Source organism: Furipterus horrens, unplaced genomic scaffold (assembly GCF_987537825.1).
Source record: "Furipterus horrens unplaced genomic scaffold, mFurHor1.1.pri manual_scaffold_4, whole genome shotgun sequence".
NCBI classification, from domain to species: Eukaryota; Metazoa; Chordata; class Mammalia; order Chiroptera; family Furipteridae; genus Furipterus; species Furipterus horrens.
Window position 1 is genome coordinate 55,654,505 of NW_028327174.1, and position 119,264 is coordinate 55,773,768.

The 119,264-nt window shown below is 46.1% G+C and overlaps 8 protein-coding genes and 1 long non-coding RNA gene across 27 annotated transcripts; 4 read left to right on the top strand and 5 right to left on the bottom strand.

Annotated features, from left to right (window-relative positions):
• Positions 1–7,937: 7,937 nt before the first annotated feature.
• RNF41 (ring finger protein 41) lies at positions 7,938–26,492 on the bottom strand. Of its 5 annotated transcripts, none has more exons than XM_090273385.1 (8): positions 26,328–26,492; positions 23,665–23,847; positions 16,519–16,680; positions 14,711–14,823; positions 10,887–11,158; positions 9,664–9,799; positions 9,149–9,252; positions 7,938–8,306 (listed from the first exon to the last, which is right to left on the bottom strand). In XM_090273385.1, the coding sequence occupies exons 4-8, from the start codon at positions 14,798–14,800 to the stop codon at positions 7,955–7,957; spliced, it is 954 nt and encodes a 317-aa protein (XP_090129511.1). In that variant the 5' UTR covers positions 14,801–14,823; positions 16,519–16,680; positions 23,665–23,847; positions 26,328–26,492; the 3' UTR covers positions 7,938–7,954. The 5 variants fall into 5 exon arrangements, with proteins under 5 accessions (XP_090129511.1, XP_090129510.1, XP_090129509.1 ...); XM_090273384.1 differs by lacking the exon at positions 16,519–16,680 and adding an exon at positions 24,954–25,001; XM_090273383.1 differs by lacking the exon at positions 16,519–16,680 and adding an exon at positions 24,954–25,004.
• Positions 26,493–28,131: 1,639 nt separating this feature from the next.
• Positions 28,132–32,691, top strand: NABP2 (nucleic acid binding protein 2). Of its 2 annotated transcripts, none has more exons than XM_090275611.1 (7): positions 28,132–28,239; positions 28,621–28,722; positions 29,162–29,300; positions 29,409–29,480; positions 29,659–29,740; positions 29,830–29,893; positions 32,192–32,691. In XM_090275611.1, the coding sequence occupies exons 2-7, from the start codon at positions 28,644–28,646 to the stop codon at positions 32,389–32,391; spliced, it is 636 nt and encodes a 211-aa protein (XP_090131737.1). In that variant the 5' UTR covers positions 28,132–28,239; positions 28,621–28,643; the 3' UTR covers positions 32,392–32,691. The 2 variants fall into 2 exon arrangements, with proteins under 2 accessions (XP_090131737.1, XP_090131736.1); XM_090275610.1 differs by lacking the exon at positions 28,132–28,239 and adding an exon at positions 28,246–28,544.
• A 224-nt stretch (positions 32,692–32,915) lies between these two features.
• Positions 32,916–38,409, top strand: SLC39A5 (solute carrier family 39 member 5). Of its 3 annotated transcripts, XM_090273389.1 has the most exons (12): positions 32,917–32,990; positions 33,602–33,719; positions 34,061–34,411; positions 34,918–35,101; positions 35,852–36,014; positions 36,181–36,350; positions 36,564–36,704; positions 37,029–37,125; positions 37,207–37,377; positions 37,521–37,601; positions 37,711–37,901; positions 38,150–38,409. In XM_090273389.1, the coding sequence occupies exons 3-12, from the start codon at positions 34,128–34,130 to the stop codon at positions 38,291–38,293; spliced, it is 1,626 nt and encodes a 541-aa protein (XP_090129515.1). In that variant the 5' UTR covers positions 32,917–32,990; positions 33,602–33,719; positions 34,061–34,127; the 3' UTR covers positions 38,294–38,409. The 3 variants fall into 3 exon arrangements, with proteins under 3 accessions (XP_090129516.1, XP_090129517.1, XP_090129515.1); XM_090273390.1 differs by lacking the exon at positions 33,602–33,719 and having other exon boundaries at positions 32,916–32,990; XM_090273391.1 differs by lacking the exon at positions 37,711–37,901 and having other exon boundaries at positions 32,916–32,990; positions 38,150–38,240.
• ANKRD52 (ankyrin repeat domain 52) lies at positions 38,370–55,333 on the bottom strand. Of its 2 annotated transcripts, none has more exons than XM_090273388.1 (28): positions 55,226–55,333; positions 54,825–54,908; positions 54,295–54,373; positions 54,025–54,095; positions 52,779–52,979; positions 51,995–52,082; positions 51,751–51,863; positions 51,231–51,443; positions 50,866–50,944; positions 50,416–50,530; positions 50,154–50,236; positions 49,932–50,049; positions 49,661–49,729; positions 49,340–49,480; positions 49,181–49,261; positions 47,888–47,999; positions 47,622–47,693; positions 47,165–47,366; positions 46,856–46,943; positions 46,657–46,774; positions 46,011–46,230; positions 45,742–45,829; positions 45,553–45,636; positions 45,293–45,438; positions 44,987–45,069; positions 44,685–44,767; positions 44,412–44,503; positions 38,370–43,982 (listed from the first exon to the last, which is right to left on the bottom strand). In XM_090273388.1, exons 1-28 carry the CDS (start codon positions 55,250–55,252, stop codon positions 43,732–43,734), a joined length of 3,201 nt encoding a protein of 1,066 aa, XP_090129514.1. In that variant the 5' UTR covers positions 55,253–55,333; the 3' UTR covers positions 38,370–43,731. The 2 variants fall into 2 exon arrangements, with proteins under 2 accessions (XP_090129514.1, XP_090129513.1); XM_090273387.1 differs by having other exon boundaries at positions 51,721–51,863.
• A 4,629-nt stretch (positions 55,334–59,962) lies between these two features.
• On the top strand, positions 59,963–63,816 carry COQ10A (coenzyme Q10A). Of its 2 annotated transcripts, none has more exons than XM_090273394.1 (5): positions 59,963–60,313; positions 60,849–60,995; positions 61,771–61,963; positions 62,201–62,302; positions 62,606–63,816. In XM_090273394.1, exons 1-5 carry the CDS (start codon positions 60,180–60,182, stop codon positions 62,771–62,773), a joined length of 744 nt encoding a protein of 247 aa, XP_090129520.1. In that variant the 5' UTR covers positions 59,963–60,179; the 3' UTR covers positions 62,774–63,816. The 2 variants fall into 2 exon arrangements, with proteins under 2 accessions (XP_090129520.1, XP_090129521.1); XM_090273395.1 differs by lacking the exon at positions 59,963–60,313 and adding an exon at positions 60,465–60,502.
• Positions 63,817–64,533: 717 nt separating this feature from the next.
• On the bottom strand, positions 64,534–90,882 carry CS (citrate synthase). Its single transcript, XM_090273392.1, has 11 exons — positions 90,664–90,882; positions 77,967–78,017; positions 75,601–75,708; positions 74,797–74,862; positions 74,323–74,454; positions 73,891–74,079; positions 67,759–67,958; positions 67,030–67,159; positions 66,809–66,910; positions 66,394–66,603; positions 64,534–66,081 (listed from the first exon to the last, which is right to left on the bottom strand). Exons 1-11 carry the CDS (start codon positions 90,703–90,705, stop codon positions 65,911–65,913), a joined length of 1,401 nt encoding a protein of 466 aa, XP_090129518.1. The 5' UTR covers positions 90,706–90,882; the 3' UTR covers positions 64,534–65,910.
• A 4,960-nt stretch (positions 90,883–95,842) lies between these two features.
• CNPY2 (canopy FGF signaling regulator 2) lies at positions 95,843–99,794 on the bottom strand. Of its 2 annotated transcripts, XM_090273406.1 has the most exons (6): positions 99,308–99,794; positions 99,036–99,151; positions 97,969–98,172; positions 97,710–97,806; positions 97,267–97,358; positions 95,843–96,803 (listed from the first exon to the last, which is right to left on the bottom strand). In XM_090273406.1, exons 1-5 carry the CDS (start codon positions 99,477–99,479, stop codon positions 97,315–97,317), a joined length of 633 nt encoding a protein of 210 aa, XP_090129532.1. In that variant the 5' UTR covers positions 99,480–99,794; the 3' UTR covers positions 95,843–96,803; positions 97,267–97,314. The 2 variants fall into 2 exon arrangements, with proteins under 2 accessions (XP_090129532.1, XP_090129531.1); XM_090273405.1 differs by lacking the exon at positions 95,843–96,803 and having other exon boundaries at positions 97,207–97,358; positions 99,308–99,793.
• A 357-nt stretch (positions 99,795–100,151) lies between these two features.
• LOC150011963 (uncharacterized) lies at positions 100,152–113,798 on the top strand. Its single transcript, XR_016510484.1, has 3 exons — positions 100,152–100,296; positions 102,080–102,126; positions 113,618–113,798. It is a non-coding gene; the product is annotated as an uncharacterized LOC150011963 (long non-coding RNA).
• On the bottom strand, positions 100,838–116,078 carry PAN2 (poly(A) specific ribonuclease subunit PAN2). 9 transcript variants are annotated; one of them, XM_090273404.1, is made up of 26 exons: positions 115,926–116,078; positions 114,908–115,295; positions 111,570–111,739; positions 111,338–111,458; positions 111,091–111,168; positions 110,441–110,708; positions 109,680–110,022; positions 109,396–109,492; positions 107,528–107,647; positions 107,218–107,337; positions 106,810–106,938; positions 106,482–106,681; positions 106,237–106,370; positions 105,990–106,096; positions 105,677–105,775; positions 105,462–105,535; positions 105,208–105,355; positions 104,768–104,911; positions 104,573–104,632; positions 104,255–104,345; positions 103,129–103,286; positions 102,889–103,032; positions 102,579–102,758; positions 102,358–102,451; positions 101,884–102,081; positions 100,838–101,533 (listed from the first exon to the last, which is right to left on the bottom strand). In XM_090273404.1, exons 2-26 carry the CDS (start codon positions 115,187–115,189, stop codon positions 101,499–101,501), a joined length of 3,594 nt encoding a protein of 1,197 aa, XP_090129530.1. In that variant the 5' UTR covers positions 115,190–115,295; positions 115,926–116,078; the 3' UTR covers positions 100,838–101,498. The 9 variants fall into 9 exon arrangements, with proteins under 9 accessions (XP_090129530.1, XP_090129528.1, XP_090129526.1 ...); XM_090273402.1 differs by having other exon boundaries at positions 104,759–104,911; XM_090273400.1 differs by having other exon boundaries at positions 106,225–106,370.
• Positions 116,079–119,264: the final 3,186 nt, after the last annotated feature.

Here is a 119,264-nt window from a genome sequence, read left to right on the forward strand (position 1 = left end):
CAATCCACCGAGCAAGCTAGCCAAGAGCTAAAGAGAGAATCTTAAAAGCAGCAAGAGAAAAGAAGACAATTGCCTACAAAGAGATGCCTATAAGACTATCAGCTGATTTCTCAAAAGAAACTGTAGGCAAGAAGATTCAGAGTGATAAAAAACAAGGACCCACAACCAAGATTACTCTACCCAGCAAAGCTATCATTTAGAATGGAAGGGCAGATAAAGTGCTTCCCAGACAAGGTAAAGGCAAAGGAGTTCATCATCACCAACCATTATTACATGAAATGTTAAAGGGACTTAGTTAAGAAAAACAAGATCAAAACTATGAACATTATAAAGGCAACAAATTCACAACTTATCAAAAACTGAATCTAAAAGATAAAAATAAAAAACTAAGCAAACAACCAGAACAGGAACAGAATCATAGGACAGAGATCATCTGGAGGATTACCAGCTGGGAGGGGGAAGGTGGTGAATGGGGGAAAAGGTGCAGGGATTAAGAAGCATAATTGTAGGTACAAAATAGACAAGGGGATGTTAAAAATAGTATAGGAAATGCAGAAGCCAAAGAACTTATATGCATGACCCATGGACATAAACTAAGGGGAGGGCATTGCTGGAGGGAAGGGGGTGTACTGGGCAAAGGGGCGCAAAGGGGGAAAATTGGGACAACTGTGATAATATAAGCAATGAAATAAACTTTAAAAAAGTAAAAAAACAAAATTGCTGATGTAGAACACTGTTTCATCAACAAATAAACTAAGGCTTTACTTTCTGAACTATTTAAAAAAATATTTTACTTATTTTTAGAGATAGGGAAGGAGGGAGAAAGGGAGAGAAACATTGATGTGTGAGAGAAACATCTATGGGTTGCCTCTCACACCCCCAACCCAGGACCTGGCCCACAACCCAGGCATGTGTCCTGACTAGGAATTGAACTGGCGACATTTTGGTTTGCAGAGTGGCGCTCGATCCACTGAGCCACATCAGCCAGGGCACAATTATATATATTTAAATAAAACTTAACTGCAAAAAGAAAAAGAACATTTGTTTTCTCGTTCTTATGGAATTCTACCAAAGCTTCCTCTGGCACCGTTTCAGGCATGGCCTGTCAGCTAAACCATGGTCCTTTTTCTCTAGTTGTCTATGTCTGTCTACGTGGCTGACCTAATGTTACCTTAAACACAAAGCTTTTCTTCCTTTCCAAGAAACACCTTCTCAACTTTTTCCATTTATGTTGACACTAGTCTCCATTCCATCTAGTTCCCAACCTTAAGAATTACGACATTTTTTCCTTTGTGCCCATCAATCATTGCTCCCTCCGTGCTTGTTACAATGGTCTTCTAGGTGCCCCAGCTTCACCACACTTAAGTCTCTAAACACTGCTTTCATCATATTACTCCCTTATTCCAGGAACGTTTTTTTTAAAAAAAGATTTTATTTATAGAGAGGGGAAAGAAACATCAATGTCTGGTTGTCTCATGGGCCCCCAACTGGGGACCTGGCTCACAACCCAGGCATGTGCCCTGACTGGAAATCAAACCAGCAGCCCTTTGGTTCACAGGCTGGTGCTGAATCCATTGAGCCACACCAGCCAGGGCTATCCAGGAACTTTTAACACCTATCTAATCAAATACGTGCTCCTATTATCAATAAGACCCTGCTTAAACCACCCATTTTTAAAATTCTTTATTATTCCCAGTAAGATACCCCCAATCTAATCAGGCTGGGTGTTTCCAAGTGACGGCCTAATTCTTTCTCCCATGAAGCTCTTGTCTCTTCACTTTATAACCAGTGACTAGCTAATGCAATCCTATACTGATCTTTTCAGCTCCAAATTCTTAGATCTTAATCAAAGTTGTTTTTATGTGACTAGAAAGCTAATGTGTGGGAATCTAACATACAGTAACTTAATATTACACCCTTCCAAGTTGTTGACTTCTTCCAAATGTTAGGAGGCTTGGATCTCTGCAGTTTATCCAGTAAAACACATCATTAGAGGTCTTGATCTGAAATAATCTCAACTTACACTTGTTTGAGGAATACTATCGTTGTACAAGACATTCCTGGAACTCCTTCATAGCTAGTTTATGAGCCACATTTAAGTGATTCATTACTTCAAAATTAATTTTTTTAAAAGCTGATGCATTACCCAACTTTATCATTTATCTGTTTTACAGATTTTATGTTAGATTACTTCTGGAATTTCCTGAAGGTCCCATTCTTAGCGTTCTTGTTCTAATTTTGTATTAATTCCTAGAATTTCTTCATCACTTCTGGGCAGATAACTTCCAAATCTGCAACTTTAACCCTAACATCTTGCTCTTAAGCTCCAGACCCACATTTTCATTTAATGGCTAAACATCTCTATATGGAAGCACTTCCAGCCCAATGTTCCCCGAATGAGCTTATTACTTCACCTCTGAAACCTACTCATCCTCTCCTTCCTATTCAGGTTAATGACAGACACTCTTCTCATTTATACAGACTAGAATAGAAACTTGTCTTTTTCTGACTCATCTTTGGTTAAGTGCCCCTTGTTAAGTGTAGTCCTTAGGAACACAGACTCTGGAATGACTTCTCTGGGTTCAAATCCCAGTTCTAATTGCTGCGTGAATTTTGTCCTTTGTCTCAGTTTCCCCACATAGAAAACGGAGATAATAGAGCCCTTTTATAAAGCTGGGCTGACTAGATGTTTCATACTTAGAATAGTGTCTGACTCACAGTAATTGCGTGATCTGTTACCCCCTTTCCTCATGGCCTATCCTTTCAAACTCAGCTCCAGTGATTCCTCTGAGAAACCTTCCCTCTTGCATCCACCAGGTAGGTAGCTGACCCCTTTCCTCTTCTTGTGCATTGTACTTAGTCCTTATCTATTAGCAATACATTACCCTGTATTCCCCATTACTTGTTCAAGTGCATCTACTAAGCTGAAAATTCCTTTAAAGACTTGGTTCTCAATTATTTGTGTATCTCAAATGCCTGGCACCACATCTGGCACATGACAGGTATGCTATAAATGTTGGCTGAATGACTCTATAGTCAGTTACTAAGCCCTGTCCGTTGTTTTCCCTGGATGATGTCACCTGTCCTTTCCTGTTCTGTTCAAGGTCTAATCCTCTTTTGCATGAATTATGGCAAACCTGTCTTACCACTGCCACTAAAATCATGAGTTGGAAGTCAATTCTCTTCTCAAAAACTTACCTGTAAAATTAAAGTCCAAATTCCCTGCCATGTATTCAAGGCCTTCTAAGCATTGGCCCCAAATTATTTCTAGCCTTATCTCCATAATTTCCTTCCAAAAATTCTGTGCTCCAGATTACACTAGTCTTTTCTTTCCTCAACATAGCCTTCATCTCCACTTGTTTTTATTCATACTGATTCCAGCCTAACAGTGGTTGGACACTGGTAGACCCTAAAGTTTTGTGGGGTTTTTTTGTTTTTTTTGGCCCACAAGCAGTTTTTTTAAAAAAAGCTGACCCAACATTTAAAAGTTGTGAGATTTAGCCCTGACTGGTGTGGCTCAGTGGGTTGGACATCCTCCTGCAAGCCAGAAGGTCACTGGTTCAATTCCCAGTCAGGGCACATGTCTGAGTTGCAGGCCAGATCTCTGGCTAGGGTCCTGTGAGAGGCAGCTGATCCATGTCTCACACATCAACGTTTCTCTTCCTCTTTCTCCCTCCCCTCCTTGTTCTCTAAAAATAAATAAAATCTTTAAAAAAAGATAAGTTGTGAGATTTAGCATAAAATTAGGATGTCCAAAGGTTCTTGAAAAATAAGATTTGGCAATATTGGGCCCTGGGCCCTGTGTACAGTGGCAACCAACCAGAGCTACACTGCCAGCTGCCTTTCTCTCAAGGCACATATTTGTCACCTAGTCAACTTTAAAAATATCTCTGTATAACCCTGGCTGGGTAGCTTAGTTGGTTAGTGTTGTCCCGATACACCAAGGTTGTGGGTTCGATCTCCAGTCAGGGCACATAAGAAACAACCAATGAATACATAAATTGGTGGAATAACAAATCCATGCTTCTCTCTCTGTCCTTTCCTCTCTCAATAAAATAAAATGCCGATTGTTTAAAAAAGAAATTCCACTACAAGTGCACAATGAAAAGATCAGGCTAGTGGTAGGACAACTGGGCCTATCTCCTGATGTTATACAACATAAAGAACATCTCTCCTGCAATGTCTTCTGTCCCCAGAACTGTTTAACTTGAATCTCTCAGACTCCAGATCTAATTCTGTTTAGCAAAAATAGGAGCTAGAGGAAAAAGTTAAAAGGGCACTGTAAAAACAGTCAAATCCAAAAGACCACTCCCCAGGGCAACTGGCCCAATCTCTTCCATAAATTAGTGTTACCAAAAAAATGTTCCAGGAATCCAGATTAAGAGAGTCAAGACATAGAACATGGTGTAATGCAGTTCCTGGATTAGATCCCAGGCTAGACAAACATTAGCTCTAGAAGGTCTTTTCTTGGGACAATTGGGGAAATGTAAATATAGGTTTGTATTAGATTAAAGTTATATTATTAATTTTAAGCACTTGTTACTTTGGCAGTGTGTAAAATATTCTGATTTTTCAAATATATATATTGAAGTAAAAAAGTTAAAACAACTCTCTCTACACTTCTCCACCCATACTCCTGACCTTAAAAGTTTAGAATGGGTTGGCAAACTTTTTGTAAAGGACCAAAAACAAATATTTGAGGTTTTGTGGGCTATAGTTCTGTACAACTACTCAGCTTTGCTGTTGTGATTTCAAAGCGGCCACAGACAACATGTAAACAGGCACAGCTGTGTTCCAATCCTTTTTTTTTTTAACAAAAGCAGACAGCAGGATGCAAGCTGTAGTTTGCCAAACTCTGATCTAGAACCAATGCCACTTCTCCTGAAACTCTTTCCTGGTACCCATCGCAATCAGTGGCTTTATCTTCCCTCTGCTCATGTATTGCTTGTAAATCCACTTGTGACATTTATTATGTCTTAGTATGTACTCATCTCCATTAGGGAATAAGTCTTTAAAGGTAGATGCCATTTTGCTACATGAATTCTCCCACCCCCACCCTAGTGAGCACCTTGCAGAATAGTCTGACTATTGTTTCCAAAAACCAAATCTACCCTCAGAGAAACATTTGGTACCATTCATGACATTGACATTCAAAAGAATAAGCAGCAGGTTCTGAAATTAGTAATTTTGAAGGAAATTCAGAAAAAATTAAAAAGCACTACTGGTACCCCTAGAGTACATATATTGCCTCTTATGCTCTATATTATGATGTATTCACCATTATTTATCATCAGATTTTGTGTGTATGAAAGTGTAGTAGAGACTCAGTTGGCTCAAGAATGCCCATATGCCTCCCCCTTAATACCCCTAGAGTGTCTAGAGAACTATTAGATTTACATTAGGTACGTAATAAATGCTCAACAAATTTAAAATGTAATACCTGGGGAAAAGAATACTTTTCCTCATGACAGGGAGAAGGTGGCAGCAAATGCCTACAAAAGGCTTTATCAAGGTTTGACAATCACAGCAGATAGTCAAGTCATTCAGGTTCCCTTCCTCACATTTGCTCTCGGTTAGGAGGCATTGGGGGACAGAGGCTTCCTTGCCTATGATAGAATCCCAGATTCCAAAACAAAGATGGAAAAAGGGAGAAAAGTGCCATGCGCATCTTTTCTGGGAAGTGTCCCCAAACCCCAGGAGCACAAGCTGTGGAATTTGGGGCAGAGGCAGACCCTGGGAAAAACAAAAATCTGATCACTGGAGTGTTGGCTGCTACAGAACAGGAGACAGGAAGGATGATGCAGGAGGGCACACAGGGCAAAGAAGATGTGAAATGCCCACTAATTCCAAACAGATATCCTAAAACAGGTTAGTTCTAAGACAAAGCTGGGTTACAAAGTAAGGAAGAAGGAAGGGGAGTTAAGGTGAGAAAAAGGCCAAAACAGAGGAGAAAACTTCACAAGGGGAGTGATATTGAATTAAGAATTTAGAGTTGAGGGAAAGGTTTATTATTAGTGCAGTCAACGTCATGGAACAGCACATGTAACACAATCAGCAACCTTCAGAGACACTAGTGCAAAGGGTGGGGAAGCTGGAACTGAGCTTCCTGGCTCTATCTGAGGATGATGACAGGAGGGTATGGACCTTGGTAAGGCAGGCAGGGGCACGTGGAGTGTAAGAAATGTAGTAACCAAATTAAGTATAGCAGCGTTTTCAAATTCCTGAGCACAATGAAACATTGACTGAAACATATGACTGTTCCCCACTCCCTTCCAGCTGTGTCCCTCCACGCCAATCCTAGTGGAGCCATGACCCAACTACCCAGACCTACAGCAAGTTGGCCTGGACTAAAACTCCAAAAAGAGAAGAAGCTATTAGTTGGCCATCTCTCTTCAACCCCACTCCCACCTGCATATTAAAATAATTGCACCCACTTATTCCTCCCCTTCTCTTACTCTGCCAGTTACCCCAGAGGTCACAGAGTGCACCAGGGAGCCTGAAATGGAGCTGCAGTCCGTAAGGAGCATGGGTGAAACAGCGTACTGCCTGTATCCAGAGACAAAGACCTAATTTTTATTTGACCTTGCCTGGTGAAGCTTAGAACCCAGCTATGTATCTCCAAGGAAGTGGGGGAAGGGAGTTTCTTTGAAACGAGTACTCTAAATCCAGAGTTTTACGATAAGACCCTGGAAGGGCCAGGAGCAAAGTTCTCCAAAAGGCTCAGGCATCAATGCTGGAATAGAGGAAGCTCCTCATCTCAGATGGAGTTATGGAGGGCTGGGGCAGACCTATGTTCAGCCAAGGGACTCCCTTGGCCCTTTCTATATTAAAGCCAAAGGTTGTGCTGAAAAGGAAAAATATAAAACACATCCCACCCCTGTCCCACCCTATCCAGAATCCCCACCACAGGAACAGCAAAAGAAAAGCTTTAAGTTTTTTTTTTTTCCTTTCTTTAAAAAAAAAAAGTAAATAAATTAAATTGCCAACAATGTGGCTGGGCTGGAAAAGTGGGGTAGCCATAACCAGGCCATTCTTAAAAAAAAAACAAAAAACAAAAAGGGGGGGAGGGGCGGGGGGGGAGTGAAATATAAACAAACAACAATTGCCAAAGGGAATCATCAGCATAACTGGTTACAATCACAGGGCTGGAGAGGAGGCTACGGAACTATTACCGCCTGTGCCAGAGGAGGGAGTTGCCTACCTGATTTCAGCAAAGCCAGAGTGCTGCTGCTTGCTCAGCATACTCACCCCAATAGACTAACCCCCTACCACCATTCCTGTCATTCCCTAATCAAGAGAAAGTATAGGAAAGAGCTCATCTGGACACTTTCGGCGTCCCAGTTTGCACACATGCAGACCCAGTGGTGGCCCGCACCTTTAAGGTGGGCTGAACAAGGTATTGCTTGGCACAGAGGTCCAGTCTTCCCCTAAGGGCCATCAATAATGGCTAGTTACTGGCTTATTATTTCTAGGGTTTTGGTTCCACCCTTACCATTTCTTCAGGATGCCTGCTCCTCAGAGCTGCCCTGTAAGTGTTTAGAGTCAACAGGTCTGCCTGCTCCGATCCCCTGGTTTTGAAGGAGGGGAATGATTTAAGATTTCTCATTTCTCACTCTACCCTGATCCTCTGGACAAAATGAGTATCTTTGTGCTTTCTGAAAATATCTGGAACCAGGGACCCTAGGCAGAAAAACAGATAGAGATGGGGACTCTCCTAACCAAACTGAAAATTTACAGACATCTTAGGGGAAGAAATTAGGCAAAAGAAGGGAATCTGAGTTTCCCACCTGAAAGGCTGAGCAAAGTGTTCCAGGGCCCTTCAGTGCCAGAAGAGCAGGGAGATGTGTGGCTCAAGTATAAGCCACAGTATTAAGGACAGTGGGGAGGACTCAGGGCTCAGCTACTGGAGTGATGAGATTTTGATTTCCATCTCTTCCTGGCAGCCCACTGAGATCTATATCTCTTCCACGCCATGCGCAAATATCATGACAAGCCCTGGCTCCTGCACCATGTCATCACCCATATGCTGGTTCTCGCAGGCCATCACAACAACAGCCTGCTTGCCAGGGATGCGCTTGGCCACATAGTTCTCATAGTATCGCCGATTCATCTGTCTTGTCTCTAGTGTGGCCAGACCTTGGGGCCAGCTTCGCTCATGGGCATTTTCTATCAGCTCGTTGACAATAGAGGCAGGACAGCCGCTCTCCACTAGGGAGCGCTTTATCACAGCCTGGAGTACAGCATCTGGGGTGGAGATCATCCCTCCCCAGCGGGTCACTCTTGCTGGCTGCAGGGAGTTCACCCACCTGTGTGGAGGGAGAAGGAGATGGTCACCTCAGCTCACCTTCTTTCTCTGCATTGCTTCTTTTCCTAATAGGAATGACCGCGCACTCTACACTGAGCTTAACCCGATTCTCCCTCCCTTCTTTCCTTCCTTCCATCCATCCATCTAGCCATCCATCCATCATTGGTTTAGAAACTACTAATCTTTCCCTAGGCAGTCCCATCTGAGTCACCACATGTTACTTACCCAATTAAACTCCAAGAGTGTAGGGTCCCTGCTATTTTTCTTAAAAACCCCAACAGCACACACAGTGCCTGGGAAGTACTAAGTGCTCAGTGCATGTTTACTGAAGGAAGCGATTACTCCTCCGTACTGGGTCCCACAGCACTATTTGCACTGTATGTACTGATTCACCCTAAACACTTCGGTCCGTGAGATGTATAGGGCTCCAGAACTGAAAGGGGTCTTAGACTTTGCTTGTTTACTTCATCACAGTTTTAAATCCCTTTTTCTGGGTTTATATTCTTTCCTTCTCTGGATTGTAAGCTACCTAAAGACAGAAAATATCTTCTATTGCTTTCTGACCCCCCTAGCACTCCAAAGCCTCCAATACAGAGCTTTGTATATGTGGCTACTCACCTAATTCTGGAAAATACTGCATTCCTGGGTAAGCTTTCTTTCCACCCACCCCCTAAAATAAGGTTATCCTCTTCTTTTCTGCTCTTGTCCTTCATCCCAACATATAAAAAGTGGTGGCCCCAGCCCAGCCCTCCTATTACCCGCCTTCTGCCACTCCCTGCTCCTCCTCCTTTCAGGGCTCAGTGCCAGGATGTGGAATAACTCCACGTCCTGAGTGAAACTTACTCTAGGATCTCATTGTATTCAATAGTCTCCTCCAAATTCTGAAGGTTGGGGTTGACACTGCGGATTGCACGCATGTATGCCTTCAACAGCTGGATGTCTCGCTTCTGTTAGAGGGAAGAGAACCAGGGATGATGGTTCAGGCAGAGAGCAGATGAGAGACAAAAGTTTATCCAAGAATGAGGGCAACTGAGAAATCGGAGGAACCACCAGACTGTAAACTTCAGGAAGACAGGGATATGATTGTTTCATTCACAGCTGTATCCCCAGTGCTTAGCAAAGCATCTTCGTAGAGAAGGCATTTGACAAACGGTAGGTGAATGGCTGACATTGAGGGGATGAAGGGAAGGGAGAAGAGCTACAATCTGATTCCTTACTGAGCCGCAGGCACAGTATCTACTCGGCCAGGTGCACAAGCACAGGCACAGATCTGCAGCCCACACAGTGCATACCACCCACAAGCATGTGGTTATTTGCATATTATGGACATGTTTTTCCCCGTGTTCTTTGGGCCCTACCTGCTCCGCCAGCTGGTGTTTGTGTTCAGCTGAGGTCTTCTCCAGCTCTGCGATGCGTGTCTGCTGCTGCTGTACCACTGAGCGCAGGTGCTTAATACAGTTGTGGTTTGGCAGCTCATCTTTGGGCATCTCCAGGCTGCCGCCCAGAGTGAAAAAAGGGAACAGAAGCATTCAGTGGGACATGTGGGCAAAGGCTGAAACTTGCTGCAAGGGCTTTCTCCTACCCCAGATCTCTAACACTCAGTTACTTCTTTTTAACCCTCTGAGTGCCATGTGTAATTCGAAATTTGGATCAACATGAGACAAAGTTATTTCAATAAATAACCTGAGGTACAAAACATAAAATATGAATTATTTCATTGTTATTTACATTTATAGCCATCGAAAAGAGTCACTAAGAGTGACGCTGGCACTTTTGGGAAAATTTGTCCACGCTGCTCAGTGATGTTAGCACTCAAAGAGTTAAATATTTTATTTATTTATTTTTGAGAAAGGGGAAGAGAGGGAGAAAGAGAGGGAAAGAAACATCCATTGGTTGCTTCTCACACATCCCCAACTGGGGATCTGGCCTGCAATCAAGGCACATGCCCTGACCAGGAAATGAACCGGTAACCTTTTGGTTTGCGGGCGATGCTCAACCCACTAAACTAAACTAGTCAGGGCTAACATCCATTCATTTCTAACTTCAGTCTTCTCTCTTGTTTCTTCTCTTTACACTCTCCTCTCCAGGTCCCCCTTTACCCCTTTGCTATCTGCTTTTTCTGGGCTTCTTTCCCTCTCTAAGGGCATGTTTTAGCTACCACATGGCTCTCCTTTCCTCCCACAGATTCTGTCTGTGCATTCACTCTTGAGAAGACCTATATTCATAGCCCTAACAGCATTTAATCAAATATTTCACACCCCAAAGAAAGGGAAAAAAAGGGAGAAGGCTGGAAATTAGAGCAATCTGACAAAAATAAAGTAATACTGGAGTTAAAGGGAAGAATAAAGTAAATCAAGTCTAGTGCTATCATACAGATTGTTGAATTTCTGTCTCCCTTATATTAAAGTAAGAACAAAAAGATCATAGTTGAAAGTGAGATCTTCGGGCAGGATGCCAGGGAGGCCAAGGACACTCCTCATCTACATGCACCTCAACCAGTGAGCAGGGGGTCCAGGGAGAGGTATAAATGGGAAAGCTCTTATCCATGTGTCCATGTGGGGCAGAAGGGAAGGAATCTTACCCACAGCCCTGTTCACAGGTCACAGGCCGTTTTGGGTTGTGCTCACAGTCGCTGAGGTGAGACATTAGGTTGTCAAGCCGGACAACAGCACTGCAGCCAAATACAGCGTTGTCGCAGGCAATCTGCAGCTTTGACAACATGTTCCGCATGATCCGAGGTACTGGACGTAGGTGGGCGACCGTCACTACGCTACGATCCACCGGACACGTCTGCTGCTGAGAGAACCACTGGGTGATACAGGCATTGCAGAAAGCATGCTCACAATGAGGTGCCTAGAGGGAGAGCGGAGCAAAAGGGCACAACAGAATTAGCAAGAGCTAAGAGCCTGTATGTAACTCGAAAAGCCAATCAAGCCTTTGAGCAGCCTCCAGGACCAGAGGTCCCTGGTGTCACAGCAAAGGATAGCTGCACTATGGGCAAGCGAAGTATAACAAGGGACAGGCTTCAGAGAGGTTTCCTGTGTTCAAGGTTCCAACTGGATTGTGACATAAGACAAACAAGTAACAATAAGTTATGTAACAAGATATAAATAATATTCCAGGACAATAGGAGAGTGACATAAGGCACTCAATTATTAATTACCAACTGGATTGCACACACAATAATTACTAAAGAAATTCAGAGGAGGGTGAGAACTTTCTAAGCTAGGTCAATCAGGGCAGAGGACAGAATTCAATACAGGTCTTGAAGTATAAGGGGTGGGTGAAGGAGCTGGAGGGTGGCAGAGAATTACTGGTAAAAGTTCAATGTAAGAAAGCAACAGAACAAAAGCCCAAAACTCCTGGGGGGAGGTTGAATTGTTTCTGTGTGGGCCCACCCTCTAAAACAGGGCTGCTTTTTTACAGAATCATATTCTTTTCAGTTTCATAAAAATCATATTTCAGCCTACTTCCTTGATAACTCAGGTAACCTCTAAAGTTAATTCCTCAAAGTGAGTGGATTCTCTGGCCTCTGTGGAGACATTATCTGGCCTCTGCCATGGGACAAACATAGTAAGCATTTAGTAGGTGTTGATGAATGAATGAATGAATGAATGAAGTGCCTACTAGGTCCCAAATACTTCGCTAGGGACTGACAGTAAGAGAAAGACAGTTTCTGCCTTCAAGGTACCCACAGACACCAAAGACTGAAACACAGAAGGCTTTGTAAGGAAAGAAGTCATTGTCGTTATCACTAATCCAACTGTTAAGATTTTTATTTTTCACTTGAAGACATTTGATTCTTTCCAAAATCTTAAAAACCCTGCCTCTAAAAAAGTTTTAAATTTGTCTCCTTTTCCCCCATCTCTACAGCCATTAACCCAGTTTAAGTGATCATTTCTCATCCATATTACTAAATATGTTTTCTAAATGGTCTCCCTACTTCTACCTTGCCCCTTTATATTCCATTCTACATTCAACAGCCAGAGTGAGCATTTAAAAATACATACTAGATCATTATCACTCCTCTGCTTAAGCTTTACAATGGCTTCCCATTGTACTTAAAATAAATCCAAACACCTACTTAGGACCTATAACATTCTGCCTCATCTGACCCTCATGCCACATTCCCAGCACTGTGTTCAGGCAATTTTGGCTTTCTTTCTGTTCCTTGTCCGCACCCAGCTCATTCTTGTCGCAGGACCTTTGCTTTTCCTGCTCCTCTTTGCCCAAAATGTTCTTCCTCTACATCTTAGCATGAATAGTCCCTTATTCAGACCTCAGCTCAACTGTCACCTTTTTTGTGACCATCTTAACTAGACCTACAGAAATATGTAATATACTATCCTTTCATGAGGAAAAGGTGTGTGTGTAGGGGGGAATATATGTATATATATTCGTACTTGCTTGTATCTGCCCATACATTCTAGAAGGTTACCAAATAAACTAACAGATATCGATGAATGGATTAGGTGGACTGGGTCAAGGATGCAAGAGTTCTCACTGTATACCTTTTTATACTATTTTGATTTCTGAACCACATGAGTTTATTACCTATTCAAAAAATAAATAAATATGATGTAAGGAAATCAGCATCCCTAGCAGGGGCCTTCTATTCTTGGAAATATGGCTGGTAACCTGGCAACATGAGGTCTGCCTGGCCTGGTCCTCAGACGGTAAACCCTGAATGTTGAGGGGGTGGTTTCTGATAAGAAAGTCACCAACTGCCACGGACCTCTCCACATGTGCCTCTCCTCAAATGACAGTGTCAGAAAACAGACAAGGCCCTGCCAGGGTGGGGAGGGAAGTGGCAACACCAGGATAGCCTGCTCCACACCTAACCATCTGCTTCTAATAGCAATAGGCTGCAAAGGCCTAGAAGACAGGGGAGAGATCCAGGGCTACTTGCCATTGGAATACAGGCTGATTTTCATTCAGCTCAGACATCTGTGCTCCTTTGGGTTGTTGAAAACTGGACAGTAAGAATAAACTCAAAGTATAAAGGAGAGCTGGGATATAGTAGTTGTGTAAGCAGTGAGTGAGTAGGGTAAGGGCCATGAGACTTCACTGACTAGTGTCCTGGTTTGGAAAATGGGATTACCTCTAGCTAGCCAGGAGTGGCAGAGGATGAATTGGTTATCTACAGAGTTCAGGCAATAAGGACCATGCAGTTTGATGTCTCAGGAAAATAACTTAAGAATTCATCTTGGGGGTGAAAGGAACAAAGAAGCTGGTAACTCTCAAACCAGTAGGAAATAATTAACAGCTAAGACCAATTCTGTAATTGAATCATGAATCAGGGGGTTAGTCTCTGAGTCAATAGTAAAACAAAGGGAGCTACAGACAGACCTAGTACCTATTACCCCATGCCTATTACCTATTACCCCACACCTATTATCTGATACCCCTAGACAATTGCACTGGATTGTAACTATGGAGTATTCAATTAATGAAAAAATGGGGAGGGACTACTTTGCATTAGGGATAAAACCAGTTGGCTCTTGCTGCTTTGACGCACATGCCCCTGACCGGCTGTGCACCCAACTCTGCAGACTCATGAATAAACACCTCATTTTACTGCTGAAGTCCTGTGTTCCAGTGTTTTACTGTGAGCGTTTCTCACAGGGGGAGGGCAGTATAAGGGGACTAAATGGTAATGGAAAAAATATATAATAAAGAGTAAATTAAAAAAAAAAAAAGAATTCATCTCATTCATTATACTTGCCTGTTAATCATGAGCTTCTCCTCACACTTGCCCCAGGAAGATACAACTGACTCTGGTCTGGCAAGGCTGGTAGAGAAATGATCTATTGAAGGTGGCAGCTTTCATATCAAGTGCAGAGTACATGGCTGCCTCAAAAATTGGTTTTTCCAATAAATTCCAAGAAGAAAATAGGTCAGTACATACAGTTCCCCACTTCCTATTTGTTAGGCAGTAGGCAGGGCGTGCAGGGAGATTGGCTGATTACCCAAAACACATCATCAAAATGCAGAGAACTTATCAGGAGAGTCCAGAAGTTCAATCATGGGTAAGAAGACAGAACCTAGTCAGAGCCCCTGCAGAGGAAAGGAAGTCCTCAAGCTACTGTCAAAAGACAAAAACAAACAGCTGACCATTTTATAGCAGAAAAATCTCAGTGACCTCAGAAGAAAATCTGAAGCACTGGACTTCTGTGGCATCCACCTCTAGACAGACTCTGGAAAGACCTGTTCCTCTTGTAGTTGCCCCTGCTCCCCTGCTCCTCTGCCCCAAACCTCCGTTCTGTGTGTGTGTGAAGGGAGTAAGGGGGGCAATGGGGAGTCAGAACACAATGACTTCCCCATCGGTCCCATTACCTATGAATACTTTGTACTAGCTCCACTGCTACCTGTTGCCCCACTAAACCTGCCATCAGACCGACTCACCTGGACTGGCTCCTCCAAGACTCCACTGCAAATAGGACAGATAAGATCTTCATCAACATCCCCCTGGAAGCGGGTTACATCATACCCCATGTCTCATCACTGAAACCCAGGGCCTGGAAGGAACCACAGAGGAAAAAGAAGTCAGTTCAGAAGAAGCCTACAAACATGTGCCAACTTGAACTCATTGCTAAGACTCATTATTATTGAGAGCCTACTATGTGCCAGTCATTTTGGGTGACCCAAGAAACTTAATTCTAATGGGAAAAGACATTACATAGCATACATTTAAAATATGAAGTGATAAATGCTTTGATAGAGTTAAGTATAGGGCATTATGAGGGCAAGAGATGTAGATACCTAACCCAGGCTGAAAGGAGAGGGTGAATTGGGAAGTTTCCAACAGGACAAGTAAGAGTTAGCTAGATGATCGGGATGTGGGCAGGACAGGCATTAGGGCTTTAGGCACAAAAAATAGCACATTCAAAGAAAGGCCCAGAAGTAAGAGGGCATATGATGGATTCAGGGAACACTAAGCAGTTCAGAAAAAGGCTGACCTGAAGGGTGCAAGAGAAGTGCTGTCCAGACACAAGGCTGGAGACAAGCCCTTACAGAGTTTGGACTTCATCTTGAAGGCTATGGGAAGCCACTGAAATACTTAAAAAGGAATGACTGGATACAATTTTTCGTTTAGAATCACTCTGTCAACACAGGTGAAACTGGAGACAGGAAGATCATCTAGGCAGGAGAGAGATGTTGAGACTCTGACTTGGGTGGTGGAAATGGGGATAAAGAAGGACAGAGGTTCAGGAGAGCAAGGACTCAAAGCAGTGCAGCTGCCATGCCTCTTCTTTGGGTTCCTAAGGGTCAAACCCAAAGAAGAGGTCACTGAATAGTGACTCAATCTCCTGTGTCGACAGCCATCTGGTGGGCTAATTGGATGAAAGATGAGCACTTGCTGTAATAGCAGTCGATCCCCAGACCAGCCATCACCTGTGATGTCCTGGAAAAAATAAGCTGAGCTGATCAGTTTTCTCAGGAATTTATAACCAAACTGTCCAATTGTAAATAGTAGGGGAGGGATGAATTCAAAGAGGCCTTGACAGGTCAAGTGCAAGCTAAACTACAGCACTGAATTGAGTCAAAACTGATTGGGTTCTCCCCAGTTCTACTGTTCATTAGCTGTGTGACCTTGGGTAGAGCATGTAAACTTCCAAAGCCTAAGTCTTTTTTTTTTATAAATAGAGAAAATGGATATAAGTAGTAATAGAAGTGACTCTCACTAATGCATATAAAACATTTAGCAAAGTGCCTGCTGGTACAAAGTAGGCACTCAGTACATGATCATAGCCATTTATTTATGTATACATCTAATTTCTACTACTTGATTAAAAGTTCCTTAAGAGCAGAAACTCATATTCTGTATTCAATATAACACCAAGCACAGTTTCTTACAAATAAATAAAATGTATGAAATATTTGGATGTTACCTTGCCCTGGCTGGTGTGGCTCAATGCATTGAGCACTGGCCTGCAAACCAAAAGGTTGCCGGTTCAATTCCCAGTCAGGCACATGCCTGCATTATGGGCTAGGTCCCTGGTTGGGGGGTGTATGAGAGGCAACCGATCAATGTTTCTCACATTGGTGTTTCTCTCCCTCTTTCTCCTTCCCTTCCCCGGTCTCTAAAAAAATAAAATAAAATCTTTATATGTTACCTTTAACTGGGAGCTTCTAGCAACCAGGATAGAGTGGACATCTACTATTTTACTAACCTAACACCTTATTTTCCAGTTTTCCTTCAGGAATCATACCTTGGTTCCTAGTGGACATGTGACCCAACCCAGGACAGTGAGTTGGGGTACCTGGGACCTCTACTGGAGTTCACAAAGGAAGCTTTCCCCTGGGATTGTATAGCTGGTAGAAAGCACATATCAAAGTGGTTGGTAACCATCTCTGCCATTAATGAGGACAGCCTGTTCATAGAATGAAGCAAATAATGAAGAAAGTTAGAGCTGAGAGATCAAATTCAGATGAGATTCTCTAAGGTCCTAGATTCAACCATGTGTAAAGCTACAATCAGCTTTTCAACATCAGTTACATGAATAAATAAATTCTCTATTATGTTTAGCCCTGCTGGTGTGACTCAGTGGATTGAGCGCCAGCCTGCAAACCAAAGGGTCACCGGTTTGATTCCTAGTCAGGGCACATGCCTGGGATGTGGGTCTGGTCCCCAGTTGGGGGTGCGCGAGAGGCAACCACACATTGATGTTTCTTTCCCTATCTTTCTCTCTCCCTTCCCCTCTCTCTAAAAATAAATAAATAAAATCTTTAAAAAAAAAAATCTCTATTATGTTTAGGTTGGTTTGAGCTGGGTTTTTATCTTTCAACTGATTAAAATCCTAATTAATACACAAGCTTATGAATACAAGAAATCACAAGGCTACCTCTGGAATCACTTATCTTCCTTTATTTATCTTACATAGGAACAATGACACCCCGTGACATTGCTACAACTACACTGGCCTCCATGGTCACCATCTCTCTATACTATACTTGTTCCTCCATCTCTAGGGCCTTAAAGTTCAGGGCCTCGGGCTTACTAACATTCCCTCTGCAACTGTCACTGTCAACCACCTTGGCCTGGCTATTGGAAGTGGAAGCCAGGCTGCAGTGGTTCCAAGTAAACAAAAGGTGAGACAGAGAGGGGCACTGAAGGTAACTCATCAAAACCTTGATTTCAAAGGAAGAGAAAGAGAACTAGCTAGAGGAAGACAGGAGTTGAGGAAGTGGGTTATGTTGGGGCTGTTTTTCTTTATGATAAGAAGGGCATGAGCATGTTTATGTACTGAGAGAAAAGCCAGTGAAAAGGGAAAGATGAAGACAAGAGAATCTGATCACTGAGGCAGAGGTAGTAGGTAGGGAGGTGATCTGGAATTATGTTAAATAGGAAGGGGGATACCTTTAAAGCAGGAAGGAAGGAAGAATGGTACAAAAAGAGGCCCATATAGGTTTTTAAAAATCATACCAGGAAACTTTTAAAAATCAGATAATCATTTATTCATTTAAATCAATAATAAAGGTATAGTTAAATGATTATGGTAATATGAGTCCATTTGATGGAATAATATATTTATTTTAAATAATGTTTCTGGGGAATATGAAATAACATGGTATAATAAATAGGTGAAAAAACTAGGACACAAAATTGAGTACAGATCTGTTTAAAAACATATATTTAAAAATAATCCATATATAAAAAGAGACAAGAAAGATGCCCTGACCAGGTAGCTCAGTTGGTTAGAGTGTCATCCCGATATGCCAAGGTCGTGGGTTGGATCCCAGGTCAGGGCACATACAAGAATCAACCAGCCCTGGCTGGTGTGGCTCAGTGGACTGAGTGCCAGCCTGAGAACCAAAAGGTTGCTGGTTGGATTCTCAGTCAGGGCACATGCCTGGGCTGCAGGCCGGGTCGCCAGTTGGGGGCGTGTGAGAGGCAACTAATAGATGTATCTCTCACACATTGATGTTTCTCTTCCTCTCTTCTTCCCTCCCTTCTCCTCTCTAAAATAAATAAAATCTTTAAAAAAAAAAATCAACCAATGAATGTATACGTGAGTGGAACAACAAATCAATGTTTTTTTCTGTCTCTCAAAAATCGATAAATTTTTAAAAAGAAAAAAGACCAGAAGGAAATATCAAAATGTTAACAGTGATTTATTTGGGTATAGGACTGAAGATAATGTTTTCCTTCTATTTTTAATTACCAAATATTTTAATGAGTATACATTTTTAAAAAATCAGAATTCAACTTTAGTCTTCCACAAATACAGAAAAAAAATTTTTTCTTAAATTTAGAAATTACTTGAGAATAAAAAATAATACATAATGTTTTTTACTTTTGAAGTACAGGAATAAAAGATGGCAGAATTTGATCATACCCAGTTTTCCCATTGACCTGTTTAAGACAGTCTTATTTCTGCCTTTAGAGTTAGAATGGGCCATAAGAGACCATCCAGTTTAACATCCCAAGGTTGGAATCCTCTAGATAGTACCCAACAGTCAGTCACACAGTTCTTAAACACTCCTGGGAAAGGTCAAGATAGGGTGTAGGAAGAGCACAGATGAGAAGTATCTAGCCCAGACTCACTTCTCTCATAGCATTCTAGAATGCCTATGTCACTCTAAAATAAGGTACCCAGAGTTCCACATGTGGACTGACCACATGGACAGGCCGGGACTATCACCTCCTTTCCTCTCTACTTCAATTAATGTAACCTAAGACTGGTTAGTGCTGTTCTAGATGACAACTACTGCCATTCTCGTAGGCCAGACATAGGGCTGGGAACAAGGGTAAGGGGCAAAAGAAAAAGTCAAGAAGAGGGGCTACCTGAGATGGCTCTACATGAAAGCAAATATATCTCCAAATATTTATAATTAATCTGTTGATGAATTATACAGGGGTATAAAACCAATATATCAGGTAGTTTATATAATCATTGTTTATTAATAGCAAAAAAAAAAAAACAACCCACTGATATCCAGTAGAATTCCTTATATCCATCTATAAAATGAGAGACCATATAACATTAATATGACTTAGCTATATTTGTTTCTTATTAAGAATGTATTTAGCCCTGGGTGGTGTGGCTCAGCCTGTGAACTGAAAGGTCACTGGTTTGATTCTCAGGGCACATGCCTGGGCTGGGGACGTGCGAGAGGCAACCAACTGATGTATCTCTCACACATTGCTGTTTCTCTCCCTCCTTCTCCCTCCCTTCCCCTCTCTCTAAAAGTAAATAAATAAAATCTAAATAAATAAAACAATTCAAATATATTTATTATTTATATAATAAACATTTTTGCATGTTATACATGCTACAGTGTCATTTTTTTAAAAAGTATGTTTATATTTATGTGTGAAAACATTTATATTGGATAGCATCTATAAGGAAATACATTAGAGAAGCTGTCTCTAAATGTAGACTTTTAATATTTTGAATTCCATTCGGTTTTTCTTTATTGGTTTTCCCTTTTTCTACAATGATCATGTTTTACTTATACAATTAAATAATAATGAAGTCAACATTTATTGAGCATTATTATATGCTAGGCACTATTCTAAGCATTTCTTAAATATTAACTCATTGAATTCTTACAACTCTATGAATTACTCTACGAGGTAGGGACTGTCATTATCCATATTTTACAGATGAGTAACAGATGCACAAAAGCTAAAAAACTTGCCCAAAAGCACACAGCTAGCAAGTGGTTCAGTTATATTCAAACCCAGGCAAACTTGACTCCGGAGTCCAAGCTTTTACCCACTGTGATAATCTGCCTCTCAAACTGGAAAATGCAAGTTGCAAAAACAGTATGTATAGTATGGTCTCATTTTTATAAAAACAATTAAAAATAAAAAATAATATATGTAGTGTGCCCATTTTTAAAATTTATATGCTGAGATTATACTTTTAATCTATATTATATATTTCTGCAAAGTTTAATTTTTTTTAAGAAATCAGTTATCCCTTGAGCGTCGGCCTGTGAGCCAAGTGTCGCTGGTTCGATTCCCAGTCAGGGCACATGACTAGGTTGCACACCAGGTCCCCAGTTGGGGGCACGTGAGAGGCAACCACACAGTGATGTTTCTCTCCCTCTCTTTCTTCTTTCCCCTCTCTCTAAAAATAAATAAATAAACAAACAAACAAATAATTAATTTTTTTTTTTTAAAAGGAGAGAAAATCAGTTAACCTTAGAGCAAGGTGCAAAATTAAAGCAACATTATCATTTTTATCTTTGTTGTTATGTAGAAAACTGGCCTAGAGTTTGTATTGTGCTTCACTGAACTGTTCATTTTAAATCAATGCTAACAATATTGTCTTAAAGAGGAATATAAATTCTGAAAACATTTTTTTTATTTAAAAAGAAAAAAGATTTTATTTACTTATTTTTAGAGAGGGACAGGGAGGGAGACAGAGGGAGAGAAACATTGATCAGTTGCCTTTCATGGGCCCGAGATCAGGGACTTGGCCTGGGAATTGAACCGCTGAGCCACACCCATTGGGGCTGAATACTTATCTTAATGGGGCCTTGGGAGATCCCACATCCTCAAAAGAAACAGCAGAGAACTTGCCTCAGTTGTTGCACAGGTGGCCAGAGGATGTGAGAAGCCACAAGTCAGGGTTAGGAGCTGCAAGGTTCTCACTGTAAAGCACTGTTCTTCCTAAATCAAATACACTCCCCTCTCCACCCCTACCCCCAACCTTAATCTGCTAAGAGTCTCCTGATTTATCTACCCTCCTATAAATGCATTCTTCCAGTGGTGCAGCCTCAATAATTAAGGGGAAATTTAGATTTCCAATATCATTAGGGCATTCCCTATTTGTCATCTATGGGAAAGAAATGTTGACATGGATCTATACCACCTGGGAAGCCAGCTCCTTGCCCTGCCTTGCCCTGCCGCTAGGCAGATAGGCCAACAGATAGCCTAGGTTCCTTTACTATTCCTTCTAGTCTCTAGGACTCAACACTGCTGTAGGGCTGTCCAGAGGCAGGTTATCTTTCCACAGAGATCTCAAGAGTCACAGCCAATGACCAGAGCCAGGGGAAGCAGTTTCCTGGATAGTCTCCTTGAGTTGTGCAATTGGAAAAGGTTTCAAATTGGGGAACCAGTAGTGCTGAGGTGTCCCCTCAGGTTTATAGAAGTTCTGCCAGCCTCCCTGATTTGAATATCTTGAACCCAAACTGAAAACTGCATTCGCCACCTGTTATTCTGCAGGCCAGAACCAAACCAGGTTAACTGTGTTACTTTCCTTCCTCACTGTTACATTGGGGTTTCTCTCTATTCCTGGTCAGCATTATAATAAACTTACCGCTGCAGTTGTTTTCTCTGACTACCCCTCAAGAGAGCTAGGAATTCAAAACAGTTTGTTCGTAAAGGAATTCAAACACTTAACCTCCCTAATTTAGGGTTTCTTCAACCCACGTACAGGTGTGCAAATCATGCACACTCACACACACATCCACACCCTCACTCAAGAGAAACACTGGATAAGAATCATTAGTATTTTAGGGTAACCAGGCATGTTGTCACTGATTCTTGGCAAAAACATAAGGGTAAAAGTCAGGTATTTGTGTCCCTTCTGCTAATTCTCCTCTCTGCCTTGAATACAACAGATGTGCAGAGGGCAGAGGAGCCTCCAGCCCCAATTACTACAAATCACCAAACGCACAAGCAAAAGGCCCCTTAAGGAAAGAGGTAACTCCTAGGAACTTCAACCTAGTGAAGAAATTAGTTGGTGAAGGGTCTCACAGGCATACCCAAAACACTGCATCATTATTTTCCTGTCTCACAATGAAGGAATATGTCTGGAAAAAAAAGAAAACTGAGTCAAGAATCCAGAAACCTGAGCCCTAGTTCTAGCTCTATAACTGACCAAATATGTGGCCTTGGGCAAGTTACTTAACCTCTCTGGGCTTTAGTTTCCTTACTCTATAAGCATCCTGGACCTGGCCTGCGTGGCTTATTTGGTTGGGAATCATACCACAAGGCAAATGGTGGCCGGTTTGATTCCTGGTCAGGGCACATGCCTGGGTTGCGGGTTTGGTCCCCAGTTGGAGCATGTATGAGAAGCCACTGATTGATGTTTCTCTCCCTTTCTTTCTCCCTACCTTCCTCTCTCCAAATAAGTTAATTAAATCTTTAAAAAATATTTTTTTCTTAAAGAAACTAAGCATCCTGGGTTACATAACGTTTTTTGTTTTTTTTTTTAATTTTTGTAAGTTTATTTGAGCCAAATTGACAATATATGCCAAGGAGCAAGATCTCGAATATTCCCATGACTATGTAAGTTCTAAGGTGCTCTACAAGTCCCATGATTCTAAGATTCAGCATTTAAAACAAAAATAGGTCAGTTAGGTGTCCTGGCTTTACCACTAACTGACTTTGCTCTCCTTGGGCAATTCTCTTGACTTTTTAAGTGAAAGGAAAGAGTCTCTTTTATTTAAGCAGTAGAATCTTTAGAATGAAGTCACACCTCCTCTTAGAGAACTGAGTTCTTTGGAACTCATTTTCCTCACTTGTGAAATGAGAGGCTACATTACCTCTAAGTTTCTGCTTAATTCCAAAATGCTGTGATCCATACTGGATTTACTGCTGAGGATTTTAAAATTAGGCTTTAGTCCACTTTAATGGATTCACTTTACAAAGAATCCACAGGGTATACAATTCTTCAAGAATTCATCTAATACCTAAATGAGGCCTACCGGGCCTCAAACGCCAGCCAGGACCTCTCACTTGGTTACCAGCACCAAGTAGTATTTGTGTGATTACACCAAATCTCATCTCCATCCTATATACACAGCTCCCATGACAGGAGAGCCAAGTCAACCCAATCCTTGTCCTCAAACTAAAGTGTAGACTTGAGCCCAATGAGTGAGTTTACAGCATAAACACATAAAGACATAAAATTTACTAAGCAATTTATCAACAGGTAAAAATTAATTCCTTCCTTCCAGCCCTCTCTCTCTCTCTCTCTCTCCCTCTCTCTCTCACGCACACCAGTGCCTTTCCCCACCCCCTTCTCAGGCCCTGCTCTCTTGGGGAACACACCATGCCTTTCCCCTCTCTTCTTCCCAGGTGCATCACCCTTGCCTTCCTCTCTAAGCTCCAAGGGCCCTTCCTCTACCTCTGTAACTTGTTTCCTGAGTCCATGCAGCCCAGTTGGCTCACTTCTCTCTACTTCTGTGTGTGACTTTCTAAATAAACTTTCTTCTTTGCTTTGGAAAAAGAACATTAAGACATAAATATGCAAAGAAGAAACTTATGTGGGCAAATCATGAAAAGGTTTATGCAGAAAGGAGTTTTAAGAAGCAGGTTTTCAAGAGCAGAAGCAAGCCAAAATGGCAGAGATAAGGACTGAAGCCTGGAATGGGATTCTTGAATCAAGGCTCTTTACCTTCCAAGTGTTGGGGGGCAGGTTCCCTGTTCACAAGGCTCCAACCCCCTGCTGCCTCCACTCAGTGCCACTCAGACGACGCTCCCAGTAACCCATCTTGTTGGCTATTCTCCAACTGAGTCTTCCTTCCCAGTGATAAGCTCTATCACCAAGGGGATGGATGTGATGTCACAATCAGGAGCACTGTATTAATAGGAACAGGAAGAAAAAGGTAAGTCAGGGAGGACTACTCCTACTTGGCAGTAAGATTGGACAGACTTAGATCTGGCAGTTGGGTGGGAAGGATGAGACAACTCCATTATGGTTTCTCTGCTAGGTATACAGGACTCCCCTCTACGGAGTGAAATCATTAGCTAAGGAATCACATGCATGGTCCAGGAGATTCAAACATACCTGAGCCAGGGAGAGAAATGGATGAGAAGAACGGCAGGAAAGGGGAGAAGTCTGTAGTAGACAAAGGTTCTTTTATTTGTGCAAGTAACTACCAGTATGTCAAAGGTTCTAAGTTTGTGGCTATACAATGCCTAGATCCATGGTACCTTACATGCACAGTATGATGCTTTCATATTTCTGAAGTGCTTTCATGTAAATTATTTCATGTAAAAAGAATTCTGGTCCTATCCTCTAATTGGAAAATACTATTTCATAAGGAGAAGATACTCAAGAATGTTGGTACAGGTGTAATTCAACTTCCCAAGTGAGAACATATTCCTGAGGGAATCAGGCTTTAAAAAAAAAAAAAGGAAGAAAAAGAAGAGCAGTAAAATGGGAAATTATTCTGGGGGGGGGGGGGCAACTGAGAAGATTAGAGGTAGCAGTATGATTAGACTGACCAGACAATCATTACTAAAAGGATAAAAGGATGGAACCAAGCAGAGGGAGAAAAGGTTTTGAATGAACAGTGCTAAGAGATCTACTCAACACTATGCAGAAAAGCAACCATCCAAACTCCTTTCCTCACCATTACATGTCTATCAACAGATTAAGGGCTGTGTTAAGAAGGAATAGGATGATGATTTTAATACATAAAACAGGGACCATTTCATCTTCTGAGTCTAGTACACTTACCTATTACTTTACTATGTTCATCAACCACAACACCTTCAGCGTGCTATTTTAAACTAATCAGAGATAAAGGTGCAACGCCAGACCACACTTTCTCTTCTCTGTGGTTGGGGGATGGGGGTAAGTTGATATGTTTCTCCCCATCCATAATACAAAGGAAGGTATAATGCTTCTTCCTTTTAGACAACACAGTATTTCCCAACACCCTGGCATATGCCCCGTACCTCAAGAAATGCTTCCAGGAACCAGTGCCGTTGGCTCTGCTCAGTCCTCTTCTAGTGACAAGTTCCAGACTTAGAAAGCAAATAGTTGCCCATGCTGGGAAAACTAATCCTACTTCAATGCTCCCTTGGCAATAATAAAACAGGATTTTCAACTGAGAGGAGGACCAGGAGGAGTTAGGAGATTTGGCTTCTGGCCCCAGCTTTGCCAATTGTATGACTTTTAGCAAGCCACGTACCCCTGTCAAGTAGGGAAAATGATTACCTGCCTTCTACCTTACATGTTATCCTGAAAAAATCAAACGCCGCAATAAATGTGAAAGCATATTGTATACTGCTATTCTCAGGTATGGTATTTGTAGTAACAGAATGCAAAATAAATTTAGAGTACTTAGAACCAGTGAGGAAATGCTTGAAAGAAGCTTGTTTCTTCTTTTCAATTACTGGGAACCAGGCCCGGCCACAGTCAGCTGGGCACACAGGGTATTTACATTATTGCATCACTCAGATTCCCGAGCACTAGTCTACTCCATTCCTATTTGGGGGAAAACTATCAGCCAGCAACACTATCAGCTTCTTGCCCTATTGTCAGATTCTAAAACCACCTGCATAGTAAGGGATTAGACTATCATTATGACAGCCCAGTCCCCCTGAACAGTCTCAACAGCCACATTTGCTATTAGGTGGAATGAAGTCAGTTTCTGAATGGGGACGATGCCTGTCATCCCTTAGGCAAAACACCCCTGACCCCTCTTAGCTTTCTGCTCCTTTTTTAGCCCCCTCCTCCCCACTCCTCGATTTCCCGTGTCCTACACTGGAGAAGGCTTTCCGGTGTGTGAAGCCTGAGAAGAGGGCTTGGCCGCAAACCCAGGGCAGGGATGTAAGGAATGCGAGATTCCTTCATGGAAGGGTAGGAGGGGGAGAAGGGGGAAGGAATGGAGGAGGAAGACAAGGCTGCCAAAGACAAGGCACGGGAGAGGAGCCAAGCTATGGCGCTTGGAGGGCGGGGGTTCAGGTTCCGCCGCCCCTGCCCAGGCTAGCCCCCAGAATGCTCTCGTCTCCTCCCAGCCCGTCAATCATTGCCCATTTAAACACCACGTTGATCCCCGAGGTCCCCTCCTCCCTGCCCTCCAGCCCGCGCAGGCCCCCCTCCCGCACTTCTTAAGGCTTCACTGGACCTCTCCAACAATCCACCCTCCTGCACCCCATTATCACCTCCCGACTCCTCCTATTGCTGCTCCCTTCCTCCATTTTTCACCTTTACTCCCATCTCCTGCCCTCCAATATCTCGAACCCCGGCTCCAATACCTGGGACCTCGCCCCCTCCCTTCCCACACCCTCTTTTAGGTGTAAAGCTCGCGCAGGCGCAGTACGCACCGCCGGGGAAGCAGCCTGGACTTTCCGTACCCCAGCCCGGCTGTAGCTGAGGCCGCAGCGGCCACGGGACAGCCCCGGTGCCGTGTCCCAGCCTTTCCTAGGAGGGGACTGGGAAAGGAAGGAGAGGGAGGAAGGTTCCAACCACTCGCTGCTGCTGAGACAGCCTTTTGTCCCGCCCACCGCTGCTACGCAACCCGACGGAAGCTCGTCACCAAATCCCGCCTCTTTGTTTTAACTCAGACCTAGACTAAAAGCTACGAGCGGCCAACGAAGGAGGAAAGCTAGACAGGCCTCCACTGTAGACCGGAAGTCTTTATGGTCCCAACAAGGACTATATAGCCATTCGGGAGGGAGAACCCTGTGTACTTCCCAATGGGAACGTCAGGGGCTGATTCAGAGGCTGACTTTCCTGCAGGGTGAGACTTCGCTTTGGAGGGTCGCACGTATCCCGTGTCCTAAGGCTGATGCGGCGTGGTGCGAGATCGTCTCGAGTTGGCTGTCCTGCAGTGTGATCTGCTACCTGCCAGGCCCCTTGGTTTCCAGAGCCGTGATCAGCGTCCCACAGCCTTACGACCCTATGACTCATAGTCATGGGAGTGGATACTGTGTCAACAAGGCGACCAACGAGTGGGGATTGGAGGAGTATCTGACCGAAAAGCTTTGATCTAGGGTGTCCAATAGGTTGCCCATCTCTCTACTAGCCGTACTCCTGCCATATATATGTCAGTTCTCTGAACACTCGAATTCCCAGAAACACCTAAGGGGAGAGAAGGGAGATTAAATGTCCCTCTTTCTGGGTTTGATTTCCTTAGAATACAACACCGTGGTTGGGGGTGGGCGGGAGAGAATCTGAGCTCTGAGGAAAGTCAAGGTGGAGCCTAAAGCGCTCTAGAAGAAGGTGAGGGATTAATTAATTAAGCTGCGAAGGCATCACAATTACATTACCTCTTAGGTTGATTTGGTATTAAGTAGTGTTTGTTATGGATATTTGATAAGCAAATGGTAATGCACATATATGTGCATTTGTTTATACGTATTTGGTTTATTATACACAACATTACTGAGCTACCTACATTCTGTTGACTAACAAGTCCCAGAGGTAACTAAAGGTTTGGGCCTCTTTTCAGTTACCTGAGGTTTGGGGGCTGAGATCAGTGAGATAACAGCATTGGGAACAAGTGCCTTTCCAATTGTGAGAGGGACCAATGCAAATGTTGCTCTGTACCCGAGATCCCGTTTCTCCCAAGGGGCTGAGTCTGTCTATTGTCTGTGGTGTGAATGCCACTTTTCCCAGAGATCCTGGCCAAGCTAGATAGTGCATTGATGATGAAGGACCCCAAATAAAGAATAAAGATGAGGGTTAAAGCAGTGGAAGAAGAGGAAGCTGCTTGCTGTATGCTAGGCACTGCTTTTTATAATTTCCGTTTGCTTGTCTGCAAAATAGAATTACATATTTAAGGACTGTCGGGAAAAGAAGTGAAGCGCGAAGTCAGGTTTCAAATTTGTCGGTCGGATTCCAAAACCCTTGGTCCTTTTTCCACTGAGTCACGTCTAGGAGAGAAACAAAATCTTAGATCCTAAGTGCGTTCTCCCAGTCAAGTAAAGGAAAAATTGGAACCCGACGCGCCCCCTGGTGGTCCATTTTTCTCATTGCGAAGCCTATCAGCTCCCATGCTTCCTTAATACCTGGAATACGCCCCCTTCGCGGCGCGTGAATGTCGGGTCCCAATTGGCTGGGCAAGGGCCAGTGGCGGGGCGCGCCAAAGCGGTGCTGATTGGTTGGAGGAGCCTGGGGAAACTTCCGGGAATACTCGCATTCCCAGGTTCCATTCAGTTGCATCCGGAGGCCGCAGGGCATAGAGCTCCCCCTGCGGGTGGTTCAGCAGCATATACCGTACTGCCATCTGCGTGGGTGGGTTGTGGGCTGTGGATGGGGGAGGGGATGGACCGAGTCCCGGCTTGTCCGTATGAGTGTTCGGGAAGATTTAGAGACTAAGATTCTATTCCCTGGCTCTGCACCGGGTTCACTACCCACCGCTCCGTTGGCTCCCCCACCTCGGGGCTTGAGACTGAAAGAGCATCGCGGGAAGGGGTATTCCAGCCCCGAAGCAGCCTATCCAAATTCTGATCTTGAAGTTGGAGGCCCCCGGGGAAGTTCGTTTCTAACCTTTCAGAAGAGTTAGAGGGTTTGAGGCTGCCTGACCCCAGCCGAGTGTGGTAGGTAGACCTTGGGAAGTGGAGCATGGGGGCGAAGGCTGCAAGCGTTGAGCCTTCATCCCTTTCCTCCTTCTAGTGGGGTGCTGAGGCTCAGGCAGCATGACGACGGAGACGTTCGTGAAGGATATCAAGCCCGGGCTCAAGAATCTGAACCTCATCTTCATTGTGCTGGAGACAGGTGGTTATGCTGGGGCATGGGCCCTCTGCGGGGGTGGGGAGGGGTGGGGGGTAGGGGCGGGTCTCAGGGTAGGCGGCAGAAGGGGAAGAACGTTACCTCCGTTCTGAACTTGTTCCCTGGGTGGCTGGACGCACCCAAGACATGGCTCATGCCTAGTTGCTCTCCTATACCCCAACCCAGAGAGTTGCAGTGAAATCTAGGGTAGATGGAACTCTTGCCAGATCGAAGCCTCCAGTGCCACGCAGGCCTTTTCCCATTCAGCGCCCCCTTTCCATGGTGGGGCCACACCACTCCCCACCTCTACCCCAGCCTGCCCCAGAGATTTGGCTTTGTCTTGTTTGTACAACTTTTCCCTCACCTCATCAATATATCTAAATCTCACCCTTCTGACCATCCCCTCTCTACCCCTGCACCCCTGCCATTTATCTGTTCCCTGCAGGCCGAGTGACCAAGACAAAGGACGGTCACGAGGTTCGGACCTGCAAAGTGGCAGACAAAACGGGCAGCATCAATATCTCCGTCTGGGACGATGTTGGCAACCTGATCCAACCTGGGGACATTATCCGGCTTACCAAAGGGTAAGCTAGCTGGTGATTTTTGGCTATCCAAGGGCAAGTAACAAAGGGGTTAACGGTCCCTGTAACTCTTCTGAGTACTCTGAATCCTGCTTTTTATGCCCCCCACAGGTATGCTTCAGTGTTCAAAGGTTGTCTGACTCTGTACACTGGTCGTGGGGGTGATCTTCAGAAGATTGGAGAGTAAGTGCTGTCTTGGGGATTGGGATGTAGAAGCAACAGGCCAAGAGGGTAAGTTCAAGGTTTGCAAGAAGGCAGCATAAGGGTGCGCAGTCCATATCCTGTACCTGGACCTTTCTGAGGCCTCCAGCAGTGGTCCAGAGGATGGGTCTGAGGCTTTGGCCACTTTCTCTCTTTGCAGATTCTGTATGGTTTATTCTGAGGTTCCTAATTTCAGTGAGCCAAACCCAGAGTACAGTGCCCAGCAGGCACCCAACAAGACGGTGAGTCCCATGGCCATGACCTGAGGGAGGGCATGTCAGGCCAAGAAGCATGGTAGGAAGCAAGGTCTGAGTGTAATTTGTGCCATCAGGTGCAGAACGACAGCAGCTCTACAGCTCCCCCGCCTACCACCGTACCCCCTGCTGCTTCTGCAGGTAAACCTATTTCCTTCCATCCACTGGACCGCCTAGCTCCCATACTCTCCTGAGCCTTGGAGAGATGCACTGCGCTCATCCATTTTCCAAATCACTCTTCTCTCAGTATATCCCCTTCCACCCAATTCTTCTCCCAGTTCTCTTGCAAGATTTGGGAATCTGTTTCAGCCACTGATAGAGCTCTGGCACCCTTCTGCCACTACCACTCGAAGGCAAAAATGAGAACAGTTTGTCCACAAAAATTGTACTCCTTCATTCTAGCTTGTTTCTCTCTGCTTCTCTGGCAGAACATTACCCTTTTCTCTTGAACATTTAGATTCATTACCCGGTTCTGTGTACGCCGTCACTTACATGACTCAATGTAGCGCCCACGCTGCACAACTTTCAAGCACTAAATAGTTTTCACTAAATAGTTCCCTTTTGGAATCACCATTCTTCTTGAAACTAAAGGCCCTGCTTCTAGGCCTTGGGATTACGACTCTTCCATCTCATGCACTTCAAGCCCCTGCTTTCTGTTCTCTTAGGAATTGGGGCCTCGCTGCAAATCATCAGCTTTTAATTAAAACCACTCACCAACACCACCCCCTTCGTCTGGTGGTGACTTCTCCTCAGGAATCTGGTTTTTACTGCTCTTTTCTCCTTCTGGGTCATCTCTCAGCTGACCCTACTACTCCCTGAGTGTTTGGCTCTCTCTTGCCTCGGACTCATGCATTAGGTTTCTCCCTGTGACACTAGGCTTCAGGCTGTCTCTACCCTTCCTCAGTTTGTGTCTGCATCCCCAGTTACCATGGTTTTCAGAATTGTTTGTGTCAGAACCACCAGAGGTCATGTGTTTGGGTTTTTTTTTGAAACACCATGAAATAGCATTTAATCCCACCACAAAAATGAGCATCCATTATCTATGTGTACAATTGAAAATACGACTGTTGCATATTTTTAGGTCTCCATAAAAATATTTTAATTAAGGTACATTTTAACCTATTTGCCCTGATATTCATTTGCCAGATGTTTATTGACTTTGTCTTCTGCCAATAGATACAAAGGGCTTAACAAAAAAACATGTCTGGCATTAACATTGACTTTCTATACACTCTCCAAACTTTTTCTGTGAATTGAGGAAAGGGTATTATTCTTCAGATCTGGCTGCAGATATCTTTCTGGTGGAGCAGGGTTCAATAGGAACATGGTCTGAGAAGCACTAGCCTATGACTTCTTTGCCATGGTGCCCTATGTATGGGAGAGGCAGGCCTCTGCCTTCATTTAACAAACTTTTATAGATGAGGAATACCAAGGAATAAAACACAGCAGCTGCCTTTAGGAGCTTGTAGTCTGTGAAGGAGATAGTCACACAGACAATGAATACACTGTGAGTGCAATGATAAATGATAATGATATGCACAGTTATGGGAGCACCAGGAAGTCATCTCACACATCTGGCTCCAGGCACACATTTAAAATATACTCACAAATGTTACTTATTGATACTGGGGTAGGGGTGGGATGAGAGTATATGTAGGATTTTTTTTTTTTTTTTTTTAATAAGAGAAAGTTTATTTAGAAAGTACAAAGGTAGTAAAAGAGAGCCCTAGCCCTGGCTGGTGTGGCTCAGTGGATTGATTGCTGGCCTGCAAACCAAAGGGTCGCCAGTTTGATTCCCAGTCAGGACACATGCCTGGGTTGGGTTGCGGGCCAGGTCCCCAGTTGGGGCTGCATGAGAGGCAACCACACACTTCCCTTCCCTCTCTCTAAAAATAAATAAATAAAAGTTTTTAAAAAAGTGAGCCCTAGAAGAAATAGACTAAGGAAACAAGTTACAGAAGCAAAAGAAGGGCCTTGGAGCTTAGGAAAGTATCCCGGAAAAGAAGGTTCAAGCAGGTGTGCTCAGGGGAGAGAGAGAGCAAGAAAGCATGCACTTTTTAAAAAGATCTTTCTTCTATTATAACACAAAAACTTCAGGCACTTCCCATGTTTCTCAAGTTTTACAGTCCCTTTTGGTAGAGGGGAGTTTTGTCAGAGGTCCTTGAGCCTAGAACTAAATAGCTAATTCTAGGTCTGAGTCCCAGTGATACAGAGATCAATAAAAGAAAGTATAGTAATAGAGCTTACAAAATGACTGAGTCTTTCCTGGGGCTCCATTCATATTACCCACATTCTTTGCATTTGGTCCAGTTGGCATTAATGAGCAGTTGTGCTTGATTGAAGACTGAGCTACTCTCTGGGGTATGGGAGGAGGCCCTGGACCCCTCTCCTACCTTAGTTCTCTAATTCTCGTGTCTCTTCTCCTTTTCCCACAACTAGCCTCTGAAAGCCAGAATGGGAATGGACTGACTTCCTCACCAGGTCCTGGTGGTGGCCCGCACCCCCCTCACACTCCTTCCCACCCCCCCAGCACCCGAATTACCCGAAGCCAGCCCAACCACACACCGGCTGGCCCTCCTGGTCCCTCCAACAACCCCGTCAGCAACGGCAAAGAAACCCGGAGGAGCAGCAAGAGATAGCAAGACATTCTTCCTCCCTTCCCACCGCTGACCATAATCCGAGAGTCTGCTGGAGAGCACAGCCTTCTACTGGGCTGCTGGCTTGGGTGGGAAGGGGTAGGTAGCAGTATTTTTGCCACTAAACTTCACTGAAGGGGTGGTGAGAAGGGGCCTTATCCACTAAGCCCATACTCACCCTCTTGTCCAGCTGAAGCTGCCTGTGCCCTGGGATTGGGGGTCCTCTGCCTGCCTTTCTTCCTCTTTAGAAATGACAGTTATGGTCTATTTTTTCTTTGTGTGTGACGTGGAAGTCTGATTGTATCTCTTCTTATCAATAAACGTTACCACTCAGTACTGGACTCCTTTGCTTCTTGTGGGAAAATGAAGAAGTTAGCAGCTGGGTGTTTGGAAAAGTAGGGTGTCCCTAGGAGGTGGAGAGGAGATAGGTTACCTGTAGGACGCCTAGGCAAAGCAGGCCTGCCCCTTTAAGGTAGTGTCCCTCCCCTGCCCCCTCCCTGCAGGTGACCCTTGCCCGCCTGCCTGTCTACCCCCCTCACAGCTGGAACCAAGAAGGCTGTGTCCCCCATCCTCTGGGTGTCCTGTCTCCTGCTGTCTGTCAGGTAATACCAACCTCGACCCCCTGGATTAGCTGCCCCATTCAGACTGTGCTCCCCTGATCTCAAGCAAGGTTGGACATCAGAGGAGAGCCCAGATACTTCTTCCCTCTTCCTTCCCCTTTCTTTGTCATTGATTCCCAGAGCTCGGGCTCTTACTCTCTGGGGTGAGGAGTTGCTAAAAACAATTTGTTTTCCATGCATGTGGGGTTGCCACTTACCTGCCCCTTCACCTTCCTCAGCAGCTTAGGAACATCTGGGTCCTACTCTCTCAGGGAATGTGGGGATGGAGGTGGGAATGAATGAAGCCCAGAGCCAGATGTAAGGTGGGTAGGGGGAGAGTATATGCAGGGAAAGGCTAAAATAGTACCAACTGAGTTAGGGGGTGGATTATTTAGAAGAAAAGACCATGCCCAGATTCCCCTCAGCCATGTGGCTTTTCCAGGGACCGAGGATGGCCCCTCCCTACTAGGGGCCCCACAGAGACTGACCTTTGACCCCCACCCAAGAGGCCAGTGAACCATTAACTTCTCTTCCATGTGAGCCTTCCCACACTTGTCCCACCCCTGACCCCGCCCAAGGCAGGTGGGCTAAAAGGGGGGGCTTGTCCATGCCAGCCTTTCATCTGACGTGGCCTCCATTCCACCTGGGAGCCTGGAGGCTGAGGACAGCTGGCTTCCCTCCCTGGCTCCGGAACCTCTTAGTGTCTGCAGCAAGGCATGACAAGCACCTAAGGTGATGGGGCTCTTATATTACTAGTGGGGGTGAGGTTCTGGGGATTGAGAGGGGATAGAGAGGTGGGGCAAGGTGGAGGGTTGGGGTCTAGGGGACGGGAAATAGACTGTCAGCTCTGGATCAGGTAAGGGGAGCATTCTGAATCAAGGAAGGTGTTCTAGGAACTGGCAAATGAGAGGTGAGGCTGATCCAGGAGGATGTAATGGGGAGGGAGGGAGGAGGTTAGAGTGGGAGCTGCTGCTGGATTTAATGTGGGTGGCCATACGAGGAGTGAGGGATCTCCTCAGGCCTGAGCTGAACAGCAGAGCAGGAGCACTGACACTTCCTCCTCGTTCTTCCAGGGCAGTCCTCAGGATGTTCCAGGGGGAATAGAAGCTAGAACCAAAGCCTCTGACCAGTCCCCCAATAATGGGGCTCCCGATGAGTCATCTGCTGGCTGCCATATGTGTGTGTGTGGCCTTGGGCTGGGGAGGGGGTTCAGACCCCGACCTGGGCCCTGCTGAGCTGGAGCAGAACCATTACCTGGCCCAGCTGTTTGGCCTGTACGGGGAGAATGGCACACTGTCCGCAGGGGGCCTCGCGAGGCTTCTCCAGAGTCTTGGGCTAGGCCGAGTTCAGGGGCTGCGCCTGGGACACCATGAGCCTCCAGCTGGTCGGGCTGCACCCCCAGCTGGAGACAATTCCACACGCAGGTACTAACCTATTCCCCCACTCCAAAATCCCACATTCCAGCTCCTTTCAGTGCGTAGATCAGTCTCCCGTTGTCTAAATATTCTGGCTCCTAAAATCAGATTCCTGCGATTACCAATTTTTCAAAACCTGACTCCTCTTAGCCCCATCAAGGCCCCTTTTGCCTCTATTGCCTTCTAATTCTCTCCTCTTCCAAACCCCTGCGCCCTTCACTTCCTTGCTTTTAATCCAAATGCACAATGTCTCCAGGCTGACTTCGCTCCAAATTTGTAGCATTTCTGGCTGTCCCTGAACTCCTCTTTCTTATCCCTTCCATGTCCCCCATTCTTATCGTAACTGACAACTCTCAGCTCCTCCCAGGACTGACATTCCATTGGTTTCTGGGTCCCAGAAACTCCGGCCAGTGGCTGTTCTTCCCTCTTCCCCTAAGCTCCCTGGCAGCCTCTCAAGGGGGATTTTTCAGAGAACGTGAGCAAGTCTGACTTTCTATCCCATCCATCCATTCCAGGCCACAGGACCCCGAATTGAATGTGGATGTCTGGGCAGAGCTGCCTCTGGGTCCCTCGGGGTGGGGCGACCTCGAAAAGCCAAAGGCCTCGCCACCACCTCATGGGCCAGCCCCCTCGGGCCTGGACTTCTTTCACAGGCTTCTGCTGCTGGACCATTCGCTGGCTGACCATCTGAATGAGGATGTGAGTCTGATGCTCTCTGGAGAGGGGAAAGGAGCCATGGGATTTAGATGGCATGAAATGTTTAGTTAGTACTTTAATAGTTACTTTTCCAAAAAACTAGATGTGGTGTTAGGGTATGTTATTCCAATACGAAATCTGTTCCCTCTGGGCTCAGCAGAGAAGCCACACTCAGAAATCCAGGAACCAGCTTAGGTGTCACACACCTGATAAAGCAGAGAAACCAGAGGAGCAGCCCCGGGTAGGCTGTGGGGCTGGTTATCTGGAGAGGAGCCCTGCATGGAACGAACAGCTGTCTTCACCCAGAAAGACAGTGAACTTGTTCCAGGTACACCAGAGGGCAGTCAAAGCAAACCCCGAAGCATGGCTGGTGAGAGTGAGTGGCCCATGACAGGAAGTAGTCAAGCCAAGGCTGTTGAAAGGAAGTTTGATGGCATTTCAGGTTCTTTTCCCTTTGAAGGATCTGGACTGGAGAGTTGTAGTTGCCCAACCGAAGCCATGACCAAATCAATGAAATCATCAGGTGCTTGAGAGCTAGGGAGATGGTGGCAGTGCTCACGAGCACCCGATCTGCACTGACCGAATATTTGTATTGGATTGAATATTCACTGATAACTAACACGTGCTGTTTACACATACCTGTGCCCAATCCCTGATGCGCAGGGGGCCCTGGGAGAGACCCAGTAGTCCACACGCTACAAGGGCAGGTCTGCATCACAGTTCCATGTGTGACTCCCAACTCAACTCCTGCAGTGTCTGAATGGCTCCCAGCTGCTGGTCAACTTTGGCCTGAGCCCCGCTGCTCCTCTCACCCCTCGTCAGTTTGCTCTGCTGTGCCCAGCCCTGCTTTATCAGATCGACAGCCGTGTCTGCACCCAAGCCCCAGTTCCGACCCCACCAGGGGATCTACTCTCTGGTCAGTGGGTGAGAGTGGGTGGTAGGACACCCTGAATCCTGGTAGGGAGTGGGCTCCAAGGCAAAGAAGAGGCTTCACTGGGGTCCTACCTCCTCTTGCAGTGTATCTTTGCCTTTGAGCCCCTTCCTCCAACCCTGGCCTAACTTCAGCCCCTGGTTCTCCCCAGCCCTGGTTCACAGTGTCCTGGCAGTCCTGCTGCTCAGCCTCCCTGCTCCCCTCTCTCTGCTGTTGCTGCGGCTCCTTGGATCTCATCTATTGCGGCCCCTGCTGGGCTTTCTGGGAGCCATGGCTGTGGGCACCCTTTGTGGGGATGCACTGCTACACCTGCTGCCACATGTACGTAGAGCCCCTTCCCTGTTCCCCTACCACCCTTGGCAGAGAGCTCCCCCATATCCAAGATGCTCCGTCATAGAATGTCCCCTCCCTCTGTCAGCCCGCAGCTGCCTTCTAGTAGAATATATGAGTGAAGGCTTGCCACTTCCCACCCAGGAGGGGGATGTTGCCGGGTGCAGGGGTTTCTGGGGTCTGTCCTGACCTCCTCTCTGTCAGGCACAAGGAGGGCACCATGCCGGACCTAGCGGGCGACCAGAGGAAGACCTGGGTCCAGGGCTGTCAGTGCTTGGCGGTCTCTTCCTGCTCTTCTTGCTGGAGAACGTGCTAGGGATTTTGCGGCACCGAGGGCTAAGGCCAGTGAGTGACACCCTTTCTCTCTTCTTCTGCTGAGACCAGAGTCCTACCCGAGAATTGGCCACATGAACCAGGAGGTGAGGGGCCGAGTGTGCTCCTGGCTCTGCCATTTGCCTGACCTCGGGCCCTGACTACTAACAGGGAATGGGTAGGGCTCCCTCAGCATAGACTGTTCTAGGCAACAACAGGGAGGTGCCAACCTGGGAACAGAGTAGAGGCCACAAAACATCTCCAAGTGCCAGGAACAGAACCAGGTGTTCATTTTCCCAGCCCCTCGCTAAGGTCTCTCCTTAGCCCCTGGCGTTGCTGCCTCCTCCACCATTTTAGAGATGCTGCAGGTGGAAAAGAAAGGATCTCAGAACACCAAATCTGGACCCAGAGGACAGCAGCGGGATGGCACTTCAGCCCCTACAAGCAGCTCCAGGTGACTAGAGGAGAAAATGAAGAGCAGGCTCCCATTCTTACTTTGCAGCCACCAACACTGTCCTTGTGTTTCTTCCTGCAGAGCCAGGGGCTCTGGGCTGCAGGGAACAGGACAGCTGGCCCCCACCAGCCCCAGCCCCTCCTGGGCATCAAGGCCACAGTCATGGGCACCAGGGTGGCAGTGACACCAGCATAACATGGATGGTCCTCCTGGGAGATGGTCTGCACAACCTCACTGATGGGCTGGCCATAGGTGTGAAGGGAGGGGGCGGAAGGAGGCAGGTCAGAGGCTCCTAGTTATTGGCTGGGCTAGGAGAGGGCTATGAGGGAATCTAGGCCCCTCCCCCAGGGGGGGCTTCCTTCTAGACTGCCCACCTCCAATTCTGCCAACCCCAGGCGCTGCCTTCTCTGACGGCTTCTCTAGCGGCCTCAGCACCACCCTGGCGGTGTTCTGCCACGAGCTGCCCCACGAACTGGGTAGGAAGGGCAGGAGCGGGGTTGGGGTGGAACTTGGAGGCTGGCGGGTGACATTGATGAGGGGCAGCCCTGGTGTACTCCCTCCTACACCGGCCTTTCTTCCCAACAGGTGACTTTGCAATGCTGCTCCGCGCAGGGCTGCCCTTCCGGCGGTTGCTGCTGCTGAGCCTGGTGTCTGGAGCCCTGGGACTGGGGGGTGCAGCCCTGGGGGTGGGGCTCAGTTTGGGCCCTGTCCCCCTCACTCCCTGGGTGTTTGGGGTCACTGCTGGGGTCTTCCTCTACGTGGCCCTCGTGGACATGGTGAGGTGTGGGGCAGTGCAGAGACACTGAGGGAAGCGGGGAGGGGGAAGGGGAGGAGAGGGAAGTTTCAGCCCCTCCTCCACCATAGGCCACCTGTGAGGTGCTGGACCCAGGCCTGCAGTCTGAGAAACGAGGGCCTGCAAGAGTTGGGGCAGGGACTGCTGATACTTCCTGACACCTTCCTCTCCTGTTTTGTGTTTCAGTGACAGAGATAAGGGCAGGATTCTGATGTTCTTCTTTTCTTTCAGCTACCAGCCCTGCTGCGGCCCCCTGAGCCCCTCCCTACACTCGAGGTGCTTCTGCAGGGCCTGGGACTGCTGCTGGGGGGCAGCCTCATGCTCACCATAGCCCTGCTGGAGGAGCAGCTACAGCCCCTGGTCTCTGATGGCTGATGGGGGCAGGGGAAAGGCGTCCAGCTTGTTCTTCCTTCCCCCCAACCACAGGAATGGAGGCGGGACACAGGGCCAGTAGGAGCAATAGGATTTTAATAAACAGAACCCATCCCAAAGCCATGACTACGACAGTTGTACTTGCACCAAAACAGCATAGAAAACCAGGATGTGGTGGGTTGGGGGCTCAAAGCAGATCAGGAGAGGACATGAGTGGCGGCATGGAGGGTACAGGGTGCATCAGTCTGCAGGGAGAGCATTGTGCTTTAGCCCAGGAAGGGAGGGGAGGGATGGGGCAATGCACTGAGGTCCCCACTTTTTCCTGCTGACCTCAGCACCCTGGGGATACAGGCATCTGGGCAGACCTGCCCTTTATTGCTGACCGCCAGCATTAAACACCTTCGACCCCAACACTAGCACCACAGGTGGATCCAGGGCAGGGAGAAGGGCAGAAAGGGGGAAATTGCTTAGAGAAAGATTCAACTAGAATCCAGTGAATTGTGCTCAGTTCTCTTTACTTCCTACAACCGAGTACATGGGTCACAGGGTGGGGGGGGTGCGACAGGACATGGAACATGCCCCTCGGTGCCCCCAGCACACCCCTGCACACAGGATGGTGGTGTCTGCAGCATCACAGGTCATGCAGGGCACGGGGAAGGGGAGGATCACACACACGTAAGACGCCCACAGCGGGTACCAGACAGAGAACACCCCTGAATATACATAGCTGTACACAGGGAACCCCCAGGTCCCCAACCCAACCCTCTCCCCTGTCTTGCCATCCCCCAGGCAGGAGGAACTGTATTGCTTTGAGAGAGCCACCCTGGGGGCCACTCTGCCAGGCACCCTCCCCTCCCCTCCCCCCAAACCCCATTTTGGCACATCTGCAAGACACACAGCAGCAAGAGTCGGCACCCTCCCTCCCAGGCTTCTGTAGCTTGGAGCTGAGGAAGGGGATAGGAGATTTCATTCTCCATCTTTCTCCTAGCCCTTCCCAAACCCCCACCAAGCCTACTCCAGCCGGAACCCACCCCAACCCCTAAACACACACATACAAAGCTGAGCTATCCAGGAATACAGGGAACAAGGAGATTGTCCGGGACGGGAGCAGAGGCAGTGGAGAGAAAGGACTGGAAGCAGAGACCCCACCCTGGTGTGGGGGTAAGACTGGCACAACAGCTACTTTAGTGCAATTGGAGAGGGTGCCCACAGCGAGGGATGGAGATGCGAGTGGAAGGCTCTCCCCAAATTCCTGGGGACAAAGCCAGGCTCCCCAGGGAAGGGGCCTAGCAGGAGTGAGCATGGGCCAAGGGCGGATCCTCTCGTCACCTGCCGCCCTCTGCCCTCCTGGGTGCAGTGACAGTATCCCCCTCACACTCAAGTGGGCAACAGCAGCCTCGGAGTCAGTACCTTCAAGTAGTTCATAGAGCAGACCCTCCCCACCCCAGCTTCCTCCCATCTCTGGGATTTGGTCGCTTTTCTAGGGGTTGGGTCGGGAGGAGGGAGTCCTCAAGTCAGACCCTTCCTTCTCTACCTCCCTCTTCCCAGACCACTGGGCTTGGTCCTCAAAGATTCCTTACCTCCGCCCTTGCCCAACGTGGGCCAAGGCTGCGGAGGACTGGAGCCACCACGATCGGGGGGAAGGGGCTGCTTTGCTCCTTCTCCCTCCTTCTTACAAGGTAGGGTTCAAACTAGGCAGGAGGGGGCCCCACACTGGTGTGCACCAGGAGGAGGGTTTCTGGGCTAGGGTCTGTAAGGCTATTTTCCTTTGCGGTGGGAAGGGGAGGCAGGGGGTGAACACTGGGTGTGGGGAGAGGGTGAGGAATGGCGGAGAGGGAAGGAGGAAGGGGCCTCCCTGCTGGAGCACAGTCGCTGGAGTCATTCAGATGAAGAAACACACATGTGCACAAGATCCAGAGTGTGCCGCTCCCAGCCCCTCCAGCCTGGGCCCACCCCACCTCTCAGGGCCCCTTCCGAGACCCCAGAGAAGGTTTTGGGGGCACAACTGTAGAACTGTTCACTCTGGCCCCACAACCCCCATGCCCCCAGCCTCTTCTCCCCTTCTAGGTCCAGGGAGGAAGAAGGCGCTCAGGTGGGCAGACAGCGGCGGAAACAGTATTGAGTTTTCCTTTGGTTACATATTGAAGGCAAAGGTGAGCTGGACTTACAGTCAAAACGGACAGGGATGAGGAAGGAGGAGGGGCCATGGCTGGGGCTGGAGAGGGAGGTGCGCCCTCCTCAGCCCCTCCACCCAGAGGAACACGTGTCTAAGTGGGGCGGCAGTCCCTCAGTCTCATCTCTCCCACCCCCAACAGCACCAAACAAAAGGAGAAGCCCCTCCCCCAGGGGCCGCTCCCCACCCCAACCTGGGCTGTACATTCAGTGGTTTTCAGCAGTCCTATGGCTCAGGGGGCCAGGGGGTGGGGGAGGTGGCCCGTCGGTCTCAGCTGGACAGTGGCAGTGACCTGGGTCTGTCGGTCCATCCTGGGACCCATAGTTTGTGCCATTTGTTTTTCTGAAGGATAGTACACAACCCTACCAAAGCCACCACCCAATCAGAAACATACCCCCCCAAAATCAGAAACTAAAAACTGGCTCTTTCCATCTCGCCCTCTGATTCACACGTCTGTGTCTGTTTCCCTGTCTCCCATGTAGCCCTCGCTCTGTCTCCTTTGCTGGGACCTGGGGCTGCTCCCAGGGTCCTCACTTAAAACAGGCCTTTTCTCAAAAGTGCTTATTACTTGAAGCAAGTGCTTTAGAGCTGCGGTGAGGAGAGGGGGAGGGGAAGAGGGCGGGTGAAGGGGAGGAGAGGTTTCCTCCCCACCCTACCCCTGAAGATTGGGGGGCATTCTGCCTGTTTTACTTCTCCACACCCGTTTAAGTCAAAGAGGTTTAAAGAAAATATCAACATTAAAATAAATATGCAGTGGCCATGAGAATGGTCAAAATGCTTCAAAAAACACTAGGGGCTGGAGAATCTGGGTGGGGTGTGGGGTTTCCTTTGGCATAAGGAAAGGAGACTGCCAGTCCGCTAGGCCTCCTCACAGCCACGCGAGGAGGGACAGAGGCCGCCCCGCCACATGCCCAGCACTGCTGACGGTGTGCTGAGGGGGCAGCAGGGAGCGGCCAGACAGCCACCAGAAATCTCATCTAGCAAAACGACGGGGCCCCTGACAAAATACTCCGGTTCTTCCTGTCACCACCGAACGCTGATAAAGGAGAACACGACTGATACCCCGAGTCTTTGCTGCAGGACCCAGCTCCCTTCTCTTCTGCCCCTACCCCCACCAAATTCCCAGCACCAAAATGAGAGGGAGGGGGTGGAATGGGAAAATTTCAGGGGAGAGAATTAAAGTTAGGGGGCAAGCACTGCAGAACCAGCAGGGTGGGGGTGGGGGCGGGGGCTGCAGCCCTTAAGAGAGGTCATGTTGATTGTCGTATAGGGGAGGACAGGGAAGTGGGCAAGAGGGGCATCACAAGGCCCTTTGGCTTTGAAAACAAAAATAAAAACTAAAAGCTGCACAATCCTTCTCACCAATAATGGTCATTTGGAAGCTTTGAAATGGTTTAGGAACTGAGGCATGGGGGAAGTAAGACACGAGGGTGCGGACAAGAAGGGACCGCAACAAAAAGGATGAGGACTTGGACAAACACCCCAGGCATCAGGGAAGCAGCATGAGGTATGGTTGGGGTATCAGTCAGGGAGGGAGGGGCCCTGGGATGCCCCCTCTCCCCTCAGCCCACCCTTGGCAAGGGCGGCAAGACTTGCAAGGGCCACAGCTGAAAATCGGGTAAGACTGTGAATAAAGCAAGCATGCGAGGGGGCAGGAGAATGAGGGATCCCCGGGAGGGGGAGACCCTCTACTGTGTAAACGAAGCCCATCCAGTTCTCAGGGGACAATACTGATGGCAGCCACACTGGGCAAGGATGCACTGTGAGGGCGGAGGGGGCAGGGCCTCTATTCAAGTTCTGTGTCTTGGCCCCTGGCTGAGGTATTGAGTGTGAGGAAGGGAACACTGGGCTGTGGGAATGGGTCCAACTGTCCAGGAGGCTTAGCTAGGAGATGGATGGACAGGGCTTTTGAAGGGACCAGGGCCAAATTCAATGCTACATTTAGAGAAAAATACTGCCCCCTTCTCACTCCGGCCCAGTGTGGCTTATGGGGTGCAACTCTGAGGAATCTTCTCAGTGCGGCCCCAGCTCAGACCCCTCTCTCCCTGATGCTGGAGGCAAGGACCTAGTCTCAGTATCTGCTGGTTGCTCCTTAGATCAGAGCGTCAACCTCACACCAGAAGGGAAGCCTGGGTCTCGAGTAGCCACGGTCCCTAGTCTGCCCTGCCCCTCCCACCATCTTTGGCTTCAGATCAGGAGTGACTGGCGGCAGTGGGTACTCTTGGATGTAACAGAAGGTGGTAGCAGACAGGGAGCAAAGGAACTATAGGGTCAGGGGGCACAGGAGAAAGAACACAGTCCCTCCTTCCACACATGCAAACACATGCCTGAAACACATAGGACAAACCAGGGCTGTGGTTTTGAAATGGGCAGGAAATTAATTTGTTTCTTCCCCTAAAGGATAAAATACTTACTTAAAAATTCATGACAAGCCTCAAAGTTATGGGAGAGGAGAGCCAGGGAGGGAATGGCCAGAGGCTCTGCCCTCCCAGAAGTTAAAAGAAAGAAGCAAGGTTAAAGTGCGTGGTTAGGGGGCCAAGCCAGCAGAGAAAGGGAAGCAGGGAGGGGTAGGCTGTGGGGACAGAACCAGCCCTTGATTTGCATATGAGGAGCCAGGGGAGAGCGCAGGATTGGGGCCCAGGTACAGTAGTTGCTGCTTCAAGTGTTTTGCATTCGAACTTTAGGGGTGATGGGGTATAGAAGTGGGGGAAAATCTCCAGGCCCCAGTGCTAAATACCCTCCCCACTCGTCCACTAGCTGCCCCTGAAGGGGGAGGGGACGCCCCCAGAGTGCTCACACAGTACCAGAAATTAAGGCTTCTCACTGCTGCGGGGATGGAGGAGCCGGCCGAGCAGGGAGGCAGTGATGGGTATGGAAGAAGAGAAGATCTGCCTGGCAGTAGGGCAGGGGGCAGGGGGACAAGAGGAGAATCAGAGGAAAGAGCTGGGAAAGCTGGCAGCACAATGGGGGAAACTGAGAGATGGGGTAAAAGAGGGGGGGAGCCAGGCATTTAGCAATCATTTTGGGACACTTGGCAGAAGGGGCTGCCCTGGGGGTACCAAGGGCCTGGGTGCTCCCTGTCAGCCCCAGACCACTGCCAGGCCAGGGTGGTGCGGCAGAGGGGTGTGCAGCTGCTCCCCAGTGCTCCCCCCTCCGCTCCCAGACCCAGTCGTGTTCTCCTTTAAAGTGCCCTAAATGTATAGACTTTTTCTAAATAAATAGAGTAAGGTATCAAGCCACCGGCAGGGAGAGGGACACTGGAGGGGAGCTACTCAGAGTAGCAGCCATCTAACCCAATGGCGCCGTGCCGCTCCTGGCTGTAGGGGCAGGAGGCCCCGTGGGGCAGGGCCCCGCAGCCACCCACCGTCTTGGCTGCTGCAATGCCGCAGTTCTTGAGCAGGCTGAAGCTGAAAGGACTGACTGCGTCCTTGGGTGGGAAAGGCTTCATGGTGGAAAGGATCAAGGCCAGGCAGTCTGCCACATCCTTGTTGGGGGCACAGGCCAGTGCTGGGGTGTGACCTGCAGGCAAGGGTGAGAACTGAGGCACAGGGCCCTGTGTCCCTGGGTACCCACTCAGCCTGCCCCAGGCCCTGAGCTCCCTTATCTGAGGAGGGAGCCAAGGCAGGCAAGCACCCGGTATGAGCAGAAGTCAAGGGCCTCGAGGGCCCAAGGTGGCTGACAGGCAGACTGCGGAATTGTGGAGCTAATGGTGGAGCGTGGGGGAAAGGGTGCTGAGGGGTGGTGGGGGCTCTTGCTGAGGAACCTACTGGCTCCACCTAGTTTCAGCAGACTTCCCTCAGAGACTCTAGTGCACTGGTGTTGGGTCCCTGCTCTGAAGAGTTTCCTTGGGAAGAATATCCAGTTCATAGCAAGTTTAAGAAGTCACCTCCTGAAGAATGTCCCTGACCCCAAACCCGGGAGAGGTGGAGGGCTCCAGATCCCACCCACCTTCTTCATCCACAGCCAGCACAGTGGCCCCCCGGCTGAGCAGGGCCTGTACCACAGAAGCCAGGCCGTTCCGGGCAGCAATGTGGAGGGGCCTTGGAAGAAAGGGAAAGGAGGAGCACGAAGTCAGTGGGGTACAAGCTGTCCCCTCACCTCCAGCTAGAGTAGCAGGGCACTGAGCAAACACTGAGCTCCAGAGAGCCCCTGGCAGGCAGATGGCTCTTTCTTCACCCACCTGCCTCCCCCAGCCAGGAGCCCCCTTCCCTGGGCACTCACATCTGCAGCGCACTGTTGGTAGCATTGATAAGGCCAAGGTCTTGGGTTTCTGCCAGGATCAAGAGGGCACATTTCTCATGGCCCTGAGGGAGGGGAACAGAGAGTAGAGACTTGTAAAGTAGAAGGAGACAGGCCACAGAGGAGTCAGGGAGGGTAGCAGTGGGGCAAAGAGCTACACCACCATCAGACAGCCCAGCCATCCTGCCTTCCACTCCAGTCCTCTACCCCATCCGCCAGCCCAGCCCACCTCTTCAAGCCCTGGCCCCCTCGGACTCACCACCACTGCTCCAGGCAGTACGTACCTTGCTACAAGCCAAGTGGAGGGCAGTGTTCTTGTTCTCGTCCAGCACAGTAAGGTCTGCCTTACCTCGATACAGCAGAAATTCTACAAGAGAAGGGACAGAGAGGGAATGATGCCTTCCACCCAGAGCAGCAGCTATCCTGGCTCTCCACCCTCTGCTCTGATCTGCATACACTTTGTATTCCATCTGCTGAGGATGAAATGCCCAAAGACATGCCTCCTGCTTCCTGCACCCCACAGGCAGGGCTGACCCATCTTACAAAATCCCAAGGGGAGCTCCTCCCTTCCACACATGGCCCCTACACACCCACAGCAGCGGTCTGCCCGTGCTCAGCCGCCGTCATGAGCGCAGTGCGGCCAGTGTGGTCAGTGGCGTTCACCTCGGCCTGATGCTGCAGCAGCATCCGGAGCCCAGAGACATTGTCCGCGAAGGCAGCGGCGTGAAGAGGGGTCCTGCGGAGTGGGGGTCAGGCATAGTGAGAGGGGGAAGGCTCTTCCCCCTGAGCAGGAAGAGGTGGCCGGAGAGGCAGGTCAGGCTCCTCCCCACACCTTCCGCTGCACACTCACCGTCCTTTGGCGTCTCGGCTGTTCACAATCTTGGCACCCAGAGCTCCCAGCAGCATCTCTGTGGTGCTGTCCTGGTTATTAATTCTAGGGGAAGAGGAAGGCTTGGTAGGAGGGGCGAAGGGAGTGGACTCCTGTCCTAAGCCCAGGTCACAGCCCTTCAGAAGGGCTGAGGCACAGGAAGGGACTTACACTGCACAGTGCAAAGGAGTGAAGGGGTTTCCTTCCAGGTATGAAAATGGGCTGTGTTCAAGTAACAACTCCAGACAATCTTCATGTCCTGGGTATGAGGAAGAGTGGTAAGGGACAGAAACGACTACGAGGTTCCCTCCACCTGTCCTGTCCCACCTCCTGACATTCCATGCTACTTCCAGAACCAGATCAACCCAGGTCCCTCCCCCAACCCTCTTGTCCTCGGTCTCTGCACATATTCCTGTGATGCAAAGACCCCAGACCCATACCAGTGTAGGAGGCCCAGTGCATGGGCGAGTATCCGCTATAGTCCACCCCGGCGTCCAAGGGGTCTGTGGAAAGGGCGGCCTGCAGTAGGGTCCGCAGGACTGCAGTGTGGCCACATGCCGAGGCCAGGTGAATGGGTGTGCGGCCCTTGATGTCTCGGCACAGCACAAATGCATCGTGGTCCAGCAGGGCAGCCAGGCAGTCCTCACAGCCAGTCACTGCCTGTGGGTGACATGGGGGTGGCGAGTAAGGGTGAGAAGCCACTCCCTTTCGAACAACCAATCACTGGGGCTGGTCCAGGAGTAAGAACCACATCTGGAACTCTGATCCTGAGGGATGAGGAGGCAGCTTTAGGACAAGTGATGGTGGAGACGGATGGGGTAATGGCATCACTATCCAATGGGACAGGTATCCTGGGGCAGAGTCTGGGTGGTGAGCAGGTGGTTGTATGTGATTATAAAGCAAGGTAATCGGGAAGGTCAGCTGTAGATGTCAAGCACTCGTCTTGGAGCAGACATAGTGAAGCCCAATAAGAAGACCCTAGGCACACAATCCTGGCCCACCTCTTAGACAAGCTGATGTTTTACTGCTGGCGAGCCCGCATGTCCAGGCACATCTATCAACAACCCCACCCAGGAGCTCACTCACCCCACGGTGGAGGGCAGTGCGGCCCCGGAGGTCAGCAGCATCAGCTGTGGATCCTTTTTCTAGCAGCAGATGTACACAGTCCACGTGGCCATTCATTATGGCCAGCATCAGTGGGGTTCTACAGAGGGGGCGGGAGAAAGGGTGAGGGCCTGGCAGAGAAGGGGAAACCTGCTGGCCCACGCCGCTAGCCCACACTCACTGTCCGTAGGCATCCATGACATCTGTGATGTCGGCTCGTTCCCCACTGTCAATCAGCAAGTGCAGGGAATCAGTGTGGCCAGAGGCAGCTAGGAGGAAAGGGGACCTGTGTCAGGGCATGGTCAAGGAGGAGGAGGCCAGGTCAAGGCCAAAGGGGCAGGGCGATAGGAAGCTATGCATCACTACATGAAATTTCCATCCTCCTCACCCCGCTCCACTCCAAACCCCAATCCCACTCAGAAGGGATGGGAAACCAGTCTCTAAGGCCTGGTGTGGCAACAATAGGGAGAAACCCAAAGGGTATACGAACCAGCAGCGTGCAGGGGCGTCCACTTGCGTTTGCGCTCCTTGATGAGGGCAGAAGCGCCGTGGGCTGTAAGCACCTCCACACACTCAGTAGAGCCTCGCTCAGTGGCCAGGAAGAGCGCGGTCCGGCCCTTGTGGTCCCTTACATCCAGATTCACCAGCGTTTCAGCCAGTGTCTTCAGGGCTTCACAGTGACCGTTGTAGGCCTGGAGGGGTGCAGGCGACCAATGGATACAGCTCAGGACACTGCCTCATTCTTGGGGCCCGAGGGGAGACTAAGCAGCAGTCTTCCCCATAAGCTCCTCAGGCCCCTCTGGCTCTTAGCCTGCACTATGCCCATCCCCTCTCCAGACCACTGCCTGCTTGTCACATCCCCACAGGAAGGCAGAAGTAAGGACAGATGCACCTATGTGTGGGTCAGGTAAGGACAAAGATGGCAAGAAGAAAAGTCTGGAACTCACAGCTAAGTGCAAAGGGCTGACTGGAATGGTGCTCTCCACATCCTCCAGGCAGTTAAAGGACATTTCTAAGAGCTGCAACAGACAGGACAGCAGGTGCTAAGGTTCTGGAAATCCCAACATATTAGCCCTGTCCCCCACCCACAGTAATCCTGAGCCCTTGGGTCTAGAGACCACATAGGATTCAGTCATGCCTTGGTTTCGGAATCCACAAACACAAAGTTGCTCTGCCCCTGCCTTCCTTAACCAGGGCCAGAGGCCATACGCACCAGTTCGAGGTTCTGTCTGTTGCCATAGGCGGCAGCATAGTGCACAGCTGTGTAGCCCTGCCTGTCCCGCAGAGAGGGGTCTGCACCGTTATCCAGTAAGAACTCCAGACAGCTGGGGGCAAGGGGTAGACTGTGAGGTGGGGACAGGCCCGGTCCAGGAGGGCACAATTCTGGGAGAGGGAGAGAGGGGCAAGGGACCCCCTCCGGGCCTAGCTGACCAACACCCAAGTAGGCTAAGTCCTGCCCATCCGACCCCAGCTCCAGGTCTGCCCTGAACCCCTCTGGCTTCGACGCCCTCCTTTGCCCTTTGAACGCTCTCCTAGAGAACCTAAAGCACAAGTATCAGTTATCAACGTTCTGCTGACCCACACTCTCCCCTCACCTCCAGGTGACTCCCTACCTTGAATGCCTTCTCCTCCCAGCAAAGTCTACTCATTTCAAACTTGGTCCCAGCATCCTCTGCTCTGTGAGGCCTTCCCTGACTTTCCCAGTTAAGGGCCTCCTCCTCTGTACTCCCTTGGCACCCTTCTCATTGCTTAGTGGTAGTTGTACTAGTAGTGATAATACAATACTTAGCACTTACGATATGTCAAGCACTGTTCTACGTGCTTCCTGTGCATTAAATAGTTTAATCCTCACAATGATCCTATGAGGTAGATACTAGCCTTATCCTTACTATGGTTGAGGAAATTGAGGCACAGAGAGGTTAAGTTACTTGCCAAAGATCACAAAGCTGAGCCTCTTGGATTGTAAGTATCCATTTAAAAAAATAAATAAACCTTTTCATTTTGGAGCAGTCTTAGATTTACAGAAAAACTGTGAAGAGAGTACAGAGTTCCCACGTACTCCACACCCAGCTTCCCATTATTAACATCTCACATTAGGATATGTAAGTGTCCTTTCATTTCTCTTTCCCAACAGATTATTAGCTTTAAGAAAGCAGAAATTTGGGCTAACTTATCCTTTATCCTCAGTACGTAGTACAGTACTTGGTAGCTAATAAGTAATTATTCAATTAATGCTTGTGGAAAAAACAAATGATTTTGTGTGCTTGGTTTTCCTGATCCTCTCAGGAAGACCATCTGTTCCTTGAGGGGAGGAACTATGCTTCACATTTTTGTCTTCACGACCATGCTCAGTCCAGGACTAAACTCTGAGTGCTGCAAACGCACCGCTGGCTGACGACAGCACAGCAGCAGGAGTGTGGTGGCGGGACGCGCAGCACGTGGGAGAAGAAGACCAGAGTTGGCGCTGCTGGGAAAGCACAGCCCAGCAGTCTTCTCAGCTACTCACAAGAAGGCCTCCTTCCTGCGGGACTCCTTCAGCGGCTCGTCCTCTTCAGCATCGTGGCTAGAAGATGAGTGCGGTTCTGCTCTGTGGGAGGGAGTGAAGACGTCACAGGGACGTTCAGGGAGGTGAGTGGGGTTGCGAGGGCCACAGTGGGAGTCTTACCTCCTGTAGGTGTCAGAGGCAGCAGCATAGTGGAGTGGGGAGCAGCCTTTACAGTCGGCCTCATTGACACCTGCCCCAGCAGTCACCAGTGTGACAGCACACTGGTAGCTGCCGTTAGCGGCTGCATAGTGCAGTGGAGTCCTGGGGAGAAGTGAGGAGGGGAGGGGGAAGAATTAGAGACAGAGTGAAATGCACCCAGATGTGCAGCCAAAGCTGCTTTGTAATATTCTCCTCACTTGGTCTCCAGCTCCCCACCCCTTGCTCCATCACTTGTCTCTCTAATCATACAATCCCCATGTACAGCCATGCATGTTAACACACCTTCCAAATTTGTCTCTTCTCCTCAAGTCGGCTCCACTGCTCAACAGCAAATTAAGACATTCAACATTCCTACAAGGCAGAAGGACAGGGGTTGAGGAGTGAAAACCTCAAGGAGAAGTCACAGGCGCAGGGAGGGGCTAAGGAAGGATGGAACAGCCCTTTCTGCTGTGACTGCCCTCACTGTAAGGAGGGAGAGATCTGGGCAGGAAAGGGGGGACCGACCCTTGCCCAGCTCTCTTCTCAAGGCCTAGAGAGAGGAAAAAGAACTCACCCTCCAGAAGCAGCAGCATGAAGACAGGTGCGGCCAAGGTTGTCCGGCGTATTGATGTCAAACCCAGCTGAGAGCACGTGCTCATTGCTGAGTGAAGACACAATGCTGTACAGCTGACCTGCAGGGCCAGAACAGCCAGATCCCATCTGAGGGCACTGAGCAGAGAGGACAGGCCTCTGCTTCACTACACACCTGCCCAACCCCCAGCCGGTCAGCACATACCTGAGGAAAGAAGCTTGCGACAACAGTCAGAGAATCCGAAAAGGACAGCTAAGTGCAGGGGGAACATGTCGTGGATGCCGCGCCTGGGGAGAAGCTGGGACTCAGTCCTTGGGTCAAGGAGGGACCCCTTTTCTGTGACCCACACCAGCCTAGGAGATTGTGAGCTTCCCCTTGGCAAGCTTCTCTGTGCCCCCATGTTTGATGTGAGCCGTCTGTACAGATCTGAGGCAGCCGAGCAGTGGGGCCAGAAGCCCTGACTCACCGGGCGGTATCCGCGCCATTGGTCATGAGGGTGCTGATGAGCAGCTCGTGTCCATAGCGAGCGGCCACGTGCAGTGGCGTGTTCCCAAATTTGTCAGCACAATCTATCTCACTGCCTGAGAGGGGGAAACACACACATAAACTTGGGCAGAACTTAGGCTTTGGCCCATTTACACTAACTAGTTAGCTGCCACTTGAGTGCTTAGTATGTGCCAGGTGCCAGGCTAAGCATTCTCCATGTTATCTCGTTTGTAAGCTGAAAGGGAAGGGGGAAGGGGAGGGGGAGGAGGAGGTAAAGCAGGGCCATGTCCACTGGTGCCTAGCTCAGAGCTCCGGTGCCCATCCTAACTGGAAAACAGGCTGGGAGGTAGAATAAGGAAGAAACGGGTTTCTAGAAATTAGTTCTCTGGGGGAGAAGGAGAAGGGAACACAAAGTCTCCTGAATCCATACCATTCTGGATGAGGATCTGGGAGCGGGTGAAACGGCCGTGGATGGCAGCCATGTGCAGAGGACTTTTCCCTTCTTTGCTCTGTGGAAACATGGCGGGGGAGGGGGATTGTGTGTGTGTTTGTGTGTTTGTTTTTTCAGTGCAAAGCACAGAGAATGCCTTTTCCCCCTTCCAAAGGATGAATCTCAGGACGGTGTAGTCATACGGACATCTTCTCAGCCCACACGCTCCCAGGTCCCTGGCAAGGTCTGATCAACCCAGGAAGCAAGTGGACATTCCTCAGAGTCACCCAGAGGGAATATATGGTCAGGACTCCCCAGAGCCAGGCTTCTCTCCCCACTGGTTTCAGCCTCAGCCCTTCAGGTACCTGGTAGTTGACATCAGCCCCATTATTGACCAGCAGCTCCAAGCAGAGAGCGCCATTGGTGGAGACTGCAGCCACATGTAGTGGCGTGAAGCCCTTGTCATTTGGCTGGTTGACATTGGCTCCTGCATTCACCAGTTCAATAGCCACAGCATCCTGGCCCAGGTAGCAGGCGATGTGCAAAGCTGTGTTTCCAAAAGCGTTGGGCTCATCGATCTGGTTTTCCAGGGATGCAGGTAAGGAAGGTATCAGTTTAAGCAAAATAGAAGCTGACATAGACAGCTTAGAGAATCACAGAAGTCCAATGACTGCCTCAGCCCCCTCAGGTTCTTGACCCAAAAGCCTGAGGACACTATTATTTAAGGTAAGCATTATTCAGAGCCTCTTACTACATCCTCCATGCCTCCCAAAACCACACCTTTGTATCTCTGTAACAGACTCTAACCTCCAACTCCCTGCCTTAGTCCCCAGCCCCGACGCTCAGCACCCTGACCTCAGCCCCCATCCGGAGCAGGTACTTCACCACTTCAATCTGGCCACTGGCAGCAGCTGTATGGAGCAGCCCGTAGCCCTTGCGGTCCTTGCAGCCAAGATCTGCTCCCCGCGCCACCAGCAGTTTCAGGACCTCCAAATGCCCTGGGGAGAGAGAAGGTGCTCTCATCAAGGAGGGCGTGTGGAGCACCTCTTTTTGAAGGCTGCAACCCCTACTCCCTGCCCTAGGAATCTTAAATGTCAAATTCCTGCTCTTCCCGTGAATCCTTTCTCACCTAGAAAAGCTGCCCAGTGCAGAGGCTGCCGCTCCTTTTTGTCACAGACATTCAGGCTGGCTCCCTTATTGAGGAGCAGGTTCACCGTCTGTATAAGGATATGAAACACCTGTTCAATGCCAGGTTAATGCCCTCAATCTACCTAAAAGCAGAGGCCTCAGCTCTTCAAAAAGGCTGTGGCAGCCTGTCTTTGTCCTTGAGCAGAGTAATGTGGAGAACTAGAGGAAACAGAGGAAGAAGGAACTACCAAGGAGATCCCACACAGTTTGAGGGAGTCTGTTAAGGTGACCTGGTGTTTGTTTTCAATTACAGTTTACCCCCAATATTATTTTGAATTAGTATCAGGTGTGCAGTATAGTGGTTAGACAACCATGCTTTACAAAGTGATCCCCCCAATATTTCCAGTACCCACATGGCACCACACATAGTTATTACAGTATTACTGATTATATTCCCTGTGCTGTACTTTACATCTCCATGATCCTGTGGTTCTTAAACTCTTTTGAAAAGTCTTTGAAAATGTGTTGAAAAACAAGGACTGTCGCTTCAGAAAAAGGCATATATACGAACATTTTCCATGTAACCCCAGAGAGTTTATTACTCTCTTGAAGTCCAAGTCAAGAATTTCAACCTAATATGACCATTCATTCAGTACTTGAACTCAACTGCTCATATAAACATCAGGGCTTCTTCTCCCCAGGCCTGGTGGCCCAGACACCAGGGAAGATGAGTAGGAAGGAAAGGGAAAGAACTAGGCTAGGCGTAGATTGGAAGTGGTCCTCACCTCTAGATGCCCACTGTGCACTGCATGGTGCAGGGCACTGCGCCCACTCCTGTCAGCCACATTGAGGCTGCTCAACAGGGGTGCCAGAGCCTCAGCACACTTGGTGGCCCGGTTGGCCGCAGCCACATGCAATGGTGTCTGCCACAGCTTGTCCCGGGCATTCACATCTGCTGAATGTGCCAGCAGCAGCCCCAGCACCTTCTGCTCAGGGGCAAGGGATAAGAGAGATGACAGAGGGGGAGAAGGAGGTAAAACAATAGGAAATGGAGCAAAAAAGAGGTCATCATGGCACATGTGGCCCCATATTCTCTCTCCCCCTACTCCCCAGCAGAGTCTCTTCTCATTTGGCCAGCCTGTCTAGCCCCTCAAAACCTACTTCCATCTTCTGGATCTTCTTAGAGCTTAAAATCTTCCCTACCTTGCTGAGGAAAATGTGGATCCCTTCCTCTTCCTCAAGCCATCACTGTCACTCTCTAACCCAGATCCTGAAAATCTTCACCTACACATACAGCCACTACCAAGCAAATCCACTCATGTAGAGGATCCCAATCCCCCACTACTCCTAGGGAAGAGAAATGCTCCTGTGACATTAACGCCCAAATACCTTCCTTTAGCCCTTCCACAGGCACCAAAATCATATTCATTACCTAGGTAAGCAAATATATACTGGTTCCTCTCCAAAACCCAGGGTAAAATGGTCCTCCTAATCACCACCCACCCCATTCCCACTGGCCTCAGTCCCATCCCTTCTCCACTGGCTAGAGCCAGGGGTGTGACTGCCGAAACAAGAGAGAGGTCTCCTTTTCACACTCTTCAGGGCTGATGGACCCAACTGGTGAGGCATGTTTGACTCCTGTGCTGTCAGCTTTCATAATGCTTGAGGGGCCAGGATGCAACACATCACTACCCCTGTCCCTTCATCAGAAGAAAAAATTCTCAGGGCTCAGAGGGGGATCACACTCCAAGATAACCCCCCAGGGAGGGATGAGTCACACAGGCCTGGCAGCAGGGCCCCCTGCAGTCTGCCAGCCCAGAGTTAAGCTCTCCCTTTACGTCACATCAGCTGGTAACACTCAGCCCCCCCTTACCAGCCAGTTCTAGGGGTTGGCGGGGGCAAGGGCTGGTAGTCTTCCTACCCTGGGGTAGATCAGCTTGTAGAGAAGAGGATCGAGGCTGTCCAACCCTTAACCTCCACCTTTAACCAACTAATCCTTCGGAAAGGCAAAAGAAGGTGGAAGGTCTGTACCTCATTTCGGGAGGCAGCAGCACGATGAAGAGGGGTCAGCCACAGTGTGTCCTTAGCGTTGACATTAGCACCTGTGGGGATATAATTTTCTCTTTGGAGCGGAGGTGGAGAAGAGGTAGGAAAGGAAGCCAGTCATCAGGCCAGGGAATCTGGATGGAACTGCAGCCTGGCGTGGACCAACCACCAGAGAACAATCCTTGGATATCAAAAAAGAGGCTCCTCCCCTCACGTCCCTCCCTAGTGCCACACCTTCCAGTTTCCCACTTTCACCTGACATCAGTAGCAACTGGAGGATAGGGACATCGCCTACGTAGGCAGCAGCATGCAGTGGGGTTCGCCTCTCTTGGTCCTGGGAAGGCAGAAAGAGCGGCTGCGGGGATGAACTATGCAGGTCCCCAGCCCAAGTCTCACAGCCCAGGCCTTTCCCCACAACCTGTTCCCAAAGGTTCTGCAGACTCCTAAATCCTGATCCTGGGTCAAAGCAAGCACCTAGGTGGGGTGGAGTAGGGGTCAGGGCCCAGGGGCCCAGGAAGCGGCTTCCTTCTTCCAAGGGGGAGGGGGCGCTGCAGACACTGACGCTTCCGAAGAGGACGCGGTTGCAGGGCGTACTCAGCCGCTGGTCTGTGCGCCCAGCCTGACCTCTCTCCATCCCAGAGGTAGAGCAGGCGCCCACCCAGCGGTGGAAAGAGCGGCGCCTTCATCCGAACCGACGAGACACAGAGCTGCCCCACTAGTGGGAAGGCGTCCAGAACACCAGGGCCCAGATTACCGGCTCGCCATCCTTCCTGATCTCAACTCACCAGCACATTGATGTTCTCCTTCTGCGAGAGGAGGGAACGCACTTCCTCCACATCTCGGCTAAAGATGGCCTGGACCAGGGGCGGCTGCAGGGAGAACCGGCCTTCAGGGAGCGGGCCGGAGCGGAACCGGGGAGGGGGGGTGGGGGTACTCCAGGTTTTGGGGGGGCGTCGCCGAAGGGGCTCCACTCTGGGGTCCTGGCTGCAGGGCACTCTCGCGGCGTCTCCGCCGGTCGCCAGACCCCCAAGGACACCGGCTCGGTTGAGGGGAGCGCGGCGTGGGGCGGGGTGGGAGCCGCGGGAGCTCCGGGCTCGGGCCCTGCCTAGGCCGCACATCCCCGGGCTCGCGTGGCGGCGGCGCCGGGCCCTGGAGGGAGGAAGCGGGAAAAGGCAGAAGGGCTGACCTGGTCCGTGATGCTGAGGATCCCCATGGCCCGGCCCGGGCTCCGTCCGCATCGAGCTCCCGGCGGCGGCGGCGGCGGGTCCACCGGGGACACGGGGCGGCCCAGGCGGCGGCTGCGGCGGCAGCTGCGGGGAGAGCGCGGCCCCGCCTACCGGGGGGCGGGCGAGCGGGAGTCCGTAGCGCTCCCTGGCGGCCGTCTTGGGCCCCGCCGCAGGACGCTTGCCGTGCTGCCTGGGGCCGCGGCGCCCTCCGCCCCCCTCTGCGGTAGCCCCAGCCTCGCGCGTAGGTTCCCCGCTCCCTGCTCCAGTCTGGCGGCCCCAGGGTGCCTCCACAAGGCTCCAGCGGCTACTCGGACCTTGGCCCTGCGGTGCCTACCAACCTGAGGACCCAGCCCAACAAGCCTCAGTGCCTTCTCGGGAGCTAACTCCTCCTGTCAGCGGTCACACAACCCCAAGCCCCCAAAGACTTGGGGAAGCAGGGGCGTGGAGATCTGGGGTTTGTATGTGGCAATAACTTCAGAGGAAGCGTAGGCCTATAATTCCACTAGCAGTGACATGAGTTGGGTGGAAAGGAAATAGCAAAAGCGCTCAAATTTCAGAGAGAAATCCCAAGGACGCTCCTGCTGCAGAAAATCCCCACAAAGAGTCTAGGACACCTGGCAGCTGAAGGCCTCCAAGGCCAACAGAAGGGGCACTTTCGACTCCCTAATTACTACATTGACAGGTTTAGGTAGTAGGGTGGCGGCTGCACTTTAAAAGGCTCAACGGCTTCTACTCAGAAAAGGGTGAGGGTGCTTCCTCTCCTCCATTGGAGAGGCCACAGAGCAGCCAATCAGGTAAGATCTGGATGCAGGACAGTCCAGCCCAAAAAGGGAAAAAGAAGGAAGAAAAGTGGATATTGAAAAACTGTAACCTGGCTGGTGTGGTTCAGTGGATCGAGTGCTGGCCTGCGAACTCAAAGGTCGCTGGTTTGATTCCCAGTTAGGGCACACGCCTGGGTTGTGGGCCAGGTCCCCGGTTGGGGGCGTGTGAGAGGCAACCAACCAACCAAGCAGTTGATGTATCTCTGGCATCTGGACGTTTCTTTTCCTTTCTTTCTCCCTCCCTTCCCATCTCTCTAAAAATAAATAAAATCTTTAAAAAAGAAAAATTGGTACAATTTATAAAAGGTGACTCAGAGTCCTGTTCAGAGCTCAGCAACTCAGTGTATTCTGAGAAGGGAATGCATTTAGGAAGAAGGGTAAGCAGTTGACCCTTGCCAAGGCATAGATATAGACGTCCTTCCTTGCTCTCCAACAATTTATGCCACCTCACTGATTCCTGATGTAAAAACACACAGGACACTGGTACCAGTGTTTTTTCCTGGAGAGAGATACTTTTAATTATTTTTAAAGTTTTTACCATATAGAAAATGAAATTTATAATATTATGTAAAACTTACCTCTTCCATGAAGTCTTCCCTGGTTAACGGGTTCCTTCCCTTCTGTTAGGTCTCCTTAGCCTTCACACTTATTTACCCTGTAGCAGTCACATTTATTTTTTTAAATTTTTTATATTTATTGGAAATGGTGGGGAAGAGAGAGATTGGTTTCTTGTTTCACTTATTCGTGCGTTCATTGGTTCTTTTAAAATATATATATTATTTCTTTATTTTTAGAGAGAGGGGAAAGGAGGGAGAATGAGAGGGAGAGAAACATCAATGTTGTGGTTGCCTCTCATGCGCCCCCAACTGGGGACCTGGCCCACAACCCAGGCATGTGCCCTAACTGGGAATCAAACTGGTGACCCTTTGGTTTGCAGGCCAGCACTCAATCCACTGAGCAACACAAGCCAGGGTAATTGGTTGATTCTTGCATGGGCCTGACCAAGGATCAAACCCACACACGATGATGATGATGATGATGATGATGATGATGAAGATGAGACTGAAAAAGCAGAAACTGAAGGCAGCTGGAGAGGAGATGGATATGGGTGTTGGGACATGCTGACTTGGCTATTGGGTACGATGGACCTTCCAGGAAGGGCTAAGCTAGGATATGGCCCAGAGGATGAGGAGGAGGGGATTATGTGGTGTCTATTGCCTGAAATAGCTCTTGGTAACCTGAGGAATTGGGAGTCAGGAGTTAAGCTAAAGTCAGGTGCCTGGTTCTGGCTGGGGAGTGGAGGTGAACAAGGGAGGTTTCCAGCCAGTTTCTTTGGGCAGCCGAAAGGAGGAGGAAGAGCTAGAAGGGTTGTTTTTAACATTATTCAGAGCACAGAAAGAGGATTTCCCAGTAGGAAAAAAAAAGGGATATGACATAGGTGACACAGATACTTCCAGGGCTCAGGGAGATATATAGGGTTGGGGAGGAGGCTGGAGGTGGTGGTAAAGCTGTCTTATGTGTACAGTCCTACTGAATTCAACTACTAAATTCATATTTGGCTATATTCAGGCAGATGCCTGCCTGTCTTTAAGACTCAGTTTTCAGTCTTCTAACAAGTGTTGATTGAAAACTCACCATTGAATACAACACTATTCTAACTGGTTTGGAGATAGAAACTTAGAAATAATGGTATCTATTTTTTGTGGAGCTTATAACTTAGTAGAAGAGCATACATATACACATGGAACAACTAGCAAATATAGGATATATGCTACTTTACATGATATTCATGTTGAGGAATGGGTTCAGTCAAAAGGGGCTTCCAGGAGATGTATTTTGAGTCAGGATTTTAAGTTATCAATACAGAATGATGGGGAAATGGCAGGAAATTGGTTATTTAAAGTACAGGGAATGAACTAGGAAAAGTTTAAAAGGCAGTAATTAGCTAACATAATTAGTAGGGTACAAGAAGTAAATTGGCTTGGCAAGCCTATTGTACCTTGGGAATTCTGCAGCAGTTAACTCCGTTAAGGCAAAATGTTAATGAGGTCACAGTTCAGTCATGTATCCCAGTTAATTTCTGCCTTTTATTTGGACAGATCCTTCCTCCTCACTCCAAGCAGCTGCTTCACATGTGTGAGCCCTTAGAAGGAGTGGAACTAGACAAGAGAGTGGGGTTGGAAAGAGTAAATCTGTCTCTCGAGGTCACATGCCCATTGAGAGTGGCTCGAGGTTATCATCTTTGAACTGGAAGGAGATACTGTATCCTGACGGTTGAGGTGGGGATGCTGAGGGAAAAAGAAGACATGTTAGCAAAGAAAAAGAAATGAGATCATTCCCCAACTTGGGACATTATATATAAATATAAAATAAGGATTAAAATACCTTCCTTACAAAATGTTAACGGTAAACCGGGGTTCAAGGGAGGACTCCTGCTCCTTGAAATCCAGATTAAATGGGCTCAGATTTTAAGTCAGTCCATACCCAGTGGATAGCCCAAAATAAATGCCAATCTCAAGGAGTGAGGGGAGTGGGAGGATTTATGTCTGTTTTCAGGCCCCTGTTTCTGGGCAGGATGTCTCTCTTCCACACCAATTAGACCCAAAGAGGAACATAATCTTTAATTATTTTATCCCGTCCACCCCACCCACATAACTCTACTCAAATCTGTTCTGAATGTAGAGAGCTTGTCTAAAGATTTAGAAAAAAAGTAGAGGAGGGGCTTGCAATGTAGTAGTATAAACATCATTAATTGTAACAGCCAGCGTCACCATTCTTTTTATTTCCTTTCTTTTTTTATTGTATTTTTTCCATTATCATTTATCTCCCTTATACCGACCCCCACAATCACCACACTGTTGTTCATGATCATCAGTTCTTCACTTTTTTTGCTTGATCCCTCCACCTCCTAATCCTCCACAACACCATCATTCTTAAAATGTCCTTCCTCTACTCCATGGTGGGAAAATTTCAATGGCCCTGGCATCCACTTAGATCCAGTCTCTCATTGCTCATTACTCTCTCCTTTTTTTCTTCTTTTGTTCTATCCACTTTTATCAAGAGCATTTTTTTCCTCCTTGTATCATGATGGAAAACAGTATAGTGACATTTCATTGCCTGGGTTCCTCCTGCCCTTGAGGTCTCACCCTTCATTAAGTGCATATTTTTTCCAGACAAAGATGGTTTTCTCCCCTAGAAGTAAGTCTGGTTTTTCCTACCTTGACTCCTTTAAAAATTTTATTTATTTATTTATTTATTTACTTTCAGAGAGAGGGAAAGAGAGGGAGAAAGAGAGGAAGAGAAACGTCAATGTGTGAGAGATACATGGATCGGTTGCCTCTCCAACGCCCCCAACTGGGGAGCTGGCCCGCAACCCAGACATGCGTCCTGACTGGGAATCCAGCGGGTGACCTTTCCGTTCGCAGGCCAGAGCTCAATCCATGGAGCCACACCAGCCAGGAGGGTATCGACTTCTTTGTATAAATATTAAAGAAGAAAACTATGTAAACTCTTTGCCCAGAGCTTGGAACGTTCATTTCCTTTCTCAAAGATGTAAAGCACAGTATTAAGCACTTTGGGAGCTACAAAAATTAATAGAATTCATAGAACTATAAACAAGGCAGAATATGATAAAGGCTCAAAGAGATCAACAAATGTCTGCTGTTGACAAGCCTTTGCGCTCATGTATCAGGTTCATGACCCAGACTAGCCAAGTACAGTGGTTTGCCTGGCGACTTTGCACTACCGGACCATTTCTGCAACTTCTCAAACACACACTCCAGTGCCCTTTTCTCACCAGAGGTGTTAAACTACATCTCCCGACAGGCCGCGTTGTCCCCTTGCTTCCTCCCTCTCCCAGTCCCGAGCCATGGCAACCGCGTGACGTGAGGGTACTGGGAGCTGCAGGAGCAGCGGTAGCTGCTCAGTTCAAGCTCATCCAGCCGCCCGGGAGGGAGCAAAGCCAGAGGAGCCGCTGCCCCACGCCACCCCTGCGCTCCCTGAATCTACCCTGCGGCCGCTTCCTGCGGCTCTTCCTCAGGAGTGAGGAGGGCGCAGCCGGTGCCAGAGCCGAGGGCTAGGGAGGGTGGCGCGCATGGCCTCCGCGAGCGCGCGGCGCCTCCCGGTCGGGACGCGCGCGGCGGCCCAGCGCTGCTGCGGCCTCCCGCTCCGCCCGGGCGCGCGCCCGGCCCCGCCCCCGGGCCCTCCGCGACCGCGGCGACCAATGAGGTGAGAGGGAGGTGCGGGAGGCTACACCCAAGGAAAGTGGGGTCGGTTCAGGACCCCGCAGTTCTGCGGTGAGGGATTGCAACCCAGGGATGCCAGCGCGGCGGGGGTGGCAGCGGTTGTTCCCTGGGGTCCGGTGTACAGCTTTTGGGGAACCCCTTTGCAAGCTATGCGCGAAGGGAAGCTCCCGGGGTGGGTGTCAACCAGTCCTTGCCTCTCGCGGAAGCCCTGACCACAACGGGCTTGGCGAAATCCCGGGACCTAGGATGCTGCCTAGCTTTCAGCAGTAGCATAGCCCATAGTCAAAGGCAATTGGCAGTTCGCACGCATTCCGCTTTCTTCCGTCTCCTCCCGTGGCACTGTCCTCGGCCGCCCTCGACCTTTCGCACTCGTGACTGCCTGGCGGCTTGCAGCAGGTGCTGGGGGAGAAGCTTGTCTGGACGACCTTCCTCTGGGATGCGTCTCTCTCCCCCTTCACCTAGGAATGGCTGAACACAAAAGTAACATGACGTTGTCTCTCCTTTCCTTTCGGGCTTAGATTTATGATTTCCGGCAGCCTCCTCTTGCCCCGGGCTGCCCAAGCCTTGGCGGCTGAGGCTGGCTTTCCTCCCCACCGTTCCTTCATGGGCTTTGCTGCCCCCTTCACCAACAAGAGAAAGGCTTACTCCGAGCGTAGGATCATGGGGTGAGCATCCTCCCCTGTCCAGCATCCCTCCACATTTCTTTCCCCTCCAAACAAATAACCATGTCCAAGTTAGAATGTAAGGGTTAGCGATAGGGGGGAAGATTCATCCCTGATCATCTCTCCCGGCTATATTACTCTTTATCCTCCCCTGCCCGCCTTCCAACCTTAATTTCCTTTCTTCTTGGTTGCCCTGCATGTGCATTAAGCGAAACGTGCCTAGAGTTGGGCAGTGTCATAAGACAACAGGGTATTATTTCTCTGCCTACCTGGCTTAATGTATTCTGTGCACAATATAAAGTAGCTATCACTTATTGCACACTTGCTACAGCTAGCGATTTGGTTGCTTAAGTGTTTTACAAAGATTTTATATGATCCTCTCAACAAACCTACGAATCAGGTACTGTTATTACCTCTGATTTGCAGGTGAGAAAATGGAGGCACAGGTAATGGTATCCAAGGCTATAATTGTAAGAAAGTTGTAAAATGGGGATCTGAGTCCTTGTATGATCGACAACCTCTGTCCTCCCTAGATGACCTCTCTTAAGATCAAAATAGATACTAAATATAAAGACATTCTGTACACTTAAAACATAAGGTAACATTAACATCATGAAAATTTGTAATTTGCTTTTGGTAAGTTATTCGTTCAGGCTTTGTTATCTCTACTTCCTGAAGGTGCACGGTTAGTGAGCAGAGGTGCTAAGGGGAGTGCACCCAGGGCAAGGAGGAGCCTGAACCAGCTGGCAGTTCCTTGGCCTCTGATTCCTTCCCCTAGGTACTCAATGCAGGAGATGTTCGAGGTGGTATCCAATGTCCAGGAGTACTGCGAGTTTGTGCCCTGGTGTAAGAAGTCTTTGGTGGTATCCAGCCGCAAAGGTCACCTGAAGGCCCAGTTGGAGGTTGGCTTTCCACCTGTGGTGGAACGTTACACCTCTGCTGTTTCCACGGTCAAACCTCACATGGTCAAGGTGAGGCTTGTCTGGGACAGATTGATCAGGAAGTTGTTCTGTATTTTCTAGCATTTTTACATTTAAGGGCTATTTTGGCCTTCTTGTAATGATTTTATCTCCACGTGTCAAATACTCCCCTAATAAAATATTAGAAGGAAAATGACTTTCAGTTCCTTCTTATAGCTTCCTATACCTATTTTAGGTTTTATTCCATTGTATGATATGATGTTTAATTACCTGACTGCCCTATTTTAGGCTGTTTGCACTGATGGCAAGCTCTTCAATCACTTAGAGACCATATGGCGATTCAGCCCTGGTATTCCTGCCTACCCCCGAACTTGCACTGTGGATTTTTCGGTGAGTCAGGAGCCCATATGACATAGGGCTACAACTGGGTGTGCAGGCAGAGCTGAGGTACTGTGACAAATTAATTCTTTATGTATGGCTGGTACTTAGCACTTCCCAAGTCAATGATGCTTTCCACAGATCTGACCTTTTATCAGACTTGAACACTGTGCTCAGTCCTAAGTTAGGGTTTTTGAGGGGCTCTAAGGAACCAGAGGGGGAGGGAAAGAAAAGGCACTGAATAGTATCCTTGCATTTGGCCAGGGACTATCCAATATGGTTTTGAGTTTCTGACTGTCTCTTACCCATTTCCAGATTTCCTTTGAATTTCGTTCTCTGCTGCACTCCCAGCTGGCCACCATCTTTTTTGATGAGGTTGTCAAACAGAATGTCGCTGCCTTTGAGCGCCGGGCAGCCACCAAGTTTGGGCCAGAAACAGCCATCCCCCGTGAACTTATGTTCCATGAGGTGCACCAGACTTAAGGCAAAAGATCGCCCCTTAGCTTCTACTCTCCTCCCCGACTCCACCCAGTTTTCATTTGGCTCCTGCTCCAATGTGAGAGAAGAATTCGTGTTCATAATACTGTTTTCCCTATCAATTCTCCAGAAATTGGGTTCTAAGCTGGATGGAAATGCCAGGGGGATGGGGAGAAGGCAGGGGGATATGGAAGGGACGCATGCTTAGGAAATGGTCAGGCTCATCTTGGGAACCTTGTATGCCTGATGCCTACTGCCTTCTCACAGTGAGTTATAACTAGGACTGTGTGATTATCTCTGAGCCCTGTCAAGGTACTTTAGTGTCCAACCAGGGAAAATAGCAACTTTTCTTTTTTCTTTAAAAAAACACACACACACCCCCTTTATTTATTGACTTTAAAGAGAGAAAGGAAGGGAGAGAGAGGGAGAAACATCAATTTGTTGTTCCACTAGTTATGCATTCATTGGTTAATTCTTGTATGTGCCCTCACCAGGGACTGAATCTGAAACTTTGGTGTATGGGGGACGATGGTGCTCTAACCAAATGAGCTACCTGGCCATGGTCTTTCCTCTTTTTTAAATTAAAAATTTTTTTATTGATTTTAGAGCAAGGAAAGGAGACATTGTTGTTCTACCCATTTACACATTCATTGGTTGACTCTTGCACATGTCCTGACCAGGGATCAAACCTGCAACCTTTCGCATATCAGGATGGCTTAACCAACTGAACCACCAGTCCAGGGCACGACTTTACTAAAGGATTGAATAAATAGAGCCTCTTCCTCTGACAGAGAGGAACTGTAAGGTCACTTACTTTTGCTTGCCTGATACGCCTCAGTAGATGCCAGAGACCTGGCCACAGCTTGAAACATGACCTCACTTTAAGAATATTTCCATGCTAGTGGAAAGCCTGGGGCTTTCTTATCATCAGTGCCATTGGGCGAGGAGAAAAAAAACAACACGGAACAGAGTTGTACTCTTGGGTACAACTTCTTCCACTTGGCCTGAGTTTTTATAACATTTCAATAAATTAACCGTGACAGTGTGAATTTGGCTTTTTTATATTGTTTCTTGGGAGGATAATATAGATATTACAGAGTAGAATAAAGTCATGGGGAGTGAAGGTGCAAGAAAGCCTCTTGAACATAGTGTCCCTGCTAACTATAGTAGTACATTCTACAAGCCAGGACCTAGTACCCACTCCCTTGCCTATTAATAGACTTTTTCAGAAGGTCAGTTGCAGCAGGAGCCTCAAGACAGAAAAATCTAGTCTCAGATTATTAACTGATGCCCTCAGGACCACCTCTTATTTTATGGGCCTTCTTAAGGGAGGCTGCAAAGAAGAACAGGCATTCCATGAAGTACCAGAGCACCCTGGTGGTTCACGTCCTGAGCCAGCCATCCCGACCCTCTTTGCCCTTGGTATAGTTTGCTCCTTTCACCCACCAGGCTGGACCAGTTTCCCTGGATTAGTCACATCAGCAGCTGTGAGGTCTCATCTATAGTCCTTCAGTGTTCTACCTTGTAACAAAATTAGGAAGGATGGGAGCTAAAGGTCAAGGACTTCTAACTTTGAGGAAAGGCAGAAGTCTCTTCTGGAAATCTCACTTGGAGCCTGTTCTCAGATTAGGGTAAAGAAATGCTAAACCTACCTGAAAATAAAGGGATACACATAACTTATAACCCACTTTAGTCCAGAATCTTGCCAGCCAGATTTCTTACCTCATCATACATTCTTCCAGGTCTTATTTAATAGCAGGCTCAAGCATTGTTAATAAAAACATTTATTTTGCATTTTATACAGAACAACCTGAAGTCTGCATCATGACTTAACAAGTTACCCAAGGGTTTATAGACAGTGTGTCCATCCTCAACAGCGTGGTTCTGGGGATTAGGGATCCACACAAACACAGGCAGGAGTTGTGAGGGAGAAAGGGGCACAGCAGGAGTGTATGTCAATCCTTTCTTAAAGAAAAGGCAGTAGAACATTCTGAGTCACTGAAAACCTGTGCAGATGTGGTTTCTAAAACAAACACTATACTGTGAGCTCTTAGAGATGGGGCAGGCAGCATAAGGACTTCGATAAATAAAGGGATATTTTCTTGTGGCAAGGGATGAGGAAGGAGGCTAACTATTTTTAATGCCCTCAGCCCTACTACTTCATATTCAAAGGTGACCATGTCCAAACTTAAATAATTTCCCTGCACAAAAAAGGTGCTAGTACCCCTGGGACCAGACCATGAAGATACCATGCTGGTCATTACCAAATCCCTATTCTATGGCCCACAGCATACTAAAATAAAGGGAAAACAAGGTCAGGGTAATAGATAAAACTTAGTTCATGTTAAGCACTGATAAAGCCAAATGACTTGGAAAGACCATATATCACACAGTGGTTTATACAACCTGCTGAAAGAGGTCTGTCTCTAGTAGGGGCCAGGAGGGGAAGGTCCAGAGCATCCTCAGCTTGAGGCTCAGCACGTATAGAAAACCTCAAAGGAGATATTAAAGTAGCGGGGGATAGAACACTCCCAGATCTTAATTTTTATAGGATAATTAAAAAAAGAGAAATAAAAATCAAACAGTGGGTGCCAGTAACAACAAATGCCACGGCCTTTATAGTCACCTGGTAACATTAAAAAAATGCCTAAAGCATATCCAGCTAACCAATAGGTCTTGCTAGGAATTGCCTGTGCACATGGGAGACGGCAGCGGGGCTTGGTATAGCTGACAATCCAACATGATTCCTATGGGAACAAACGGGGCAGAGTCCTGGTTTGCTGGCCTATTGAGGCCTGGGAAATATAGAACCAAAAGCTCCGAAGTGATTGCAGATCCTCTGCAATCAGCTTTGACCCAGGGAAAGAGGAGCCAGATCTAACCCACACCACATGCATTAGTCCTGGTCATCCTACACTTGATGGGCAACTCATACCAGGCAGGGGAAAGAGGCTGGGATTAGGGGAAAAGGGGTCACTTTTGATCTTTTAAAGTCTTAATTTATATTTTAACCTCAAACTTACTATCAGTGCCTCAGATACAATTTAATCTTAAGTCTTTAAATGCCCCCTGAAACAAAAAGTATAATTTTTCTGGAGCTCCCTCACTTCTTCTGGTCGTTAGTTTCCCCCTAGTCTCCGGTTTTACCCTGACACAGAGTCCACGAACTTCATCAGACCATCCGTGCTCATAGACTTAGGCCTCTCTAGAGGGAAGCCTAGGGCTCGGCTCCAGATGAGCTGTGCCAGTACTCCCAATGCTCGTGACACCCCAAACAGGACTGTGTAGTAATTCATCTCCGTCATGCCATAATACTGTAATGTAAAGGAGAAAAGTGTTTTGTTAAAGGTCCAGAGGTAGTGGCATATATAAATCAAGCGTTATAGAAACCTTAACCCAATCATTCTTAAATAGAAATGACACTGGGAAAAGTATAACAATTGGGATTCTAAAGAGAGCACCCCTTTCCTCCTGCCCACAGCCCCCCAACCATAGGCAACTTTCTCAGAAAGGTAAGGAAAGGGGTGTACAAGTCCCTGCTCTGACTAGGGAGTTGATTTTGGGCATGGCAGAGAACAGCAGTGTTTTGTACAAACTAAAGGGAAAGCAGGGAAGGGAGGACTCACCTGGAGCAGCACCCCACTATGAGCATCTACATTGGGCCACGGATTCTTGGCCTTTCCTTGCTCTAAGAGTACATTGGGCACGATTTTGTACAGCTGAGCGACCAGCTTAAACATGGGGTCATGAGGCAGGTGTTTCAGAGCAAACTCCCGCTGACATGTGTATCGTGGATCAGTCTTCCTTAGTACTGCATGACCATAGCCTGGGACAACCTGTAAGAGTGAGGGGAAAAAAGTCAACAGTATTCTCAGGTAGAAATTCTTATCTTTTCTAAATTCTTCAGGGTAGACAAATGGGGGGCGGGGGGAGTTCCTTCTCTAATTTTGGGACCTCTTCTCATTCTTTTCTCCTTAATTCTTCCAAATTGCAGAACTTGGGTCTTGGCTTCTGTCTTAGTTGCTAAGCATCTCTGCTTACCCGTCCTGAGTTGAGTGTGTTCCATATGTAGTCTCGTAACTTCTCATCTGACACATCTTTGCCAACTTCCTTCTGTAACTGTGTCAGCCAAACAAGCACTTCCTATGGGTAAGATTTGGGAATAAAAGTGTCAATACATATACCAAGGAGAACACCAAGATCAGAAAAAAAGCATGGGAGTTAAGAAAAACATGGAGCAGGGAAAGAAAAAGAAGTCTTACCTGATTTGCCAGTCCATGTAGGGGCCCTGCCAGCCCGTTCATGGCTGCTGCAAAGGACAGGTAGGGGTCTGAAAGGGCACTGCCCACCAGGTGGCTAGTGTGGGCACTTACATTGCCACCTTCGTGGTCACTGTTAGAAAACAAGAAAGGAGAATCAAGGCCAAGAGTTAAAGGAGACCGGGGTGGTAAGGAGTGGAGGTGAAAAAGGGTATATAGGGTAGATAAATGGTAATGGAAAAAATACAATAAGAGGAGGGAAAAAAAGGCAGATTATGGAAATGCAGATTGTGTTGTTCTCTTATTTGTCACATACTAGCCTAGTTATGGGCTCACACCAGCCGATAGCCAGTCAGTTATTCATAAGCTCTTGTAAGAGATGTCCCAATCCATTACCAGCCTTTGTTCATTAATCCACAGAGCTGGAGAGGTTACTGGTTGATGATGCCTGTGTGCCAAGCTCCAGCTTTAATAAGCAATGACCAGAAGAGGGAGCTGCTGGAAAGCTAAAGGAAAATCTAATGTGAGCAGCTAAAAGCACTATCTTGTTCCTGGTGTACTTATTTCCCTATACTTCTTGACCTTCTTTACTAGGTCCCTTTCTTGCCTTGTATCACCCCGTATGCCATTTTCCATCACCTTGCCACCTACCACCTGTTCCCAGAAGATGAGACTGTTAACCTTTCTTAAAATTTCCCACCAATCAGGCTATGGTTGCTGGATCTAGCTCACCTGTGGATGGTGAGGTACAAGCGCATAAGCTCAGTAAACTGAGCATCCGTATAGCCTAACATGTTGGTGAAATTGTGGGACCAGTCCAGCTTAGAGTCAATGGCCCCAATACCGCTGCCCTCCCGGTACAGATTCCGGTAGATCTTTGCGGCAACACAAGGTAGTTTTGCGATCAAATCCATACAGTCTTCGTAAATTAACTAAAGGGGAGAAGAGGAAGATGGAGAAAAAAAAAAAGAATTATCAACAGAGAATTAGGCAGGGATGCTATTTGTCCTCCATGGACCAGGCTATTTAGGTTGATGCTTATAAACTGAGTGGTATACACAGAATATAATAACAATAACCATTTAACTGAGTAACTGTTATGACCCAGGCACTGTAGTAGGTAAATTAATCATACTATCACAGGTATAATACATTAAACATTATTTCCAATTATTACAATTCTACAAAGTATGTAACGACCTCCACTTTACAGATGAGGGGACTGAAGCTCAGACTATTCAGTTACATGCCAAAGTCAGACTGTGAACCCTTATATGTTTAATCATGATCTTTCCCGCTATATGACTTTCCCCACAATGAGTGTGCGAAGACACTAATTTTTTGTTTTTTTGTAGATTTATTTACTTTTTTAGAGAGAAGGGAAGGAAGAGAGAAAGAGAGGGAGAGAAATATCAATGTACCCCCGCTAGAGAAGATGGCCCACAACCCAGGCATGTATCTTGATTGGGAATCGAACCAGTGACCTTCTGCTTTGTGGGATAATGCCCAATTGAGCCACACCAGGCAGGGCAGGCTTCCATTTTTTAAGCACTTACAATAACAGGTACTGTCCTAAATATATTATTTGAACTTTTTTTCTTTTCTAAAATAATCCTGTAATGTGACATATCCCTTATTTTACAAATGAGAAAACTGAGCTTGACCAGGTTAAGTAACTTTCAAAGGTTACCCACTTAGCTAATGAGCATGATCTAGTTCAAACAATGAATTTAAGGTCACTTGTTTCACTTATACCCTACTTTCCCCTCTTATCTCTCAAATTATTTGGAGCTAATGCCAGATACCATATATTTAAACATGTATATCTAAAAGATAAACGCCCTTCATAAACAAAATCACTAAACCATTATCCTACTGAACATTTTTTAAAACAAATCCTCAGTATAATTAAATATCTTCTCAGTATTCAAATTTGCCTGATTACAAAGCACCCCCAGCTTCATTTGATTGGGGACTGAAAGTCTCTTTTTATCAATTTATTCCCTTTTATGCTTTCCTTTTTTAAATTTGCAACTTATTTGTGGAAAATTGGATAATTTCTTCTGTAGAATTCCCCCCAGATTTTGCTGGTTATATGCCTGGGATGCCATTTAACATGTTCCTCTGTCCACTGTACTTCCTACAAACTGAAAATCAGATCTAGAGGCATGGGCAGATTCAGGTTCTTTTTCTTTAGCAAGACTATTTGATAATTTTGTTGCATTCATTTATTAAGAGAAACATACAGTACCTGGCTGTCTCTCTTTTTGTGATGTTAATAGCTTGCTCAACTTTTAAGTCTCAATTTTATCTTCTCAAAGGGATTTTAAGTTCCTTTAGGGGAGGGACAGAGCTTCAATGTTTTCTTTTTTAATAACTTAAAAAAGAAACATGTTATTTATTTATTTTTAGAGAGAGGGAAAGGGAGGAAGAAAAAGAGGGAGAGAAACATGATGTGCGAGAGGTGCATCCATCGGTTGCCTCTTGCATGCCCCCAACTGGGGACCTGGCCTGCAACCCAGGCATGTGCCCTGACTGGGAATTGAACCAGCAGCAACCTTTTGGTTCAACCCACTAAGCCACACCAGCCAGGGCACTTTTTAAGTAACTTTAAAAAACTCTTCTTTCACCCACAGTTCAATATGCACGGAAAGCATGGAGTAAATACTTGACTGATGATTGATATTACATAATGCTGTCTTATCAAGATAACTGTTAAAAGCTCCTACAATAAGTCATGGAATTTCAGTAGCTCTTCTGGAACTAAGAGCAAAATTTGTAGTAACTAACCTAAATGAGTAAGCCCTGGCTGGTTTGGCTCAGTGGACCCTTCAGCTGCGAAGAGAGGGGGGGTCTGCTGCATGGGCAACAGCAGGCCCTCCATATCACCCTGCCCAGGCTCTGTAGCTTCAGCTTCACTGGAGAGGACACTTCAGCGTCATCGTAAGATGTCGATTCAACACGGGAGGAGACAGATACCGTGTCACTCCCGAGTCGGACTGCACAGCCATTCTCGGCGGTGCAGATAGACTCTTAAGAAGCTACACCATCGTCTCTCGAGACGGACGGCTGCCAACGACGACGAACCTAAATGAGTTAATTCCTATGAAGTCATCTATACTCAATTACTCAGTGCATTCTGTCAGTGCCAGAGTTCAATGAGAATACTTCCAAAATAAAAGCTACTTAAGCAAGAAATACGTAGTTCAAAACACTGGTGATAATGATGCTTACACACTTGACAGACATGCTTGAGTATGGCAAATGTATAAGGGAAGAAGTGAAGGCTGTTGTAAGTGAAACAAAGGAAAATTCACACGAAACCAATGGTGAAGGGAAGGAAGCCGGGGTTCAAAGTATCAATTTGGAACATAAGGAAGAAACAGTTAACCAGTACAGAATGAAGAAATAAGAATTGAAAAAAATGAGAGGCTTAGGAACCTCTGGGACAACTTTAAATGTACCAACATCCGAATCATAGGGATGCCAGAAGGAGAAGAGGAAGAGCAAGAAATTGAAAACTTATGTGAAAAAAATAACGAAGGAAAACTTCCCTAATTTGGCAAAGGAAATAGACATACAAGTCCAGGAAGAACATAAAGAGTCCCAAACAAGCTAGACCCAGAGGACCACACCAAGACACATCATAATTAAAATGCCAAAGGTTAAAGATAAAGAGAATCTTAAAAGCAGCAAGAGAAAAGACAAGTTATCTACAAAGGGGTTCCTATAAGACTACCAACTGATTTCTCAAAAGAAACTGCACGCAAGAAGGGACTGGCAAGCAGTATTGAAAGTGAGGAAAAGCAAGGACCTACAACCTACATTACTCTATCCAGTGCAGCTATCACTTAGAATGGAAGGGCAGATAAAGTGCTTCCCAGACAAGGTAAAGCTAAAGGAGTTCATCATTACCAAGCCATTATTATACGAAATGTTAAAAGGGACTTATTTAAGAAAAAGAAGATTAAAACTATGAACATTAAAATTACAACAAACTCAGAACTATAACAACAAAATCTAAAAACTAATCAAACAACCAGAACAGGAACAGAATCATAGGTATAATAGAGATCTTTTGTAGGGTTATCAGCTCGGAGGTGGAAGGGGAAGAAATGGGGAAATGGTGCAGGGATTAAGAAGCATAATTGGTAGGTACAAAATAGACAGGGGGAAGTTAAGAAGAGTATAGGAAAGGGAGAAGCCAAAGAAATTACATGCAAGACATATGGCCATGAACTAAGAGGGGGTGAGATTGCTGGAGGGGAGGGGGGTACTGGGCGGAGGGGAACAAAGGGGAAAAGAATTGGGACAACTGTAACCGCAAAAATTAATAAAATATACTTTTAAAAAATTTCTCTAACCCACAGTTTTCCCATTCAGTAAAATGAGAATAACATCATCTGCCTCACAGGGTTGTTGTGAGGATTAAATCGGATGATGAACATGAAGCACTTAAGTATATTTGTCATGTTTTCAAAAGTTAGGTGTTAGGATGATTTTATTATAAACAGCTTCAAAACCTACATATACTGTTCATAGGCCTTACAAAAGGAGGCATTATTAGCCAAAGTTGACCTGTCAGCAAATTTTACTCAACATTAAATTAAGGCTACTTCACAATTAAACAGTTACTGCATCACAGTAATATGGTCTTGAATGAAGTTAAGCCAAACAGAAAGAGACCTAACTCTTTCAAGTCGAGAGGTTATACTATCTAAGGTCATACGAGCTGTGATGGAAGAAATGTTATAGGCAGATCATCCTCTTAGAGTATACATAAAAAAATAAGATGAACTTATGATCCTAGTAGACTCAGATCACATATAAGCTTCAATTTTTAAACAGAAATAACCAGCTGAATGCTGTCATGTAATTCTTAAATAGCCCATGGTTAAATTAACCAAAACAGAAAAATGAACTGCAATAGTGTGTCTGACCTTTGAGAGTTATAAGACATAGCAGCAGAAGTGCATTAAGTTCCACTAAAGCATTAAAACCTAATTTTTGTGTAGTGTGAACTCATTAGACACACATCCTAAGGCTGACAAATACATCAGTATTGCTTATATTCTCCAGAAGATTGGCAAAGTCTTTAAATACATGTTTACTATGAGAAAGCCACCGCAGATGACATTTCACGAACATATGATGGCAGAACAGTCAATAAATGGCTGTACACTGAAATGAAAGCAATAGCAAACAGAAGTACATTTTAGCTATTCAACAAAGGACTGTGACGCAATGCAGCATGTCTGGATGCCTGGGAAATATCTTATGGGCATCTGTTAAAAAGTATGAAGAAGCTATTTTCTTCCCTCCTCGTGACACTTAAAACAGCAGCACTGTAAGTGGCAGCAGGCACTTCTGAGTGGTCAATTTCTAAAACACCAGTTTTAAAACAGAACTGTAGTTCTTGATTTAACCTTCTGTGTTATGGTGACCCACAGAGATAACAACTGAATAGCATTTAACAATAACAAGAAAATGAAAAGCAATATATTCAGGTTATACAGCCTTCGGAACCTCCTGATGCGTGGCTCTAAATGCTTTAAGTGCATGTGAGGTGTGTATGCTGCACCATTCCAGTACCTTCCTCTTCAATGCCAAATGGGCTAATATTAATTGCAAACTCTCCCTCCCACCTTCCCCCAACAGCAAACATAATTCTCTATAAACAGCTGGCATCAAATAAGTATTGACTAACAAGATGAAGCAGGATTTGTCCAAATCCCAAGAGGATTTCATCAGAGCAGTGTACCACAGTATGGCCCACAGACCATTCTGTGTCTTGCATCATAGTGAACTTTTGGGCCTCCTCGGTGGTTGGTATCTTATGGTCAAAAATCATTTAGTATACCTGTTTTGCAAAAACCTGTCTCTGAATAAGAAACAAATGAAAATGAGATTTCCTCTTATAAAACCGAGCCAGAAAACTTGTACTTTACCCAGTGTTTCTGAGTATGTGGGGTACTGGAAAGAGATGAAGAGAATCAGATACCACACGTTGGGACAAAGCACAATAGTCTCCTACTACAACCACAGGGAACAAACATCTCATTTTCAGAAAATAAAGCTCAGTATTCTGCATCCTAGTTCCAGTATACTAACTGCCCTCCCGCTCCTGACAGGTATCTTGAGCTGGTTAGTCCAGAACTGTGGCTGACTGGCATTGGTCCTCCCAGACTCTAGGGTTGCCTTTGCTGTCATTCTCCCCCAACTTCTAAGATTTCTGAGGTTAGGGTGAGACTCCTCTTGTGAAATTTTCCTCAGGAACCCTGTAGTTAAGTCACATCCCTTTCAATGTTCCAACAGCCCTGGGTACATGTTACAGCAGGGTTACTGAATTATAATTTCTTTTTTACATGCCAGTTACCCTGACGGAACCAACAACTTTGGGGATAGAAAGCATGCTCCATATATCTTTGTAATCTCAAAAACTGATAAAAAGCAAGTCACAGTAAAATTTTGTTAAATAAGTTTCTGGCATAACTCAAATTAATTTTCCTGCGCTGGCTGGTGTGGCTCAGTGGATGGAGTGCTGGCCTGTGAACCAAAAAATTGCCAGTTTGGCTCCCAGTCGGGGCAGATACCTCAGTTGCAGGTCAGGTCCCCAGTTGGGGGCGCTTGAGAGGCAACCCCGCATTGATGTTTCTCTCCCTGTCTTTCTCCCTCGCTTCCCTGCTCTCTGAAAATAAATATCTAAATGAATTAAAATCTTTTAAAAAACACAAAAAACCCTTCATTTAAAAAAATAAAATAAAATAAATAAACTTTCCTAAAGATTCTACTCTCTTTCTCTTCCTTCACATTCAGTTCTTTTGAATCCCTATCACACACCAATCACTACACCAAATTTCCTACCTCCCAGTACTTGGTTCGGTTGATGCCCTCTGCATATGCTCGGGCAAAGTTGCTTTCACTGTTGAGGGCTGTAATGGCTGCACTGAGCTGAGACATGGGGTGTAGATTGTTGGGGAAGTTGTCCAGCATGGTGACCACATGGGAAGGCAGAGCCGCCCTCTTTGCCCACTCTTTTGAGAGCCAAGATACCTGTGGAAAAGGAGACACTGCTCAAACTAGGCTAAGAAAAAGAAGAGAAAAAGACAGTGATATTTGAGTAAAGAATATACAAGAGAATTCAACCTAATTTACTTATACAACAGAACTCTGCTGATTCCTTCCCCTCACTGTACACACATGCCTATAAACTACCACCCACAGCCAGATCAGGATTAAGTGTTGGATATTAGAAAGGCAAAGGAGGGAATGAGAGAGGCCAATGTCCTTCTTTACCTGTTCCTCTGTTGGGATTTGCCCAGTTACCAGAAGCCAAAATAAGCCCTCCGGCAGGGGTTCTTCCCCACCCTTAGCCTTAGGCAGCAGTTTCTGGCATTCAGGGATACTGTAGCCACGGAAACGAATGCCCTAGAAGGAGAAGAGTAAGAAGTATAACTTGAAGTTATTAGCCTAGAAATCACACAATTGACTGGTCCCACTCTTACCAGGCATTTCAACAAATTACAGTAGCACTTTTAAAATTTAAATCTTCACACTACTTACTCCTGCTTTGAACGTTTAGTTTTACCAGTTGATTTATTAAAAAGATAAACTTATTTTTAAGTTATTCCATATATGTGTATTTTCACAACCTTCCAAAAAAGGTAAGTGCTTTATTTTGTTCTCCTTGCCCTTAGTGGTCTAAACCACAGTATGCACACTAGTCAGTAAACACAGTAATTATTAGTAATTAACATGAGGGTCTCTTACCTCATCAGGATCAAGAACCGATGTTTCATACACCAATCCCTTCATGCCTCTCATGCCACCATACATCTAAAGAAAAGAAGAGGATGCTAACAACAGTCAAGAATAAATCAGGCTAGAGCTTGTTAGTGCTTCATGGGATCTTGAAGAGGTCATTTATCTCTGACTTGCAAGATTTCATTTGGGGGAGGATTTCTGAGGAGTTAACTTACTACAGTATGGAACTTTACAAGGGAGACTGCTAACGGTGGAAATGAAACTTTCAAATTGAGAAATCACTACCTTTGTTTGAAGTTTCTGCCTGTTTGCTTCCTTTTCTTATTGAATTTTATTTTTTCTCCTGCCCACCCACATTCTCACCAGTCAAAGTAAACAGAATTGGATCTATTACAGAGGAAATAAATAGAGACCAATGGCTAGACACTGCTGTGGAATTATCATCTGAGCTACTCAGACTATTAGGGCTAGAGGCGAAGCCATCCTAAAGCTGCTCCAGAGGGCCTGCTAGAGCTGTGGTTTAACTGGATGGTTGGTACAGGATCAACTCAAGATACAGAGACCTGACCCCAAAAGCTAGGGGATTGGAAAGAGGAACAGAAATTTCATTCATCCCTCACATAGGTGAATTAAGTTAGGTTCAACTATTAAATCTGTAGAAAACACGTATTAATTTCTAATGAATACCATTAAGTACCAACATTTCCTTGTATGGGACAGAATACTTCCGAACAATCAGTGAAAAGAACGGTAATTTTGCTGAAGCACATTACAGAGCTACTTTTGCAGCCAAAACCCCACAACCCTTACCATGTCCACAGTAATTTGGCCCACCACCGTCTTGCCATGTTGCTGCCTGAAGGTCTTAACCCTGGCCTGCTCCTTAGGTATCAAGTCAGCCAGTACATCTTTCAAATTCTAAAAAGAGAAATAGAGAGGCTAAGTGATGGTCAAAATGTTGACTGCATTTCCTGCAAAGTAGGGATATGAACACTGCTTTTTAGAACTTGGCTTTCTCTATCTGCCAGGGAACACTGGTCAATTAGTCTGTACAAATGAGGTTAGAAGAATTAGGCAGAGGAAAAGGGAAACAATTGTGTTAATGGGTACAGAGTTTCAATTTGGGAAGTGAAAAAGTTCTGGAGATGGACTGTGATGATGGTTGCACAATAATGTAAATTACTTACTGCCATTGAACAAATACATTTAAAAATAGTTCAAATGGTTGGCTTGCGCATTTCCTAAAGTATTCTTAACATCCTCCCATCTATTTTGTACCTACCAATTTATGCTTCTAATCCCTGCACCTTTTCTCCCATTCTCCCCCTTCTCCCTCCCAGCTACTAACCCTCCAAATGATCTCTGTACCTATGATTCTGTTCCTGTTCTACTTGTTTGTTTAGTTTGTTTTTCAGATTCAGTTGTTTTTAGTTGTGAGTTATTTTACTGTTCATAGTTTTGATCTTCTTTTTCTTAAGTCCCTTTAACATGTCATGTAATGCCTTGGTGATGATGTACTCTTTTAGCTTTATCTTGTCTGGGAAGCACTTTATCTGCCCTTCCATTCTAAATGATAGCTTTGCTGGATGAGTAATCTAAGTTGTAGGTCCTTGTTTTTCATCACTTTGAATATTTCTTGCCAGTCCCTTCTAGCCTGCAAAGTTTCTTTTGAGAAATCAGCTGACAGTCTTATGGGAACTCCTTTGTAGGTAATTCTCTTCTCTTGCTGCTTTTAAGATTCTTTGTCTTGAACCTTTGGCATTTTAGTTATGATGTGTCTTGGAATTGTCCTCTTTGGGTCCAACTTGCTTGGGACTCTGTGCTTCCTGGACTTATATGTCTATTTCCTTCACCAAATTAGGTAAGTCTTCTTTCATTATTTTTTCAAGTAAGTTTTTATTTCTTGCTCTTTCTCTTCCTGGCATCCTTATGATTTGCATGTTGGTGCTTTTGGAGATGTCACTGAGACTCCTTATACTATCCTCATGTTTTTTTTTTTTCTTTTTTCTTCTGGTTCTGGTTGAACGCTTATTTCTTCCTAATGTTCCACACTGTTGATTTGAATCTCGGATTCATCCTCTCCACTGTTAGTTCCCTGTAGATTTTTCTTTATTTCACTCAACGTAACCTTCATTTCAGCTTGGGTCTTTTTTATGCTGTTGCCATACTCAATGAGTTCTTTGAGCATTTAATCACCAGTGTTTTGAACTTTGCATCTGAGATGTTGGTTAGCTCCATTTCATTTTGTTCTTTTTCTGGGGTTTTGTTCTATTCTTTCATTTGGGCTATATTTCTTTGTCTCCTCAATTTGGCGGCCCCCCTGTGTATTAGGTAGAGCTGCTTTGACTCCCTGTCTTAGTAGAGTGGTCTATTGTAGAAAAGGCACCTGTAAATTGTGTGGGGTGGAGCCTTAGGTAATGGCCAGGGTTGGGCAACTTGCTTCACAGCTTTGTGGCTCTGTGTAGAGAGTACTGAGAAAAGGGACAATGCTGCTGCCTGGCTTATGGAAGTTTGCCCAGCACTCACCCTGTTTCCAATCACTTCACTTTCTCCCCGTATGTGACTAGTGCCCTTCCAGCTGTTGCCCTGGTGCTGAATCCCAGAGGAGGGGTGGGTCTGCATAAGTTCTAAGTCCAGGTGGGCCCTTTAAGAGGAATCTTTTGAAAATCCTACAGTATCTTCTGCCGCCCCAACGCCCACTGGTTTTGATAGGCAGAACTTATGGGGGTTTACCTTCCTGGCCTGGGATCCCTTGTTGCCGTGGTATCCTCCCGATTTTTATCCACCACACATGAATGTAGGAATGCCCATTCTGTCGCCTCTCTGCGTCACACTGCATCTCTGCCCCTCTTACACATAAGGGTGAATGTGGCTTCTTTAAATCCTTGGTTGTCGGACTTCCATACAGCTGAATTTTCTGACTGTTCTGGGTGATATTTGTTTTGAGGTCTAGTTGTAATTTTTTCTGTAGTTGTGCGAGGAGGTGAAGCATGTTCCTCTACTCCTCCACCTTGACTGGAGTCTGAGTACATCACTTCTTACAATAACAACAACAATGAACATCTCCAGAGGATATTCAGGATAATGATGAGTCTGGGTGGCAGCCAAACCATCCCCCAGCCCCAACCCAGGGTCAAGCTACTCAATGATTCTCAGTCCTGTTTTTCAAACCTTACCATGGAGGAAGCACTGGCATGCCGAGCAGCAAGAACAAGACAGGATGTATTCTGCAAAGAAAACACAAAAATTTATGCAACAGTTACTCCTCCCTCTTATGTATTAACAAGGAATGACAGTGACTTAACTTTTGTCTCTCCATCTTAGCCTCTAAGAATGTATAATGGTACGACATAAGAAAGCTGTCAAAGGTTCTGAATAGTTTGGCAGAGGTTACTAAGTCTGGAGGGAGCAGTCGGTTTAACTCTGCTTCTTGCATCCAGAGCTTCATTATCACTCCCTACAAAATTCTCCTTTCCTCTCCCATTATCTGGGTTCCAAGGCTGGGCTTTATTAGGCACAGAGGAAAGGTCAGAAAGGCTGTTGTTAGAGTACCCAGTCTATCACAATTGCTCTGTTAATAGTTCTGAGTGGCCCGGAGAAAAGCAGATGGGGAAACTGATTAATTACTTAACTCTGCTGGTAAGATCTCTCCTGCACCTAGTCTTCTGGCAACACCTCAACCTCTCTTGTCAGTGTAGGACAGCCCACAGGCAGAGGCTGACTTTCACAAGACTACCTCAAATGCTCCTGAAAAAAGCAGAGAAGACAGAATATCTACAAAGTAACAACTGACAGAAGACTACTCAGCAACATCAATGGAAACTAGGAAATGGGAAAATCAACTTCCAAGTGCTGAGAGAAGAATTAAGGTAGAGTTGTGTACTTAGGTGAGAAAATATCTTAAAGGGGGTGAAATACAGTTATTTCAGGCAAACAGAAGCTGAATTTATTGCCTATACACCTGCACTCAAAGGGATGTTTAAAGACATACTTCAGGAAGAAAATTATCCAGGAAGATAGACCTGAGAATCAAGAAGGCTATATCCCTCACTACAAAGACAAATGGTGTAGCTAGCCTATTTCTATGTTTAGAGATAGGTTTTCCCCCCAAAGAGAAAGAGCTTTTTGTGAGAAGATCAGCTGAGTGGCAACAAAAAGTTCAACACTGCCTTTGAAAAACATAACCAATTATACTACGTAGCACTTATCCCTAGTTTTGCTTTCCATGGTTTTAGTTACCTGTGGTCCAAAACTACTAAATGGAAAATTCCAGAAACAAGGAATTTGTAAGTTTTAAACCTTGCACCATCCTACTGCATCCCATCAGGATGTGAATCCTCCCTTTGTCCAGTCTATGTATACACACTGTATACACATCTGCCCCTCAGTCACTTTGTAGCCAGTTTGGGTATCAGATCCATTCTCAAGTTATCATACAGTGCTTGCATTCAAGTAACCCTCATTTTACTGATACTTAATAATGGCCCCAAAACGTAAATAGTAGTGATGTTGGTAATTGGGATATGCCAAACAGAAGCTGTGAAGGGCTTTGTTTACATGAAAAAGTGACACAGTACAATGAAATAGTTTGAGAGACAGATCACATTCACACAACTTTTATTAACAGTATATTGTTATTTAGTTATTGTTAGTGTCTTACTGTCCCTAATTTATAAATTAAACTCATAGGTATGTATGTATAGGGAAAAAACACAGTATACACAGGGTTCAGTACTATTTGTGCTTTGGGGCATCCACTGAGGGTCTTGGAACATAACCTCTGCGGACAAGGGGTGACTACTGTTAATTAGCTAAAAGAACTTTAGACAGGAAGATTAGCTCTTCTGCACAAGATTATTTTGAAGATAAAATGATATAGTCAAAGTAAGTCCTGGATTCCTCATCTATAATGTGGTTCAATAGCCAATACACAACTCACAGGGTCATCTTGTAATAAAATGGATGAGAAAGCACGTTGAACATGGATAACAGTGTGGTGATTGCTGGGGGGAGGGGCATAAGGAGACTAAAAGGTAATGTAAAGAAAAAAAAAATTTTAAAGGTTTATTTTGGAAAAAAAAAGCAGCACTATGAAAACTAAAAAGCACTGAAAAGCATTTGAACCAGTGATACTTTATATATTCCAAAAAACTACATTCTTAGGATGAAGGTTGGTAGGGGCCTGAGGCTTTTTAGATTTAATACCCCCCTCTTTCTGTTGTGGCAGCACTGAGGACTGAAAAGGCAGTGACCCTTCGAAAAATGTTATTTTAGAAAGAATCAACCCGAAGCTAAACTCAGAGAGCACAGGCAAACTAATTATGTCCCTAAAGCAAAGGGGGAATGCCTCAGCTTGCTCATCTGGGCTATCCTTAACTCCTTTCATTAACTTCTTGAAGCGTCTCCTCTAGTTCACTGAGGACCATTGGGGCAAGAAGCAATCAGCTCTTTAGCCTCTTTACCCTACAAGGGGGAAATGGCACTAAAGAAATAACTGCCTATTCTTATTGGTCACCAAAAAGTGGACAAGAGAAAACACATGAATAAGTTCAAACTATTGCTTTACTGTGTGAATAACCATGTTCAAGGTCAATGGTCCCGTCCCACAGATCCCTGATTATAGAGGTCCCATCTCCCAGCAACTACATCAGTCCTGTAACAGACCTTTGAATTGCTGCAGTGGTTGGTTGTGTTTTTAAGGATGCTACAGGGGAACCTATTATCTGAGAGAAGAAAGAAATTGTAATAGTTCCATAATGGATAATTTTTCCACTTCTAAACCACCTTTAAGTTTTTATAATGGCTGGTTGCTTCATTGGCAAGAAAGATTATAAAAAGAATAGATTAAGGTTACCTATTTTTTTAAGGGTTAATTTTTTTTTTTTTTTAATTTATACCCTGGCTGGTGTGGCTCAGTGATTGAAAGGCTGCCGGTTTGATTCCTGGTCAGGACACATGCCTGGGCTGCAGTCCAGGTTCCCAGTTGAGGGCATGTGAGAGGCAATTGATCTATGTTTCCCTTGCACATGTTTCTCTCCCTTTCTCCCTCCTTTTCCCACTCTATAAAAAAATAAAATCTCCTTAAAAAAGTAAAAATAAATAAAAGTTTTTATTGATTGGTTTTTAAAGAAAGGAAGAGGGAGAGAGAGAGAAGCATCGATTTGTTGTTCCACTTATTTATGCGTTCATTGGTTGACCTGTATGTGCCCTGACCTGGGATCAAACCCACAACTTTGGTGTATCAGGACGACGCTCTAACCAGCTGAGCTACTCGGCCAGAGCTAAGGTTAAACCTTAGGGGGAAAAATCTATATAAGACCAACATAATGAGAGCCCAGATCTTAAGATGAAAATGGCAATTACCTCAAGGATGGAGGTCTTTCTTCCATCAATATGAACATGAAACAAAAAGTTTTTTCCCCCATGTGAGAAAGAACTGCTAGAATCAATGAGGGGCCCCCTTCTTTTAATTCATTTAAGAATAAAACAAAATAACGTGAAAAAACAAAAATAGGAAATCAGAAAAGAAGAGTGGGAGGTCACTCCCACTGTAAGAATATAACATCATTTAAAGGAATCAGAGGGGTCATGACTGCTATTTAGTCATTTCTCAGACCTGTTTATATGAATGCTACTTTAAGCAAATGATTAGGGAAGAGGAATTTGGAGCTAAACTATCACTCCACTTCCACTATCAGCAAAGTCTTAATTTCCTTTGTAGAGTATATCTCTGTCATTTCATCAGGAGCCTCAGGAGTAACAAAGAGTTTATCTCAACAGTCTTTAATCTCATCAGCAACACTTCTTAGCCAGATCTCCAATTTGCAAAGCAACGCTAATTTGTGGAGACTTTGTGCAGCTATAGAATAAAGTTAGTATATTCTGTTTCTACTATACTTCTCTCCCTCTTCTTGGTGGTGTGACCCTAGACAAGTCATTTAACCTTTCTGTATCTCAGTGTCCTTACCTGTAAAATGGGAACGATAACAGTGCCTACTCAAATGATTGCTGAGGCTTAAGTCAATACAGGGTGAGGCAAAAGTAGGTTTACAATTGTGAGTACAGAAAAGTTTATTCTTGTACTATAATTAATTATTGTATTTTCCATATAAACAATTGTAAACCTACTTTTACCCCACCCTGTATTTACAAAGCACTTAAAACCATGCCTGCCACATAGCAATTGATTTTATTTATTATACAATAAATATATAAAATGAGCCCTGGCTGGAGTGGCTCAACAAATTGAGTACCGGCTTGCAAACCGAAAGGTCACTGGTTCGATTTCCAGTCAGGGCACATGCCTGGATTGTGGGATGGTCCCCAGTTGGGGGCATGCGAGAAGCAGCCAATTGGTATTTCTCTCACACATCAATGCTCCTCTCCCTCTTTCTCTCTTTCTCCCTCCCTTCCTCTATTTCTAAAAATAAATAAAATCTTTATATATATATACACACACACACATATATATAAAATGAAATAGTATGGCCACTTTCTCATACCCTTCAGTGTAAGGTTTGGTCGTATTTTTAGCTAACCTTGCAGCTTAGGAAAAACTGCAGAAATCAGAAAGGTTTTAAAGTTAGCAATTCATTGGTATGAGCATTTAAAAGGCTAGAATGGAAAAAATTTAACTGAGGACAACTTTACCTAATTATGTAGAAAATAGAGCACATGATGTGGAATTAAGAACAGAAATCTGGGTTCTAGCCCCAGCTCTATTACGAAATAACTGAGATCCAAAGTCAAGTAAGTAACTACTGTTTCCCTTTCCTTCTCCATATTTAGGATAGCACTCAAACTACTTAGCTCAGAGTCTGATTCTAAGGCTCCAATAAGGACATACAGAAAGGTATTTGAAAGCCTTGCTATTTAAAATATGACTGTGTAACCAACGGCATTAGCATCACTTGGAAGTTCTTAGAAATGCAGAATCTTGGGCCTCACCTCAGACCTATGGAATCACTAGGTGATTCATATGAACAATAAATAAAGTCTGAGACACAACCATGGTCCAAAGTGCTAAGCAAGGGAGCAGAAGGATAGAATGTAAAGAGCTTGGGATTTGGGGTTATCAAGGATCAAGTCCTAAGTCCAAACCCTGCCACTATCCTGCTGTGTTATATTGGCTTTCTGACCTAACGTCTGTGCGGGAGGAAGAAACTTCCTTCTACCTTCCTAGGTTCCTTCGGTTCATCTGATAATTAAATCTACAGAAGACAGATTAACAAGAGAAAATAACCAAGTTTAATACATATATACATATGGGGATCCTACATACCTATGAGTCAGAGAACCCACATACACAAGAGGTTCAAAGACAGACAGGGAAAATGAGGTGTATTTGACATTCTGTGCTAAGGGTCACCTTGGGGGTTCAGAGGGGAGAAGGATAAGAAGAAGAGCAGATGTTCAGTAATTAGAAGTTTGCTCTGCTCTATAGATAGGTCATAAAGACATTTCTGGTGATATTCATTATGGGCAAGGCCCTTAATTTAAATTCTTTAGGTTGAGAAGTACATTTCTTGTGAGCCTGCAGGGTCTTGATGGACTTTAGTTTAAAATAATTTGCATGCCGAAGTGGCATATTTTGGCGAGGCCTATTCTGAACCCCTACACTTTTAAGTCTCAGTTTTCACATCTCTAAATTGGTAATAATAAAGCATCTAGAACAGTGTATTCTGCACAGCTGAGTTGAATAAGTATTTGATTCTTAGAGCTGTACTGTCTAATTATCTAGTACCTCAAGTGTTACAACTCTTCTGTGAAACTGGATCCTAAGAAAGAGGCAGTCAAGCCTGAGGAAGGGATGAATGGATAATTCCCTCCAGCTGGAAACAGAAAATAAAGCCCCAATTTCCTTCTTAAAGACTGCCTGACTGAGAACGGAGGAGTCAGGCCAAGGAAACAAATTTAATCTTCATCTCCACCAGCAAAGCAAATGATTCTAGACAGAAGCTGGAGGACCATCACACCCAAGGCTACACGCCTCATTTCATCTACCCATTGAACGCCAAAGAAAGCTGCTGAATAGCTTTGTACAGTACATCCAGGCTACACTCACTGATGGGACAGGAGGATTACAAACCTCTGAGTCATCCCTGATTTTCACCTCCCAACTCTTCCCCCTATTTTGGAGGCGTGGCAACTGGGCTTTTGGTTTCAAGTTGCATGCCACGTGTAGAGTCACCCTACTGCAACAGCAGCTGTCAGGTTAATCAGGGAGTCACCTCACTCAATAGGGTCAGCTCCTTCACGGGGAGATGGAGAGAGCTGCTTCCAAAGATAAGGACCTGACTCACAATGTCTGACAGCCAGGATTCGCTACAGGATGGGGGTATCACAATCACTAAGACACTTTTTCAAACCTGCTGCCACCCTTGCAAGAACTCTTCTAGTGAGTTTGCTATAAGTGGGCTGTAGCTTTCAAATGTGCTAGGGTGGAAAAACGTAATGAAAAGAATATCTTAAAGGGCCAAGGGAGGAAAAGAACTAATAGTAGATGCAGGAAATTCTGCCAAAGACTTGCCTGTAATACTTCGGGTATTTCTGGAAGAGTATTGGCCCAATCACTTATCAAAAATCAATGAAAACGACTCCTTTCTCCTTCAAATTCTGGCAACTGTAGAATTCTATTTGGATAAGCACTTACTCAATGTAGTTATTTTCCTCTTACTCATTTTGGCCTATTATCATTGGTCCACATTTAGGACCCTTACTCTATAGGGGAAAAGCAAAATTTTCTTTGATCCTCCATTGCAGATACATCCAGAACATGTCCTGCCACATATCCAGGAACTCCAACATTAAAATCTTGAGAGAGCCCTGGCTGGCGTGGCTTGGTGGATTGGGCACTGGCCTGTGAACCAGAAGATTGCAGGTTCAATTCCCAGTCAAGGCACATGACTGGGTTGTGGGCCAAGTCCCCGGTTAGGGGTTAGGGGCATGCGACAGGCAACCAACCAATGTTTCTCTTACACATTGATGTTTCTCTCCCTCTCTGTCTCCCTCCCTTCTGCTCTCTAAAAATAAATTAAAATCTTAAAAAAAAAAAAAAAAAAAACACAAAAAAACAAAAAAAAAACCTTGAGAGAGATGTTCTGCGTTTCAGCGAGTCCTTGTCCTTCATCAACAAAAGAGCTTACCAAGTTAGCAGAATTGACTTAGCTGATGAAGCAAACATAATGCACTAATAACTGCTAGGAAAAATCTTGTGCTATATAAAAGGCTTCCAATGCAGAAGGAACAACTTGCATTAAAGGAAGAAGAACACACATAGGACAAAGGCTCTTCTCTCCCCAGAACCAGGTCAGAGAACTAAAGCCATTCAATATCTGTGTTTCACAATGGTGGTATTGGAAGTCTGCCTACACCTAATAGGCCACTTAATAGCCTAAGCAGAGTAATCAGGTTTCATACTTTGACCCCCTTCATACTCAATTTCCTTATTCATTCTACCTGTCATTTCCTTTTCTTTTTTTTTAAATTGTTGTTCTTACAGTTGTCCCATTTCCCCCCATTGCTCTCCCCTGTACCGCCCATCCCCACCCCACAGTCATTCCCCGCCCTGTTGTTCATGTCCACGGGTCATTTATACTAGTTCCTTGACTAACCTCTTCTTCTTCCCCGTCTTCTCTTCCTCCCCCTTCCCTTCTGGTCTTTGTCAGTCTGTCCCTTATTTCCATGCCTCTGGTTCTACTTTGCTTGCTTGCTTGTTTTGTTCATCAGTTTCCTGCATTAGGTGAGATCATATGGTATTTGTCTTTCACCGCCTGGCTTATTTCACTTGGCATAATACTCTCCAGTTCCATCCACGCTGTCGCAAATGGTAGGAGTTCCTTCTTTCCTTCTGCTGCACAACATTCCGTCGTGTAAATGTACCACAGTTTTTTTATCCACTCATCTACTGATGGGCACTTAGGTTGTTTCCAGCACTTGGCTATTGTAAATAGCACTGCTGTGAACATAGGAGTGCATAGGTTCTTTTGAATTGGTGTTTCAGGATTCTTTGGGTATAATCCTAGCAGTGGAATCACAGAATCAAAAGGCAGTTCCATTTTTAGTTTTTTGAGGAAATTCCAAACTGTTTTCCACAGTGGCTGCACCAGTCTGCATTCCCACCAACAGTGCACTAGGATTCCCCTTTCTCCACATCCTCACCAGCACTTCTTGTTTGTTGATTTGTTAATGATGGCCATTCTGACAGATGTGAGGTGGAATCTCATTGTGTTTTAATTTGCAGCTCTCTGATGCTAGTGATGTTGAGCATCCTTTCATATATCTACGGGCCCTCTGTATTGCATTTTCTTTTTTGAATTTTTATTTATTGATTTGAGAGAGGGAAACATTGATTTGTTGTTCCACTTATAGATGCATTCATTGGTTGATTCTTATGTGTGCCCTGTCTGGGATCAAACCAATAACTCTGGTGTATGGAAACAATACTCTAACCAACTGAATGTGAGCTACCCAGCCAGAGCTACCTGTCATTTTCTAACAGACTCTTCCCTAAAGGTATGCAGATCATTCAGCAAGGAAGACAGCAAAAGACACCAATTCAGCTTCAGGAAAAAAATCAAGAGTTCTAATTCTCTTTTCAGTAGAAATCCTTAATGTTCTTTAACAAATATTTGTTGAACTCCTACTTATTATGTGCAACACTAAGTGTACATTTGCAAATAAAATGTTAGATCTGTCACCTTACTCCTTTCCCAGGAACTAGAAACTGTTCCCTCACTTCTACTAGAAATTCTTACAATGCTTTACTAGAGGGATTTATAAGAAACTTTCACTATGGTATTTGAAAAAAAAGACCTAGGAAGACAAACCCAGAGATAATAGCCTAAAACAAACTACATATTGGTCAGAATAATCACTTTTCAAGTCAATTTTAAAAATAATCACTAATTTCAAAAAGTGCCTGAACACTCATAAAGTTTCATATGTACATTCAATAAAGTTGCATACAAAAAGGCCTACATGTGGCCTAACAGAAAAGGACCACTGAATGTCATCAGTCAACTGAAGTAGTTGAAAAAACTTCAAGTTTCCAGCTCCCATCCCACCTTTGCTGAAAGAATCAGAACCTAAAGAAAGGATTCATGAATGTGCAATCTGAACAAGCATCTCAGGTGATGAAGTCTACTGTGCATTTACAGATCCTTTAAAATGATATTGTAAAAAAAAAAAAAAAAAAGCCCTGGCTGGTGTGCCTCAGTGGATTGAGTGCTGGCCTGTGAACCAGAGGGTCGGTCGCTGGTTCGATTCCCAGTCCGGGCACATGCCTGGGTTGTGGGCCAGGTCCCTAGTTGGGGGTGCATGGGAAGCACCCACACATTGACGTTTCTCTCCCTCTCTTCCCCTCTCTCTCAAAATAAATAATCTTAAAAAAATAAAATACAATAAAATCTTCATTACAAAAAAAAAAAAAAAAAAAAAAAAAAAAAGCCCTGAATGGTGTGACTCATGGGTTGGGTGTTGTCCTACAAACTGAAAGGTTACAGGTTCGACTTTCAGTCAGGCCACATGCCTGGGTTACAGGCCAGGTCCCAGGTTGGGGGTGTGTGAGAGGCAATTGATCGATGTCTCTCTCTTTTTCTCTCTCCCATCCCCTCTCTAAAAAATAAATAAAAATCTATTTTAAAAAGATATCATGTTAAAAATATAGGAATCTAAGGAATTTGGGCAGTTGAGGAGGGAAGAACTGACAGTAAAAGTCAGATCTTAAGAAAGATCTATCATTAAAGTTGCCTCACTTCCATCTGATTGTTTTTTAAAGATTTTATTTACTTATTTTTAGAGAGAGGGGAAGAGAAACATCGATCAATTACCTTTTATATGCACCATGTTCTGGGACTGAACCTGCAACCCAAGCATGTGACCTGACCAGGAATGGCCACACTGGTCAGGGCCCCACTCCTGTTTTAAATGTCACATCCTACTCAACTTTATCACATGAAGTACTGAAACAGGGGAGAAGGAATTAGTGTGTGCTTGAAGAAAAATCCACAAAGTCTGGTTTCCTGACTTTTGCCCACTTAAGATTCCAAGAACTAGGAATGCCAGCCTTTCCTTCTCTGATTATCTACTTCACCTTGCCTCCCCACATCCAGGCATTCACCTCCTACCAATTAAAGGCCACTAGGAAGAACACATGCAATCATCTCATTACTAGCACATGATGAGGCTTTACTCTGTTTTTCATCTCTGGTCCATCTAGTAAGCATCAGGGACTTGCCATTACTTTGGGTAGGCTGATAATAAAAGTAAAGACACAGAGATTTGAACGCTTGCTTTTGAAAGTTTTGGGCTTTGCCCTGGCTGGTGAGGCCCAGTGGACTGAGCACTGGCCTGTGAACCAAAGGGATGCTGGTTCGATTCCCAGTCAGGGACACACAAGAGGCAACCACACATTGATGTTTCTCTCCTTCTCTTTTTCCCTCACATCCCCTCTCTCTGAAAATAAGTAAATAAAATCTTAAAAAATAAAAAAAGAAAGAAAAGAAAAGAAAAAGAATGTTTTGGGCTTTAAGCCTAAGTAACATTTGACACGACAAATATGACTCAGTTGCATTGAACCCTATTTCAGACTAGAATTTATATAGAAAAGGTTATGCAGTGGTGTAGGTCTGGATAGGTATTAATTTAAAAGTCTTTAAAAGCCTAGCAATAATCTAGAAACATTTTGGATTGATTTACTCCAAGCTATCAAATACCCACACCTTGAGAAGCAAGTCTCAATGGTAAAGGAAGTTACTAGGGTTGGTTACGTCACACTGGCATTAGGAGTCCAGAAGTGAATTGGTGGCCCTACTCCAATTCCCAGGCCAAATCCAAACCCAGATCATCTGTGAAAAGACACTGTTTACATCACAAAGCTATGCCACCAACAGCTAATACTAAAGCCACTGTTTAGTATAAATTCATTTGGATAAACAAGAAGTCAATCTCAAGGCTCTGAGTAAGACTAGCTCTCCAACTCAGATGTTCATTAAATTACATGGAAAAACAGAATGACTAACATTAGTGTCTCCTTGCAAGGTTAAAAAAAATGTATCTCCTTAGAAAAGTGAAATTATATAATGAGTGGTAGGGGTCAGTTCTCCCAGGTCAGAAGACTATTTTTCCCTTCTAAAGCTTACTTTCATAGCAAAAGTATAATTGAGTACCAATTAAGCTGCAGGCTAACCTGGAAAGCTCAGACAGGTGCTAGCAATGCTGACAAACTGGAAGGCTTCTTGGTATCCTGACCTTTTTGGAAATTTTCAGTCCTGATTCAGTTGGGTTTTGCTAGTGTTAAGGGTCAAAAGCCTTCGAATGGCTTCCTATTTACAGGTTTCTGGGAGCCTCAGGTTCATTTCTAACAGAAAAGCAAACAAAATAAAAATGGTATTATAGCTTCGTAGCCCTGTCATCTCAAGTTTTCTGAGCTTCCCCAGAGGCTTAAGAGACAAATAAATTCAAAAGGTAAGTTCTAAAGTCTTTTTCAAATTCACTGCGGGGTCAGATTATCTGCTCTGGGTCAGCAGCTCTGCAATGAGCCAATTATGGTGTCCCCTATTGTGCCAAAACACTATCTAGAACTTGCTCCATGTCCCAAGAGGCTTTCTTACCCTGTTGCCTGGCAGAAAGGAGAAGCAACAGTCAAGTAAAACAAGTATCTCCCAAGTGATCAGCCTCCACCAAATGCCAAATCCTACAGGCTTCACTTCATTCGCCAACCATGCAAAGTAACACATAGAAAGCCAAAGCCATCCTCAGATTTTCCTGAACTTCAGGTGCTGGCAGCTTTAATCTGTCTACAGAAGAGAAAGCATGAGTTCTTTGCAGAAGTCAAGGTCACTTATGGGACTGTTCTTGCATGGATTAGAGGGCTGGGACTCCCTCAACACAGCAGTTTCTCTGTTTAAAGGGCCATATTACCCAGAGACAAAAGTACTGGCAATTTGAAACTGAAAGCACCATCACCTGCAACAATACTCCAAAGATCCAAAAGGCAACGAAAGTCAAGTAAAGGGCCCCCAAAACAAGAGGACTCATTGCTGGATAGAGCAGACTTAAGAGCAACAGCAAAACCTAGATGATCAAGTAGTAGGATTGGTCATATGACCTTGGGATTACTATCTCCTGCCCAGTTATCCTTACTTAATGGCCTGCTATCTGGAGGAACAGTGCTTCCGGTTCTTTCTCCAATCATATGTGGTATCCATGCATGCTTTACAGAGGCGCTCCACCCAACTCAAGTCCTCCTATATAGAGTTAAGTGAAAGAGTCCCAAGGACAAAGAGGACCCGAGTCCCATTACTCTTGCAGGAAATGCTATGACTTGATCACTTAAGTCTTAAATAGCTGGGGTGGAGAAATGGAAACAGTAAGGAACTGACAAGACCCTCCCTCCAAAACAGAAGCCGAAATTAACCATCCACCCAGCTCTGGCCCAGTCCAACAAGCACATCTGTTCATCCTACCACTCCTCTGACCCCGCCAACCCCTCCTCCAAACAGGCTCTTTCCCTAACTCCGATGGAACACAATATCTATGTTCTCCACCGGCAGATCCTTTTTCCAGGACCACGCATCACCCACTTCCACCATAAACATGCTGGTGGACACTGCAGTCCGGGGCCTCTCCAAGCGCACAAGACCGCATGCCAGGGGCGAGCAGCGAGTCTTCACTTCTCCTCCAGCGGCCGGAAGGCCAGCATAGCACATGGCCCTGGGAGGCCCACAAAAGACTGGCAGCCAGCCAAGTGCAGGGCCCCTTTAAGGCGTGCTGGGGCGCGCATGGATAGGGGAGGGAGACCCTGGGGCTTGAGGGCCCGCAATAGCTTCAGCCCCACCCAGGGACCGCGCGCTCCCTCCTTCAGTTGCTCACCTTGGCTCCGATGAGCCGGGCGGCTGCAGTGAGTAAAGCCATGGCGGGAGAACTCGAGGATCTGGTGGGGAAGGAGGGAGGGGATACAGGTGCGGCAGGAAAGGGAGCCTCTGCAGCTGCACCAGACGCCGCGCCGACGGGTGCACAAGGTTGAAGGGAGGCGGCCGAGGGAAAGGGTAGACGAACCGGCGGCGGCGCCCAGCCCGGGGTCCTCGGCGAGACCCCGCCTACAGCCCGGAACCCGCGTTTGCCCCGCTCGGGGAACTCGACCTGGGCTCTGCCATTGGCCCTGTGTGGAGGGGAGGCGGGACCGGAGCCGTTGACAGCAGTTGTGGCGAGAATGATTGGACCGCGGGTTTAGGCTAATTCAGGATCCGGGCGGGAGTGACAGGAGGAGCTTGTAGGTAGCTAAGTATGTGCCTGAGAACTCAGTTAACTTTCTTCTTCGGCTTTTTCCTTGCCCAGAAACACATTTGGGGTTAGTTCTTAGGTGACTATTAGTGAATAGTAGGCCTTTGAGGCCCTCGGAAGCCAGCCCCTTAATATATTATCAAGGCAAATGATCAGTACCCCGCTTCTCCTACGTCCTTGGTGTGCTTTCTTGAATGTCTTTGGTCAATGACTTAATGGCCAGAGGTGACATAATGTGAACATAGGTTATAATGCCAGAGTTTGAAGCTTGGTGGAGATCTTTTGAGGTAAGCAGAGGCCATGTTATTATAGATTCTAACAGACCCCCACAATAGGCGGAGAAGAAAGCAAAGGCAAGAGCCTGAATATTCGGTGCTCTTTGTGGGCTGTCAGTTCTGTGTTTAGTGCCAGGAAGTCCAAGTCGTATAAATGTCTCCTTAATATGGAGGCTTCCAGAACAGGCGAGAGCCTCTGGGTCCTGGGCATTAGTCTTACCGTTCCTCCAGTCACATAACTCCCCCTACAGTCAGCCCACTCTCTCCAGTTCTAGCCATAAGATTAGGAGCTGCAGATGAAACCTCATCCAAAACCAGGGATTAGGCACCCCCGCCCCCTTCTCGTCCCACCACTCCCATAAGGCCTATGGATCTCTTCTACCTGCCTCCCATACGCACCCTGACGAGGGACCGAACCCACAACCCAGGCATTGCCCCAATAGAGGATCAAACACTCAACTTCTCGGTTTACCGGATGATGCTCCAACCAGCTGAGCCACACTGGCCAGGGCTTGGGTATCTTTTATACACTCTTATCCTGTGCTCCCTAGAAACCATTAAATGAGTCATGGCACTAAGTGATCTTTCACATCATTCTTTACTAAGTCCTCTGGGCAGATGAGACCTCAGGACCTTTCTACTTCCCAAAGCCCATCACTGTCAGTGACACTAGGGCAAAGGGGAACTGACTCAAGGACCAGGGCACCTTATCTACAAACCCAAGCCCCAAGTGAACAGTCCTCTTATCTCCTCACATAACAGTAACAAGTTTCAGAGGTCCCAGTACCATCTAAGCCAGGTTTAGATAGACCTAGTTTATAAATAACCTAGTTTATAGCTTGGACTTGGAAAAAGAGAAAGAAAACCATCCTTTTCTCTTGCCAACTTTCCTCGTACCCAGCTTCATACCTACCAACCAATGCTCCTCTGGACTGGGGATCATAAAGGTATGTCTTACGGTAGGACTTCATAAAAAGAAGCCAAGCAGTACCCCAGAGCAGTGACCTCCGCTACCTCGTCGCTAACTTCAAAGCTCCACTGATCAATATTTGATCCTAATTTAGCATCTCACAGAGGATTTCCTCTTAACCCTAGAATAGTCTGACCTGGTTTCTTCTCTCTGGTTAATTATCCACAGAGACTAGCCAGCTGACCAGAAGACTGAACTCCAGTGCCCCAAGAGACAGGAGGCATTTTTTTAAATTAAAAAAAAAACAAAAAAACAACATATATATATTTAAATATTTATTTATTTATTTTTAGAGCGAGGGGAAGGGAGGGAGAAAGAGAGGAATAGAAACATCAATGTGTGACTGCCTCTTGTGCTTCCCCAACTGGGGACCTGGTCTGCAACCCAGGCATGTGCCCTGACTGGGATTTGAACCAGCGACCCTTTGGTTCACAGGCCTGCACTCAATTCACTGAGCCACGCCAGTCAGGAGGAGGCATTTTCAATGTCAGTCTACCTATGGAAAAATTACTAAGTAGCCATAAGGGTAACCTATTGGAAATCTAATGATTGGAGGGAGGGTGGGAAACGGTAATGCTTTAAGCCCTTTGACAGTGTCCTGGAGCCTACTGTCACGAGGACTATATGGACTTGTGTTGAAGTTGTTCAGCTGTGACATTTACTGCTATTAGGCCAATGGGAAAGCCGAGGGAGCAAATAGACTAAATGGTGTCTCTCAGGAGCTGGTTTAATTTTTCTGAAAGTGATAGGACCTGGGGAAGAAATTTAAGGGAAAAAGAATGGTACGGATAAAACAGCCAAGTGAGTTCTAGGCCCAAATATAACTAAGTGCCCAAGAACTTGAGGGGGCAAGGGAGAGAGGAGGCTGAGCACGGAGGTCATCTTGACCTTGGGAGAACCTCTTTAAAATAGACAAAGGCAATGGTGCCCTCTGGTGGCCAAGGATAAGTGCAGCCTAAACTTAAACTAAAACTACATCAGTAAACCAAAATCCTGTATTTAAGCTAAAATTAATGCTATTTCCAGATACTATTTAAATGTGGTACATGCATTATCTTAGTTAATCCTCACACTCTAAGGGATGTAAATAATATTAATATCTATACAGGGGAGGAAACCAAGGTTTAGATAAAGTATCCTGTTTAGGGATATAGCTTGTAATTGGCATTGCCCAAATTCAGACTTAGGTTGGTGTCACTCCAGAGCTGTATCTTAACTATTAGGCTGTTATATGGTGATGACTCTGAATTATCAGCTACAGCTCAGAAAGGGGACTTTTGAGTCATTGTTAAATGTCTCCTGGGCATATCAGTACCCTGTTTTGCTATATTTAAAAATATTTTAAAAGATAAGGAAATACAGTCTTAACTTATCTATAAAAACCTTTATACACCCATACCTGAAAAACATAAATGGTGACACTCTCAGAATACATAAAGTAGGGGAGACAAACATTTAGCACCTAAAATGACCAGGGGTATAGAAGGGGCTCCCTTACACAGAATAATCAGTTTAAAAAAATGGCTGAAGAGGATATAGTGTTTTTTCACTGTAGATTATTAGAATCAGAGGGCATGCGTTCAAACCTGGAAGTAGTTTTCAAAGAAAAGTAGTAGTACTTTCCATAGCCACTGGGGAACTATGTGGAGACTCCACTACAGGTGGCAAGGTTTAGCAGAAAGGCCACTGGCCTAGGGATAAGATGATCACTAGGGTTGAAGTCTTGGCTTCCTGCTGACTAGCAAGGTACAACCTCTTTGAGCTTAGTCTCTTCATCTGTAAAATGGGAGTAACATCTATTTAAGGTGTAAAGTTAATTCAGAACACAGGTTTCACTGTGTGAGTCCACTTATTGTTGTTGTCTTTTATTTTTTAAGATTTTATTTATTTTTAGAGGGGGAACAGAGGGAGAAAGAGAGGGAAAGAAACATCAGTGGGTGGTTGTCTCTTGTGAGTCCCCAAATGGAGACCTGGCCTGCAATCCAGGCACATGCCCTGACTGGGAATTGAACAGGCAACCCTTTGGTTTGCAGGCCGGCCCTCAATCCACTGAACCATACCAGCCAGGGCTGCATGAGTCTACTTATATGTGGATTTTTTTCAATTAAATATACAGTCAGCCCTTTGTATCCCCAGGTTTCACATCCACAGACTCAACCAACTGATCAAAAACAGTATTTTTGATCTCCATTTAGTAACCATGGACACAGAGGACCAAGTGTATGCATTGTTTGATGCCATTTTATATAAGGGACTTGAGCATCTGTATATTTTGTTGTCTCTGAGGGTCCTGGAACCAGTTCCCCACAGACACCAAGTTTTTAGGGAGACCAAAATTGTTTGTGGATTTTCAACTGTGTGGGGATTGGTGCCCCGACACCTACATTGTTCTAGGGTCAACTGTAGTAGTTCCTTTTCCTTGCTATTCACCCCAGTTCTTTATTTAAAGGAAACTTGTCCCTGCTCTGAATCCTTTTAACAGCAAAAAGTCCTCTGAAACTTATTTGTAAAGGACTAGATTTTCACATAATAGATTTTCCTAGTCACACCTGGATCTCATTTTAACACTGGTTTGGGGAATGTTTAAGTTCCATCATTTTAATGATAAATTCATTTAGAAGATATGTGTGACCAGATATGCACGGTTGGGTATACGTTCTGTCACAGGGGTCCCCAACCCTATCCCTGCTGCACAGCAGGAGGTGCGAAGCCTCCTCTGTATTTATAGCTGCCCCCCCCCCCGCCCCCACATTACTGCCTGAGCTCCTGAGCTCCACCTCCTGTCTGATCAGCGGCATTAGATTCTCACTGGAGCTGAGCCCTGCTGTGAACTGCGCATGCCAGGGATCTAGGTTACACGCTCCTAATGAGAATCTAATGCCTGATGATCTGAGAGGTGAAGCTGAGGTGGAGCTGAGGCAGTGATGCTAGTGCTGGGGAGGGGCTGCTAATACAGATTATCATTAGCAGAGAGGTTTGATTGCACAGAGACCATCATAAATAAACTGCTTGCAGACTCCTATCAAAACCCTATCAGTGAGTGGCGAGTGACAAGCTGCGTCTGGTGGGAGGCTATAAAGCCATGCCTACCCATCCACCCCCAGGACCATGGAAAAATTATCTTCCAAGAAACCAGTCCCTGGTGCCAAAAAAGGTTGGGGACCACTAAATACTAGGCTAGAATAATTTGTTATGGTGGGCTCCCAGAAGGCTTTAGATAAATTCATGGATTCCTTGTGGTAACCTGTAATATGAAATCAAAGATGTGCAAAGTATACCTTCCTAACCTTCCCAGGATCAAGTCAAAGAAGATAACATCTGCCCCTCCCTATGTAGGACACATTTCTGTGTACCAATGGCAAAGACTTGGACTGGAGAGTTCTTAACAGTTGTACCTTGACAAACTAGTGAGGTGCATCACAAGTAATTTGTTACCGATTAGCATTAAATTTATTTTATTTATTAAAACTTGTGAATAATTTGTTTTGTAAATTAAAAGCTTCAAGTTCCCTATATGAGTACTCTCACTTATACTTCTGATAAGCTTTCTGATGAAGAGTAAGATACTGAGTAGGTAATGGACAGAATCCCAGGTATACTCACAGGAATATGAAGCATGTGAACATTATTTATATGCACCACAGAAGACAAAAAGCTTAGTAACAGCTGCTCTGGAAAATTAATTTGATAGGATACAGCAATTTTATGAATGATGAGAGAAAAAATTAACACTGGACCTTGAGTTTAGCTGTCAACTAATATCAGGGTACTTGCTCTGAGCTATGTCATGTGTTAGATTTCATTGGGATTTGTGGTATAAGACAGCTTTGTTGAACACATTCATTCTGTGTGAAAGATAATAAGAGGCAAAAGGACTTAAAATAGAAGCTAGTTCACAGTTATATCAGATCAGATTAACTATTAGAAACATTAGCTTATAGATGCAGTTTTGCCACTACATACATAACTTTAGGACCTGTGGTTTCTCTGGACCTTAGTTTCTTCACATGTAAAATGGGCACAGGTGAACTAGGTGACCTCCAAGGTTCCTTTAGATTATCAAACACTTAATTTAAAAAGTCTTTAAAATGTTTATGCAAGTGTTCTCTCCCTGAGGCATTCCTGGGACAGAAATGTTCCATTCCAAACCCTGAGACAGCCATACCTCAGAATCAGGGTATTTAAAAAGCTCCTCAAAGAAGGTATCCTTTGTTTCATTCCTATGTCCCAGTACAAAATCTCTACATACAGAAAGTGAGGACAGACTTATAGACTAGATTGACAATAGCTAGTGATAAGGATGAAAAAGGGATACTTTAGTGTTGCTGTTGGCATCAAATCTAAAAACTCAGGTTATCAAATAAAACCTTTCATTAAATAACATTCCTTACCTAATTTCTCCCTATCTGAAAAAGCCCTTACTTTTCAGCTGAGTTGATCACATCCATTTCCCCCTTCCTGTATGATCTTGCTGATCCCTCCATCTGGAAGGGCAGGGAGGGAAGAATAATGCATGTCCATTACTTCCTTTGAGACCAAGTTCTGTCTTACTTTATGTTTCATCAGTATGAATACATGTACTTTTTAGAATCCTATACTATCATACTTCTGTTGTTTTGCTTATTCATAGAGGGTCCTCTTATCTCCACAATTAAACTTTAAACACATTGTATTGAGTAGGCACTGAATAAATGTTTATCTAGTTTGTCAGTGCAGTAGGAAACTCAGATGGCAAAAGAATGAAAGCTTCAGCCTCCTCCTACTTCTGTGCTATACCATTCCCAGAGCTCTTCCTTCCCTTCCCGTTTCTTTCTTGTCTGGACTCCCCTATCTTCAAACCTAATCTAAGCGCCAATACTGAACATGAAAAGACAACACAGTTCATACTTCGGTTTCATGTTTCTTCAATTCATTTCAGTAAAAACATAATATAAAAGGCATTGCCACCTTTGCCCCTCCTGGGGGTGATCCATCAGTCTGGGCCACTCCAGTGGTTCATAGCTCATCATGTGATATGTGCAGGGCATGGTCACACAGATCTGCAAATAGCACATAACAGTTTGAAGGAAAATGCCATTCTTATACTAATATATGCTACTATCAAGAAAATACCAAACTGATATACATAACAACCATTTTTGAGAGCATATGCTTTTAAATGACAAAACATTTCAATTATCCTCTCACCTGTACCTCAGATGAGAGCCACAAATTATGAAAGCTGACAGAAGAGAATGGATAGGAACAACCCAAGTCCCTAAGCCATGGGTAACAGAAGCCAACTCTTGAGCCAATATCAGAGGATTGAGGGTGGTAGGGACAAGCTAGGGAATGTGCCAGATTCCACAGAGCTGTGAAGACAGACAGAAGGTAAAGTGGGAGCAGCTTACCTGTTCGCTTACTACAAAGTTTGTCTTTAACGTTTTCAGCCTCTCGGGAAAAGAATTCAATGAGTTCATCCTCATATTCTTCCACAATGCTCTCACACTGCCAACCCAAGGGAAAAATGAGTGAGAGAAGGCAGCAAGAAGAGGCTTCTTGCTTCTGACTCCAGTCAGAACAAAGATATTAACCCAACTTTCCACTAGGTTCTCCAATAAGCCCCCATCCCAATTTCTAAGACCCAAGCTACCCATTTCCATAGCTCACCACAAACTTGAGGGTGCCACTGATGTCTGAATCAATTCGAATGCCCTGTAGATCCAGTTTACTGGATTCTCCATTCCGGCTCACTACACGTACATAATTCTTGCGGTGTGTGGAAGGATCAATTTGTTCCCCATACTCCTTCATCCGGTCACATACTTCCTCTAGCAGTTCTGTGAGGTGGGCCTCTGAGCGAGCGTAAGGCACCTAGAAATGTCCTCAGCCTTGGATCACACTCTTCTACCTCTGTACATCAGTAATTTACATCCTTACTTTTCCTTCTAAATCTAGCTCAATCAACCTATTCTAAAAAGCCTGTCCTACTTAAAAACAGTATGGCTTATCTGTGTAATTACAAAGTGCTTTCAAATAATGTATATGGTCTTTTTTTTACCTCATTATACAATTCTAAGAAATAAAACAGGTGTTGTTAGGTCCAAATTCTGAACAGAGACCTCTTTGATTAACCCTAGTCAACTATAAGTTCTTATTTGTTGAATTCCCTTAATTTTTATGGATGTAAGATTTTTTGTTTATTTGTTTTAATTAAAATGAGACTAAAACATGCCCTCAATAGGAGGGCATTAGAAAGGTAGGGTAGGCTTTGAGGATAACAACTATTAAATCATTTCACAAGCATTAGGACATTTATAATTTATTGTTCACTAGGTACAGCTTTGTTATGTATTATGTTTTCAGCTAAAATAGATTTCTTCAATACAAGGATGAGAACTTGTATTTCTTTTTTGAAAGAATGTTTGTGAATACCATATTGCCATAGTGAAAACATGAGTCACATGGATTAAGAATGTGGAGAAGGAGGCTGATCACGGTTACACATCTGCTAACAACATCTACAGCAGAAACAAAGTATCAAGGTTTGGAGCTAGGAAGCAAGTGCATAGGGTTTAAGTCTCCAGCCTCTTCCAAATGAGACAATCCTATCTTTCAGATACCTCTCTAGGTCAATGTTTTCTTCATTTCTATTAAACCAAGCTCCTGCTTAATTAGTTGAGTGCTTATTCCAAGTCAGAGTGAACTACTTTATTTGGTGAAACAGTAACAGTTACCTCGACCACTGACTGGCTGCCATCTGGATTGATTCGGAAAGAGCCCATCTGAATGGTCTTCTTGGGATCCACCTGGGCAATTTCCCACTCTAGTTCATCCACCAGAGCCCTGCAAGCTGGTGCAGGGTGGGGGGGGGGGGAGAAGGTAGGGCGAGGGGGGCGGAGAACCAACCCAGGGATTTCCATTCATTCTTACCCAGGCTTTGCATCTCATGCCCTCCCAAGGCTCTGCATTCCCCACCCTCCTTCCTCCCACTTCTTTGTGTCTTTACCTCCACAATGTAGATCCTGGCTCCTCCGAGTCCAGGCAGTTCCCAGCAGGGCCCCCAGAAGCAGGGCCAGCCAACCCCAGCCTTTCATCTTTAACGTGGTGGGGTTTCTCCACCTGGGTTTGGATTGGAGTAAAGCGTAAGTATTCGGAGCTGGCTCCATTCCCCCACCCATCCCTCATCCCAAGGCCTACAAAGGCCTCAGTGTGACTCTGGTTCTACTTTCCAGGAAATGGCCGGGATACAAAGGGGCTCCTCTGTTTCGGTGCTTGAGGACCCGGATTCCCCCAGGCGGCGGGTTAGAGCGCTAGGTCAGCGCTTGGTGCTCAGTCCCAGACACTACGTCGACAGGTGAGGCCCTAGATGCTGGTACTTCAGCGTCCTGCGAAGGGCTCACCAGGCTATGTGGCAGCTACGGAACGGAAGTCGGCGATTAAGCGCGGACGAGAGGCACAGAGGAGCTGTCGGCCCAGAGGTAGCGAGGTGGCTAGCCCGCGAGGAGCACACTTAATAACTAGGGTCTATTTGGACGCAGCACTGAAGATTACTGAATCCCCACCTCCAGCCTATAAACTATTTCCCCTGCGGACCAGCCCCCTTTTAAGGACCCCGCCATTGCCTTCGCTCCAGTCCATTCCCGACCCTCAGCGCCACTCGCATCCGTCCTACCTCTGTTACCAGGGCCGCCGCCGTGGCCCAGGCGCTAGGAGATGACCCGCCTCTCACTTAGCTCCCGACCCTGCACCTGGCTGCGGAGAAGAGAGGCCGTCCGGGCTTCTCCAGAGTGCCCCGGCGACCGCCTGAGCAGCTCTCCGCACCTCAAGTGGGTGCCTAAGCAGGGCTCCGATTCACTGCGGTGCAAGCCCCACACCAGAGACGGACTCCACGCCCGCCCATCTACTCTCGCGCGAACACGCAGCTTAGGACTGACTCCAGGCAGCGAGGAGCCGGGTGGACCGAAGGACCCAGATTTGCGTGGCGAGCAGCTCCAGGTGATCCCTAGGGGTCAGCCGAAGAATAGGAGTGGCCTGCAGCAAGGACAGGTCCTGGAGTGGTATGTGGAGGCAGTCAGGCGCATGTGTGTGTCACTCTACATAGGCTAGGATCTTCAAAAACAAAGGTGCACTAGCGGCCAATAAGAAGTCCTAGTTGTGATGCTCGGGAAACTACATCTCCCAGGAAGCACCGCAGTACCAACACCAAGCCTCCGTTGTTAGCTACAGGTTTTAAGATACCCTGGGGCCTGTAGTTTGTCAGCTTCCCCACGCTCCTACAGTTAACGGGTAAACCCTACTGTATGTCTTAAAAGAATCCGACCTGAGGGTACTAGGCAGCCACAGCAAAGACCTAACATTTTCCATAGATATTATATTTCTCCAATATCTTAACATTGGAATCCACAGAGCTTTACCTTCACGTCTAGGTAGGAAATTAAAAGCCTTAGGTTTTCCCAGCTGTTAATTGTAAGCCAACACAAAAAAAGGGAGAGGAGGACTAAAGTCAAAGAACCTCACACTCTGGTTACCAATGAGATGACAGTCAAATAATTTTTTAATTTTATAAAACATGCAGTTTAAAACAAAACTTAAAAAAAAAAAAAAAAGAAAACAAAACTTGGGACAGGAGAGTAGAGTGGATGGAAGACAGAGGCTTCTCAGCTGTCAGCAGGAGTGAAGCCAGCAGCCAAGCTTTGTCCTGGACCCAAAGGCCCTTTTGGCAACGCTGTGTTGGCAACACTGGTTTGCTAGGGCCACCAACATTCTACGTGTTGGCTTCCTGGCATCCCTCAGGCAGTCAGAGACTTGAGCTAAATCTTGTACTGTTGATTCCGATGACTGTCCAGTACTTCAGTCCTTAGCCAACTAGGAACTGAAAGTCTTAGTTCCAGGATCTTCTTTGCCGCGATATTAATTACCCAGGATATTTATTAAGAATACCAGTTATTTACATCTGGGCCAATTCTATACTTTGTTTCTGTCCCACTGTTTTTTGCCAAGGATGAAAACGGAATCTGGCTGCTAGACCCTTTGCAACAGTTCTGCATTCCAGTTCTATTAATAGCACCATCTGTAAACCCTGAGTAGGTCCAATTCTGGAAGTAGACAGGGTATAGCCAACTTAGGAAGCCATCTCCCAGTTCTGGGACCACAGAACACTGAAGGAAGAGGCTGTAGTTCCTTGGGAGGAGGTGAGGTCAGAGTGCCAGCACTGAGGAAAAAACAGCTGCATCTGTCAGAGACAAAACCAAAAACATTGGCTCTTAAGGTGAATGGAGAAAAAGCACCTATGAGTCCTCTTAGGAAGGAAAAATGCAAGAGAAAAGAGGGCATGGACCTGCCCCAAACATTTTAGAAGTGCGCAAAAGGCAGTTAGGACCAATGGGCAGTTTCAATAAAATCTGTTTCACTGACTATTGGGAGGATTAAATGCTTTGTAAACTGTTAAGTGCTTTGCAAGAATAGGGTAGAGTTGGTACTGTTGTTAACATCATCAGCATCATCATTATGGTGAGTATAATCTTCACATATGCAATTAAAACCCACCCAGTCCAGTTTCCCTTGTCCCATCCCAGGCCTTACTCTTGGGACTTGTCTGGCCCTCAGGCTCAGGCACCTTCCAATCCAGCTTTCGGCCCTTCTCGTAAAGACCCTTGAGCACTTTGTGGAAAGACTCAGGCTCAGTGCCATTTTTGCTTAGCTCTAGATACTTTCGGTAGAGCTGAAGGGCTGTGCGAGCATCCTCGATACTATCATGGGTCTCCCCTTGAATCTTCAGGTCTGCGGGAAGTAGAGGCGGAATAGTTTGGGACCTAGCAAAAGAAGGTAAGAATATGTCCCCCACTCCCACCCCCAACTCCTAATAATAAAAAACCTGACTGCCCTTAAAGGAAGGAGCCAAATAGCATTCCTTGTGCACAGGAGGGATACTGAAGCTAATTAAATCCATTAATAACTTCACCACTAACTCAGGATCCTCCCTACTCCCTTTGGCCCCTCAACACTTCTCCTGCTCTTAATGAACACCAAAAGGGTCTTCAAGGCAGAGCAACTCACCCAGAAAGTACCAAGCAAGAAATCGCAGGGAAATCATTCGTTTTCGGGGCATGTGAAACAGATAGACAGTGTCAAGGACTTGGTCCTTGGGCACCTGGCAGGGATAAAAGAATGGGAGACTGAAGGTAGGGGATCCGTAATTTCCCATTTCCAGAAGCACAATGTATATACCCTAAGGAGCCCACACTCAAAGAAGACTCTTAAAAAAACCCTGCCCGAACCATGAGGTTGATGACCCGGAAGTCCTTCTGCAGACCATGACCCACAAACTTGACTCCAATGTCTATGAGAAAACGAAGCTTTAAGTAGGTAGACTTGAGAGTTGTGAGGTGCTTAGAGGAAATCTTGGCATCGAGATCTCCTGGCTTTATCCCTGAGTATTGAGTCAAGTAATCCACCACCTAGGGATAGAGAAAAGGACACATTTTCCAGGAAGTTAGGTACAGTCCCCCCCTACCGCTCTTCCCTGGGTTCTAGGGTACTCTATATAAGCACAGGGTCTGCCTCACTTGCATTTTCATATCCTAATACCTGCTCCTGTGTAGAAATGTAATCATCAATGAAGGGGATACCCTCATTGGGTCCCTGGCCCCGAACACAGGTAATCCTAGCTACAGACATCTGGCTTGGTTTGATGGTAGACTTGGTGCCATCACTGCGCAACTCTGCTTCCTCCTACATGGAAGAGTTTATAAGGAAATCAAAGAAAAGCTTATGACTCCTAATATCCCAAGTTCTGTTCCAACACTCTATATTTTTGGTCTTGGTTACCTCATTAAGGGTGACAAACTCAGCATCCAGGCCCACCAGGTCCCCAACTTGTGGCATCTCATTCAGCATTAGCGGAATAAAGGTAGTATGTGTTTTCCGCTGCTTCCGTGCTAGTGAGGCTTCAGCCAGCAGGACACTTGCCTCAATAGGGTTCTTGACTGGAAGGAGAGTCCAGAAGACACACTGCTGGGGACAGGGAAGTGACCAAGGGAGGGAAGCCCAGGGTAGCTCACCAGGGACTGGGTCTACAATAATTAAAGCGTATAAATGAAAAGATGAACAGAGCAAATGGATGGAACAGGTAAATAAAAAATTATCAAGGAATGTGGTAAGGGGAAAAAACTCAACAGAAAGGAAAGAATAAAATTTTCACTTCAGAATTTAGCTTAGAAAATTCAGAAAAATGAAGTTACAGAGAAATTCCAGTTTAAAGGCACCAATAAGGGCCTTAATAAGGAGTTCATGTCCAAAGGAAGAGATCTTCACTTGGGGATGAGAATGATTAGACTCAAAATCATAACCTTAGCCACTCTGATCAGACTTTTCCCCATCACCTCTTTCCCATATACCCTCAGGAGTTTCAGCTTCTAAATTTAAGGCTTTATGAGCAGGAATCTCTGTAGTATCCCTGGAAATATTAACATTGGTTAGAGATCCTAACCTTTTAAAAAAATTTTTACTTATTTAAATCCTCACCTGAGGATATGTTTATTGATTTTGGCGCTAGGAGAAGAGAGAAAAAAACATCAGTTGGTTCCCCTATGTGCCCTTACCGGGGATCTAACCCACAACCTTCTGGAGTATGGAACGATGCTCCAACAAACTGAACCACTGGCCAAGGCCTAATCTTTTTGTTTTTTAAAGCTTGCCTCCACTTTTTAAAAATTTTTTAGTTGGGGGTGGAAATCAATTTGTTACTCCACTTGTTTATGCATTCGTTGGTTGCTTCTTGCCTGTGCCCTGACCAGAGATCGAACCCACAACTTTGGTGTATCAGGACGATGATGTAACCAAATGACCTATCAGCCAGGGCACAGATCCTCATCTTAACAAGCTACTTCCTAGGGCTCTTCCTGAAGACCAATCTAAACTACCCACACCTTGGGACTACTCTTGTATCACTTACTGTTCAGGCTGTATCTGGAATTAAGATTCCTTTTGATGTAATAAAGGATAGCAGGCACTTTCCAATTCATGTCAAACTGCACAGCTTCATGCTATAAAGGAAAAAGCACTTAATGGCCAACATATATGCACCTTTTCCCTTTTTCCCAAGTCAGACAGAAGATAGGACTCAGGTGCTATTTTTGGCTCTGCTAATGCTTTTTATTCTTGAGAACCCATACCTCCCTCTTGAATTTGTCCAGCATTCTGTAGGAAACTGAGGATGAGAATGCTAGGAAAGGGGGAGATGAAAGGGGGAACACAATGTGTTACAACTAACCTTATCAATAGGTTCAATAAGAAAGTCATTGAAGAGATACCACTGCTGGTGGGTAACGCCCTATGGAGATACAGAGAAAGACTGATGCCAAAGTGATGGTGGGACCACTCTGGCTCAGACTGAAGATAAGGACAGATCTGGGATTCCATTCTGGCCACCACCAGGAGTGTCCCAACCCTGTATTACCTCACTCACCTCCTTGCGTTGGTGGTACGTCTCTCCAACTTTGATGTGAGCCACCAGGCTGCCCCCTGTGCGCGAGTCCAGGATGTGTACCACAGTAGCCATCAGGTCATACACATAGACACCATGTTCCTCCTCTGCCCTGGCTGGGCCCCACTGTGAGGGGGGTACCCAGGCTGCTAAGCTAAGTTTAAGGATGGGGAAGGAAGGGGAACGGGGATAGAGGACAGGAGTTTGGGGTATGGAATGGGGCATCAGGGTGGGTTATCTCCATCCTAGCCCATCTATGACTCCCAACAATAAACTTAATGATGCGGGAAAAGCCCACTACTGGTAAATCCTGAACCTTATTCCCTTTCTTTTCCCTAACTAAGTTCCATCTTCCCCCTGCCCTGCTGCTGCCCCATCCCTCTCTTCCTTATATCCCTTCCTCTTCCCAGTTTTCCAACAACCTGCATCTCATCCCCATCAGTCCAATTGCAAACATCCAGTCCTTTGTTCTTGGTCATCTTCATGCGAATAGAGAAAGGAAGCCAGACATTCTTCAACTCCTCAATGGAAGAACACATCAGCATGCCCTCCGGACCCCCTAGTTCCTTCCTGTCAGGACAGGAGAATTGGAAATTTGTTCTGAGGAGATACAGCCGGTGACAAGAGGAGCCACTGGGTAGTTCAATACTTCGATCACTCCTAAGACAGTACCTACCAATCAGCCAAAGCAAATTCCTTGCTCTTGGAGATTTCCCCACCATGTTTCTTTATTGCCATCTTGAAGGCAAACTAAACACAAAAGAGAAAATATGGTTCCTCAGGAATATTAGTCACTTATGGCGGTCGACCATAAGAAAAAAGTACTCCCTAAAAAAAAAAAAAAAAGAAAAAGAAAACTCCTGAGACCCTGTTTCCAGCCCCAGTCCTTACCTCAGCCTGCATTCTCCAGAAATCAGCTTCTTTTGAGCTGTTCACTTCACAATTGATGACAAGAATATCTGGCAGATGGCGGATGTTGCGTGTCTGAATCTGAGAAGATAAAACAAACAAGTGATGGAAGGAAGCCTACAGGAAAAGAAACCTAGACAGGAGCAGTGAAACCTGGATCTTCATCCTCAAACTGGGGTTCTTTCCACTCCCTAGAGATTCCTGGATGGCAGTGCTCACCTAGCCAGTCCCAGGTAAGACCATAGCTGAGTCCCCAACATAGCAGGACTCTAGTCCAGTATAAGAGCCCACTCACCGTGGGCTGGTACTTTTCACAGTTGTCACACCAGGCCTGTGTATTCTGCTCCAGGCAGATGCTTCGCTTTAGCACCTGAGCAAAGTCACAGTTCTTCCCAGTTTTATCTGTGGGGAAACTGGGTACTTCACTCCAGGTTCTCCCTTCTATCCACTGTTAGTGTTAGCCCCCCAACACCCTCTCCTTGATGTTAGAGGACATTGGGAAGCCTTCCCAACCCAGCTGCGGGGTATACCACTGTTGCTACCCTCAGGGTAGGAGAGCGTGAAGAGCAGGGTAGATGAGGCTCGCACGGTCTCACTGCCACAGCGGCAGAGGCTGCAGTTCTCCATCTCACAGCTGAACAGCTGCCCAATGACAGAGTCCCCCGATGAGCAAAAGCTGCTAAGAGTGGGGAGGGCGATATATGTGCAGTGAGGGTGTTAAGAGACCCTATAAGTCATAGAGGGGCCTGTCATAGTAGCTTTAACTATTCCTGTCCCAACTCCATACCTGCCTCCAGCACCTCGATAAGCCTGGGGTACTTCCAGCTCCTGCATATCTTGATGCAGCTGAGTAAGAATGAAGCGATTCCACCTCTGGATGAGCCTGGCCAGATTTCCCTTGCCTGAAGCCTCATCCGAGTCAGCCAGGATCAGACCAAGGGCTGAGGCCTCGGGAATGGTGCGGAATGCCCGAAGAAAATTACTGCCCTGGAATCCAAGAAGTGTGTTGGTGGAAAGAGGTTATTTTCCCTTTCGTGGCCATTTGCACAGCAATGTCTCTTGACTACTAGCCATCTGCCTTCCTCTTTTATTGTCCCAGGTCTCCAAGCACTGACCTGACAAGGGTCACCTCGGGAGAGGTCCAACATGTGGAAGAGGAAGCCCAGCTCACATGCCAGGCAGAACTCCTTCTGGCAAAGGTGGTTCTGGATTAGGCAGCGAACGGGCTCCAGGAAATAGAGTACCTGGAGGGAAGAGCAGGAGAAATGACAAAGGCCACTGCTACAAGGAGGAAGAGACTGGTAGAGTAAGTGAGCTGGGGGAGAATCCAAATCAGGAGTCTCCTGAAGGAGTGGAGCTCAGAGAGGAAACTTGAAGGCTTTGGAGCAACAAAAGAAAAAATGGTAGAGGGGCCATGGTAAAGTAGGCCTGGGTGGGGAGACATGGAAGGAGAGTAGGAGTTATGGGACCACAGACAAGAAAGGCAGCAGGCACAGTGAAGGTACGGGAATACCCACTCTTACCTGGATCATGCAGTTACAGTAGGCATTGGGGATGTGGGGCTCTAATCCAGCAAAGAGGGTCTTATTGTAGTGTTTGAAGTCAAAGTCCTCTAGCCCTAGCTTGGAGTATTTGATGGTTACCTGAGGCAAAAACAGTCTAAGCAAGATAAAGAAATCCTCAAAGTCCCTTAGCCCTAACCTTCCCCAAAACCTCCCTCCTGAGTCCAGTGTGGTAGGTGAAAGCCTCCCGACTGAGTCCTTCAGTTTTTTCTCATATGACCCTCTTCCCTGGGAACTTTTCCCTTCTTCCTTCCTTGGTATCCCCCAGTACCTTACGGTATTTCTTAGAGACCATGTGGAGATGTGGCTCCTCTTCTCGCCCTACTGGTGATTCAGTGACCTGGCTGAAGCTGTCAAATTCACTGTCTGACTCCTTGAGTCGGTAAGGAATCTAAATTTTTAAAAAGAGGTAACCTGGTTGGATGTCTTAATCATCTTTGTTCCCCCAACACTGAAAGAGTCACCAAGTCCTCAACCTAATTGCATAGGGTTTTCACCATTCACTTCTTTTTATTCCCACTGCCATCAACCAACCTCATCACAGCTGGACAACTGTGACGGCTTCCATACTGGGCTCCCCACGGTCACTCCATCCAGCATGCTGCTACCAAACTAACCCTCCCAGAGTGCCCCTTTCAGTCATCACTTCTTCCACACTGGATTTCAAGGCCTCACAAACAGGCCCTTTCCTATCTCAATCTCTCATTATTTCCCTGTATAACAGCCATTCCAGCCAGACTGGCTGGTATAGCCATTGTCCCCATTAGGCACCTATTTTACAGTTATGCCTCTTGAGACCTTTACTAACACTCACCTCTCATCTTTAGCGTGCTCTGCTGTTACTATCTACTTATCCATCTCTCTCTCCAGCTCAGTACCTACCTCTTTCAGTATGCACACCCTGACCACCCTGGCCCAGTGTAAAACTTTCCCTCCAAACAGCTCTGGCGATGAATGCTTATAATATTCCTCTAGCACTTAACAATAGTTATGAATAGGTTCTATTTTCACCAACCAAATACTAAACTTTTTAAGAGCAAGGACTCTTTATCTTCTATGTCTCTGAATCCTCCCTAACACCTAGCATAGTGCCTTCAATTTAGTAGGCTTCAAAAAACCTTTACTGGGCCCGTTGCCATGGTGGCTGTATACACAGCCCAGCTGCCACACCCGGCTTTCTGTCGCAACAGTTGCAGCGGTCGACACACTGTGGGAGGGCTGCTACCTCTAGCGCAGTGACTGATGGACCCACATGTAGAGATTCAGTCACCCTCTGACTTCCAACCATGACCATCACCACCAACCACCATTTCTTGAGCACCTCTCTGTGCTGGGCGCTGTTCTGGACATTGAGGGGGAATTCAAGAGATAAAAGGCACAGTCCTATCCCTCAAGAAGCCTGTAATTTAATTTGGGAGCTTAAATCCACTCAAATGAGATGGCATAAGAATAACACAAGCATTATTTCACTAGAATGAGTACTAGGAAAAAAGTTTATGCATTTGTCCACGTCAAACCTACCAATGACTTTGCTCATGAAATGATCAGATAGAGATGCCAATAAAACCATTGATATTTACTTAAAAAAAGATACTAGCCCTGGCTGGTGTGGCTCAGAGGACTGAGCACTGGCCTAAAAACCAAAAGGTTGCCAGTTCAATTCCTGTGTAGGGCACCTGCCTGGTTTGCAACCAGGTCCCCGATTTTGGGGCATGTGAAAGGCAATAGTATTTCTTTCCCTCTCTTTCTCCCTCCCTTCCCTTCTCTCTGAAAATAAACAAATAACATCTTAAAAAAAAAAAAGATACTAGGAGAGGAGTTGTCAATAGCGAGCAGACAGACTGGTCATTAAAGCTGAATGAAGCGTTCCATCATGCCTCCCAAGACTTGGTTTATGAGAGTCACAAAGGATGTGGTTTCTCAGGCACCGATAGCTATAATGGTAATTTAGTTAATTAACTTTTTCTTAAGAACCTGTGGAACCCCCTGTGGAGGAAGAGGTGCAAGTATCATATTACATGGTAAGTAAAATATAACCTCAGAAAAATTTACTAAAAAGAAAAACTACTGATAACTAGTAAAGGAAAAAGGAGAAATGCTAGTAGGCTAGGGTAGGGGAGGGCTGCCCACTGTACATACCTGATTACGCAGCCTGGTACGTGGATTAGGTGCATAGCCAATGAAACCCACCTTCTTCATGGTGCGCAGAATCTCTGCATCCACAGGGGGTGCTCGCCTAGAATGTAGTACAGTTCTAAGGTTTGAAGGTTGTGGTGTCTGCCTATCTAATCCCCAGTCCCCAAGGGGCCAGATAAAAAGAAAATACTGAAAGTAGACAAAAATCAGAAAAGAAGTAGAATAATAGAGAATCCCTGTATCAGCCCTTTCCCTACCCCACTTTTGGCCCAGATGTGAGTTACAACCTGGGAGCTGGAGCAGAGTTGGCAGCAGGCCAATCAGAGAGAAGTGTGTCAGTGGTGAGTGGGACAGGGATGAGGGAAAGAGGCAACAGGTCCTGGCTCCAGTCCAGTGGAGGCAGTGAGTCCACAAGACAGGGCAAAGCAAACTCAGTCTCCCGGGAGTAGGGGTTGAAGGAAGGCTCAGGGGAATCAGTCCACAGGTGCACACAGCCCTCAGAATCTCCAAAGGCCAGGGCCTGCTTGCTGGCTGACACATCAAACGTCATTAACAGAGGCCCCACAGGATTCACATGAAAGATGTCTGCTGGGTTGGCCAGGCCTGTGGGTTCACAAAACTGGCATTGCCCTAGGAAGGAGGAGGAAGCCCATTGAGCGAGCCCTGGAAGGTGAAGGGAGACATCCTTTTATGCCCTTCCTACCCTCTTCCCGGGGTATCAAGGAAAGAATGGGCCCCAAATCCATGCCTAGAGCTAGAAAGAAAATCATCTGACACCTTCCGATAAACCTCGGGGAAGTATGCTATGCAGCAAAGGGAAGTTCTAAAGTTGGTTTGCCTGCTCCACCTTTCATCTTTTTTCTGTGTTCTTCACACCAAGGGAGACAACAAAAGCTTTAATCTCTGACCAAACTTAAGTGAGATCCAGAGAACCTACTGAAAGGTTACTTTTTCTCCAACAAAGAGGTTCCTGGAGTATACTTCCTCTAGCACCTAGTTCCCCCTTGCTCATCAACCTCTCTTACACCATCTTACATTCCCTTCATACCTGACTGGGAGATGATAGCAAGACGAGAAGTGTATGTAGGGATGAAACGCAAGAAGGCAGGATCCACATGCACTTGAAGTGGAGTGATGGCACGCATCATGCGCAGATCATACACCTTGAGGAAACGGTCACAGGCGAGTCCAGTGAGGCGGCTGGAGAAGCCACAAGTGGCCAGCAGATTGCCGTGCACGTCAAAATCCGACAGACTCCCTGAGAAAGCATCAAACTCGTGCTCCACCTTAAAAGTACGAAGGTCTCGAAGGGAAATCTGAAGAAGAGACAACTTGCTTATCTGCCAAAGCTGTTATCAGGAAGAGTATCTGCTACCTACTGAATCCTGTGAGGCCCCTACTAAGCCTCTAGATATGGGCAATTAAAGCACACAAAAGGCAAAAAGAGAAGCCAAGAGTTGAAAGGGATCCCAAAGAGAACTTGTTTACCCTTTTGCCCCTAAGGTACCTAGTTACAACAGAAAACATGAAAACATCAGGCTGAAAGATTAATCTCATAGTATAACATGGCTGGACAGGAACTCAATTCACTCCTCCCTTCCCTCCAACTATAGGCACTGCACTGGAGAACAGCTGAGCCCAGTCACATATCTGGTGAATAAGGGCCCCATGGTGGGAGGAAAAATGGGACTTAGCCACCTTGCCAGATGTGTGGCCACAGAAGAAGAAGCGGTTTGTCTGTCTCATGATGGTGACCCCAGGTGTCTCAACTGCATACTAGGGAAAGAAGAAGGAGAAACCAGTGAGAATGATTCTTCCCACAAACCAAAAGAACAGAAAGGTCACACACACACATCTTAGGCACGTTCCCAGCTCAGGTATCACCCACTGCCCCGCCACAATAAACTCAGACCCTGCTTGGGTCTTTCCTGCCCCAGGCTTGTACCTTCTGAGTCTCCTGGACAGTGTTAAGGTCAATCTCCAATATGTGGTTCTGTAGCCCACCCACAAGCAGTGTGCTGCTGTCAGTCAACAGAAGACTGTGCATATCCTCACTCTCGTCCAGCCTGTGGAGGAGAGGAAAGGCTAAAGGGCCAGGGTCTCCAAAGCTGCCAGTCCTTTAGCCTTCCCATTCTATGAGGGACTCTCTCTCAGTCCAGAGCTGAGAAGTCACTTACAGATAATCAAATATAATGAGGCCCCCACGGGCCATATACTTGAGGTTGTTCTTGGTGAGAAACAGGATACCATTCTCCAGGCTCTGGATCTGCCGAATGTCATCATTGCCATTGACCTGAAAGGATGAGTAGCGCTCCAAGGCAGGGCCGAAAAATGAAGTGGCATGACCCTGTGGGGGACAAAAACGATGAAACACCTGAGTGGAAGGGCAGCACCATCCCAGATACAATTCAGGAGCCAGACGTTGCTCAGCTTGTTTCCATTCTTGCTTCCTGGCCTTTCTGGCTAGCAGCAACTAAAGCAAAAAGCTAGGCACCAATCGTAGTGATAAACACACTGAAAATACCATCTTATGTTTGTTTAATACTCTACAAAGTACTTTTGTAAACTGTACCTCATTTTATCCTCAGAATGACCCTGCTGAGCGGGTAATGGCTCCATTGGTTAGAACAGGGTTCAGAAGGTTAGGGACATGGGGCCTGATCCTCCACTGGCGACCTGGCTTTCTTATGTTACCCAATCAAGTCTTAATCTTTACCAGCCATGAAGGAAACGTGTCCTGTGGGTCACAGGCTGGAATACAGAATGTAAGACTCATTCTACCCTTGGCTCCTATGTCATTCACTGCTGGCTTCTCTCCTGACTCTTAGCTCATCCCTCTCTTTATGTGCTCCCCTTTTTACCACTCTTTCCCCCCACCCCCAATATTTTGTTTTCTTTTTAGAGATGGGAAGGGAGGAAGAAAGAGGAAGAGAAACATCTCTCACCTGCCTTCAGCAGGGGACCAGGCCTGCAACTCAGGCATGTGCCCGGACTGGGAATTGAATAGGCGACATATTGGTTTACAAGCCAGCGCTCAATCCACTGAGCCACACCAGCCAGGGCCCCTCTGGCCACTCTTGAAATATGGCTATTCCCAGCCCACTATCTTCTCACTCTACTTGTCTTCCTAGATAATCCCATCCACTCTCAAGGTTTTAATTATCCATTTTTAAGCTGATGAATCCTTCTAATTCCTTCCCTAGTCCAGACCACTGCCTCAAGCTTTAGATTTATACATCTACTAAATATATAAGTCTAAACATCTCTTTAGAGATCTCATTAGAACCTCAAATTCATTACAACCTAAATTAATTTCATGACTTTTATCTCATTTCAATTCATAACTGTATTCCCTATGGCACCACGATCTACCCAGTGGACCAAGTCACTGGTAGTCATCTTGTTTACTTCCTAAATATGTCCCAAATCTGTTTTCATGTATACATCTCTACAGTGCTTCATTCAGACCTTCGTCATATTTTATGTCAACTACTACAACCACCTGAAAAATGACCTCAGAAGGCCCTGCTTCATTCCCCCTTAAATCAAACAATAGACTGCTACCTCAGTAATCCACCTAAGTTGCCAATCAGACCTTATCATTCTGGATAAAAATCTTTGGTGGCCTGAAGGATCAGGTCCAAGCACCTTTAAGATAGCATATGGGGTTTTCTAGAATGTTTTTTCCCCCAGATATCTGCACAGCTCCCTCTCTCCCTTCTACATGGATTAACATGGGCATCTGGCCTGCACCCAGGTCTCTACTCAAATATGACTTTATTAAGAGACCTTCCCTGACCAACTATCTAAAATAGCAACACCTCCCACCCTTCATTACCTTAACACCTTTACTGTACTTTATTTTTCTTAAGGATACTAAGCAACACCTGATATATAAGGGAGGACCCCAAAAAACATGGAATTATCCTCTGGAGGGTGGGCCCCTTGTAGTACAGGCTTCCCCTGCTAGGTGAGTGCTCCAGGAACCCATCTGTATCAGTGTACCAACTGATGTTACTGTGAGAGGCCGTGAGAGGCTTCAGTTAATTTTTTCTGAAGACTCTTTCAATGCGTTTACCCATTTCATGATGGCTGATTTATGAGTGCACCTACCCACACCATTCTGAGTGTTCAGCAGTTTCTGACCAAAAACTGCATGACCCCACATGCCCAACCCCCCCGTTCACCCAATCTTGCCTTGAGCGACTTTGTTTTGTTTCCACAGATGAAAAAAGTCCTCAAAGGGAAATGTTTTGCTGATGTGGAAAAGGTGGAACAAAAAACAGCAGAAACACTAAAAGGCATCGAAATGAAATCAACAAGTTCAAAAACTGTTTTGAGCAGTGGAAAAATGTCTCGATAGGCGTATTACATCAAATGGACAGTATTTTGAAGATGACTGAAGTTTCAACATGTAAAGATAAATACACATTTTTTAATAAATAAATTCTGGATTTTCTTGGGTTTTCCCTTGTACTATAAATTATTTTTGTTCCCTTTTAAAATGCTTATTCCAAACTTAGACCCCAGAACAAGGTCTGGTACCTAGTAGGTGCTCAAAAAATACTGGTTGAATGAAGAAATGTCTAACTCTTCAGCTTCATCTTCTAGTCCAGTAAATCTTAATAGTTTTTAGTTCCTGCATCCTGTAATCGCTATGCCATGTGATATATTGGGAATTTTTATTTATCCCATTGCTTGTGCCAAGAGAGCATTTTCCTCTTTTCTTCACCTGACTTCTGCTCATCTCTTAGGACTCAGTTCAGCTGTCCCTTCCTTCTGGAGGTCCTCTGACTCTCCTCTATGCTCACCAGCACCCAGTACATATTTTCAAACAGTTTAGTTTCTTCTAAAAGTACTATAAATTATCTGTTTATATGTCTTTTTTCCTCATTGTTCTGTAAACTCCTTGAAGCAAAGAGTCTGTTTTATTCAGCTTAATCCCGTGCCTAGCCTAGCAGTAAGTACTGCCAACGTATCACCAGAAAAACCTTTTCGTTCTTTGCAATGTAAAAACAATTCATACCCTATGTAAGATAAATTAGTAAACCAAGGCTAGTGTGTTATCTCTTCCAAAATCTTTGGGCTCCCAAGCATATTGGCAGTATGGATACACATTTTTTAAAAATAAGCATTGATAACTGCTCTGAGATATAAAATCAGCCAGACAGAATGATTCCACGTAAGATATATAGAAACATACAATAACCATTCTATAATAATAAAAATGGGGAAAAAAGGAGCATTAGAAATTGGATTTGGATGGCTATAGACTGACAGTTATCAAAAGTAATCAGAGTATGGAATGGCAAATTGTGGTAGAAGTAGAATGGCTTCTGAAAAAGAACACCTATGTAAGTCATCCCTGGATCCCATTACTCCCTTTCTCCTGGCTTGACTTAGAGACCCAGCTATCTCTCATCGCTTCAATTCTGGCTCCTTGCTAAGCAGCTAAAACCAGATAAAACACATCCAACATCTCCCTTCAGCCCTTGCAAAGGGGTACAATTCTTACCCCGTGGCTTCCCACCCACAGCATCTCCTCGTGCAAGTCAAAGTGGGAGACGGAGACAGGCACACCCACTTCAGCCACCACACTGTGCAGTTCAGAGTAGACACCTTCCATTATGTGCACTGACTCCTGGACAGGAAGAGCCTCCAAGGCCACTCCCTCTGGGTCCAGCTCCACATTCTGTAGCAGACTTGGGTTCAGGTGGGCATCCAGGACAGGGTCCAGGGCAGAATGCATGGCCGGGGCATACTCTGCCAGTCCAGGGTCCAGACCCTCGAAGTTCATGATGATGATTGCAGCAAATCAGACCCGTTTCACACCCTACCTTGCCACAGCCCCTTTAGATGCCTGACCCAACCTTCAGCAGGACAGCACCAGTGGGCATCCTAGCCTGTAAAGGGAAAGAGGTAACTAAGTCAGGAGTAGACCCAGGTACTTGTATTTAGTGTGTTACATGTTATCTAGACAGGAGGAAGATGCAGCAGGCAGGGGATGAAGCAGGAAGGAATGGGTGAGGGACAGCAGGGCAGAGGTGGGAGAAGCAGCCTCCCTTCCTCTTCTCTTCTATGCCCTCTGTACTGCCCCCGACCCAACTATCTAACCTAACCCTTGACTTCCTTTTCACTTCTCTTCAGGCCTGCTCACTTGCCTGGTTCACACCTGAACCATCAGCGGAAAGAGCAGCAATGGCAGAGGAAGGAACTGGATAAAGCGGGGTAAGGTGCTAATTCCCCAGAATTAGGGCTGGAGGTGTAGGGATGCGAGATGAGAACAAGAGGAGCCAGTTTCCCAGAATCCTCTGTAATGTTACCCAGCATTCTCTAGGAGAAAATAAGAACGGCCAGTTACCCGAAATTGGGGCGGGGGTAGGGAAACGTGATATAAGTGGCTAGTTACCCAGAATTCCCTGGGGGACCCAGAGAAATCAACTACCCAGAATTCTCCCCCGCCGGTGGGGCAGGGAGGGTTTAAGGCAGGGGCAGATGTGTTCCTACGATGCTTACGGGGGCTGGGTCATTACCAAGATTTCTCCATGGCGGATATTTTGGAGCGCGTGGAATTAAAACGAGTAGGGGGAGAACAAGCGCCGTCAGCTCCGTGGGAAATTCCAGTTTCCCCAATTCTCCCCCGCGCCTCGGGCTCAACCGAACTCTACGACGGAAAAAAGGCGGATTTCCAGTCGCAGTTGCCAATCAGGAAGGGCTTGGGGCTCACCTAAGCCAATCAGTAGGAAACGGGTTCAGACGGCTCCGCGAGGAGACTGGTGCGCGAAGTTGAGAAAAAAAAAAAAGGTTACGGCACGCCGATGGGGACAATTGTACTCAGAACCTGACTCTATTTGATAGTGTTAAAAAGTAATCCCTTATCTTTTAAGCCTTCTTTGAACAAAATCAGAGAACGCCACTTCCTAAACAGAACTTTGATGTTCCCTGTAATTTTAGAAACTATAATCAGGATAGCTCAAGGCAAAGCACTGGGGACTGACTGCAGGATGTTTCCGCTATAGCCGGTCCGTTCCCTCTTTCCCAGTGCTCTTGTGAGCTACTCCGCCACCTTTGACCTTGCCCCCCCCTCCCCGAAAGTTGGTGGCATTTCCTTTCACTTCCAAAAATGCGAGAGAAAAAAGGAAGCGGGAGCCAGGCTCCTAACAGGGCCCAAGTTGCTGCATCTTCTGAGATTGTAAGGGCGTCCATCTGAAACTCCCGTCTGTGATTATAACCTCCCCGTAGGCCCGGGTAAAATTCCCAGGGAACAGGACCCCTCAGCTCTCAAATTCCCCTAGCTCTTGCAGCTGGTCATTATCCCTCAGCGGGGCACGAGCACGACAATTTGAGACATTTGCCTTTCCAAAACTCTTACAGATTTAGCATCAACAGTTTTTCAGAGGGATTCTTGGGTCCTAACTGAGCTTTAACTGCTTTGATATGGATCCAGGTTGTAAGATGTTTCCAAGGCACTTAAGCTCAGTTTTAAAAGACCATGTAGAGGGCCTCTTTGGTGAAAAGAATTCCTAACGGAGAACACCGTTTTAAAACATTTCTCATCCTCAATAAAGGCTGGTACACAGACTTTTATATAAGGACCCCAGAATTTAGACTTCCAGACTCAGCATGGTCCTAGACTCAGTCAAAAGTCACAGACCAAGAGGAAAATACCTTAATTCAGAGCATCTTTCATATTAATCTGATTTCATAGATCTCTAGATTTAAAATCTCATAAAAAGATTGATGCTGAAAGACCTAGACAATTCCTACACTTAGAGAAATTTCCATATTGAGGTTTCAAATTGAGAAAAGACTTCACAGACCCACGAGAATTACGGGATCTGAGGTACAGAGATACCTGGGCTAAATGAGCTACTTTATCAGATGCTCTGTTTCTCCTCACAGTGTGTGCCATAATAGAACAATTGAAAATGCAGGATCTGCCCTGGCTGGTGTGGCTAAGTGAATTGAACTCAGCGCCTGAGAACCAAAAGATCACTGGTTCGATTCCCAGTCAGGGCACATGCCTGGGTTGTGGGCCAGGTCCCCAGTTGGTGGTGTGTGAGAGGCAGCCGACTGATGTGCACATTGCTATTTCTCTCCCTCTTTCTCCCTCCCTTCCCTTCTCTCTAAAAAGTAAAATAAAATCTTTTTAAAAAAGAAAATGCTGGATCTGAAGCGAGGTTGTCTGCACTGGAATTCTGGGTACTTAGTAGCTCTGTGATCGTGGGCAAGTTATCTGTCCTTCAGTTTCCTCATTTGTTATATGGGGATAATAATACTACTTCATTAGGTTGTTATGAGAATTAAATGGATTTATACATGAAAAGTGCTTAGATCAAATACTTGGCATAAAATGAGAGCTGGATATACAGGATGGGGCAAAAGTAGGTTTACAGTTATGAGTACGCAAACGAGTTTGTTCTTGTATTATCTGTTAATTATTGTATTATTTTCCATATGAACAACTGTAAACCTACTTTGCCCCACCCTGTATATCACCTATCATTATTAATCACCTGGAGGAACTTCAACTGGATTTGGAGCCTGGGCATCCAACTGGAAAGGTCTGCTTAGACGTGTCTTGTGAATGTGATTTGCATAAGGGCTAAAGCCCTGCTGACGTCAAGGACCCTTTGCAGCTCCAGGTCATATCTAGTTCCGGAAGTAGTTCCTGCCACACAACAGTCCCACAATCGCCCCACCAACCTTGCTTCCAACCCAACTCCCAAAGCACCAGGAAGTGAAACAAAGCAGCAGAACCCCATGCCTCCAGCTCACCCTTGTCCCTGTTATCTCATCCCCCAGGGCTCCACTTCCTCCTCCTCCTTCTCACCTTTCACCTCCTATCCTTTAGGGCTCCCAGAATGGGGATCCGAGGTGGGAAAAGCATAGGACACATACAGAAGTGAGGTGGGCTTTCCTGCTTCCACTGGCTACTACCAATTTCCTTATTCTGTGTGTATCCACAGTATGTGGGGAGAGGGAAACCATTTCTCACTCAAACTGAGATAACATCTCTGATGCTGGAAATGTTTTATCCAAAGGGTGGATTTACCAGAGAGTCATATTTGAATTAGAAGTTTCACTGGGCAGTTTTGAGTAGTTCTAAGGGAAGGGAGACCTCTGTTAAGGGTTTCTCAGAGGAAAAGGGTCAACCTCTTGGGGAGACTTTGGGAGCTATTTGTGTGGTCACTCATGGCCTCATTCTGACGTCCAAATTGTCCTGGGACCCTCCACTAGGGTTGGGGCAGCCCCAGATTTGGACCACCCTCCACTCCCACGCTTAACCTCACACTCTAAGCTGTTTCACTGATGTTGCATCAGGGAGTGTGATGAAATCAGTGTCAGTGGATTTTACCCATGGATGCAACAGACTGAAGGAATGGCCAGGGTCATTGACACTGTGCACCTTTAACTATCTAGAACTCCTGTATTCTTAGCCATGGTGGAGGGGTTAGAATATCTAAACTGGATTTGTAGCCCTTGCTTACGCTGGTGTCTCCCCCCCCCCCCAAAGAACATCAGTTGCATCCTGTACAGCCCATGAAATTTTGTGCCACTAATGTTGAGCGATCAGATGGTTGTTAGCAACAAGTCCTCCCTCCAACAGCCCCTCTGCCCTCCATAGTGAGGCCTGAAGTGGGGAAGCAGTGACACTTTATACAGCATTTATATGGCTGCCCAGTTCTCAAAGTGCCTTCAAGTCCATCCTCTCCTGGTGAAAATAAGTTTCCAATGGAGAAAAAGAGTCCTCTTATTTTTAGAGGGCATCTGGTGGGAACCAAACTTCACTCCAATCTGAGTTTGCCATCTTATTGGGAAATAAATGAACACTTCTGTTTTGGTTTTTCCTCAGGCAGGGGAAGGTAAGG

Excerpts from the sequence above, each read along its gene's own strand:
- RNF41 (XM_090273386.1), bottom strand. The coding sequence starts at position 14,800 with ATGGGGTATGATGTAACCCGCTTCCAGGGGGATGTTGATGAAGATCTT. Across the intron at positions 11,159-14,710 it reads TCTTGGAGGAGCCAGTCCAG|GCACCTCATTGTGAGCATGC; the intron begins GTGAGTCGGTCT and ends CTCTCCCTCTAG. Across the intron at positions 8,307-9,148 it reads GAATACAATGAGATCCTAGA|GTGGGTGAACTCCCTGCAGC; the intron begins GTAAGTTTCACT and ends CCCTCCACACAG.
- NABP2 (XM_090275611.1), top strand. The coding sequence starts at position 28,644 with ATGACGACGGAGACGTTCGTGAAGGATATCAAGCCCGGGCTCAAGAAT. Across the intron at positions 28,723-29,161 it reads CTTCATTGTGCTGGAGACAG|GCCGAGTGACCAAGACAAAG; the intron begins GTGGTTATGCTG and ends TGTTCCCTGCAG. Across the intron at positions 29,481-29,658 it reads GATCTTCAGAAGATTGGAGA|ATTCTGTATGGTTTATTCTG; the intron begins GTAAGTGCTGTC and ends CTCTCTTTGCAG.
- SLC39A5 (XM_090273390.1), top strand. The coding sequence starts at position 34,128 with ATGGGGCTCCCGATGAGTCATCTGCTGGCTGCCATATGTGTGTGTGTG. Across the intron at positions 37,126-37,206 it reads GCCCCTACAAGCAGCTCCAG|AGCCAGGGGCTCTGGGCTGC; the intron begins GTGACTAGAGGA and ends TTCTTCCTGCAG. Across the intron at positions 37,902-38,149 it reads ACGTGGCCCTCGTGGACATG|CTACCAGCCCTGCTGCGGCC; the intron begins GTGAGGTGTGGG and ends CTTTTCTTTCAG.
- ANKRD52 (XM_090273387.1), bottom strand. The coding sequence starts at position 55,252 with ATGGGGATCCTCAGCATCACGGACCAG. Across the intron at positions 51,444-51,720 it reads TGCTCCGGATGGGGGCTGAG|ATCGATGAGCCCAACGCTTT; the intron begins GTCAGGGTGCTG and ends CTGGAAAACCAG. Across the intron at positions 50,237-50,415 it reads AATGGCGCGGATACCGCCCG|GCGCGGCATCCACGACATGT; the intron begins GTGAGTCAGGGC and ends GCTTCTCCCCAG.
- COQ10A (XM_090273394.1), top strand. The coding sequence starts at position 60,180 with ATGGCCTCCGCGAGCGCGCGGCGCCTCCCGGTCGGGACGCGCGCGGCG. Across the intron at positions 60,314-60,848 it reads CGACCGCGGCGACCAATGAG|ATTTATGATTTCCGGCAGCC; the intron begins GTGAGAGGGAGG and ends TTTCGGGCTTAG. Across the intron at positions 62,303-62,605 it reads CTTGCACTGTGGATTTTTCG|ATTTCCTTTGAATTTCGTTC; the intron begins GTGAGTCAGGAG and ends ACCCATTTCCAG.
- CS (XM_090273392.1), bottom strand. The coding sequence starts at position 90,705 with ATGGCTTTACTCACTGCAGCCGCCCGGCTCATCGGAGCCAAG. Across the intron at positions 66,911-67,029 it reads TACATGGACTGGCAAATCAG|GAAGTGCTTGTTTGGCTGAC; the intron begins GTAAGACTTCTT and ends TCTTACCCATAG. Across the intron at positions 66,082-66,393 it reads ATAGTGGGGTGCTGCTCCAG|TATTATGGCATGACGGAGAT; the intron begins GTGAGTCCTCCC and ends TTTACATTACAG.
- CNPY2 (XM_090273406.1), bottom strand. The coding sequence starts at position 99,479 with ATGGGTGGGGGAATGGAGCCAGCTCCGAATACTTACGCTTTACTCCAA. Across the intron at positions 99,152-99,307 it reads CCAGGATCTACATTGTGGAG|CTTGCAGGGCTCTGGTGGAT; the intron begins GTAAAGACACAA and ends ACCCTGCACCAG. Across the intron at positions 97,807-97,968 it reads GTGGCACCCTCAAGTTTGTG|TGTGAGAGCATTGTGGAAGA; the intron begins GTGAGCTATGGA and ends TTGGGTTGGCAG.
- PAN2 (XM_090273396.1), bottom strand. The coding sequence starts at position 115,189 with ATGAACTTCGAGGGTCTGGACCCTGGACTGGCAGAGTATGCCCCGGCC. Across the intron at positions 103,033-103,128 it reads AGTTTGTCACCCTTAATGAG|GAGGAAGCAGAGTTGCGCAG; the intron begins GTAACCAAGACC and ends TCTTCCATGTAG. Across the intron at positions 101,534-101,883 it reads GGGCCAGACAAGTCCCAAGA|ATGCAGCTGTTTTTTCCTCA; the intron begins GTAAGGCCTGGG and ends TGTCTCTGACAG.